Source organism: Erythrolamprus reginae, chromosome 2 (genome assembly GCF_031021105.1).
Source record: "Erythrolamprus reginae isolate rEryReg1 chromosome 2, rEryReg1.hap1, whole genome shotgun sequence".
NCBI lineage: Eukaryota > Metazoa > Chordata > Lepidosauria > Squamata > Dipsadidae > Erythrolamprus > Erythrolamprus reginae.
The window spans coordinates 98,481,037-98,588,536 of NC_091951.1; the positions used below are offsets into that span (position 1 = coordinate 98,481,037).

General features: G+C 41.9%; 3 protein-coding genes and 1 long non-coding RNA gene across 10 annotated transcripts in view; 2 read left to right on the forward strand and 2 right to left on the reverse strand.

The window, feature by feature from the left end:
- The window catches only part of FAM53C (family with sequence similarity 53 member C), a 26,000-nt gene extending 8,663 nt beyond the window's left edge, over window positions 1–17,337 (reverse strand). Inside the window, exons 1-4 of the mRNA XM_070736731.1 lie at window positions 17,211–17,337; window positions 15,196–15,347; window positions 10,746–10,973; window positions 7,379–7,436 (exon numbers count right to left, since the gene is read on the reverse strand). Coding sequence (XP_070592832.1) covers window positions 7,379–7,436; window positions 10,746–10,823 — 136 coding nt within the window. The 5' untranslated portion in view covers window positions 10,824–10,973; window positions 15,196–15,347; window positions 17,211–17,337. The remainder of the gene's footprint in view (window positions 1–7,378; window positions 7,437–10,745; window positions 10,974–15,195; window positions 15,348–17,210) is intronic.
- A 1,282-nt stretch (window positions 17,338–18,619) lies between these two features.
- On the reverse strand, window positions 18,620–25,174 carry LOC139158503 (oocyte-specific histone RNA stem-loop-binding protein 2-like). Of its 5 annotated transcripts, none has more exons than XM_070735824.1 (6): window positions 25,118–25,174; window positions 21,554–21,646; window positions 21,367–21,471; window positions 21,007–21,139; window positions 19,411–19,515; window positions 18,620–19,169 (listed from the first exon to the last, which is right to left on the reverse strand). In XM_070735824.1, exons 2-6 carry the CDS (start codon window positions 21,613–21,615, stop codon window positions 19,095–19,097), a joined length of 480 nt encoding a protein of 159 aa, XP_070591925.1. In that variant the 5' UTR covers window positions 21,616–21,646; window positions 25,118–25,174; the 3' UTR covers window positions 18,620–19,094. The 5 variants fall into 5 exon arrangements, with proteins under 5 accessions (XP_070591925.1, XP_070591922.1, XP_070591923.1 ...); XM_070735821.1 differs by lacking the exon at window positions 25,118–25,174 and adding an exon at window positions 24,917–25,023; XM_070735822.1 differs by lacking the exon at window positions 25,118–25,174 and adding an exon at window positions 24,865–25,020.
- A 114-nt stretch (window positions 25,175–25,288) lies between these two features.
- On the forward strand, window positions 25,289–32,131 carry LOC139158505 (uncharacterized). Of its 2 annotated transcripts, XR_011557702.1 has the most exons (4): window positions 25,312–25,360; window positions 27,354–27,441; window positions 30,278–30,400; window positions 30,993–32,131. It is a non-coding gene; the product is annotated as an uncharacterized lncRNA (long non-coding RNA). The 2 variants fall into 2 exon arrangements; XR_011557701.1 differs by lacking the exon at window positions 27,354–27,441 and having other exon boundaries at window positions 25,289–25,360.
- Window positions 32,132–42,600: 10,469 nt separating this feature from the next.
- On the forward strand, window positions 42,601–104,659 carry GFRA3 (GDNF family receptor alpha 3). Of its 2 annotated transcripts, none has more exons than XM_070738902.1 (8): window positions 42,601–42,751; window positions 94,384–94,677; window positions 97,247–97,339; window positions 98,506–98,839; window positions 99,473–99,582; window positions 100,128–100,262; window positions 101,796–101,926; window positions 102,154–104,659. In XM_070738902.1, exons 1-8 carry the CDS (start codon window positions 42,634–42,636, stop codon window positions 102,298–102,300), a joined length of 1,362 nt encoding a protein of 453 aa, XP_070595003.1. In that variant the 5' UTR covers window positions 42,601–42,633; the 3' UTR covers window positions 102,301–104,659. The 2 variants fall into 2 exon arrangements, with proteins under 2 accessions (XP_070595003.1, XP_070595004.1); XM_070738903.1 differs by lacking the exon at window positions 42,601–42,751 and adding an exon at window positions 71,456–71,958.
- The last annotated feature ends 2,841 nt before the right edge of the window (window positions 104,660–107,500 follow it).

The window sequence follows — 107,500 nt, forward strand, 5'->3', positions numbered from 1 at the left end:
ACTTTGTGCTGCTATAATGTATTAATTTCCAGGCACGTTCACCGTGGACTCCAAACCTAAAAAGAATCAGGAAGCACATGCTTCATATTCCACCGAATCACTCCCTTTTAATTTATATTTTCTCATACAGGAGCATATTGTCCTTGGTTTTTCAAGTCAGGTCCTTAGGTTACAAGGATAGTCTGTGGAGGGAATTTCTTTGCACAGCTGTTTCTGCCCCTATTAAGGAAAAAGAAAACATTGGAAAAAGTACAAACCCAGAAATGCTTTACATTAAATAATTAGGATGACTGGAAATCAAGATAGAAGTCATGCAAAAACAAGCTTAAAATTGGTGGGAGAATAGGATGGCCTTTACCCTGGGTCATCTTATCCTCCAGTTGCACTGTTGCTAGTTCAGGAGACTCTGCTTACATGCACTCATGCTTTATCAGCCTCTGTCTTGTTGCAACATACTGCATGTGGGGATATCTTTGGGAAGCATTCATAACTTCAGCTGATCCATAATATCCATCCATCCATCCATAGAAACATAGAAACATAGAAGACTGATGGCAGAAAAAAGACCTCATGGTCCATCTAGTCTGCCCTTATACTATTTCCTGTATTTTATCTTACAATGGATATAGTGATACCTTGTCTTACAAACTTAATTGGTTCTGGGACGAGGTTCTTAAGGTGAAAAGTTCGTAAGACAAAACAATGTTTCCCATAGGAATCAATGGAAAAGCGATTAATGCGTGCAAGCCCAAAATTCGCCCCTTTTGGCCAGCCAAAGCACCCGTTTTTTGCACTGCTGGGATTCGCCTGAGGCACCCCTCCATAGGGAATCCCCAGCTCTGGATTTCTGTGTTTTTGCGATGCTGCAGGGGAATCCCAGCAGGAGAATCCCAGCATCACAAAAACGAGCACTTCACTGGCAATGGAAGTCCGGAGGTGGGGTTTCCCAGCGAAGGGAGCCTCAATGAAATCGCAGCATCGCAAAAACACCGAAATCCTTGAAACCCCACCTCTGGACCTCTGTGTTTTTGCAATGCTGCGATTTCACTGAGGCTCCTCTCGCTGGGAAACCCCACCTCCAGACTTCCATTACAAACCCTGGGTTTGTATCTCGAAAAGTTTGTATGACGAGGCGTTTGTATGACGAGGTATCACTGTATGTTTATCCCAGGCATGTTTAAATTCAGTTACTGTGGATTTACCAACCACGTCTGCTGGAAGTTTGTTCCAGGGATCTACTACTCTTTCAGTAAAATAATATTTTCTCACGTTGCTTTTGATCTTTCCCCTAACTAACTTCAGATTGTGTCCCCTTGTTCTTGTGCTCACTTTCCTATTAAAAAAACTTTCCCCCTGAACCTTATTTAAACCCTTTAACATAATTAAATGTTTCGATCATGTCCCCCCTTTTCCTTCTGTCCTCCAGACCAGTGTTTCCCAACCTTTTTTGAGCCGCGGCACATTATTCGTATTTTCAAAATCCTGGGGAACACTGAAAGGGGGGGGGGGGGGCTAAAGAAAAGTTTGGACAAAAAAACCCTCTCTCTTCCTCCCTTTCGCTCTATTTCTCCCTCTTTCTCTCTTTTCCTTCCTTCCCTTCATTCTCTCTCTCCATCCCTCTTTCTTTCTTTCTTCCTCTCTTTTTTGCTCTCTTTCTCTCTCCCTCCTTCCCTTTCTCTATGTCTTTCTCTCTCCCTTGCTCTCTCTCTCTGTCTCTCTTGCTATCTCTTTCTTGCTTTTTTCTCTCTCTTGCTCTCTCTCTCTCTTTCACTGTCTTGCTATATGTCTCTTTCTTTCTCTTTGCCTCTCTTGCTATCTCTCTTTCTCTCTCTGTCTCTCTTGCTATGTCTCTCTTTCTCTTCTCTTTCTCTCTCTCTCTCTCTCTGTGCCTCTCTTGCTAAGTCTCTCTTTTTCTCTTGCTATGTCTCTCTTTCTTTTTCTCTCTCTCTGCCTCTCTTGCTTTGTCTCTCTTTCTCTCTCTCTTTCTCTATCTCTCTGCCTCTTATATGTCTCTCTTTCTCTCTCTCTCTCAGCTGACTGCAAGCGGGAGCCCTGACGGCGGCAGCTGAACGTGGTGCTGGACACCATATATGCCAGGCACGCAGCGCCAGCATGTACGACGTCCAGCAGAACGTCCAACCGCCACCGTCAGGGCTCCCACTTGCAGTCAGCTGAGAGAGAGAGAGCGAGCGATCCCTCTCGCCGCCGCCATCTCCCCCGACTGCCTGCGGCCGCTGCGGCCACCACCACCCCGCTCCCATCGGACACTTGCCGTCGACGAAAGAGGAGCTCCAGCTGGGCGGGGCGCTGCCGGTACTTCCGTCCTGGGGCTCCCGCTCGCAGCTGTCCCCCGCCTCCTGCTCGATGCCGCGGTTTTCGGCGCTCTCCTGCTGGACCCCAAAGAAAGAAGGCGGGAAAAAGGTGCGAAGAATGGAGCTCTCCTTCTTCCTGCCTTCCTTCTTTGGGGCCCAGCAGGAGAGCGCCGAAAACCGCGGCATCGAGCAGGAGACAGCTGCGAGCGGGAGCCCCAGGACGGAAGTACTGGCAGCGCCCCGCCCAGCTGAAGCTTGGCGGCACACCTGGCCATGTCTCGCGGCACACCAGTGTGCCGCGGAACACCGGTTGGGAAACGCTGCTCCAGACTATACAGATTGAGTTCATTAAGTCTTTCCTGATACGTTTTATGCTTAAGACCTTCCACCATTCTTGTAGCCCGTCTTTGGACCAGTTCAATTTTGTCAATATCTTTTTGTAGGTGAGCTCTCCAGAACTGAACACACTATTCCAAATGTGGTCTCACCAGCGCTCTATATAAGGGGATCACAATCTCCCTCTTCCTGCTTGTTATACCTCTAGCTATGCAGCCAAGCATCCTACTTGCTTTTCCTACCGCCCGAACACACTGCTCACCCATTTTGAGACTGTCAGAAATCACTACCCCTAAATCCTTCTCTTCTGAAGTTTTTGCTAACACAGAACTGCCAATGCAATACTCAGATTGAGGATTCCTTTTCCCCAAGTGCATTATTTTACATTTGGAAACATTAAACTGCAGTTTCCATTGTTTTGACCATTTATCTAGTAAAGCTAAATCATTTACCATATTACAGTAATATCAACCCTATTGCACACTTTAGAGTCATCGGCAAATAGGCAAACCTTCCCTACCAAACCTTCCCCTATGTCACTCACAAACATATTAAAAAGAATAGGACCCAGAACAGACCCTTGTGGCACACCGCTTGTAACCTGTCTCTGCTCAGAATACTCACCATTAACAATAACTCTCTGATGTCTACGCTTCAGCCAGCTTGAAATCCACTGAACTATCCAGGGAACCATCTATTTGATTTGTATGCTGCCCCTCTCCGAGGACTCGGGGCGGCCCACAACAGGTCAAAACAATATACAGTATACATACCTAAAAATCCAATTAATTTAACTAAATTCCTTTAATTAAAAACCCTAATAACATTTAAAATCACTCATTCCCATTCAAACAGCAAAACATACCTACACTCGTCAGCCAGGAGGCTAGAGTCTAATGATCCCAAGCCGGGCGGCAAACGTAAGTCTTTAGACTCTTGCAGAAGGCGAGGAGGGTGGGGCAGTACGAATCTCCAGGGGGGAGCTGATTCCAGAGGGCCGGAGCCCCCACAGAGAAGGCTCTTCCCCTAGGTCCCGCCAAACGACATTGTCTAGAGAAGGCCAACTCTGTGGGACCTGACCAGTTGCTGAGACTCATACAGCAGAAGATGGTCCCGCAAGTAGTCTGGCCCGATGCTATGTAGGGCTTTATAGGTCATAACCAAGACTTTGAATTGCATCCGGAAACCAATCAGCAGCCAATGCAGTCCGCGGAATGTTGGAGAAACATGGGCATATCTAGGAAGGCCCATGACCGCTCACACAGCTGCATTTTCCACAATTTGTAGTTTCCTAACACTCTTCAAAGGTAGCCCCAGGTAGAGACCATTGCAGTAATCAAACCTCAAGGTGATAAGGGCATGAGTAGAGTAGAGTGAGTAGAGACTCCCTGTCCAAATATACCAGCATGTGTAGTATTGTGTGTACCAAAGTTTGCCCATAGTAACTCTTCAGATGTGTGAGCTGTAATAGTGTTTCCAGGGTTCTTCCAGGTGCAATTCAAAGTGCTGGCTATTACCTTTAAAGCTCTACATGGCACAAGGCCAGATCACACCTGAGCCTGCCTGTTTCCATTCATTTGTGCCCATCTCACCAGATTTTGCAGGGTGAGCATATGCTGGATCCCTTTAGTGAAGGGGTGTCAAACTCGCATCGTCATGATGGTGTCACGTGACGTATCGTGACTTTTCCCCTCCTTCGCTAAACTGGCCGTGGGCATGACATGTGACGCATCTGGCCCATGGACTGCGATTTTGACAGTCCTGTTTTAGTGAAATAGGGTCATTATGTGGACAAGAGGGGCATTTCTTTTCTGTTGCCATGTCTGCCCAGTGGAACAGCATCCCCTTGCAAGTCAGGATGGCATTGACCCCAATAGCCTTAAAGAAAGCTGTAACACAGCTAGGTTTTTTCATATAAGCATTAAGGCTAAGTTATTAATGGTGATTGATGTTAGTGGATTAGATGTGAGATATCTTGACTTTCATATCCTGCATACAGTAGAACCCCGACTTACAAGACTAATTGGTTCCGGGAGGAGGCTCGTAAGTCGGAACGCTCGTATGACGAAACATTGTTTCCCATAGGAAACAATGTAAAGTCAATTAATTCGTGCAACAACAAAAAAAAACCGCTGCCGCCGAACGCGGAAGTTAGCGTTCGGCTTCAGGAGACAGCTGCGAAGCGGCGCGGGTGTTTTAAAACGTCGCAGCCGGCCTGGGGGCTCGGGGGCTTCCCCCCGAGCCCCCCAGGCCGGCTGCGATGTTTTAAAACACGCGCGCCGCTTCGCAGCTGTCTCCTGAAGCCGAACGCGGAAGTTGGCGTTCGGCTTCAGGAGACAGCTGCGAAGCGGCGCGCGTGTTTTAAAAGGTTGCAGCCGGCCTGGGGGGCTTGCCAGCACCCCCCGAGCACCCCAGGCCAGCTGCAACCTTTTAAAACACGCGGGATACGAGCGCCAAGGAGCTGTCTCCTGAAGCCGAACGCGGAAGTTAGCTGCCCTCCCAGCTCTTATCTCGAGTAGCTCGTAAGTAGAGCTGCTCGTATGTCGAGGTTCCACTGTATTATATTTCACTGCTTTTTTCGCATTTGTATTTATATTGTTTTTATTGTTTAGCGCTGTGTCATGTCCAGAGTTATTTGTTTAAGTTCATGACCATATAAATTTTATAAATAATAATCTTTTGAAAACAAGCAATGTAAACCGAGTTTCTATATTTCTGCCATAAAAGCTGCATTTAGAAGTCTCTGACATTTAGCATGGGATTTCATTTCATTTCATTGGATTTGTATGCTGCCCCCTCCGTAGACTCGGGGCGGCTAACAACAGTGGTAAAAACAACATGCGACAATCCAGTACAAAAGTAGCTAAAAACCCTTATTTTAAAACCAATCATACATACAAACGTACCATACATAAATTGTAGAAGCCTGGGGGGAAAGAATATCTTAATTCCCCCATGCCTGACGACAGAGGTGGGTTTTAAGAAGCTTACGAAAGGCAAGAAGGGTGGGGGCTATTCTAATCTCTGGGGGGAGTTGGTTCCAGAGGGTTGGGGCCGCCACAGAGAAGGCTCTTCCCCTGGGTCCCGCCAAACGGCATTGTTTAGTTGACGGGACCCGGAGAAGGCCCACTCTGTGGGACCTAATTGGTCGCTGGGATTCGTGCGGCAGAAGGCGGTCTCAGAGATAAGCTGGCCCGGTGCCATGAAGGGCTTTATAGGTCATAACCAACACTTTGAATTGTGATCGGAAACTGATTGGCAACCAATGCAGATGGTTCTGATACCAATTCTTGTCAATGTACATGTGCAGTTATTATAGCAAAGTATTTGCTTAACGATCATCCTATGGAAACAATACACTTGGATTTATTCCCTCAACTGCAGAATGTTGTAAGATAGGAACAGGCAAGTAGCACCATGAGAAGGTGATGGCGACAGTGGTAACAGCAAACAAAACCAGGAGGTGAGAAAGGCCTGAAATAAAGTTTTTCTATTTTTTTAAATTTATTCTATCATGTCATCTTAATTTTGTGAGAAGAGAATATGATAATACAAACTGCTGCAACAAACTAAACTCCACAGGCTTATTATGTGATCCAAGTAAACACATTTATACTTATCTGAAATTTTCCTTCGGCAAACTCCATAATTTCAAGAACTCTGTTACCAGTTCACAGAATATCACTTATCCTTACTACTCTTTAATAAAATCCAGTCTGCTTTCCCCATAAATGCAATATAATTGTTATGCTAAATGAAAGCAGAGGAGCATGTGGTTCAGAACTTACAATATTTTAGCAGTGACCATGCCAAAAGGCAAAAAAATGTTTTAAGTAGAATATACTAGCAAGATTCTTCCATGTGTTGTGATTACAGCTACCTATAGCCCATAATTTATGCAGTAGGTATCATAATGCAGCATTAAATTCCATACATTAATCACATCTATACATAAAACAGCCTTTCTGTTCTCAAACAGGCTACCAATGACATTTTTCTAGAGGAAGAGAATCTATCAGTACTATTATCAGTACTGCAGGCCACTAAAGCTGACTGTAGATCTGTAGGTCAGTAGTTCAAATCTCATCACCGGCTCAAGGTTGACTCAGCCTTCCATCCTTCCAAGGTGGGTAAAATGAGGACCCGGATTGTGGGGACAATATGCTGGCTCTGTTAAAAAAAAGTGCTACTGCTAACATGTTGTAAGCCGCCCTGAGTCTAAGGAGAAGGGCGGCATTAAAAAAATCAAATAAATAAATAAATAAATATTACCCATCACTATGAAATGTAATTCCAACTGACTAGTAGTTTGATGAATATACAAATATATATATAGGGTGGGTGGGTCAGGTAATAGCCTAATTATATTTCTATTGATTTTTTAATATTAAAAACTAGTTGTTCCATAATCTCAAAAGTAAACTAACCTAAGCAAATGTCTAAGACAGGGGCAGGCAAAGTTGGCTCTTCTATGATGTGGACTTCAACTCCCAGAATTCCTGAGCTATCATGATTGGATTAGGAATTCTGGGAATTGAAGTCCACAAGTCACAGAAGAGCCAACTTTGCCTACTCCTAGTCTAGGAGATTAAAAACTGCTTTAGGTCTACTCAGTTTTATTCTTTCAGCAAGAAAATACCCTGCATCAGAGGTTGCTCATTGCTCTTTTTTTGACCTACCTGTTGCCCATCTTAGCTTTATGTGTATTTTTAAAAAACATGTAGACATACTGGTTAAAGTTCTCACCCATCTTTTCACATATTTGCTTTTAAAAATGTTCTGCATCTCCTGATTGTTGAGATGAGGTGTTAGATGAAGAAAGCATGAAAAATTTCACATACACTGATATCTGCTCTCTCTATATATTGGCCTCTTTAAAAATATCACAAATCGATTGCAAATAGTGTTCCCTCGATTTTCGCGGGTTGAAACTTCACGAAAAGTCTATACCACGGTTTTTCAAAAATATTAATTAAAAATAGTTTGCAGGTTATTTTCCTATACTGTACCACGGTTTTTCCCACCCGATGACGTCAGTCTGTCATCGTCAAACTTTTGTCCGCCTTTAATAAATATTTTTTTAATAAACTTTAATGAATAAACATGGTGAGTAATAATCTAAATGGTTGCTAAGGGAATGGGAAATTGTAATTTAGGGGTTTAAAGTGTTAAGGGAAGGCTTGTGATACTGTTCATAGCCAAAAATAGTGTATTTACTTCCGCATCTCTACTTTGCGGAAATTCGACTTTTGCGGGCAGTCTTGGAACGCATCTTCGCAAAAGTCGAGGGAACACTGTATACCGGCTGTTTCTGAAGTTATTTTAGCTTTTTTAAGGTGCAGAAGTGAAGCACAGATTGTCTGACAAACAAAACCAAAGTAGTGCTTCCAAAGTAGGTGTAAAGTGCACAATAACGCCATTCTGTCTCTACAGAATCTAGCATACTATCGATACTGGTTTCTTACAGGCAATCCTCATTTAGCGACCACAGCTAAGACAGCAACTTGATTGTTAAAAAAAGCGATTGCCAAGTGGATGGTATGTTGATTAGTCTTATGACCATATCAAAAATATAAAACAAAAATAAAATACGGGATATAAGTCTAGGCAGGGGTGAAATGGGAAAATTTTCTCTACCGTTTCTGTGGGCGTGGGTTATTTTGTAGGCGTGGCCTGGAGGTCAGGTGGGCGTTGCTTCAGATGGGCGTGGCCATGTGGTCATGTGACTGGGTGGGAAGGCCATTTAGCAGTCCATTTTGCCAGGAAGCAGGGGGCTGACCTAGATGACCTCTGAGGTCTTTTCCAGCCTTTACTGTGCTGTTTCAAAGCATCCTCTGAACTTGTGTGTAGTGCCATCCAGGTTTGTGGTCCTCCCTCCCTCTTTCCTTTCTTTTTTTTTTTTTTTGTGGGAATCAACCCCCACCCCAAAAATATTATTCATAATAAAAGGCTCCCAGAAAAGGAAAAATCAAGCTGCTAACAAATAACCTGCCTGAAGCTCATTCCACATTCCTGCCCGATTGAGATAATGAGATAATGACCAATGACCATATAGAAAGTGGAAGCCTGATATTTGGCTCCACTCACACAAGCAGGCAAACAGATCTTTAGAAAACCCATTCAAGACAAGATATTTTGAAATTTCTCCATGGCAAGCAGCTAACAAAACACAGCAGTAGAATCAGACTAAGCAGCTCCACACTCAAGACCCAACACAGGACGAAAATCAGTTAGCCATAATGGGAATCACCCAAACCCTGTTAGAGACACAAAGCCCATATTGCACAAACCCCAAAACTTCAAAATCATAGAATCATATAAGAATCTGAGTCCTCGGTGAGGGGCGGCATATAAATCCAATTAATAAATAATAATAAATAAATAAATCCTTCCTTTTATTCACTGCTGAAAGTCACTTTGCTTCTGCCATTAAAAAACTTCCGAGCAGCTTCCGAAGGCTTTTCAATTTAAAGCAGGAGACTCCAAAGTTTGCAACATTAAGACTTGTGGACTTCAACTCCCAGAATTCCTCAGCCAGCCATGTGGCTAAGTTTGGAGACTCTTGATTTAAAGCGATAGCATTTGTTTTTCTTCTTTGGCAAGCAATCTCCAGGCTGGAAAATGAGTCCTGATTTTTTCATTCTAACACCTCTCTCTTTTTATTTATTTCTCCCTCCCCTTTCCTTTCCACCTCCCTCTCTCTTTCTTTCTTTATGGGGAAAAAGGGCTTTTAAAAGTTTTTTTATAAAACAGGAAATGATGATGTTGGGGTGACTGGGCGGAGCCTTGTGCTGCCATCCTGGTTATCCAAACCAGACGCCGCAAAAACTACTTATTGCCCAAACCGGCCTGAAACGGGAGGATTTCACCCCTAAGTCAAGGGTAAAAATAGGTAAAAGGAAAATATAGTAATAAAATATATATGCATTGAATATTGCTAAATGAAACCATGACTATGCTTCAGAGGTGAAATTCTCCCAGTTCGCTCGTACCTATTGGTCGTCGGAGAGCTTGTCACAAAGGCTCCGCCCACCTGCCTGGACTGCCATTTGGTTTCTTTTACCCTCTGTGCATGCGCAGAGGGTAAAAGAACTCAAAGAGCAGTATCTGGGCCAGTAGGCGGAGCCTCGTGCAGCTTTCGCAACTGGCTCTCCGACGACCAGCAGGAACTAGCGAACCAGGAGCATTTCACCCCTGCTGTGCTTATGATATTACTTTAGCTTTGCTTTGCTTTGTTTTCCAGACCTAGAAAGGTCAGAAATAGGGAAATTGGTCATAAAGCTACTTTTTCATTACCACTATAACTGCAAACAGACACTAAATGAGGCAGTCATTAAAGAAGGATTATCTGTTATTTAACATAAATAAGCTGACCAGAGTCGCTTTAACAGTGAGATAGTGCTGCATATAATTTAACAAATGTAAAAGAACAGAACCTTTTTTTTAGCACATATAATAGGCTTGCACTAGACTAGACTGATAAATAAAAATATATATTTGAACTGCAAGCTTATACCCCTAAGCTGTTTCTTATATTCTCCTCAGTTTTAAAAACAGTTTCCCCGATAACATGGGCAGGAAGCTGTTCACGATAGAAAGTTCAAAATCTCCTGATCCTGGCATCTGTGCTACATTGATGTTAGTACAATATTGTTAATATATTAGCAACAGAATATATACAGTGTTCCCTCGATTTTCGCGGGTTCGAACTTTGCAGAAAGTCTATACCACGGTTTTTCAAAAATGTTAATTAAAAAATACTTTGCGGGTTTCCCCCCTATACCACGGTTTTTCCCACCCGATGACGTCATATGTCATCGCCAAACTTTCGTCTGCCTTTAATAAATATTTTTTTTAATAAACTTTAATAAATAAACATGGTGAGTAATAATCTGAATGGTTGCTAAGGGAATGGGAAATTGCAATTTAGGGGTTTAAAGTGTTAAGGGAAGGCTTGGGATACTGTTCATAGCCAAAATAGTGTATTTACTTCCGCATCTCTACTTCGCGGAAATTCGACTTTCGCGGGCGGTCTGGGAACGCATGCCCCGCAAAAAGCAAGGGAACACTGTATATTATAAAATGAAGAAATCATACCAGATTGATGTGGAATGATATGCATTTCAATTTCTTCAAGCTCTGCTTTTGTAGCTGCTCAGTGATCAGTGTGATCATGGCTTCTCAGGAAGGCCGGGCATTTTCTTCAGACTCCAGCACTTCCCAACCTTCTGCCTTCCTCAGCAAGTCCAGCTGTGTTTAATCATCATCAGTTACCATATCTGCTCATTCACAATCTAGCCAAATTCCATGTCATTCTCCCGACCCCTGCAAGAAACATACATATTAATGCATCCCACTTGTTCAAGTCTGATCTGTTCCTTAAAACCTGAATGTGCACTTTAGTTTCGTCCTTGTATGTAAATATATTTGTATGTTTATTAGATTTGTATGCCGCCCCTCTCCAAAGACTCGTATAAACCCTATCTGCAGTACGCAGGGAGAAAGCAAAGTTTCACAAGCAAATCAGATTGCAAAACAGTATTTCTTTCTTTATTTCTTTTAATTTTTTAAAAAAATCAAGTTTTGGGTGTGTGGGTGTTCTGTGTACAGTATATGTATTCTGTCCCAAAGAGGTCCCAGGGCATAAACTACCAGTCAAACTACTAGTCGCGATTCTTTTATCTTCTTAAGTGGGACTCAACATCTTGTAGTTTCAGTGACAAATGAGGCTATTTAAATACTTTTTGCAGAAACACAAAATCTTTTGACTAGTATTCCTGAAAACTTACAATACCATAATTTATCATTCAAAGGAAAAGTCTTAAATAGTTTCAAAAACAGTTTAAAAGTCCAAGTAAGCTAAGCCTCACTTATACCAGAGATGGCGAACCTATGGCATGGGTGCCACAGGTGGCACATGGAGTCATATCTGCTGGCACGTGAACTATTGGCCTAGCTCAGCTCCAACGTGCATATGTGTGCTGGCCAACTGATTTTTGCCTCCCACAGAGGCTCTGGGAGGGTGTTTTTGGTTTCTAGAGATTCCAGGGGGATGGGGGAAGGCATTTTTACCCTCCCTCGGCTCCAGGGAAGCCTTTGGAGCCTGGGGAGGGCCAAACACGAGCCTACTGGGCCCACCAGAAGTTGGAAAACAAGCCATTTCCGGCTTCCAGAGTGCCTTCAAGGGCCAGGGGAAGCTGTTTTTGCCCTTCCCAAGCATTGAATTATGGGTTTGGGCACTTGCGCATGTGCGATAGTGCACGCACATGCTCTTTCGGCACCCAAGCAAAGAAAGGTTCACCATCACTGACTTATACATACCACATAGTCCCATTAAAATTCAAATGCTGTAGATAGAAGTGATTGGCCAATGAGTTTCTTTCTATCTTGGAATTTGATTGGTCTGCCTGTCTAAAATCACGCACCATTTCCTTTTTAATTTCATTCTTTTAAAAAAAAAATTCAACAGACTCCCATCCAAAGTTCCCATGCTTCGTTTTGTGGCATTGTACCACAATATACATATTTGTACATAAAATGTACAACTCTAAGAAGCTAGATTATGTTTTCTTATTTCAGTATTTATCTCTCACCCAATGAACCAGATACAGTTAATAAAAATAATTAAAACAACTGCTAGCTCCATAAAATTAAAAATATTTTAAGAGTTCTGGGTAAAAGTAGTGAATATTGAATGGAAATTAAAAAATAAGAATAGTAAAAACCAACTATCAGGAATAAGGCAGTCAAATGATCATTAGCTACTCCTCCAATTGTTACTGAAATAAAATTCTCTTTACCATCTTCCTCAAAATAGATATTGCGGGGGTGGTCAGGGCTTCTGAGGACAAACTAATTGTAATGGGGTAGACAATAAGAAGACCTGTCTCCAGGCTCCCACCCCCTCACTCCTAATGAAGAAAGGATCCAAAGCATCTTCTCTCAGCTTAAATATACTGTAAAAGCAGATTGCTTGGAGGAGACATTCCTTAAGATATAGAGGCCAAAATCCACAGAACTTTATAGTTTAATATCAAAATATTGAATTATACCCAGAAATCAAAGCAAGCCTGCAAAATAAATATTCCATGCTAAAAACAGCTTTGATCTGTTGAAAGTGAACAGATCAGCAAGTGACCAGCTTCCAAGTAATTTTCAAAAGCAATAAACTAGCCTTGAGCCGCTAAGGGCGGGAAACCACAAAACCAACTTTTGTGCTCAAAAAAAGGCTGCAACTGGAATACCAGTTGTGGGTGACCAAAAGACAATTTCTATTTGCTGATCAACCAGGAGAACCGAAAGATTTGCTCCTTCAGGGATAGACTCTCAGAGTCTCCAACCACAGGAATCCAACCAAGGTAATAACTTTTATCTTATATCAATATGGAGGCGTCACGTGACATATCGGGACTTTCCCCCCCTTCGCTAAAATAGGTGTAGGCATGGCCAGCGTGTGATGCATCCAGCCCACAGGGTTGGGAGTTTGACAGCCCTGTTCTAGCTCATACTTCATCTATCCTGAGGTAAGGGCTTCTTCTACACGAGTTGTAACCCCACAACTCAGCTTCAAAAAGTATCATTTGTGGGGCAGGACATTTGGCAACAACCAAAATGTTCTGTAAGATCATTACCACCATGAACCCTCTGAGCCCTGGAGCCATAGTTATAGAAGCATTCAAAGTGAGGGAAAATCTTAGATAGCACTACATAAACGCCTTTGGCCAATTAGAATCATTACCATGCCAAACCTAAACATTCATTTACCTCTTAATGTGGAATGTGGTTTTATTATATAGGCTTCTAGTATTCACCAACCTTAGACCAGGTTGTTAAGTAATCTGGTCTCCCATACCCATCAAAGAGGTCATTGAGTTGAAAAATGGCTTGGCACCTAAAGGCCAATCCCATCTCCTCCTAAACGGAGCTGTGCTGCCACAGTGGTTAGAATGCAATACTGCAGGCTACTTCTGCTGGCTGTCAGCAATTCAGCAATTTGATTCTCATCAGGGTCAAGGTTGACTACGCCTTCCATCCTTCAATGATTGGTAAAAGGAGGACCCAAATTGTTGGGGGAAATATGCTGACTTTGTAAACATTTGGAAAGCCCTGTGAAGCGGCACATAAGTCTAAGTGCTATTGCTAAAACATCCTACTCAATGCATACCTTCCTCTGCCATCATAGTGGTAATTTGCCCTTACACTTTAACACTCCACTCTTAAGATCTCAGACCTCCTGCCCCTACCATATTTCCTATAAATATAGTTAGCTGTCCAGAGTTATTTATATGGGTAGCCACATAATCCAATAAAATAAATACTTTCTTAAATATATTATGGCAAACATACAATGCTTCATGATAAGAAAACCAAACTAATTACTGTATAAAAAATATATGAACAATTCCATAGTCCATGTGACTGTTTCTTATCAGCATTGCTCAGCATTCAATAGGTTGGATTATAAATTACAGTCAACTATTTAATATTGACAGCTTTGCTCCAGTTTGAGATTCTTTTCTTAATATATATAACTAATCTCTCATGTTGTATTTTACTAAATTATTTACTTTATTTGCTTTTGGAATATATTGCTAATTTATCATTTTGCTTTCTACAAATCAATGAAAATTAACAGTACTATTTGTTTATCAACATAGACAAACTTTCTTATGTATTTTTTTAAAGTGAGCAAAACCAATTTAAAACTGCAGCAGAGACAAATTGTTTCATTCATTCTCAGGAAAAGCAGAGTAATGTTTAAACGATACTTTGAATATTGCAAAGTTCAAATCTTCTATACACTTTACCTATTAATAACACTGGCTAAATGTTTCTTATGCCTAACTACACAGAAACAGATTTTCTTTGCAACCAATCTAGTCTTTGAGGTACAACCCAATACATATCAGCATACTTGCTGATTTCAATAAAGCTTACTTTTGAGGTAGAATAGTTCACAAATAATGCTGTCTTAACATCTTTAAGAACAATATGTTGATTTAAACAACAATCGACTATTTGTAACAAAATGTAGATTATAATTCACAAATCATAATGGCTAGGTTTACACTGCATTAGAAATCAAAACAAAATAAGTATGGGTTAATTTTATAAACAATGTCAATTATAACTATTCAAGGATTAGTATAACTTACTCATCATTCAATCACAAGTGACTATATTTCAGATTAAAATAGTTGGCAGCCTAACATTTATCTTAAACCGATTAGAAAAAACAGGAAAGATATAATGATTTTTTTTTCTGAAACTATACTTTCATTATTTTTTATGTTTCATTTAATTATTTTTTAGTACCTTTAACTTCCATAATATCCTTTCTGCTCAACTATTAATAATAGTTATTTTTTAAAAACCCTTTTTTCTATCCTCGGGGAAGGGGCTCCATAGATTTATATATTATTTAAGGTAATAATGATTACATATCTCAATGATAGAGAAAAATAGAATTCTAAAGTAAAAAAATATTGTACAAAGGAGAAAGGGCTTTTATTAGAAATCTAGTACTAATTTAAGTAGATTTGCTCACATTCAGTCTCTCCATCTTCCTCTTCTTACTGCCCGGTTTTATTCTCTTCTTCATTGCTTGCTTTAAAAGTTAAGGTCTTTTAGGTTGGACACCTACCCCCTTGTTTATGTACTTGCTTTTGAAATTCAGGGAGGTAGAATATACTAGTGGTGCTAAATAAGTAGAAACAATAAAAATGCATATTCAAAAATGTTAGACTCAATAAGAATTAAGAGGACTATCTAAAAAAGTCTTTTTATCCTACATTTTAAAGAGATACCTACAACAGTTCAGTTACTATTACAAATTAACTGCAATTGTAAATTGAGGCTTTGTTCACACAACACGCAAGCCCATAATTAACCCAGCTGTCTGGGTACATAGTGCACACTAACCAATAAATTAAATATACAGTACTGGCTGGGTTTGCACTATGCAGAGAGAGTCACACACTTTATTTTACCCTAGCAAGTTAAGCAAAATCAGGCTTGCTTTGGAGCAAATTAAAGTTATTGGAACTTGTTCCTCTACGTGTCTACGTTTTCCATTTCACTTAAGAGAAATAACCATTACACATATCATACATAGGTGTTTATATACAATTTCCTCAACTTTTTCTGAGCTGAATGTGTCTTAGATGCCAATCTAATTTACAATTCTATTTTAAATTTAATCAAGAGTTGTAATCCTGATTCATTTAGCAGTTAATAGAATATACTAGATTTGCATCTGAAAAGAAGTTCAGACCTCTGCTCAGTCAGGGAGCCTACTGGGTGGCCTTGAATAAGTCAGTATCTCTCCACGTTCATTATTAGGACTATTGTGAGAATCAGCTCAAACATGTACTATAATCTCCCACAGACCTCAAGTAAATAATGCAAAAGATAACTTTGAAGAATGAGTGGAATTTTACATCTTGCATTATCTGGGAAACCTCCCCCCCATTATTCTTCCTGACTGTTGGGCAAAATTCTTCTTTTTGCTTCATTTCCTGTTCTGCAATTATACCCCCTTGCATCTTCCTGTACTCCTCCTTATTTTAATAGCTTCAGGTCATGGGCCTTTCCAGGTTCCAGAGAAATGAAGCCATTTTCCTTGATGCCTCGCCACATTAAAAGCCAGAGCATTGCCAAACCCCTTTCGAAAGAAAGTATGTTTTCTCCTGCAGTTGGTTTCTTCTCCTCCCTCCCCCAACCTCTGTAATTTGATTTTCATTCAGTTTCCTTCAATTACATAATTACCTACTTAAGGAAGCACACATCAAGAGGGAGGTAGGCCTTAAGCAACCTCAAACACCCCCCCCCACACACACACACGTTACATCCCAGAGTAAGACTCCACGCCAAAAAAAAAAAGGCTGTGTATCCGCCAGCGGTGTGATTCGGCTGCTTTGAAAGAATGGGTCCCATCAACCTAGGGTTTTTTTGAGAAATGCACCCACAGGGGACGCAGTCCTCTTAACAAAGCAGGCCCTGTTCCACCCTCCTTCGGAAGGAGCCAATCGCCTCCTCCCCACTTCTTCCAAACGAGGCCCCCTTCCATTCCAACCCCAAATTCCCATACAGATGCACCCACCGGGCGACCAACAGCCGCCTCCTGGCATGCAATCTCCACCTTGCTTCTCTCTCTCTCCATCGAGCCCTCCCCCCCCGCATAAAAACAAAACCACCCCGACTTCCCTTTTTTTTTTTAATGACAACATGTCCACGAGCCCCCATCTCTCACAAAGACCATCCCACCTTAGCCTGATGCTTTACCCCCCTCCCCTCTCCCCACTTCACGCCCAGTGTCCCCCCCCTCCCTGCCTCCCCACGTTACGCACTCAAGCTCTGCAGCCCCTTCGGCACGTACCGAACACCCGATCCCTTATTCTTTCTCCCCCCCCCCCTCCACGCCTGCTGGAGGGGGCGGCAGCTCCACCACCACCTCGCGGCGGTTCAGCCGGAGAAGTAGCGCGCCCCAATAGTCTCACGCGCGACCCCCCCCCCCTTCCCTACACACACACACTCCCTATTCTAAACACCGCTGGAACCAACCATCCAACTGAAGGGAGATTGCCTGCTGGACTCTCTCGAAGCACTGGCACCCGTTGCCGGCCGGCCCTCGCCGTCTTTCCAGCTGCCGCCCCCACCCGGCGGCCCGGGCTCCCAGCCCGCCCCCCCCGCCAGGAGCCTCCGCTCCCCTTTCCGTCGGGAGTGGATCGACCTGCTTGGGCCGAACCAACCCCCACAACAGTGAGGGGTGGAAAATATCTCCGGGGCGATCCCGAAGGCGGTTTTCAGAAACGACACTCACGCGTCCGTCCGGAGCTAAACGCACGCCTCCCTCCGGCTACGAAAAGGGTTCATCTTTTACGAGGCACGCTCGCGGCCCCACAAGTACGCCCCCCCCCCCCATGGATCGTACCACGTAGCAAAGTATGACGGGATACGTAGTACAATGTGGTGGGGTTTTGTGGGGGGGTTTTCTTTTCTTTTTTTACTAGGATGGACAACCTTTGGATGACGGAGGGCTGCGATTCCTTCTTCGGATTTCTTCCGAGCCACAGGCATGGTTGAAATTCTGAGGTGGCTTCAGATTTATGCATAATGTTTCCGAATATGGTAAAATTATATCTAAAATATAGCTTGACAAGCATGTCAAGAACATTTTGCTTTCTTCCAGACATCTACCTATCTGAAATTGCACAACAGCCTCAGCTGAGACTATTACTCTTGAATGTTGACCCTTCCATTAAGGAAAAAACTACCTATCTCTAAGTCTACTTATAAAAAGCATCAATAAATAAATAGCTATGGCACTGATTGGAACAAAGTATGACAGATTGTTGGAGGAAAATGAATAATTACAGTATACAGTACTCCAACATGTTAAGTTTCAGTAAATATGTACTATTAGAAGCTTGTATTAGCACATGCTTATTTATGGTTAACATAACCCAATCAATGTGTTCTATTACACACCTACACACCTACTAAATTCATGGGCTGAGTTTGCAGATCTACAAAGCTAAAATGTGATGAACTAATTTCTAGTCCTATGCATCATATGTACATAGTTCTAGAATTACAACTTAACACTGTCATCATGTCTAAAGATTGACAAAGTGTCTGTATTCACTGCTACTGCAAGGATGTGATTTTGGTTGGTGTTATGCGAACCCATTTATTACTCTTTAACTTGCATACACCAGGTGACTATAGTTCATTCAAAAGTAAGAGATTCTGCTCAGTTACATTGTGTAAACCAGTCATGGTGTAAAACCAAATGAAATTCAATACTATAAACTCAGGCCAAGATATTCCAATGATTCTGTTGCTTGTTGCTGTCAACTACAGTTCCTAGAAGACAACTGTCTAAATATTCCTACATAATATTTTTTGCCATGCCTCCCCATACAAGAGTATCATGCATATTCAAGCAAATGAAGGATGTCAATTAGGAATCAAATACAAAACATATTATTTAATCCAACCACAGGACAGGTGTGAAGCAGATAGAATTTAACCAATAACAAACTAAGTGACAGACAGAACATAAGCTCAGAGCAATTCAATTACCTGTACATAGTTCAGAAGTTTGATTTTCAATTTTCTTACTGCAACCAATAAGTCATAATATTCTACTTTAGTAGCAATCATCAATTGCTTTGTAGTTTCAATAGGAAATGCTTTGTGTTCTAGCTAAATAATTATTACTCTATATAGAAAACTATCAAATATAGAAATAGAAGTCCATCTTGTCATAAAATAGTGGATTTCCTAGCAAATTAATTGAGTGACAATACAGGTAGAGCAGAATGGCAAAGAAAATCCTTGAAGTTAGCTCTAAGTCTTCTATTTTAGAGTACTGACTGCATTGGGATCCCATGAAAACAAAACAAGAGACAGGAGTCAAATGGACAGTCTTCAGCATCTTCCTCAAAATGGTCCGTGTTGGAGAGTGTATCCTGAAGCGAGCTGATATAAATGGCTAGAAGATGACAATCCAGAAATCTATGGGAGCAGAACAATAACATGAAATAAGTAGTCTTAAGTCAGTGACTGGTCTGAAGATGTTATTGTTAAAAAATGAAGTTTTTGTATATGTACACAACACTAAGCCCATACTTAGGATGCTCATCTCTGCTTAGCATTAAATACAGGTTATGATTTTGTCCACACATTGCCAAAACCTTTTATTATTTAACTTTCAAAATAAAGTCATATAGGATATAATTAAACAAAATCCCAATACCTGTTCTCCTAGGACTTCTTCATAAATATTTTCCTGTACACATGGAGCATCAAGGCAGTCGTTTGGGAGATTAGACAAAAGATCCATTTTGGTCACCAGCTCCTGCCTTGCAAAACAGAGCAGGTTGTTCATACTAAGCCAGGCAGCAAATGCATTAAATAGCTTTAGAACACAAACTGGGAAAAAGCAATCTGTAGTTGTCTTATCTTAACAGTCGGTTTAGATCTACAGAAAGAGCTGTCTAGGATTTTGCTGACAACTCATTTAGAGCCCAGAGAGAAAAGAGAGTGACCCAGTCACTTTGGACTGTGGCCTTGCCAATTGCCAAAACATTTTTATGAAATTCAGTCTTCAGCCCACAAAATGTTCCATACTCCTATCTTGGAATGTAAATAAAAACCCATTGGAAAAATGGAAGGGGAGTTGTTGAATATGCCAGCCTAAATGCTCCCACCTTCTGCCACATAATGGTAGCCAATATATACGCAACACATGGAAATTAATGGAATGAAAATATAAAATGGTGTTTTACTCACTTCTTCCTTCTTGTCTCATATATGTGATCCCTCTCATTTTCCACCTTAACATAGTGCAAAACACTCCCAGCCCCTGATGGGCACCAGAACCATTTGCTCTCAGTGAAGAGCATGAAAACTCTGTTGACAATTAACTCTGTCTCCATGGTGATAAGGAATACCAAGGAGAGTGCATATGGACTGGAGACTAGGCCTGCAATTCCTGAATAGTGTGGGAGCATTATTCTATAAGTGGGTCACCAAGCTGCTAGCAGTAAATATTGCACAATACAGGTGGCTATTTAAAGGTGTGATTAAAAGTAAATGTGCCAAATGATGGGTTTTATTAATAAGTTTCTGATAGCAAAATATCTGACAGGAGAAGTATAGGGTTGAGTGTCTCTTAATTTACTTTTAAAAATTTCCGCTCAAACCAAATAAGCAAAATTAGAAATCTAAGGGTCTTCCTAGACTCACATCTCCTACTTAATGAACAAGTGTTAGCTGTGGCCAAGATTTTTTGCATAACTCCATCTAGTATGCCTCTTACACGTTTCCTAGATTGGGGGCTCTTCAGACACTCATTTATACTTATGTCACATTGTGATTTGACTTCTACAACAAGCTGTACATGAGGCTGCCCTTGAAAATCACTTAAAAGCTCCAATATCCAGAATTCCCAAATAACATCTCTACTTTGCAAGCTGCACTACAGTTGCCAATTTGCAACTGGGTTTGATACAAGGTTCTGGTTGTTACATATACTTAAAAGGCATAGAGCTGGTTACTTGAGGGACTGCCTGCCTCTCATTGCATCTGCTTCACTAATTCAATTAAGATGCCCCCTGGAACAAGGTTCCCAAGATCTGGATGGCCCTCACTACCGTGTTGATTAGAAAAGTCTGCAAAACTTTTCATCCAGGCCTTTGGTGAAGGGGAGTAACACCACTTGCTTCATTACCTTTGCCAACTTTTAGCTTTGCTTTTATTGTAATTTTTGTTGTTGTTGATGTGTTTTAATGATTGTGAGTCACTCAGATTTATTGAAAGTGGGCAGCATTTTTATTATTAGAAATACTTTCCTCTCATATCCAGGTGGATCCCAACCATGAAGTGCCCTTCGCCAAAGCTTAATCTGCATGTCCCACGAGCGACGACTGTACTTTTTATATTTATTTGGAGTACAGGGATGAACACCTCTTTGGCGAGTCCTCCTGGAATGAAACATGAAAAATTAAAAGGCACCGCGAGGCCTCCCAAAGAAGGAGCACAGAGAGAACTGTTAATTTAAAGTCTTTACCTCAAGACCAGATTCTAAAATGAACAGCCCAAATACCAGGCCTTTGAGAAGAACTGCTAGTGATGACCACAGTACGAGCCCACCCAAGCTTTTCCTATGTAGAGGTATAATGAAAACCAAAACTTAATAGCTACCGCTTACCTGGGAACCTGTTGGACAAAGTGCTGGTAACCTATGGTATTTTTTCCATAATCTATCTGATTTTGCCTTCTTCGCAAGACAACCTCATCTGTTTCTATAGAAGTTCTATAAATGGAAGGGAAAATGTTAGACAGAGAAACATATCAATAACTTAATAAACTATAGAAATATCTGTTACAAAACTTACCCAGATTTTGGACAGGATTTTCTCACCCAATCTGAACTTGTACCTACCCCTACACTCACCATTTTCACTTCAAACGAAGTAACCGGAGACGACCTATTTGAAGAAAATAAAAAAAGTTTGATGACTGAATATGGAGACACAATCGAGTAAAAGAAATGAAGTGAGACTTTTACAGAATTTGGTACAAATGTAACAATTTCTTACACATTAGAGATAGAGTTTATGGTAAGAGTTCTCGCAATATGTCATCTTTTTTTCTTGTGAAAAAGAATTGAAGCATCAAGCCTTTAAAAAACTATCAACAGTAAGAATTCATCATTGGAATTAAATGTTTTCTAATTTCAGATAATTTAAAACCAGGGCTCATTTTCTTCTAAGACACTAGTAGGAATTCTGACCATACAGTACTGATAATCACCATTAAATGGCATCCATGAGGTTTATAGCTAGTAAAAAAAATACATTTAGTAAATGTGTGAGGTAGTTCTGTGCCTGCTCTTTAAACAATTAACTTTACTTCTGACACCACAAAACAAAATGTACAAAGATTGTGATGAATCAATTTTTGCTTCCTCCAAATGATCCCCACAATAATACAATGTCCATCATGCAAGCATATTTTTGCCCTCAAAGTGATTTACATGCTCTGGAAAACAGTAACAATTATCTTTATACCCTTGCTCCAGTCCTGTCCATCCATGTTGCTAAGATGGGGAGCTATATGAGAAAAATCCATTTGTAAACATCCAGACTATCCCTTCCCAGGTACACTGCTAAATTTAAAAACTGGGAATAGTAGGGGAAAGAACCTGAGAACTGGGATATCTCTTACAGACTTCAACTCCCAGAATTCCCCAGCCAGGCTTAAAGTTGCCAAGGTTGGAGACCTCTGTCTTAAAGACTTCACAGAGAACTTCTGGGAAGCTTTTGTCACTATGCCACCCTGAGTCCTTCAGGATTGGGCAGCATAGAAGTCAAATTAATTAATTAATTAATTAATTAATTAATTAATTTGACTTCTATGCTGCCCAATATTGCACAGTTTCTGCAATATTTGGGTATCTTTGGTATTAATTAATTAATTAATTAATACCAAAGATACCCAAATATTGCAGAAACTGTGCAGCAAAATACCTGTGTCAGCCACCTGAAAGAACCTTGAATAAAATCTGCCTGTCAGAAAAAAGTTGAACAGTAGAAAGAGAGAACATCCACCATATCTTTCTTTCAAAGGCATTGGAATCTTTCTATAACAAATATTTTAACACTCAAAAATTAAACATTTCCAAGTGGATCTCCTAATTTCTTTAAGCATTAATGTAGTCTTCATAAAAAATCCTTCTTCACAAAAATAATGGGCCATATTAACTTTTATTACATTTGAATGAAGATATATTTTTAAAGACAGATGTCATTGATATGGTCTTTTGAGTGAATCTTGACTCCAGGTATCTATAAATAAAATGAAGATTATCCTCACTTCATCTCTGATTGTGTTCCCATTTATAGTGATGGAGGTACCATAGGTAGAATGGGGAATGTTTTATCTTTGTCCTGTCCTTTTTTGAGAGAATTCAAAGTAATTTGCACATTTCCTCTGTTTGGTAAAATGTATTCTCAAAGGTAAAATGTATTATTAAACTTAGCAAAAACTTGAACTATTTTCATGACTTGGAACTTTTCATTTTATTCTTATTATCTGTCGTAGCCTCATTCCAGAGCATGGTCACCAACGTTACTACATATGTCTCAGAAACCAGTTTAGTACTCAGTTATTTTAGCCAATATTTCAGTAAATCTTTTAACTTTTTAATTGATTTTACATTGTAAACAGTGTGACAGTTCAAAAACATGACTAATTCAGAGTTGCTTTAGCAAGCATCTATGTAATTTTCCCCAATTTGGCAAAGCACAGCCTTTGAGATTTATGTAGATAGTAATTGACTCTGAAACACAATGTCCAACTTCAGAAACTTCCACACACTTCTGAGACAACAAAAACTAAAATCATAACGTTCAGCAGAAACAGTTGTTCACTCATAGAAACATAGATTGACAGCAGAAAAAGACCTCATGGTCCATCTAATCTGCCCTTATACTATTTCTTGTATTTTATCTTAGGCTGGATATATGTTTATCCCAGACATGTTTAAATTCAGTTACTGTGGATTTACCAACCACGTCTGCTGGAAGTTTGTTCCAAGGATCTACTACTCTTTCAGTAAAATAATATTTTCTCAAGTTATTTCTAATGTTTCCCCCAACTAACCTCATACCTAGAATAATAAGTCATTCCTAATTGTTTGCTTACATACTGCCTAAGAATTTGGGCTTTTCTTGAGACTTCAAAGAAATATCTTAATCATAGATTCCTATTATGTTAATAATGCTTCTCTTCCCAGTTTTTGTTACAAGTTCTTTTCAAACACAGATGTGACTGCAGTAAGTTGTTCTTTGCTGAAATGCAGCAATTCTTCCAGCAAATAGCCCGGGCAAATTTCAACAAATAAGAAAAAAACATCTTTGCAATGTAAGAGTAAACTTAGTCTTCCAAAATGTTTACCCACTCTAGCCATTCAGACTGACAGGTTCACAAATCAGCACACAACCCTTGATCTAAGTAGACTGCAAGTTATAGGAGAAAAAGAAAAGAAAAAGATAGGTAAACTTTGTTAAGTGTTCCCAATCACCTAAGGCAACTCAAACACTTAAGTCTACTGAAACAGTATACAGTTAGTCCTCGACTTACCACAGTTCATTTAGTGATAGTCCAAAGCTACAATGGCACTGAAAAAAGTGATTTATGCCCATTTTTCACTGATGACCCTTTCACTGATACCCCATGGATAACCATTTGTCTGAGTTTCCTGTCTAAGGAGAGAGTAGAAAAGGAGTAGGCAAAATTGGCTCTTCCATGACACGTGGACTTCAACTCCCAGAATTCCTGAGTTAGCATTATTGGCTTAGGAATTCTGGGAGCTGAAGTCCATAATTCATAGAAGAGCCAACTTTGCCTACCCCTAGACTAGAAGACATCCAAGATCTCAACTCTGTTATTCTATTCTATTCTAACAACCAACTAATTTAAGAACTGCTGCAATTCCCTTAACAAATGTGGCAAGAAAAGTCATAAAATGGGGCAAAACTCATTTCCCAACATAAAATTTTGCCTCAATTGTGGTCGTAAGTTGAGGACTACCTGTAAAGATTCCCCAATTAGGAAGCCAGACATTGCAACCCGTCTCAGCAGCCTCCACCCCGCTCACTTTACCGACTCAGAGAAATGAGAAAACGGGAAAAGGCAGAGATACCATCAGTTTAAAACGAAGCTCCACCCAGTACCCAAAATCTAAAGGCAACTACCGGCCAGCTACGGCAGTCGAGAAGTCCGACAAAGAATTCGGAAATTGCATCATCGGCTCCCAAACCGCATCACCCCGACCCAAACAACCACAATAGCCAGCATGAAACGCGGCTTTAAATCTCCCTCCAGTAAACAGGGGGGCGTGGCTTTTTGCAGACCTCCGGCCTATCGTAGAGTAGGAAGAAAAAAAGGAGTCGGACCTTCGGTCAGGTGATTGGCTGGGCGAAAGTGTGAGAAACACGGGCGTTCATCTCCCCGAACGCAGCGCGGACAATAACACACGTGCCTAAAAAACCCCGCCTTACCAAACCCCGCCGAGCCAATCAGCCGCGCGCGCCACCGTTGACGTAAGACCGTCGATCTACCAATGAAAAACCTGTTGACTCCGAGACAGAGGCTCTTCTCGCTCGAGCGTTCGAGGGTTGGTCGGCCGAGAGAAAGAGGTGATCGGGATTGGCCGGCGCAGCGGCGATAAATTTTAATTTCTGAAGGGCTGTGGAATTTTCAGCTCGCCTTATTTTGGGGGGTGGGTGGGGGGAGGCTGAGAAGGAGGGGGGAATTTCACAAGAAGGGGGGGTAGAAGGGGTGCTGTACCTACCGCGGTCTTTTGCCGTTGTTTGCAATGGCTCTTCTGCTGGATTGAGGCTGATGGAAATCCCAAATCCAAACCAATGGGAAGGGTTCCTCGGGTTGTCCGCAGGTGGGGGTTTTTTTTCTCGTGCCCCTGCGGACGAGGGAACAAACCATGGTTTGTTTTGGAGGCGGGGTATTCTAGCTGGTGAGCCAGCCAGCCATCGAGGCCGATTCCGTCTGAAAAATTCAAAGCTCTGGTTTGCCTCTTTTAAGAAAGGCAGCCAACCATTCTTTCTCAGCCCAATTTTTTTAATCTCGCAGAGTTGTGGGACGAAAATAGGCGAAAGCGATATTGGGTATATTTGTTGCCATCATTATAAAAAAATAACGAGGCGAGATTTTAAAAAATAAATAAACTGGATTTGTCTTTTTAGTCTGATTGTTACTGGATTCCTCCTTGTCTTGCTAGTCTAATCTCTAAGAGCTTGCTGCTGCATATTTCAGTTTTTAGGTACCTGGTTGTGAGCTCTTTAATAATAATAATAATAGTAATAGTAATAGTAGTAGTAGTTGTAGTTGTAGTTGTTGTTGTTGTTATTATTTGGCTAGCTGATGAGGCCAAAATAAGTCCGAAATAGATCCATCCTAGTCTCCCTTAATTTTCAAATTCAGCAAAAACATGTGACACACATATATACTATATGTATGTATGTATGTGTGTGTGTGTTCACCCTAGAACAAGGACAGAAGCACCAGCCTGAAGATGACGAGTGGGACCTCGTCGAAACGTCGCCAGAAATCTCTAAATCCTATACGGGAAGAAACCTGAATATGTCAAGACCTTCATACCTGTACTCGTAAAAATCTATGAAAACATATATATACAGTGATACCTCATCTTACAAACTTAATTGGTTCCGGGAGGAGGTTCGTAAGGTGAAAAGTTCGTAAGACGAAATAGGAAACAATGTAAAATCAATTAATGCGTGCAAGCAAATTTTTTTTTGCAAAAACAGCGCTCCGCCGGGCGCCACCGCCCAGCTGTCACCTTTTGAAACAGCCGGGCGCTTCTCAGCGTTCTCCCAAATGCTGAACCCAGAAGTTCGGCAAAAGTTCGGGTTTGGGAGGCTGCCGAGAAGCGCCACTGCCCAGCTGTCGCCTTTTGAAACAACCGGGGGGGGGGGGGCTTCTCGGCGTTCTCCTGAACGCTGAACCTGGAAGTTCAGCAAAAGTTTGGGTTCGGCGTTCAGGTTCGGGAGGCCGTCGAGAAGCGCCGTCGCCCGGCTGTACCCTTTGCAGAAGAGCCGCGAAGCTGTCAGCCGATCGGGAGGTTCAAACGGAGGTGGGGAATCCCAATAGGGAATTCCATGAGTGGAGCTTTGACATCACAAAGACATCCTTCCTGGAGTCCACGTTTCGGCCGGCCAGGAAGGACTCTGCATTTTGGGTCACTTTATTTACTTTATGTTTTAGATAGCATGCCAACTTTGAAAATGAGTACACTGACTTTGGTAGTTGGATAACGAGGAAGTTTATAAACTAATTTAATTTATTTGACTTTTATGCCACTCAATCCCAGTGGATTTCTGAGCAACTTACACATAAATAGTACATGCAATAAACAAGTCAAATAATTAGTAATAAGAACATTAAAAAAACATAATAAACCAAAAAAGAATTAACCAATCAAAACTACAATTTATTATTTAAACTAACTACTCATAACTCATCCTGTATATGATCTTGGCTGTTAAGCAAACCCAAGAGCATTTAGATGGTCAGAGAGAGTGACTTTTCACGGATCCTTTGTTTAACCATATATGTGCAGATATGTGTGTCCACCTGCCTGTTCACAATTTGCAGGGCTACACCAAGATGTTGCTTCGACCTGTCCAATCTCAGCAGCAGAGAAGAGGCAATTGCTTTCAGTCCCCGGGAGCACTGAAGATTGGTAATTAATTGCTGCCTGCTCTAGAGTTTTAGTCCTGCTATTAGTAAGCAGTTTGATCAGCATGCAGGCCGTCCTCAACTTGCAAGTTCATTTAGTGACTGTTCAAAGTCACAATGGGACTGAAAAAAATAACACAGTCATTTTTCACACTTACAATTCTTGCAAGCTTTCCGATTGTCCTGAGATAAAAATGTGATTCATATTTATGACAGTTGCAGTGATGTGATCCTGTTTTGTGACCTTCTGATAAAGTCTATGGGGAAGCCAGATTCACTTAACAACTGTGTTGCTAGCAGTTGCAGTAATTCACTTAACAACCGTGATAAGAAAGGTCACACAATGGGGCAAAATTCACTTAACAAATGTTTCGCTTAGCAACATAAATTGTGGTTGTAACTTGAGGACCATCTATCTAAAAGCAGGTTTTGTTGTCATAGACAAATCATTTCAACTATTATATCACGTGTGTAAACCTCATGGCATCACATTGACATCTTATGATGTATGGTGATGTTTTTCCCCTTCACAGAGGTGGGGTTGGTGTGGCCTGCACTTGACGCATCTGAGCCGCTCCGAGTCTTCAGAGAGGGGCGGCATACAAATCTAATAAATTATGATGATGATGATGATATTATTATTATTATTATTATTATTATTATTATTATTATTATTATTATCTGGCCTGTGGGCCACCAATTTGACAGCCCTGTATTACCATTTTTTTGGAGTGTAAAATGCACCATTTTACACACACCCTCCCCCAAAAGAGAGTGAAAATTTGGGTGCATCTTATACACCAAATGTAGCCCCACCCACCCAGCCATCTCCAGCCTTTGGCTTCTGTTTCCCAGCAACTTACCTCCTTGCAGCAAACAGCATAACCTGTTAAGCCAAGCAACTCATTATCAGCTTTCTGACTCTCAGCTGACGGAGGCGGCAAGGCAAGCCATCTGCTAAAATGAAAGTGAAACTAAAGTGCACTAAAGTGAAACTAAAGTGCAAGGAGAAGGAGGCATAGGCAGAATATCTTCTTGTGCTAATCAATTATTGAATCTAGATACAAGGAGGTAAGTTTTTAAAGACTGCTTTATTGTTCCAGACAATAGAACAATAATAAAGCACGTGTAGTATATTATGTATGTAATTTCTTATGATAAACTTGGGTTTACAGAGCTATGTGGTTTCCTACGTGGGATTCTAGCAGTATCTTAAACAATTTAATGCATTTTGCAAGCCTACTGTATTTTTCAGAGTCTGCGGAGAGGGGTGGCATACAAATCTAATTAATAATAATAATAATAATAATAATAATAATAATAATAATAAGATGCATCTTTTTCCTCCTAAAAGAGGATGGAGCATCTTATACACCGAATACAGGACATTTTTTGTAAAAATTGGGGTGTTTTTGCCTTCTCCCAGCCCTCGAGCTCTCTGCAGGGCTCCCAAACCCTCTGCCCACCCCAGCTTTACAAAAAAAGGGTGAAAAATGGGCCCATTTTTTTGCAAAAGCCAGGGCACACAGGGGGTTTGGGAGGCTTGCAGAGAGCTCATTTGGCCAGGGAGGACTAGAACTTTTTTTCTTACCGACCTCTTTGAAATCTTGGTGCTTCTTATATACTGGTGCATCTTATTGTCTGGAAAAGTATGGTATATTCCATATTGATTGGACTTTTTTAGTTGAACCAAGGTAACTAATTTTCAGATATGAAAGAAAATAACTTAATCAGTTCACTCTGATTTAGGTTCCTTAAGCTCAAGCGTATGTACTATTTAATAATATAATTATTCCTAGGTTTTCAAGCTTTTATTTTCTAACTTTGTGATTTACAGATAAAACTAACTTAACAGAATTGCAGGATCAACTGTAAGTTCTACCTACTAATTTTATAGCTTTCCATATTAGCTTTATTTTCATTATAAAGGCAAAAAGACCAATTGCAATATTTTGGCTTGGAAGATTTGACCACAATACAACTACAGTGTTCCCTCGATTTCCGCGGGGGATGCGTTCCGCGACCGCCCACGAAAGTCGAATTTCCGCGAAGTAGAGATGCGGAAGTAAATACACCATTTTTGGCTATGGACAGTATCACAAGCCTTCCCTTAACACTTTAAACCCCTAAATTACCATTTCCCATTCCATTAACAACCATTTACTCACCATTATTACTGGTACTCACCATTGAATAAGACACTTAGTGATCCTGATATTTATAAACATAATTATTTATTAACAATAATTATTTTTTTTGTTATTTATTTGCAAAAAGTATTAGTTTGGCGATGACGTATGACGTCATTGGGTGGGGAAAACCGTGGTATAGGAAAAAAAACCGCAAAGTATTTTTTAATTAATATTTTTTTTAAAACCGTGGTATAGGCTATTTGCGAAGTTCGAACCCGCGAAAATCGAGGGAATACTGTATAGCATTTTGGATCTCATTAAATGGAAATCTCCATTAGATACCAGGGCTTCTTGACTTACAACCACAAACAGGACCAGAACTTCCATCATAAGTGCCACAGTTACTAAAGAGCCATCCTGGGACCATGCCCAGTCATTAATCAGATTGCTTGTTTGGATGCTGGCTGAGAAGGTCACAAATGATAATCATTTCCTTGGGACGCTGCAACCATTGTCAATACAAGCTAGTTCCAAGCACCCAGATCACAATCACGCAACTGCAGGTCATAAGTGCAAAGATGTCAGTCATTTTTTAAGTGCCGTCTTAACTTCAAATGAATGGTCATAAGTCAAGGACTACCTGTACAGTAAATATTTGCATGTTTGAAAACCCGCTGAATTTCATCTGTAATTGGTTTTTCTTTCTAGAAAGCAGAGGATTTCCCAGACTGCGAGATGAAATATCTTGGCAGTCCAACAGATGCTTCAGGAATCCCGGAAGCCTTGGGTAGCTTTTTTGAGGTCTGTTCCAGTGAAAAGGAAGAAACAGAGGTGAAAAGGATGAGTTAAAAGACACTTTTGTGGGCAGTTGTATTTATTTAAAAAAGAAAAACCAGGGAAAGCTGGCTGGGGAATTCTTGGAGTTGAAGTCCAAATATCTTCAATTTGCCAAGGTTGGGAAACACTGCTGTAGAGTATCACCATAGTCTCTATATTTATTGAACTCTCCAGCCAAAATGCTTGGGCTAGCGTTTATTATTTACCTTCATAATAACTCTGTGATCTAAGTAAAACTAAAAGATGAACATTACACCAGAGTGGGTGCTGTTCTTCTCTTTGTACAGGTGGCAGCACTGCTCCACAAATAATTTCAAAGCCTTATAGGGAAGTTCTACATTATTGACTGCCGCTATCCCTATGAATATCATGGGGGCCACATCAAGGAGAGGGATTCATATTCTGGGTGAATTGTGTTCTGCAAATGAACTCATATGTGTAACATGCTTGAGGACTGTTGTCTTAATAGCAGCCTTCCTGGTCTGATGGCCCTCAGTTATGTTGAAGTAGCACCCCCAGCCATCCCTACCTAACACGGTCTGTGGCCTGCTTATAGCAGAGACCAATGTTTTGTTTCTTTTTACAGGGGGCTTTGAATATTCACAGACAAGATGACTTATTTGAATTTTTCCCGAGGAAGCCTTCCATCATCACCTCAGAAGCGCCTCATCTTTGTATTCCATTGTGAATTTTCTTCTGAAAGGGGTCCCAAGATGTGAGTGTGGACCACAGAGGATTGTGGTATGGAGATGTAGTGAACTTTTGGGGCAAAAAAGGGAAACAAGTGTTTTTGGAAGTCCCTGGACATTCATTCATTCATTCATTCATGTATTAAATTTGTATGCCGCCCCTCTCCATAGACTCGGGGCAGCTCACAACAGTAATAGAAAACAATATATAATACAAATCTAATAATTAAAACTAAAAACCCATAATTTAAAAACATGCGCACAACATACCAAACATAAACAGTATAGGCCTGGGGGAGTTATCTCAGTTCCCCCAAGCCTGATGGAAGAGGTGGGTTTTAAGGAGTTTACGAAAGGCAAGGAGGGTGGGAGTAGTTCTAATCTCAGGGGGGAGCTGGTTCCAGAGGGCCGGGGCCGCCACAGAGAAGGCTCTTCCCCTGGGACCCGCCAAACGACATTGTTTAGTCGACGGGACCCGGAGAAGGCCAACTCTGTGGGATCTAATCGGTTGCGGGATTCGTTGTGGGATTCGTTGTGGGATTCGTTGCGCAGAAGGCGGTCCTGGAGATATTCTGGTCCAATGCCATGAAGGCCTTTATAGGTCAAAACCAACACATGCGGGATAACCAATTGCCTTGCTGTGAAGGTGTCGTGGTCCAATTGGCTCCCTATTTAAACCCCCTGCCTTTTGTATACTGCCGTTGGAAGTTACTCCCTGTAACCAAATAAAGAGCTGAAGTCACTTCACCAGTCTCTTGTCTCTTCAGTATCAGAACTCAGCAGTATTCATTATACAGCATGAGACAGTGATGGTGAACCTTTTTTCCCTTGGGTGCCGAAAGAGCATGCACATGAACTGTCATGCATGTGTGAGTGCGAGAGAGAAAGACCAAGCCCTGAATGAACATCCTGCCTTGGCCAAAGGAAAAACTGCAGCGTCTATAAAATGTGCTGAAAGGCTAAGAAAGTGAGTTTGCCAGCACCAAGCAGCCCTGGCAGTAGTTACAATGAGGGGAGCTCTGAAATGAATACCCTCAATAGGAGTGGCAAAGGCCCCTAGAATCTCTCCTAAAGCAGCAGGCTGAGCTGTTCTATAATCCAGACTTTAAGGCAGCTTTCAGAGAGAGACTTAATTCCTTTAAAGGTTATTTTAAGTTTTTGGTCAGTGAGTGCCTTATTTTTCTGGAAGAATAAACCATTCTAGAAGATTATCAAATGTTATTTAACCGTATATCTAGTTTTATATGCATATGTAAGTAATAGCCTGCAATAACTGAAAAATTCAACACTCATTTGGAATTGTATCATCCATGTGTGAAGAAAAAGCAGGAGGGAGACATTTCATACTTGTTTTCTTTTAAAGGGGATATCTTCTTTTTGTTCTGAATATCCTAGCGATGAGTGATTTGGTAAAGAAAAGTATAATAAGCTACTATATAGCCCATACCTTCAGTTCTTGTAAATTTGCCATTTCAGGTGAATTACTTCTTTTTGGCAGTTGTGGTGGGAGGTGTAATGGTGGTATACACAAGCAATAGTAATTGTGGACAAAAATAAAATTACATATTCAAACTTGTTCTAAGTTTATGCTTCTTCAGACAATAAAGGTGACTAGGTAATCTCTCAAATAAGTACCTTCACAATATTGTAAAATTGTAGAGCTTTGTTTTAATTATCAAGGAGCTTTTCTCAAATGCTTCTTTCTCATCTCTTCAAGACAATGTAACAAGGTAGATTAGATTGAGTCTCTCTTGCCCACTAATGCTACTATCTTTTGTTATTATTATTATTATTTATTAGATTTGTATACTGCCCCTCTCCGTAGACTCGGGGCGGCTCACAGCATACAATAAGACAATTCTTAACAAATCTAATAAATTTAAAAAACATTAAAAGCCCCATTATTAAACCAGACATACACACAGATACACCATACATAAATTATATAGGCCTGGGGGGAGGGAGGGGGAATGCCTCAAGTCCCCCATGCCTGATGGCAGAGGTGAGTTTAAGGAGTTTAAGGAAGGCAAGGAGGGTGGGGGCAGTTCTAATCTCTGGGGGGAGCTGGTTCCAGAGAGTCGGGGCTTCCACAGAGAAGGCTCTTCCCCTGGGACCCGCCAGACGACATTGTTTAGTCGATGGGACCCGGAGAAGCCCACTCTGTGGGACCTAATCGGTTGCTGGGATTCGTGCGGCAGAAGGCGGTCCTGGAGATATTCTGATCCGATGCCATGAAGGGCTTTATAGGTCATAACCAACACTTTGAATTGTGACCGGAAATTGATCGGCAACCAATGCATTAAATCCCACTAACATGTTCTTGGAGATATTTGAAAAGAAGAATTAACAGGTCTTAACCACCACAAGTGAATCCAGAATTAATGTTTGCTAAGTGAAAATTTTGTTAAATGAGTTTTTGCCTCATTTTACAACCTTTCTGGCCACATTTATAGAGGATATCACATTAGAGCATATGTGACAAATTCCTTGTGCGTCCAATCACACTTTGCCAATAAAGAATTCTATTCCACTCCACTCCATTCCTTTAAGTGAATCATTGCAGCTCTTTAACAACACAGTTGTTAAAAGAACCTTTATTCCTCATTGTTTGCCAGATGGTCACAAAAGGGACACTGCAAACATTATAAATATGAAGCAGTTGGCCAGCACCCAAATGTAAATTACATGACCATGAGGATGCTGCAGTGGTCATAAGTGCGAAAAAATTATTTATTTGTTTGTTTGTTTGTTTGTTTAGACTTCTATGCCACCCAATCCCGAAGACAACAATAAAAAAAATTACAAAACAGTAAAAAGAAGTAAAAAAAAAATACTATCTAAACTCTAAAACCCTAATAAGACTTATATAAAATAGACACAGCAACATTCATACACACCAATCCTTCACACATTCATATGACCAGGGACGTTGTTAATATCAGGACCCGCAGGGCTGCCGGCATAACCAGGTCTTCGTGGCTTTACGAAAAGTCAGCAGAGTGGGGGTGGTAAAGATCTCGGGGGGGGGGGAGGGGTTGATCCCATAGAGCCAGGAGAGCAACAGAGAAGACCCTCCCCTGTGGTCCGCCAACCTGCATTGCTAAGTTGATGGGACCTGAAGGAGGCTGACTGTGATCACAAGTCACTTTTTTCAGTGCTGCTGTAACTTGGAACGGTCACTAAACATACTCTGGAGGACTCACTGGTCTAGCATAACTACGGTACCGTGGTCTACCGTCATTCAGTTTGAGAAAGAAAGTGGAAAACATGGGGAGGGGGAAAGAATCCCTAAATTAGGAAATTTCAGGGTTTAAGATTTTTTTAAATCATGATTTCTTACATTGGAAGGTTGTGCTGATATTTCCCATAACTGATGATGTTCGTCCATCGTGTTCAAAGAGGACCTTGACATCTAACAGGATGTGGGTTGTCCACAAATGTGTCCACAGGTGGCTGGTAAGGCCTATATCGGCATGAAATATTTCTGTAACTAATTCTTCACTAAAGAAAAGTTTCCAGCAGATGGCGCAATTGTCACACTCAGGACAAGGAAAGGAAGCAGCCTCTGGCAGTGCTAAGGAAGCGGCCTGTCCTGGTGAAGCTGACAAAAGCACCAGGATTGGGTGAAGAAGCCACTGCATTTCAAACACGGATCTCAGAACTCAACAAAATTAAATGCTCTTCTCTCCTAGCAGAAGGGAGCTCTTCCAGCCAGCATTCTTCCTTTGCTCAATATCAAAACCATAATGCAATGGGGATGATAGGACTCTTAGGCTTGGTCAGCAAAGGGTCCCATCACCACCTTTGCATTATGGCTTTGATATTGAGCAAAGGGGCAATTTTGCAGCCTTCTGGCTTTATCCTACAATCTCCTGCAGAGGGAGGGGACATATTGGTTGAATGACAATGTGCCAGTTATCCTGGGTAAAATCGGACAGGAAACATGACCAGATGAGCTAAATTGACATAATCGTACAGTTACATTAATAGAATATTGCATGTTTGAAAGAACAAATTTCCCGCCTTCCATTTTAACTGTTTGCTCCATTAGGGCAGTTCCTTTTTTAGTTTTCTTTCTCTAACCATTAAACAACTGTGGGCTCCTGTCCTGACCATAGTTCCCTCTAAGCTGCACAGCGCGCTATAGCGCAGAGGTTTTTAACCCCCAGCCCGGGAATTTCAAATTCCAGCGCACAGGACCGATCGCTGCGTCGGAATTTGAAATTAAAGGAACTGCCGCTGCTCTGTAAACAACAGTTTGCAGCAACAGTTCCTTCAAGTAAAGGCGGGAAAGAAAGGGGCCAATTATAGGCCCGCTTTCTTCCCCGCCCCTTAAATCCCAGACGTTCTCCGCGTACACCACCCCCCCGGCAGCCAAATGGTTGTTTAGCTGCTGGCCCGGTAAGGTAAGAAAACCGTTGGGGGTCCCTGGGTCTGGCGGCGCGGTCTGCTGCCAAGCCTTCTAAGCATCCATGGGGTGGGGGTGGGAACGAGGGTGGGGGGTGATGACCGGGGGCCCTGGGCCAGGCCGCCGGCCTACCGCGGCTTTCCTGGCTTGCCGCGGCCCGCCCGCCGCTGCCGAGACCCGGCTGCCAGCCTGCTGCGGCTTCCCGCGGCGCCGCGGCTTCCCCGGCTTGCCGCGGCCCGCCCGCCGCCACCCAGAACCAGCCACCAGCCTACCGCGGTTCCCCCACCGCCCAAGCCCAGCCGCCGCCCTGTCGCAATTCCCCCAACCTTCCCATGGGTACTGCCCGGTACCTCAGCAGTCTACTTCGTTACGCGAATTGCTCGGGGTGATGGCGGGGCTCTTGCCTCCGAGCCTTTTCACCCCATATCCAACGGCCGCCTTCTCCGGGTCCCAGGGAAAAAGGAAAGTTTCCCAGGAAGCCCCTGTGCTTCTGGCCCCAAAAAACATATTTGTGCGAGTGAGTGGTGTTGCAGGGCAGGAAAAATAAGAAGAGAGTAAGACAGAGAGAAAAAAGAGAGGAAGGAAGAGAGAAAGAAGGAAAGGGAGGGATGGAGAAATAGGAAAGGAGGATGAGAAAGAGGGAAAGAGTGAGAGGGATGGAGGGGGGAGGGAGAGAGAAAGAAGAGAAGGGGGAAAGAGAGGGAGGGAGGAAGAGAGGAAAAGAGACAGAAACAGATAGAAAAGAATGGGAGCAAGAAAGAGAGAAAGAAAATCAAAATCTAGTTTGAAACTAGCTCAACTATTTAAGTGGATTTTAAAGCATAGATTTATTAATAGTTTTGTTTTTGTTTTTGCTGGTTGTTTTAGTTTTAATAGTAATAGATTTTGGTTTTGTTTTATTATTAATTTCAATAAAATAGAAGGGAAATATATATATATATATATATATATTTCAGCTAAAACATTTTTTATATATATATATATATGCCGCCCAGTCCTGAAGTGACTGCTGCTCAGACACTATAGTTTTCCGCCCACACCGGAAAAAAATTAGAGGGAACACTGGTCCTGACCCTCTTGACTGATTATTTCCTGGGCAGCATCTCTTCCTTTTCTCTCAAAATTGTTACCCAAGCATTCCGTCACACAATGTTACCATTCCAGTTTGATAGGCAGCCCAATTCATGGGGAGGGTCAGCTGGCAATGGAACCAAAGCAGCATCTGAGGGCTTAGGGCCATGAAGGCAAACCTGTGGCACACATGCCACAGGTGGCACATGGAGACATATCAGAGGACACGTGAGGTATTGCCCTAGGACAACTCCAGCACACATGCCTGCGCTAGCCAGCTGATTTTCAGCCTTGGGGAAATCCATTTCACCCTCCGGAGGCTTCATGGAAACTTCCCTAAAGCCTTGGAGTCATAGTTCCCTCTAAGCTGAGCAGTGAGCAATCGCTCACTTAAAAATCATCATCAGCTCAGAGTTTTCCAAACCTGCCCAGAAGCCGAGAGGGAAAGAGTGAGAGGGAAGGAGAGAGAGAGGAAGAGAGAGAAACAGATAGAAAAAAGAGAGGAAGGAAAAGAGAAAGAAAAAGAATGGGAGTAAGGAAGAGAGAAAGAAAATCAAAATCTAGTTTGAAACTAGCTCAACTATTTAAGTGGCATTTTGATATTGATAGAGTTGCCCTATTATGAGCTCACTGTTATAGACACACAGTACAGTATTTTATTTTGAAATTCTCTGAGGCAAAACAGGGTGGGTTTTTTATTTGTTTGTTTGTTTGTTTGTTTGTTCGTTCGTTCGTTCGTTCGTTCGTTCGTTCGTTCATTCATTCATTCATTCATTCATTCATTTATTTATTTATTATTTCTGTGCCGCCCAGTCCCGAAGGGCTCAGACACTATACTTTTCCGCCCACCCACCCCCAAAAAAATTAGAGTGCAAAAAAAGGCCCAACAAGCAAACTGGAAGTTTGGAAAATGGACATCTAGTTTCCCCATTGGGCTGTTTTTTGTACCACGAGGCTTCAAGAAGCTTTTCTGAGGGCTCTGGAGTGCAAAAAACAGGACAATGGCCAAACTGAAAGTTCATTTTTCTACATAAACTGTAGGCATGGAGAATGTATTTTGCTTCATCAGTAATCCTCAGAGCAGTGCATCAAAATGTCTTCTTAATCACTAAAAAAGTGTTGGAGGGAGATGCCAGATTGACAAAGAAGGAATTGAATCCTTATAGAAAAGATCTCAGCACAAAGACCGGGGAAGCTGGACCTCTGTGGAGGCTGATCTTAGTTGAACCCAATTTTTTTATCACCCAAATATTCCCTCTGCCACCTCCCTAGCAGCATAAAGTTGGAGGGAGTCATTTAGCCTCCTGAGTCCAATCTGTCCCATTTCCCATGTGTAGGCTTTTGATTTTCTACTTGCTACAGATAAAATTTCTGTTCAATGTTAGTAAGTTTTATGGTTCTAGAAACGAACAGGGGTGTTTTTTCATCCTCTGACATTTTGGCAGACTTCTGGGGAAGCTGCCATCTGGGTTCCTATCTTCCATAGGCACATAGAGATCCGATAGATAATAATCAGACGCTACAAGTGGAGTGGGATTGCCAAGTGATTTTTCTATGTCCTGGCTTGATCATTTTCAACAATACCACATAATGAAAAACAAAAAAGTTATTCAGGACTAAATTTAACGGGAGAGAATGCTATGAAATGGAGATAATCGATCCAGGAGTAGAATTGAAACAAATGCACAAATAATTGTGGTAAACACATTGTGGTAAATTAGTTTCTCAGTCTCCTAGGCTAGAAGCCTCATCAATTTAGAGTTGAATTTAAAAGTTATGAAAGTTGAATTTCACTTAATGACATTTAAAGACTAGATTGTCAAGTGAGGGCTTAGAAACATAGAAGACTGGCGGCAGAAAAAGACCTCATGGTCCATCCAGTCTGCCCTTATACTATTTCTTGTATTTTATCTTAGGATGGATATATGTTTATCCCAGTCATGTTTAAATTCAGTTACTGGGGATTTACCAACCACGTCTGCTGGAAGTTTGTTCCAAGGATCTACTACTCTTTCAGTAAAATAATATTTTCTCACGTTGCTTTTGATCTTTCCCCCAACTAACTTCAGATTGTGTCCCCTTGTTCTTGTGTTCACTTTCCTATTAAAAACACTTCCCTCCTGGACCTTATTTAACCCTTTAACATATTTAAATGTTTCAATCATGTCCCCCCTTTTCCTTCTGGCTTTTACAGAGGACTTATAAGCTGCCCTTTGACACCCAACATCCAAATAAATATACCAAACAATCTAAGCATTGTTTTCTCCTCTTCCACTCAACTACAGTATGCAGGTTACCTGGAAGCTTCTTTTATCTGCTGAATTCTCATGACATTGCCTTGCCCACAAAGTTAAAGGCGTGTTTTCCCCATTCAGGAGCCAACAAGTTGTTTTCAGTTTCACTGGGGAAACAATCAATCTGGCATGCATGCATGTGTGTTCAAACCATTGTTGATTCCTGGCAAGAGTCTGGGCAAGTCTCTGCAATTTTCTTGCCAAGGTTTCAGAAGTACTTTGCCCTTGCCTTCTTCCTAGGGTTGACAGAGAGCAACTGGCCTAAAGTTTACCAAGTGGCTTCATGCCTAAGGCAGGACTAGAACTCATGGTTTCCTGGGTTCTAGACTGGTCCCTTCACCACTAAACCAAACTGGGTCTCTGGTATGCTTTTGGAGTGTTATGTCAATGGCCCTTTCAGAGGACCCCAGACAGTAAGATATGTCTGGCACTTTCCAGCCAGTTTACGCTGGTGTGCGCATTCCCTCCCTGCCCCATATAGTCCTCAGGGCTAGTCTGTTTCAGGTAGGAGGAAGTCTAGCCTTTTAAAGAGGGCTCGCACCTTTAACACCCCAGAGGTTTCTGAATCATTCCATTGCAGAGCAGCAGCTGATAAGTGAGGTAGGAAAGTCGTGCAGGAAAGCAGGGCAGCCACAGCCAATTTTTTTTCCCCAGAGGGCTGCAAAGAACATGGCAAAAAAGAAAGATGGAAAGTGTTATGTTTGCAAGTTGTTAAAATAAATGTGATCGCTGATTGGAGCAGGCGCGACCAATGAGAGGCCCGCAAGCGCAACCAGTGGGAAGCCGAGGCGTGACCAATAAGGAACCTCCGGGTGCAACCAATAGGAAGCCTCGGCGCGAAGCCTGAAACATTGTCACAAATCCCCAGCGCTGGTAACAAAGTATAAAAGGTGCGGCTTTGGCCGCTTTTCCTTTGAGTCACTACCTGCCTGCGAGCTGGTCACTTTTTAATGTTCCTGATTGCTAAATAAAGAGCTGTTACCCTCTTCCTCAGCCTCCAGCCTCTGATTTAACAGAAAGTGTCTTGGGATGTTGGAATTATGTAAAGGAGGTTGTACAAGGAGCTTCTGGCTGAGAATATATTAATAAGAGAAAAAGTGATAACAAGATTTGGGATTAAACTGAAGTGAAGAGGTGCTAGGCATATTAGAAATGTATTTGGGGTTAATAATATGTCAAAGAGTAGAATTTTACACGTGTTAGAGTGCCAGGAGAAATTATGAAAAGGCAGGACTGCAAAATGAATGAATGAATGAATGAATGAATGGAAAGAAAGAAGGAAGGAAGGAAAGAAGGAAGGAAGCAAGAAAAAAAGAGAAAGAAAGAAAAGGAAAGAAAGAAAGAAAGAAGCAAGAAAAAAAGAGAAAGAAAGAAAAGGAAAGAATGAATGAATGAATGAATGAATGGAAAGAAAGAAGGGAGGAAGGAAAGAAGGAAGCAAGAAAAAAAGAGAAAGAAAGAAAAGGAAAGAGAAAGAAAGAAAGAAGCAAGAAAAAAGAGAAAGAAAGAAAACGAAAGAAAGAAAGAAAGAAAGAAAGAAGCAAGAAAAAAGAGAAAGAAAGAAAAGGAAAGAAAGAATGAATGAATGAATGGAAAGAAAGAAGGGAGGAAGGAAAGAAGGAAGCAAGAAAAAAGAGAAAGAAAGAAAAGGAAAGAGAAAGAAAGAAAGAAGCAAGAAAAAAAGAGAAAGAAAGAAAAGGAAAGAAAGAAAGAAAGGTAATGGGTTGTGGAGAGGGAGGAAGAGCAAGAATGATGCTTATAATGGATGATACATGAATTTCAAGAACAAAAAGCAACATAGGAATTTTATTTTTCTTACTTTATGCCTTTTTTTCTTTTTGCTTCCTATTTCATTCTCCTTTTTTTCACGCAGTATTGTATTGCTTATCCTGAAAGGGAATACCACTAAAAATATATGTATGTATTTCTCCTTCAAAGCCATATTCAGATTCCTTGAATCCTGGAGAATATATATTTTATGACTGATGCTGCTAGCCTTGCCCTTCTGTCGCCCAGAACAATTTCAGAGTTCAAGGCAAGTGACCCCACTAGTTCCCTCCCCTCTCAGGCTTTTCTCCAGCCAGCCAGTGGGACAGCCAATTAGTACCTTGCCCTCATTCATTCCTCACTAACATTACATAACATTTCCTGTGGAATAAAAGGCTAAGTTTATAGTTAATTGGTTCACTTTCAAATTCCCAAGCCCTCTGGGTACAAGCCCTCTGCAGGGACACAGGAGCAGGGAACTGAACTTGGCTTAGCACTGAGTTCACACATGGGAAGGAACGTAATGTTAATGGTCCAGACTAAGGGGAAAATGTTGAACCTGATTAAAGTGTGTCATCGCCCAGCTGTTGTATTCATGCAACAGACTGCAAATAAGTTTATCTTATTCACTCAGGTTGTCAGGAAACAAAACTGCTGGCAATTCTTCAAGTGCTATATCCTAGGCACAGGTGCTCCAGGTGGCACGCGGAATCATATCTGCTGGCACGTGAGCCATTGCCCTAGCTCAGCTTCAATATGCATGTGTTTGTAGCCAGCTGATTTTTGGCTCACACAGAGGCTCTAGGAGGGTGTTTTTGGTTTCCAGAGAGCCTCCAGGGGGTGGGGGAGGGTGGTTTTAACCTCCCCTGGCTCCAGGGAAGCCTTTGAAGCCTGGGGAGGGAGAAACACGAGCATGGGTGGGCAGCAGGCAGGACGGGGTGGAACACAGTTCCACCGGTGGAAATGAAGATGCGCGTGCAGCTCCAGCTAATCGGCCGCTGTCACTTCCTGGATTACTGGTCTCAGCTTGGCTCTCCTTTTTACCCCTGCTGCTACTGCTGCTGCGTCTGCGCTCCTTGCTTTTTTCCTCTTTCCTCCTTCATGGTCTCAGACGAGTTTCCCTCTCTCCTGCCCGACTCCCCTCTAGCCTCACGCGGCCACCTCTAACCTCACGTAGCGCTGTCAGCATTTATGCTTCTGATAGTACCCGTTCACCTAGCTACCCAGCCTGAGGCAGGGGTTTGACCCAGGAAGGAGAGCGTGGGTAACGCAAAGCAAATTGTCACCCCAGCGAGCAACACTGGTAAGGTTGTAAGTCGAGGAGCAAACAGTTCACTTGAACAATGATGATCGTTCAAGCCACTCCCACTTGATCACATGGCCAACAAGCCACTCCTATCCAGTCACATGACCATTAAGCCATACCCACAAAATAAGCCATACCCACAGTGTGGTAGTAAAAAAATTGGTTGCCCACTGGGCCCACCAGAAGTTGGGAAACAGGCCATTTCTGACCTCCAGAGGGACTCCAAGGCGTCAGTGAAAGCTGTTTCGCCCTCCCCAGACATTGATTTATGGGTGTGGGCACTCACACATGCATGACAGCATGCTCTTTTGGCACCCAAGGAAAAAAAGGTTCACCATCACTGTCCCATGCTGTACGATGAAAACTGCTGAGTTCTGATACTGAAGAGACAGGAGACTGGTGGAGTGACTGCAGCTCTTTATAAGGTTACAGGGAGTAACTTCCAGCGGCAGTATACAAAAGGCAGGAGGGTTAAATAGGGATCCAATTGGACGTGGAACAATCAGAATTTTCCTCCTTTACTTCCCTGTCGGACTGGAGTGAAAACTTCCCAAATTCTTCAAGACATAAGATCCCTCCCCCCTTACTTCAGCACATAATTTTTCATACGTAATCGCTGAGATGCATAGGGCGTGTTACAGCTCTTGTTGACTTGGGCAATTCAGGTGGGGCAATGGCTGGAGCCAGAGAACATGTTTTATCTTTCTGGCTTCTCCTCTGGAAACTTTTGGAATATCTCGGGCAAGATGTTGGGATCTCCTGGACTGGACTCACCGGTATCACTGGGCGTGCCTCTGGATCAGCAGCTAAGTGAGTTCCTGGGATTTAGTCATAGCTGTAGGGAGAACATGATCAGGGGTTGGGCCTATCTCCTAGTCAGTGTTGAATAGCATAATTGATCTATATGTCGCCACCAGTTTCAGGCAATTATGTAGGATTTGGGGCCTGTTATTTCTAAGATTTTCCCAGATGGGAAAATAGGGACCCTGTATACCCCTTGCATATACAGGGACATTTATTTGGAATGTTCTGATTCCCTCTGTTTTGGGATTTTCCGTTTTATTCCAATAACTTGGATGCAACCAGTCAAGGACCAGCGTTTCCATCCCATTAAAAGTTGGGCAGGGCTTTTGCCCGTAGTTGTACTTGAAGTTATGTGTTGTGTTTCTATGTTTCTATGTGTTGTTTCTGTGTTTCTATGTGTTGTTAGAAGTTGGTCAATTCGGGCTTGCCAATCCCCTGGGCCCATTCATCCTAGTGCCTCCTTTGTAGTTTTTATTTATTTTTTATTTGTTTATTTTGTCCAATACACAGTAATACATAATGAAGGTTATAGAGGTGATAGTAGAGAAGAAATATGAGATATAGGAGAGACTATAGGACAGGGGACGGAAGGCACTCTAGTGCGCTTATGCACGCCCCTTACTGACCTCTTAGGAATCTGGAGAGGTCAACCGTGGATAGTCTAAGGGTAAAATGTTGGGGGTTAGGGGAAGATACTACGGAGTTCGGTAATGAGTTCCACGCTTCAACAACCCGATTACTAAAGTCATATTTTTTTACAGTCTAGTTTGGAGCGCTTAATGTTAAGCTTGAATCTATTGTGTGCTCTTGTGTTGTTGTGGTTGAAGCTGAAGTAGTCTTTGACAGGCAAGACATTGCAGCATATGATCTTGTGGGCAATACTTAGATCATGTTTAAGGCATCATAGTTCTAAGCTTTCAAGACCCAGGATTGTAAGTCTAGTTTCGTAGGGTATTCTGTTTCGAGTGGAGGAATGAAGGGCTCTTCTTGTGAAGTATCTTTGAATATTTTCCAGGGTGTTAATGTTTTTATTTTATTGTATTGTATTGTATTTATTTATTTCTTTGTTTGTTTGTTTATTTGTTTATTTATTTATTTCGTATGGTTCGTTCTACTAGGCCATTGCTGCTCGGCTTGAAAGGAGCGATCAATGTGTTTTTAATCCCCAGGCATGCTAAAATCCTGATGGGAATGCTGCTATCATATTGTCCCTAGTCCTTCTTTTCATTAGACTGGAAATGCCCAATTCTTGCAACTGTTCTTGATATGTTTTGTCCTCTAGCCTCTTAATCATCTTTGTTGCTCTTTTTCTGCATTCCTTCCAGAGTCTCAACATCTTTTTTTTTTATAATAGGTTGACCAAAATTGGATGCAGTATTCCAAGTGTGCTCTTACTAAGGTTTTATAAAGCAGCACTAATATTCTGAGTAACTTTGATTCTATTCCTCTGTTAAGGCAACCTAGGATTACATTGGCTTTTTTTTTTTGTATGATAATCACATGACTGCACCAGTGCACCAGCACTGAAATAACCACACCTTTGCCAAATTTCAATCCCATGGGAATCATGGGTCTTGGAATTTGGATGCATTTCCTCTCATAGTTGACCACACCTAGACTAGAGACCAGGCCATACGAGGAAAGGTTGCTGGAACTGAGCATGGATAGTCTAATGAAAAGAAGGGCTAGGAGGGACATGATAGCTGTATACAGGTACTTAAGGGGTTGCCACGGAGAGGAGGGGGACACACTATTTCTCAGGGCACCAGAGGGTCTGACGAGAAACAACAGTTGGAAGCTGACCAAGGAAAGATTCAACCTGGAGATAAGGAAGAATTTCCTGATTGTGAGAGCAATCAACCAGTGGAACGGTCTGCCAGCGGAGGTTGTGAACTCCCCAACTTTGGACACTTTCAAGAGGAGATTGGACTGCCATTTGACTGGAGTGCTGTAGGATTTCATGCTCAAGCAGGGGGTTAAACCTGATGCCCTGTGAGGTCCCTTTCAACTCTAATAATAAGTAAAGAAATAAATAAACCCCGATTCCTAAGAGGTCAGTAAGGGGCTTGCATAAGTGCACCAGAATATCTACCTTCCCTGTCGTAATGTTTCTTTATTAGTAGTACCAATATCATGAATATAAACATTGTTATAGATTAGATTAGATTAGATTTATTGGATTTATATGCCGCCCCTCTCCGCAAACTCGGGGCGGCTCACAACAATAATAAAAAACAGTACATAATAACAAATCCAATATGGTATACACTACCAATATGTGCTTGACAAAATAAATAAATAAAAATAAATAAATAAATCCCTGCTGCCACGAAAGGCCCCTCGTGTCTGCCTTCTTTAGAGGTAAAGGCACCACTGTGATTCATCTTATTATTCATCTGTTAAAGAAAACGGGGAGTACCTGCCCTTCTGCTCCAGCTGTCTGTGTTGACTATAGCTGCAAGAAATGTGGGGGGGGGGGTGTCCTGTGGTCAGCCAGGGGTGGGGCATGGACAGACAAAAGTGTACGAGACAGATTGATCTGCTGAATGTCACTCATAGTTTTCCTCTGTCTCTTTTCTAGTTTGCACAGAACAGTAATTCTGTTTGCTAAGCGATGCCAGATTACTGCTAAGTGGTGGTCAGCAAGCAATTTATGATACTCTTGTCTTGCTATACCTGTAAAATGTCATTGGGGATGAAGGCTCGGCTTTCCGTTTTAGGTTTTCTGCCTATTAACACAAGCAGCGCAGAAAGCTGCTTCTTTTTCTGAACAGCTGCTGCCCTGAGGCGCTGGCCCAGTTCTTGCTCTCTTTATGTGCCAGTGCACATTCAATTCAGACTTGCTTTGGGGGGAAAGCAGTTAACTGCCACAAAAAAAAACCCCGCAGCACATCTGCAAACTGGAAGAGGAAAAACAAAAGAGTCTATCTTGAAATATGAACAGCTGCTACTTGGTTTGATACCAAAGATAGACCTCTTTTTAAACACCTCTGCTCCATTTTTTTCATTGACAGTTGTTCCATCAAATATTGCCAAATGTAGATAGCAAAGTGCATTAAAATGTATGTAATAATGACCATTACTTGCAAAAATGCACACATTAGAAGAGTGCGTATGAAAACATATAGACTATTTGTGCAGCTTTATTGAGATATGTGTGGACCCTACTATAAGCATTAGAATAATTATGCAACCTAAAGTATTAATATGTAAGGTCCCAGAAGTTTCCCCGAGCTATTGATATGAGACTCAAGACGAGGCTTGCAAAAAATAACAGCTTTTTATTTATGGCCAAAGCAAAAAACTGAATGAAACTATTTCCAAAACACAGGCCAGAAAAAAAGAGAGAGAAAAAGCATGTAAGGAATAGCCACACCTCTGCCAGTATTATACACCGTTTACCCCATTAGAGACAAAGTTTACCCAATCAGAGACAAAGGTTTGTTACCAACATGGGTCTTTATCTTCAAAGGTTTCTTTGTTCAGGCTCCTGTCTCTGTCTACTTTATTTATGGCACATCCCTATAGTCCAGTGTCAAGGTAATTTTTCTCCTTGGCCAAGTTGTTTATTCAGCAAAATGCTTTCAAGTAACTCCCTGATGTGGTTATTATCTATGGCCATGATGGTGAACCTATGGCATGCATGTCCGGCACGAACGGCCTTGCCTGTTTGTCTTCCGGGTTTCTGACGTGCATGCGCACACAACGATCAGCTGCCCTTCACACACGGCAGTGCCAAAACCCAGTGTGCGCATGCATGCCAGAAAGCTGATTGTCAGGCACGCATGTGTGCCAGAACCCAGAAGTTGGTCTTTTCCAGAGCATGATGCCTTTGCACATGCGGCAGTGCTGAAAACCACCCTGAACATGCATGCCAGGAAGCTGATTGTCAGGCATGTGCGCTAGAACCCAGAAGCTCGGCTTTTCTGGAGCGTGGTGTGACATTTCCGCGCAACCTTTTGGCCCTCAGTGCCAAAAAGACTTGCCATCACTGATCTATGAGACAGGAAAACTCTCTACTCTGGTTCCTTTATCTATGGGGCCTGACATTTCTGGGTAACAGTTTCTTTTATATTTTCCAGGATGTGCTCAGGGGTGGAAATGAAGATGCATGTGCAGCTCCAGCTGATTGGCAGCTGTCACTTCCTGGATTACTGGCCTCGGCTCGGCTCTCCTTTTTCCCCCTGCTGCTGCTGTTTCTGCGCTCCTTGATTTTTTCCTCTTTCCTCCTTCCTGGCCTCAGACAAGCTTCTCTCTCTCCTGCCCGGCTCCCCTGTAGCCTCACATGGCCACCTCCTGCCTGAGGTGCAAGCAGAAGGCATGGGTGGAAGTGGCGCTGGCAGCATTTATGCTTCTGGCAGCACTCGTTCACCTAGCTACCAAGCCTGAGGTGGGTGGGGCGACCCCGGAAGGAGAGCGCAGGAAATGCAAAGCAAATTTTCACCCCAGTGAGCAACACTGATAAGGTTGCAAGTCAAGGACTTAACAGTTCACTTGAACGATGATGCTCGTTCAAGCCCCTCCCACCTGATCACATGGCCGGCAAGCCATTCCTACCCAGCCACGTGACCATTAAGCCACACCCACAAAATAAGCCACACCCACAGTATGGCAGTAAAACTTTTGGCTGCCCATTATTGGATGTGCCTAGCAAAGAACAGAAGCGAGACAACAAGCTTTGCACTAATGCCAACCAGTATCAATGTTGCAATATATCAAGCTAGAATTACAGTGATCCCTCGGTTAGCGCGGGGGTTACGTTCCAAGACCTCCCGCGCTAACCGATTTCCGCGTTATACTGGATGCGGAAGTAAAAACACTATCTGCGCATGCGCGCCCTTTGTTCCATGGCCGCACATGCGCAGAAGGTGGAGCGACGCAAGTTCGGAGGCTGGCAATGCAATGGTGATTTTTCCGGGCTCCTCGCCGCTACCCACAGGGCAGCGCTGGCGGCAATGGCAATGGCAACCCTCCCTCCTTCCCTCCTTCCCTTCTCTCCCTCCCTCCTTCCCTCCTTCCTTCCTCTCACCGGCTTTCTTGGGGCAGCGCTGGCGGCAATGGCAATGGCAATCAGCAATCAGTATGACGTCATCGGGCGGGAAAAACCGTGGTGTAGGGAAAAAAACACGGACTTATTTTTTAATTAATATTTTTTGAAAAACCGCGTTGCAGCGTTTCGCGCTAATCGAGAACGCGCAAATCGAGGGATCACTGTAGTTCCAAATAACTAATTTCTGACAGTATACAATAATATAAGCAGGAGTCAATAACAAAGCTCAATTCATAACAAATGATTTCTAGCAGTATATCAGCAAAACAGCAAATTTTGTTGGATCACTATGCTCCTTAAATGGAAGGTACTACCCTGTTCCCTTCCTTTAGCCCTGATCTTTGAATTTTATAAAAACAGTCTTTCTGGATCAAGCCACATATAAAGCCAGCATTTTCTTTCGTTCATTGACCAGATATTTTTGGAAAGTTAACAAATGCTGTAGGAGAACACACACCTATCTACCTGTGTTGTAATTAGCATTGCGAAGTAGGGTATGCTGACCCCAACCCAGAAATAACATGGAGTAGGTAATATTGAGTCATCCTGGTCAATCACCTTCAATATACCTGTCTTGTTTGAATTTATTAGATCCCCTTTTAAAACCATCGAATCAGCAGCCATCGCATTTTATAACAATATGTTCTTCTATAAATCTTTGCGCTTGTTTTAAATTTCATACAGTCGCCTTCATTGGGTGATCCCTGGTCGTAGTCTGGAATGGAAAAAGTAGCATTTTTCTCTGTCCATTTTCCTCAAACCATGTATGATTTTATAAATCTCAAGCTTTTTTAAGAAGTCAGAAAGTCCTAAATATTCTAGTCTTTCTTTGCCGGACAGTGTCCAGTCCACTGCTCATTTTGCTTGCCCTCTTCTACCCTTTTTCTACCTCTTTTTATGAGGGTTCTTTGCTCTCCAAAGGACTGAACGCGCCACCGCATATAATAGCAGATCTGTACAAAGTACTTCATTGCAAAACATACTTTCCTCAACAGTAGGCCATTGTTCTGGGTCAATTTCACCCTTCTAGGCTTGGCAAGTGATGTTGCCACATAAATATATCTTTAATACTCAGGCTTTTGATACTTTTTCTTTTAATACTCAGATTACATTAAAGTCTAAAAAAGTAAAATAACATACAAATTTTGCCTTTTTCCAAACATTCTTGCACTAATTGGGGTGCTGCTTCAGTGTGCTTGCTCCTTTCTTACGGTAGTTCCAAATAAAGTTCCAAGCTTCAGACAGGACTCCTAGCAAGATCTGCTGCTCAGTGTAGGCCCGTGATGGCGAAACATATGGCATACATACATATGTGTTCACTGGCTGGCTGATTTTCAGCATTCTAGAAGGCGGGGGAGGCCATTTTTGCCCTCCGCAGGCTTCAGGAAAGCCTCTAGACCAGATCTGGGCAAGGAGTGCGCCGGCTGTCTGTGACAGAGTTTAATGGTTGACATATAGCCATCTGGCAACTGCAGCATTTAAGTCTAAATGCTATTTCTATCTAAATGCTATTAATGATTAGATCGCGTGCATCCAGGGGCAGCCTTCTCTGTGGCGGCCCCGGCCCTCTGGAACCAACTCCCCCCAGAGATTAGAACTGCCCCCACCCTCCTTGCCTTTCGTAAACAACTTAAAACCCACCTCTGCCGCCAGGCATGGGGGAATTGAGATCCTCTTTCCCCCTAGGCCTTTACAATTCTATGCATGGTATGTATGTATGTATGTTTGGTTTTTATATTAATAGATTTTTAATCATTTCTAATACCAAATTACTATTGTACACTGTTTTATTGTCGCTGTTAGCCGCCTCGAGTCTCCGGAGAGGGGCGGCATACAAATCCAATAAGTAAGTAAGTAAGTAAGTAAGTAAGTAAGTAAGTAAGTAAGTAAGAAAATAAAATAAAATAAAATAAATAATTAAATAATTAAATTAAATTAAATTAAAAAATAAATAAAGCAAAATGAACTCTAGGGTCAGTTTATACCAGTGTAAAAGAGAGCAATTTGGATGCTATGAGACTAATGATTAAATCTGTGAGAGCTACACGTTCGATTAAAAAAAATAAAAATCGGTTCATTTATTTATCCCTTTAGAAAAAAAAATCAGACCGCCTGATCGAAAACACGGGAGGAAATTCCCGAGCTCAGAATGCAGAACTAAATAGCAGGGGAGGAGAGACGGCCCCTCCTTTGAGCCGGAAGAGGAAATGGTACTTTAAAAGCGTTCATGGCCTCGTTCTTAGCAACGTGGAGACCGGGGTAATGAAAGAGACTTTTTGCGGTGGGGCTTAGCCTTTGCTCTCTGGTTCCGAGGGATAGCAGAGAAGTTCGGCTCCCTGGAAGAGCACTTGGAAAAGTTCGTGGAAAACATCCGGTAGCTGGGCATCATTGTCAGCGACTTCCAGCCTAGCAGCCAAGCGGGACTCAGCTAGAAACTGTGGGCTTCCTCCCTGACGCCTCCTTCCCATTCAGGATTCCCAAAGCGAATGGGGCTGGCGGTAGCAGCAGCCCTGGGAATTGTAGGAAATAGTCACCGGGAGGATGGCGATTTGTTTAAAATAAAACCCCAAAGTTTCACTTGTTACTGAATAGCAAATATTATTATTTTAAATACATTAGCAGCCAAACTCCCAGTAGTTTGTATGTTTGTTGGGTTGGAGGGCAGGTTGAGGCTTAAAGAAGCCATTTACAAATCCTCTTGAAGAGTTTTTTAAATTTATTTTTAAATTGATTTTCATATTTTTACATCTTAACATTTCTAAACATATCAAGCATAGCATTTAGATTTATATACTGCTTTATCTACACCTACATCTATATACAGTATTGGGTAGAACTAATTAGTCCGGCCCTCTAAAACTATCCCAATTTCTCATGCAGCCCCATGGCAAAATTAATTGCCCACCCCTGCTCTAGAGGCTGTGGATGACAGAAATGGACCCAATGGGCCTACCGGAAGTTCAGAAACGAACCTCCTGTTGGGCTGTTTTTCACCTTCCCCAGGGTTCAGGAGGCTTTCCTAAAGCCTGGGCAGGATGAAAAATAACCCAACCAGCCTACCGAAAGTCTGGAGGCTTCAGGGAGGTCTGCACACAAGCATGGGTGGGAGAGGAGTATGGGGGGTAGACATTGCATTATCGCTGTGGGTGGGCATGCACACACGTGCCATCTCATGCATGTGCCCTTTTGGCACCCGAGCAAAAAAAAGCTTCGCCATCACTGGTGTAGCCTGGTCCTGGAAGTTGCATGGTTGGGTTTGGGTGGGAGCCCAGATGTCTCCTCTTCATCTGCGGAGAGGGGAGGCATACAAATATAATCAATAATCAATAATAATAATAATAATAATAATAATAACCAACTTCAGCTTAAAAGAACCCTCCCCTGACTCAACAACCTAGGCCAGTGATGGCGAACCTATAGCACAGGTGCCACAAGGGGCACGCGGAGCCATAACGGCTGGCACATGAGCTGTTGCCCTCGCTCAGCTCCAACGTGCATGTGTGTGCCGGCCAGCTGATTTTTGGCTCACACAGGCTCTGGGAGGTTGTTTTTGGCTTTTACCCTCCCCTGGTTACAGAGAAGCTTTTGGAGCCTGGGGAGGGTGAAACAAGAGCCTTCTGGGCCCACCAGAAGTTGGGAAACAGGCCATTTCTGGCCTCCAGGCAGCAGGGAAGCTGTTTTCGCCCTCTCAACACATTGAATTATAGGTGTGGGTACTTGCGCATGTGCGATAGCATACGCCCAGGCTTTTTCAGCACTCGAGGGAAGAAAGGTTTGCCATCATTGACCTAGGCTGTTGTTGGAGAAAATATATGCAGCAATAAAGTATTTTTTATATACAGTATTTGTTACACGGTGGTGCATCCAGTCCTTGATGAGCAAAGAAACCACCCAGGGGAAGAGCCTTCTGTGTGGTGGCCCCAGCCCTCTGGAATCAACTCCCCCCAGAGATCAGAACTGCCCCCACCCTCCTTGCCTTTCGTAAATTGCTTAAGACCCACCTATGTCGCCAGGCATGGGGGAATTGAGACATCTCCCCCAGGCTTATAGAGTTTATGTATGGTATGCTTGTGTTGTATGCTTTTCTAAATGACGGGTTTCTAGATACAGTGATCCCTCGATTAGCACGGTCTCGATTAGTGCGAAACGCTACAACACGGTTTTTCAAAAAATATTAATTAAAAAATACTCCACGGTTTTTTTGCTATACCACGGTTTTTCCCACCCGATGACGTCATACGTCATCACCAAGAGTCACTTCTCTGTCTCTTTCTCTTTCTTTCCTGTCATTCTCTGCTTCAATCATTTTCTCGTTTCTCTTTTTTTCTCCCCTTTTTTCTATCATTTCTCTCTTTCTTCCTCTCTCACACTCTCTTCCTCCCTCTCTCATCTCTTTCTTTCCTTCTCTCTCTTTCCTTCTCTCTCCCCCCCTCCACTTGCCCACGAGAAGAAAAAAAGCAACCTCTGCCGGGCAGCTCCCCTTGTGCCCCCGCTTTGTGCCTGCCTCTTGTCCCTCTCTTTTGGGGATTTTTTTTTCTTTTCTGTCTGAGTGCGCCTGTGTGAGCGCGAGAGAGGGAGTGCGTGTATGTGTGTGTGTGTCTGTTGCGGCTTGGGCTGGTCGGCCTCGGAGACGGGAGAAGGCGAAGAGGTAGCAAGCGGGGAACCCGGCGGGGTGGATGGCGGCGGCGGCGGCGTGTGTGTGTGTGGTGGCCGCCTTCAGCTTGGGGTCGCCGCCGGCGTGCTCGAAGGATGCGCCACCGCCCGCCTTGGAGCCCTCGAAAGCCTCGTCGTCTTCTGTGCTCTGCTCGCCGCTGCTCTCCAAGCGGGGCGCAGCGGCTGGGAGCGCGCGCCTTTTCTCCCCTGCGTGGATCCTGGCTAGCCGTCGCGCCTCTCTTGAAGATGGGGAGCCTGGCGACGCGCTGTTTTCCCCCACCGAGGACAATCGGGGTAAACTCTTTTGGTTGGGAACCAACCGGCCCGGTGCTCTTTTGGCTCTCTTGGGGTTTCCCCTTTGCCTGGGCAGCAGGAAGACCCAGGGAAGGTTCCTTTGGCCGCCCAACAGCTGATCTGCTCCGCAGCGCGGCAGCAGCGAGGAGCCGAAGATGGGGTTTCCCCTTTGCCTGGGCAATGGGGAAACTCCATCTTCGGCTCCGCGCTGCGGAGCAGATCAGCTGTTGGGCGGCCAAAGGAACCTTCCCTGTGTCTTCCCCGCTGCCCACACGCAAACTCCACCATCTGCGCATGTGCGGCCATGGAAAAAAAAGGGCGCGCATGCGCAGATGGTGTTTTTACTTCCGCACCACTATAACACGGAAAATCGATTAGCGCGGGAGGTCTTGGAACGTAACCCCCGCGCTAATCGAGGGATCACTGTATTTTCTTTTAATATTAGATTTGTTACATTGTATATTGTTATTATTATTGTTGTGAACCGCCCCGAGTTTGCGGAGAGGGGCGTCATACAAATCGAATGAATGAATGAATGAATGACTGAATGAATGAATGAATGAATGAATGGTGGTAGCGGTGGAATCCAGGTCTGTAGTAGGATCCAGGACTCATATTTAAGAAAAGGGTGCATAGGATCCAGAACTGTGATAGAATCCAGCCCTGCAGAGCAAGTAAATGTATGGATGCATTTTGAATGTGTGAGGGAAGAAGTGGGTGTTTCTGCCTTTTACAAAACCCAGGCAGCAGTCCCACTTTCACACTCCTATATTCTTTTAGAAACATAGAAGACTGACAGCAGAAAAAGACCTCGTGGTCCATTATACTATTTTCTGTATTTTATCTTAGGATGGATATATGTTTATCCCAAGCATGTTTAAATTCAGTTACTGTGGATTTATCAACCACGTCTTCTGGAAGTTTGTTCCAAGGATCTACTACTCTTTCAGTAAAATAATATTTTCTCATGTTGCTTTTGATCTTTCCCCCAACTAACTTCAGATTGTGTCCCCTTGTTCTTGTGTTCACTTTTTTCCACTGTACCAAGTTTCATAGAGGCAGCTATACCATAGTTTTCTATATTATAGCATTTGCTCTTTCATTTTCAGTCTGTTTCCTAATGTGCCTAGTATGAAATTTGCCTTGTTCACAACGGCCTCATATGAGGTTGGTGGACTACTAAGAATTTAAATCCTTTCTATTCCCTGCTGAAAAAGCTTCTTGGATGAGAAGTTAAAGATTTTCGAGAAAAATCAAGAAAGTCCAGTTGCACTTTGAAAAAAAGCACCTTTGGGACATACCTCATATGAGCTAACATTTTCATTGGACTCTTTATTGTTGTCCAATATCCGGTTAGTTAAACAGTCAGTTGCATCTGCACTCAGACTGCATCAAAATGTGTGTTGTCCCGGTATACTTCCTTTACACTTAAATTGCATTTGTCATTTGACTGGCCATTCACACAAAGAAACCTTTCGGGACCTGTTCTTATTCTTTTTAATTTTTTTACCACCTGAAATAATTTAGTACAGAGGTTCTCAAAACCTTTGGTTCTTCCCACAGCAGTTTTCAACTTGTGCACCAAAGTGCTTTGCAGAAAGCTAGAACAGTAAAATGCCTTATGTTTCACACAGCTTAAGAACCCCAAGTTTATTATCAACCATAATCTTGACTACCTGGCTCATTGCCCACCCAAAAGTCAAGATCATTGATTAAAAAAAATTAAAAGCACTACTTTCAACCCAAATCCTTGAAGAATTCAGCTTCTTTTATCTTTTAATTGCCTCTGTACTCCTAGTCCTCCCCCCCTCCCATTCTTTAACCAGTTAGCAGTAACAGGACAAACATTAAATTTACTCAAGAGTTTTTAATGAGCAAAAGACTCTCCGAGTCTACAGAGAGGGGCGACATACTAAATAAATAAATAAACAAACAAACAAACAAACATACATACATACATACATACATATATATAAATATAAAAATATATAAATATAAATATAAATATAAATATAAATATAAATATAAATATAAATATAAATATAAATATAAATATAAATATAAATATAAATATAAATATAAATATAAATATAAATAAAACAAACAAATAGTTTAAAACATTTTGAAAATCCAGATATGCAGACTGACAGGATCACCTTAATATATATGCTTGACTACTTAAAAGAGGGTTGGTATGGGTAATATTTGTTTCTGCAGAATCCATGAGGATTTTTGTTAAGCAAACTTTGTACTAATTTTCCCTGTGTACTGTACATGGTGAGCCAGCCTAGGCTTCCCTAGAACTGCTCTGAGTTCATTTTAAAAATTGATAGGGCACTGCCTATCTTCTAGTCCTCTGGCACTGAGACTGATTTGAGGGAGGGGCTAGGTACTTTGGCTTGGAGGTCATCAGTTTCATATTGTTCGCATCAAGAATTCTTGAGTGCAGACCAGTAGTGGGTTCTAGGACCCTTTACTATCAGTTCGCACACGTGCTTGCGTCGGTTCTGTGCAGGCACAGAAGCGTGGGTGGGTGGAGCCTCCTGTGTGGGTAGGCGGAGCCTCTTGCCGCTAGTACTACCGGTTCCCTAGAAACGGGCCGAAATGGGAACAACCCACCCCTGGTGCATACCTTTAGCACCTGGTAGTCACAGTAGTATTGTTTGTCAAGATGTCCTGGAATATTTTCCATCGATATATACATCTCTATGGATTATTGACTGGTTAATTAAATGAAGGATTGGCATATGCATATCCATTGCCCTCAGTGAAGGTTTCTGTTGTATAGATTTTCCGTGTGGGATGATGAGGGAATAATTTGCTCCTTAATTTAAATTGTTTTGATTTCATGCAAGTAACTCAGTTCGATCCTTTGTCCTTGTTATCTGTTAGGTTATGTGGGGTGAATTGACTGCAGTGCTGCTGCATGGAAATAAAATTAGTAACGGATCAAACTTCAATTTAATTTATTTGATGGGGCCACCCACGCCAAACGTTTTGGGGCAGTTCACAAGATTCACAAAAAGCTGTAAAATACAGGTGGCCCTCGAGTTACGACCACAACGGAGCCTCAAAATTTACGTTGCTAAGTGAAACATTTGTTAAGTGAGTTGTGCCCCATTTTATGACTTTTCTTGCCACAGTGGCTAAGCGAAACACTGCAATTGTTTAATAATATGGTTGTTAAGTGAACCCAGATTCCCTGTTGACTTTGCTTGTCTGAAGGTCACAAAAGGGGATCACATGACCCCGGAATCATGCAGCTGTCATAAATATGAACTATTTGTCAAGCATCCAAATTTTGGTCATGTGATCATGGAGATGCCGCAACAGTCGTAAGTGTGAAAAATGGCCACAAGTCACTTTTTTCAGTACCATTGTAACTTTGAATGGTCATTAAATGAATTGTTGTAAGTCGAGGGCTACCTGTAACTGAACCCACATTAAAACCCACATAAACAAGCAAACAAGCAGCTGGATTAAAACAACTAGAATGACAAACGGTACCAATAGTAGAAAAATATGAACAGGGGCCCTACCAATATGCAGTGGTACCTCTACCTAAGAACGCCTCGACTTACAAACTTCTCTAGATAAGAATCGGGTGTTCAAACTTTTTTTGCCTCTTCTCAAGAACCATTTTCCACTTACAAACCTGAGCCTCCGAAACTGTAACCAGAAAAGGCAGGGAGAAGCCTTCGTGGGGCCTCTCTAGGAATCTCCTGGGAGGAAACAGGGCCGGAAAAGGCGGGAAGAAGCCGCTGTGGGGCCTCTCTAAGAATCTCCTGGGAAGAAATAGGACCAGAAAAGGCAGGGAGAAGTCTCTGTGGGGCCTCTCTAGGAATCTCCTGGTGGGAAACAGGGCCGGAAAAGGTGGGGAGAAGCCTCTGTGGGGCCTCTCTAGGAATCTCTTGGGAGGAAACAGGGCCAGAAAAGGCAGGAAGAAGTCTCTGTGGGGCCTCTCTAGGAATCTCCTGGTGGGAAACAGGGCCGGAAAAAGTGGGGAGAAGCCTCTGTGGGGCCTCTCTAGGAATCTCCTGGGGGGAAACAGGGCCGGAAAAGGTGGGGAGAAGCCTCTGTGGGGCCTCTCTAGGAATCTCCTGGTGGGAAACAGGGCTGGAAAAGGCGGGGAGAAGCCTCTGTCGGGCCTCTCTAGGAATCTCCTGGGAGGAAACAGGGCCTCCACCCTCCCTGTGGTTTCCCCAATTGCACACATTATTTGCTTTTACATTGATTCCTATGGGAAAAATTGCTTCTTCTTACAAACTTTTCTATTTAAGAACCTGGTCAGGGAACGAATTAAGTTCTTAAGTAGAGGCACCACTGTAATTGGTTTTTTTTTAATATCACAGTTCTTTGGATTAGTTGCAGGGAAACAAATTTCACATTACATGCTTAATTTCATCTGGTTTGTTTGGTTTAGGATTAGCATGTTGGGCCATTCAGTCATGGTGTTCTTTAAACCAGTGATTTTCAACCTTTCTTGAGCCACGGCACATTTTTTACATTTAGGAAACCCTGGTGCACATTGAGCATGGGGGGGGGGGGGGCGTGACTAAAAAAAGTTTGGACAAAAAAATTCTCTCTCTCTCTCTTCCTCCCTTTCGCTCTATTTCTCTCTCCCTCCCACTTTCTCTCCCTTCATCTTTCTTTCTCTCTCCATCCCTCTTTCTTTCTCTTCCTTCCTCTCTTTTTTGCTCTCTTTCTCTCTTTCTCTCTCCCTCCCTACCTCCCTCTATGTCTTTCTCTCTCTCTCCTTCCCTCCCTCTCTCTCTCTCTCTTGCTTTCTTTCTCTTTTGCTCTCTCTCTTTCTTTCTTTCTCTCTTGCTTTCTTTTTCTTGTTCTCTTTCTCTCTCCCTTGCTTTCTTTGTCTCTCTCTTGTTCCCTTTCTCTCTCTCTCGCTCTTTCTGTCTCTTTCTTTCTTTCTCTCTCTCTCTCTCTCTCTTTCTTTCTCTCTTTCTTGCTCTCTCTCTTCCTTTCTTTCTCTTTCTGAGCTTCACGGCACACCTAACCATGTTTCGCGGCACACTAGTTGAAAAACACTGCTTTAAACCATGTTTATGACTTAATATGTTTTGCAAATGCAGCAATGGTTAAAGAAAGCTTGCCTTAGTAGACTGCAAAAATCTAACTTGCTACTACCAGTAATTAGGATATTATACGTGCGGGTATGTACCAGGGCACAAGCAGAGTTTTTGAGTCATGAGTGCATATTCTCTCCTGTACTAAATTCTGGGCTGTACTTTATGAAGCCTGTAATGAACAGATGTCAAGAAACAATAGAACTTATGTTTGTGTCCTTTGAATGTTGACATTTGCTTTCCTTGGCTGTTTGCTGGAGGTTAATAATTCTGTGTGCCACAGGTACTAAATCATGTTTTGGCTACATTGCGAATGGCATGGCCCCTATCCTAAGAACGCTCCGTTGTTCTGCTATGGAATTGACAGATATTAATTTCAAAAGCATCTTATTTCCTCCTTCCATATGCCCTCGAGGACTTCTGTCAGAGAGCAATTTCACGATGCCGGTAAAGCATGTCACTACATTGTGGGAGCCAGCAAAAAACAATGCCGACCTAAGGAATTGATAACCATACTCCTAAACTCTATTCTGCCTGACAACTACACTAGGCAGAAGTTCTGTCCACACAAAAACCAGCTGGAGTTGAGAGGCACAGAATAATGACGTTTTGTTTTGGTGCCAGCTAGCCATCAGTTCTTCATCCTCCAGAATGATCACTCCGTGGGAAATGGAGAATGGCTCTTTCTTCAGTCACCTGCTCTCTTCTTTTCTCTTGCCATCCATGCCATGAAAGGCAGGGAGAAAGGAGATCCATCTGGGGATCTCCTCCACATCTTTTTTCAATCACCCATGGCAAGGTTTGTTTGTTTGTTTCTTTCTTTCTTTCCTTCTTTCCTTCCTTCCTTCCTTCCTTCCTTCCGTCCTTCCTTACGTCCTTCCTTACGTCCTTCCTTCCTTACTTATTGGATTTATATGCTACCCCTCTCCGAGGACTCGGGGCAGCTTACAGTATATACAGCAGATTCCCTAGCTTTGTTTCCTTCCCACCCAGTGCCAGCTGCCAGAGATTAAAAAAAAATGCCTCCAATCACTCTCCCTTAGAGTATAGTGGAACAGGCTTGGGTAAGTGTGGGTGAGTCTCTAGAAGAGAGTGTTAGTTTTGGGCCCAAAAGAAGGAACGAGACACAGAAACCATTCAGCACCTTTTATTCTCCTGGCTGAATGCAATACAAACTGCCGGCAGGCTGCAGGGAAGCCACTTATATGGGCTTCCATGTAGCCTAGCCGGCCACTGACAGTAGTTTATTTCTCCCGCTGCTTGATTAGCCAATCAGTGGTGGCTATGCAAATCCATGCTATGTACAGCCATACATAACACCCCTTCCCTCTTAGTTTGTGGATAGTCTACTTGTCTCTGTATACAAATTAGGTAGTCACAAAGGCAGGCAAGGCACCATATAGTCTTACTGGGCCTGTGCAATTCATTATTCTTGGGAATCTCATCAGGTGCGGACCTGCCAGCTGCTTCTCCTGGCTCCTCTTATGAAAGTATCTGAAACCTGCCTCTGGGGCTGATGGCCACTGTCACAATGTCCTCATCCTCCAGTTCTGAATGAAACCGCTGGACTCCAGCAATGCTCAGTAGGTGCTCACTTGCATCCTCCGGTGTTGAGAATACGGCTTCTTGGTGTCTTATAGTCAGGGCTGGTCTCTTGTTTGGTGTTTCATGCTTGGTTGTTGTGAAGACCCTTCAGGGTGGAGACTCTTGTTGCTCTGTGTTTGTGGAAGACTGGGACTCATCTGGTTGGCATAGCCAGGAGTTCCTAGTCTCCTTCTGAGCTGGTCTATGTGTCGCCGCCACACTTGGCCATCATCCAGCTCAACCTGATATAATTTTGGGCTGGTAACTGTGATTATTTTTGCTGGGTGACTTTTTGGATCCCCTGCATAGTTATGTGCAAAGATGAGGTCGTCTATTTCTAGCAACCAGATTATTTTGCTAGAGTCTAAGGATTTCCCTGGGTGGTAAAATAGACCAAAGTTTCTGTCCCATCAACAATTTAGCTGGGTTTCAATTAGTGGTTGTACACGGTGTGATGTACTGGGCCAGTAGGAACTACTCAATCCTTTCTTGCCAGTTTCCAGGGCCTATTCTAGTGAGTGCCTCCTTGGTCATTCTCACCATTCTTTCTACCTGGCTGTTGCTGGCTGGATTGAATGGTGAGACAAGGATGTGACATATTTCCAGTTCAGCCAGGAATGATTCCATGTTCTTGGTGGTCAGCTGGGTCCCATTGTCCAATATAAGGGGCGAGTACAAGTGCACTAGAGTGCCTTCCATCCCCTGTCCTATTGCTTTCCTATATCTCCTATACCTTTCTTCTATTCCTATACCTCTTCTTCTATTCTTTCATTGACATGTTCTATTACTTTATCTTCTTTTCTATTATTTCTTAGATATATTTTACTATGAGTATCTCCTCTATAACCTTCATCATGTATTTTACTATGTGTATATAGATATATATCCACTAAAACCCACATTGTGTATTGGACAAAATAAATAAATAAATAAATGAATGAATGAATGAATGAATAAATAAATAAATAAAGGGATGTCTGGCAGTTTGTGGGCCGCGAAGATCTTCCAGGTTTGGGAATCGAGGTTTGACTGTAACAGCAGCTGCATCCTTCTCTTAATAACTAATTTCACATATTGTTTCAAATTAAAATGTGATGGTTTTGGATTTAGTATAACACGATGTTCAATCTAGCCACTGTTTTTAGATCAGTCTTCTCTAAGCGTGGCATTACCCAACTGTCCTGAAACTGTAGCTCCCAAAATTTCCAGCTATTTGGGAAAGACACTTTCGGGTTGCTGTTGCTATAACATAGGACCCTTTCAAAATTTCACATTCCTTTGAATTATTGTTAACTGAGTAGCTAAACATTTATTGATTAGATTTACAGATTGACTTGGTTTTCATTGGGGCAGCATCTTGGCTTAGAAATAAAAAAGATAGATTTGTTGTCTGGAAATGTTGTGAGCCGCCCCAAGTTCTCGGAGAGAGGCGGCATACAATTCTAATAAATTATTGTTGTTGTTGTTGTTGTTGTTGTTATTATTATTATTATTATTATTATTATTATTATTATTATTATTATTATATACCTGAGCTGTGACCCCAGCTCCTGCCAACCGTGGAGGTTGAAAGCATGCAAATGTGAGTAGATAGATAGGGACCACTTGGATGGGATGGCAACAGTGCAATGTTATATTTTGGTGGCCACATGACCACCGAAATATCTTCAAACAGCACTTGGTCATTGAAATGAAGATGAGCACTGCCCCCTATGCCCAACAATGACTACCGGAGCAAAATTTGCAGGGATTCCTTTACCTTTTTTTGTAGTTTGTTCATTTCCATTGGGTAAATCTAGTCATTGTGGTTATAACCAGGTACTGTATTACTATTTACTCATCAAACATACAGTATTTCTGAATTGCTTTTTATTACAGGGAAACTTAATCTCAAGACATTTTTGACAGCCTGCATTTTTCACATCAACTTAATTTGCATGAAACCAACCAATTGTAGTGTATTTAAAAAATAAGCAGAGTTTAGTGTAGTATGTTGTATAAACACGGGCACCTTGATTATACTCTCTAAGCTAAGGCATAAATAGTAGGGTTCACAAACCTCAATACCTGGGTTCACATGTTGTCCTATGCCAAAATCATCTTCTAGGTTAGTACAAGGTGCATGGATCTTGTCAATAGGTCAGCCAGTTCACTATATACTCCCAAATTCCCACTGATTAACAAAAGAGTCCCAGAGGGTCTACAAATGTCTTTCTTTCCATATTATGGAAAGGAGGAAAGAATCCTTAGATTGTGTGGTATATTTATTTGGATATTGGGTATTAAAGGGCAGCTTAGGAGTCATCTACAGATGTTATTGGCAAATGTTAACTGTAAGCAAATAATTGTGAGCACTTTAGCAAACTGTTAAGGAAACAAACAAACACCTTGGTTTGTTTGAGTAGAGCACAAGCATCTCCCCACACCCTATAAATTCTAATGCAAAGTCTGTTCAAAATTGTTGGTAGGCTATTTTGATAATTAAGGAATCAGAATACCATGAAAATGGACACATTTATACAAAAGAAACTCCTGTATTAGCCAACCAGCACTCTGCTTCCAGTTTATCTTCGTTCCAAAGTTTTGCATTGTTATTATGATTCATCACACACAGCTGATGTTTAAAGTGGATTTAGCATTACTGCGTCAGTCCCAAGGACCTGGGATATGGAGATATTGTCAATTGATTGATTGGTTGTTGTTGTTGCTGTTGTTATTATTATATTATTATTATATTTTTATCCTGCCATTTTTACATATAACCCAGGTGTGCAAACATCTAATATCTCTTTCTCCTCCGATTTTCATCTCCATACTTCAAAGAAATAAAAAAAGCACTTTAATGGTGTTTCCTCACGCTTCCCTGCTCCATTCCATTATCTTCTGTACAAGTGCTGCTGCTCACTTACCCATAACACTGCATTTCAGCACCTTTGAAAACCTGTTTAACAGAACAGAGGAAGTGACAGGCACATATACTGGATTCCCTCCTGATAAAAAAAAGTAGACCCTTCGTATGCCAAGTGTACATAAGCTGCTTACAAGAATCATTTCTACCATAATAATGGTTTATGGCTATTTCCCAAATGACCAGAACATTGGGAATACAGCACCATGTAACATTTTATAAAGCGTCAACTAAAGCACCAGCTGAGGAGTGGAGAGCTCATTGTTTACCTTGGTCAGATGAAAACTATTCCAAAAGTATCCGCAAAATGTGTTCTCCCTCCCATAGGCTAGCTGTGGCAGTACACAAGAATTACTAGTGTGGTGTTTAGGTAGGTGGCTAAAGCTGCAAATTATCCAGATTGAGTTCCAGGAGGTTCTTTAATGATGTTTTCAGATGATCCAAGAAGTAGAAAAAAGTGGTTTACCTTTTCCATAAACTGCTGACCGAAACCAGGATGGAAACTGTGGGAACATTATGTTTCTTTCAACCCGAACTCATTTTTCTGAACTCCAATTATTACTTTTTCTAAAACTGGATCCAACTCAACCTTTTATCAGGGATGCCAAGTAAAGTTCTCTTTTTTGTTAGGAAAAGCCCAAAAAGTCTGGGAATGAGGAAATAGCTGAACAAGGAATGAGGAAATGCTCTGAGTTTTTTTCAGCAGTTTTTACGCCACATAATAATAAATTTATTGTCATTGTCAAAACAACGAATTGTCATTGGCAAAAGTTACAGTAGATACTATTTCTATAATTGCTAAATAGAATTCAGAATATTATGGCTACAATATGAGCTAAGCTAACATACTTTTCTCCAGGGCTTAATTTGAGCTAAAGCACACTCTGGAATCTGTTTTCAAAATTCATAAACTGTAGGCATGGAGTGTCTTCATCATTGTAATAGTCCTGAGAGCAACCCATCAAAAAGTGTTATTGCTTCTTAATAGCTAAAAAAGTGTTGGAGGGAGAAAGCCAGGCTGGCAAAGAAGGAATTGAATCCTCATAGAAAAGATCTCAGCAGAAAGACAGGGGAAGCTGGACTTCTGTGGAGGCTGATCTTAGTTGAACCCAATTTTTTTATCACCCAAATATTCCCTCTGCCACCTCCCTAGCAACATAAAGTTGGAAGGGGTCATTTAGCCTCCTGATTCCAACCAGTCCCACTCCTGTATGCAGGCTTTTGATTTTCTTCTTGCTACAGATAAAAATCCTGTTCAATGTTAGTAAGTTTTCTGGTTCTAGAAATGAACTGGGGAGTTTTTTCATCCTCTGACATTTTGGCAGACTTTTGGGGAAGCTGCCATCTGGGTTCCTATCTTCCATAGGCACATAGAGATCCGATATATAATAATCAGACGCTACAAAGTGGAGTGGGATTGCCAAGTGATTTTTCTATGTCCTGGCTTGATCTTGTGCAACAAGATTGATCTTGTGCGGCATTCTGTATACAGAAGGAAAAATAAAAACGGTATTCAGGACTAAATTGAAGTGAGAGAATGATATAAAATGGAGATTATAGACCAAAGAGTAGAATTAAAACAAATGCACAAATATGCACAAAAATGTGGTAAACACATTGTGGTAAATTAGTTTCTCAATCTCCTAGGCTAGAAGCCTCATAAATTGAGAGTTGAATTTGAAAGTTATGAAAGTTGAATTTCACTTAATGACATTTCAAGACTAGATGGACCAGAGAGGGGTTTTGTAGATGACTCATAAGCTGCCCTTTGACACCCAAAATCCAAATAAATATGTACCAAACAATCTAAGCATTGTTTTCTCCCCTTCCACTCAACTACAGTATGAATGTTACTTGGAAGCTTCTTTTATCTGCTGAATTCTCATGACATTGCCTTGCCCACAAAGTTAAAGGCGTGTTTTCCCCATTCAGGAGCCAACAAGCTGTTTTCAGTTTTACTGTGGTGTCTAATAAATCTGGCATGCTTGTGTGTGTGTGTGTGTGTGTGTGTGTGTGTGTGTGTGTGTGTGTTGAAACCATTGTTGATTCCTGGCAACAGTCTGGACAAGCCTCTGCAGTTTTCTTGCCAAGGTTTCAGAAGTAGTTTGCCATTGCCTTCTTCCTTGGGCTGAGGGAGAGCGACTGGCCTAATGTTTCCCAAGTGGCTTCATGCCTAAGGCAGGACTCTAGAACTCATGGTTTCCAGGGTTCTAGCCTGGTCCCTTCACCACTACCCCAAACTGGGTCTCTGGTATGCTTTTTGAGTTTTATGTCAGTGGCCCTTTCAGAGGACCCCAGACAGTAAGATATGTCTGGCACTTTCCAGCCAGTTCAAAGTTTGAGGCCACTAGTTCCCTCCCCAATCAGGTTTTTCTCCAGCCAGCCAATGGGAGAACTTAAAAATGACAGCCAATTAGTACCTTGCCCTCATTTATTCCTCACTAACATTACATAACATTTCTTGTGGAATAAAAAGCTAAGTTTATAGTTAATTGGTTCACTTTCAAATTCACAAGCCCTGTGGGTACAAGCCCTCTGCAGGGACACAGGAGCAGGGAACTGAACTTGGCTTAGCACTGAGTTCACACATGGGAAGGAACTTAATGTTAATGGTCCAATAAAATGTTGAAGCTGATTAAAGTGCGTCATCATCCATTCATGCAACACATGGCAAATATTCTTATTTTCTTATTCAGTCCAGTTATCAGAGGTGGGTGGGTGGGACTGCTGGCAATTCTTCAAATGCTCTATTATGAAAGCTGTGGTTCTATATTCTTTACTGATCTCTCAGTGTTATATTTTTTTAAGCTTCAGATAAACAAGCAGCTTCTAAATTTGGATATATTTTATTTTTCAGAGTCATTCAGGGTAAACAGTGATTTCTTGAGCAATATTATAAACAATATCCTTTAAATAGGCAATACATATCTCACAGCTGTCCCACTATTGTGTATATTCCACTAATTATTGCAAACTTGGTTTTTGGAATGTCAGAGGTTGCTGTATCCCAAAAGGGTTGCATTGTGTTTACTTCTAAGCATAAAGCAAAGATTATATCCCTTGACTTGAACTTGTCTCTTGGTGATAACATGGGTTTTTCCACATCATTATCTTAGCAACTTCCCTTAATTTCCATATAACAGATACAACCTATGATCCATAGCTGTTTTGGGGAAATAAATCCAAGACACTGCACATCCAAATTCTGCATAGTAAAAATAACCAATGCATTTTATAAAATTATTTTCAAGGATTGAATCTTCTGGTCTAAGACTATGATATCTGAACAAAACTGTACTTTTTTTCGATACAGCTTATCCTAAATTATTTCCAGAGGTGGCATATGCATAATGTAAACAATGAAAATGGGTTTTAGAAACCAGATGGTAGAGGGAAGACGTAATGGTTACAGCTTTTCTTTGGGCTAACCTTCATAGAATATTATTTGGTTAATTTAAAAAAAAAATCTAAACTTTTTTTTAATGACTTTTATCCAATGATACTATAAGATCTCTTTTTTTAAAAAATGATTATATGATTATTCAAATTATATAGCCAAAGCTTTAATTTCTCTGATTTATGTGAAGCAGTGAGTAGTTACCGTAGTTAATGATTAATATGGAGTTCAAAGGTTGAATGAGAAACATATGTAACTATAAAAGGTTCTGATTCTCAGTAAATTTACTTTTGGAAATGTTATTATGGTTTACCGCATAGTCAACCAGATATTTTGGATTTAGCATTTTTATCACCTATCAAGTTTTTTACAAAGACCTAGGATAGGCAGATGTTATTTAATGTTGTTAAAGGTATTGTTGCAGAATTTAAGCTGTTCTAAGTAAAGCTGCCTTTTCCAATTGACTGATGGTGATCTTGCCAGTGGTGATCTTGCCAGTGGTGTTCAATGCCAGTGGTGTTCAAATGGTGCTCCAATTATTTGGGGATTTTACCCCAGGTGCCTATTATTATAGGTATTACTTTTGCCACAGTTGTTCTGGTTTTATTTGCAGGTGTTTATATTTTCTAATTTTCTCCAGTTCTTTCTCTTCTCTTCTGCTGTCTCCAGGTATTGCAGCGTCCGCTATCCAAATATTTTTGTTTTTCTTATCAATAATTGTTGTGTCTGGGATGTTATGTGGCAGGTATTGGTTTGAATTTTGAAGTCCCAGAGCACTTTTACTTTGCCTATTTTGTGATTCTACTAGTTCTTGGTTGCCGGCAAATAGTGAGTTATGCAGATCCTCCAATGCACCATTGTCACCATTTTGCCATTACATTGTTTTTAGTTAGCTTGTGCAGTCTTCTCATAGCAGCTAAACATTGTTTCTTCAGCTTCTTTGAATAGGCAGCAATTGCGGTTTGCTCTTCTCACTTCTGGCTTTATATGTGTTTCTTCTTAAGACTTGGTTACGTGCAGCCAGAATTAGGCTCTTTGTCATCTTCTTCAACTTGAAGAAGAGCTTTGCTCTGAGTCATTGCCAGATCTTGTTATTATCTGCTTGGCCTGTTATTTTTTTCTAATGCACTGACCATTTAATACATGTCTCTTTTCATTTGGTGTTTGTTGTGGGACAGTTTGGTCTCTCCAGTACTCAGTAAACCTTCCTGGTATACTACCTTCAATGCATCTTCTTCACTGTCCTTTAGCTATTTATCCACTGCGTTAATGACACCCTGAAGGAAGATTATAGCCATCTGAAAACATGCATCTGAACTGTGGTTATTTGAATAGAATTCAATACTAAATGTAGCATTTCTATTTCAAAAACGCAAACACACAATATTAGAAAATTCAAGGGAACTGAATATGTTTACTGAAACTTGGTTCACCTTTGTAATTGATGCTTTAAATTGGATTCATTAATTTGGTCCTTCCTCTGTTGGAATAATGTATCAGACTTAGTAGTGCACAACAAATAGGAAAAACAAATAAAGTGGGAGGTGACATGGAACTTAAAAGTTTAATAAATGGAAATATAAAATAATTCCTCTTAAAACAAAGAAATTGTTTTTCCTGTGAAATGATCTTAACACAGTCCAAATTCTAGGACAGTTTGTAATTGTGAAAAGTGTACATTACTAAAGCATGATACAGTCAAGATTAACATAAGGATCTATGTTGTGTGTTTGTGGTCTTTTCAGTGACCTAAATTCATTACGGTAGTTTTGTAAGCACTGGGGTACTTAAAGTATTTTTCCCACAATGCCGTTTCAAGCATATTTACTTAGATGTGAGTGCCACTAGAGCCAGTTCTAAGCTCAGGCAAACCTAGGCACTAAAATTGAAAAGATTTCTGAAATACACTATAAAAGTAAAAAAAATCTGATAATCTTTCCATGTTCCTTTAGAATTTTTAAAAAATATGCTTTACAGAAACATTTTCCCCAAAGTCATTTGAGTGGTAGTGAACAGCACATTGCTGAGACTCTACCGCCTTCTCTGCTGCAGCCCCCACCATTTGGAACATCCTACCCTAGGGTGAGATCTGCCCCCATCCTCCTATCCTTCCGCAAGAGTGTGAAGGCCTGGCTCTGCCATTTGGCCTGGGGGGAGTTGCAATCTGGGAGGACCCAGATTGTGGGGGCAATATGCTGGCTCTGTTAAAAAGTGCTATTGCTAACATGTTGTAAGCCGCCCTGAGTCTAAGGAGAAGGGCGGCATAAAAATAGAATAAATAAAATAAATAAATAAAATAAATTGGAGGTGGCTGCTAGATTGAAAGCAGACTCCCCCTCCCCTCCCCTTGCTCTCTGTTCTCCATCCATCTATCTTTCTGGTTATCATAATAAAAAAGGTACTGCATTTTTTATAAGACAGACCAGAGTATAAGACACACCTTCATTTTGGGGGAGGAAAACAAGGGGAAAAGGCCTCTGCCTCCCAGCAATTTGCCAAACAGCAAACAGCACAGATGAAATACACAGTTTGTGCATTTCTGTGCATGTGTGCCTGACCCATAGAAATAGTTTACATGCCTTTCATTTTTCTTCATTTTTATTATTGTAAGCCATCTAGCCCTGTGGTGAGATAGGCAGCTAAGAAATTTAATAATAAAATAATAAAATAAATAAGTCACAAGTCACGAAAAAACTATTATTACAGCAAAGGAACTCAGGAAGATAATAATTCAGGAAGATAATAATTCAGTGAAGAAAGACAAAGTTCTGATAAGGTACAGAACAAGTCACATGACTATAAACATATCAAATTGCATATACTATGTGCCTCTGCCCCTGTTCAAGGGTTAAATATAATTTTACAGAATTGTTGAAACATAGAAACATAGAAGTCTGACGGCAGAAAAAGACCTCATGGTCCATCTAGTCTGCTGCCCTTATACTATTTTCTGTATTTTATCTTAGGATGGATATATGTTTATCCCAGGCATGTTTAAATTCAGTTACTGTGGATTTATCTACCACGTCTGCTGGAAGTTTGTTCCAAGGATCTACTACTCTTTCAGTAAAATAATATTTTCTCATGTTGCTTTTGATCTTTCCCCCAACTAACTTCAGATTGTGTCCCCTTGTTCTTGTGTTCACTTTCCTATTAAAAACACTTCCCTCCTGGACCTTATTTAACCCTTTAATATATTTAAATGTTTCGATCATGTCCCCCCTTTTCCTTCTGTCCTCCAGACTATACAGATTGAGTTCAATGGCCATTCATGTAATTAAAAATGTTTATAAATTGATTTACAGTAAATAGAGTGAAAATATCTGAGGCAGAATTTTTTTTCAAAACCATTGAAAAAAATAAAAGAAACAAGAAGGCAACCTTTTCTTAACAAAAATCAGAAAAGCAGCCATATCATTGGGGCCGCCAAAATGCAACTTTGCCTAGAGCACCAAAATGTCTGTTGTTGGCCTTGGTTCCATTCAGTTCATTGTGACATATCCTTAGGTATGGAGTATTACAGGTTTACTATATCAATAGCTCTGTTATTCGAAATAACATGAAGCCATGATAGCTCTTAATGAAACTAAAGCTAAAATTAAGCATTCAATGAGACTTCAGTATTTGTACCTCTCATATGACTTATTCATATATTTTATTGTTGAAGTTTTAATTGTTTATAATCAAGCCCTTGAAGCAGTGGTGGGATTCAATTGTTTTTACTACCGGTTCTGTGGGCGTGGCTTGGTGGGCGTGACAGAGGAAGGATACTGTAAAATATCCATTCCCTTTCCACTCCAGGGGAAAGTTACTGCAAAATCCTCATTCACTCCTCGATCGGGAGGCAGAGAATAGATGGTGGTAGGGCCAGTCAGAGGTGTTATTTACCAGTTCTTCGAACTACTCAAAATTTTTACTACTGCTTCTCCAGAACTGGTCAGAACCTGCTAAACCCCACCTCTGCCTTGGAGTAAATGAAAGATGAATATAATACCTTCCTACCTGACACGTATGTTTGTGTGCGCGCGCACACATGTGCTTCTGAATCAGTGTCAACTGTTGCTGGCTGCCTAAACTAGTCCCTGCAGTTTAGCAGTTTAATTGGCAAGATTTTGGAAGTGGTTTGCCATTGCCTCCTTCCTACAGCTGGGAGAGAGTTTACCCAGATAGTTTTGTACCAGTGGTGAAATCCAAATTTTTTTCCTACCAGTTCTGTGGGTGTGACTTGGTGGGTTTGGCTTGTTAGGCTTGGCAAGGGAAGGATATTGCAAATTTTCCATTCCCACCCCGCTCTGGGGCCAGCCAGAGGTAGTATTTTCTGCTTCTCCAAATTACTCTCCAGAACCTGTCAGAACCTGATGGGTTTCAACCTTGCTTTGTACCTAAGGTGGGAACTGGAACTTTTGGATCTCCTGGTTTTTGAACTGATGTTTTAATCATTATATCAAAATGGTTTCTCTTCCAATCTGAGGTATTATGTTACCAAGAATGGTCTAAGAAAAGTATTTTTAGTAGATGGTAGCCATATATTTTTTAAATGAATAAATAAGGAAATGAATTCAGAAAAAGTGATATAAATGTATTAGAAATATATATATACTTGAATAATATTTGCATTAGACAAGTACATATAGAATTGTAACCATTTATTGTTATAAAGATATATCATATAACCTGTAAGCTATCCAGTCACCTTATAGGGGAGAAGGATGGCATAAAAATAAAATAAAATAAAATACTGCTTTGAGGGTCAGATGTTTTCACTTTTGGGTTAAAGCACTTTCTATGTGTTCTTTTTATTCTTCTCTTCGACTATGTATCACCATCATAATGGTTTTTGGGTTTTTTGTTATTAATTTACCGTCAAAAATAACATCTTGACCAATTTCATTCATATATGGCTAATCAACTTCTTGATTTAACCCATCTGCATGCATTCGCAGAATACATGATTAGAGTATGTTGACCATCATTTGATTTTAGTTATAGAAATTCAGCCCTTACGGATTTTCAAGTTAAAGTTGATAATGAAATTTGGAAAAGAAGCATTTTTAAAAATGAAGTGTAGCTGTTTTTAGTTTATTTGAAATGATCCCCTTTATTGTCTACAGTATTTCGTTTCACTGCTATTATAAAGAGAAATAACCAAATAATTCTATGGTTCTGTTCTTTATTCTGAAATATATTTTATTCCTAATCACAGAAACTTTTGGAAAGACGGCTAAGATATTCTAAATGTAAGCTTAAGTTCACTAGATATCCTAAATTTGTAATGACAAGAAAAATCAGTTATTGCGAATACCATTGCTGGTAAACTTCATTAGATTTCATTTTTTTTTAATCAATTGCAAAGGCAGCAGCTGACATGATCTTAAAACAAATTCAATGCGGGGCTCTCCTCCTTCCAACTCCACAAGCCGATCGCATAAATCTCAACCCGGGTTCCAGGTTGAGCATTAGACTACAATTCCCAGGTTCGGCAATGAGCAAAAACAATAGGAACTGTTATCCCAACGTTTGGCGATCTCGGAAAAAACGGAGGTAAGCAGAGGTAGCTTTCTTTACTCCGTCCAGACGGAGAAGCGAAGAACAACCGGCTGCAGAGAACGTTTGGTTTGCTATTTGCAAAGTTCCAACGACGTTTTGCCTTCGGCGCGCAAACAAGCGAGGCGAAGGGCTGAGGTGGGCGGCGTCTTCGTCCCGCCCGTTTTCTCGCCTCAGGCGTTGTTCCTGGCACAGCCCAGCCGGCTCCTTCGAGGTTTTGACAGCGCCGCTTTAAACGTTATATGCGCGCTCCTATTGGGGCTGCGTCCTGGCGTACCAAAGCCCCCCCTCCCGCCCCCCCCTCAGCCCAGACTGGAAAGATATACAAGGGAACTCGCAGTTGCCCTCGGAGAAGCTGAGCGCGAGGTTGCCTCGCCCCCTCTCCTCGCACCCCAGTCTCTCTCTCTCTCTCCCGCCAATTTGTTCGCCGCGGTTGCTCGCGCGCTCCCTCGGTTTGCTCCCTCGTGCGCGCCGGCGGCGAGTTCCAGTTCAGACGCCTTCGCGCCGACACCTAGCCCTCCGAGGAGGAGAGTCGTCGCGACAGCGGGGCGAAAAAAAAAGCGGTTTTGGCTTCGACGTACCAGGAGGGCACCGCACTTCTCCGACCGTTTGGGAGCGGAACAGCCACCCGCGCGACGCCTCTTTCGCTTCCCTTCGCCATGGGGCTCCCCCTGCTGCTGGGTCTGCTGCTTTCCCGAGCCGGTAAATGTTGGGGCTGTGGGAGCGTTTCGCCCCTCGTGCCCTCCTCCGCAAGGTTTCTCCCTATTTGAAGGGAAGGGAGTTTTTATTAATTCTTGTGGGAGGGGGGGGTGGTTCGACGTCTGATAAGACCGAGGAATTCTGCCTGTTAGTCCATACAGCTTTCCTCAACTTTCCTCTCTTCCTAGGGCAATGGTTTAATTGTGTGTCTCGCCCCGGCTTTTTCTTCCTGTATATCTAGTTATGATATGATAGATATAGATAGGATTATGGACCGGTCAATCTTTTGCCATCTCTTTGTGTGTCTGTCTGTCTGTCTGTCTATCATCTATCTATCTATCTATCTATCTATCTATCTATCTATCTATCCTTTTTTGACTTTCTCACTCCCTTTGCTGTAAGGGGGCTTTTGTTGCAATTCCGAGTTGGTTGTTAAAATAACTTTTCCTCTGGGGGGGGCTTCTTTCCGCCGAATCGGGCCCCTCAGGCGTCTCTTTTTGGAGGCATTTCTGGTCTGAGCGTGGGCTCTGTAGTTTAGGTTTGCGGGTGAGGATTTAAGGTCCTTAAATCTCCTCCTGTCACTGGCTGGTCACTTTGGGTGTGTTCGGGTCAGGCGGGATCCATTTTATGGGTGGGTGCTGCTGTGCAGGAAAAGGAGAAGGTGTTGGAGTAGGGAGAGGTTATGGAAGTGGAAAATGGAAAATACGCTATTCACAATTTTTTTGTTTTCAGTAGCAGGTTGAGCTATTCCAGTGCATAAACTTTCCTTAGGTGCCTGCCAAGATTTTTGCGGACTAGGAAAGAGCAACGATCCCCCCCCCCCGCCCCCAGGCAAAGAGCTGTTTACTAGCATGTTGTAGAAGCACTTTACAACAGGCAACCCATTCACTTAATATGAAGAAAATTGTCCTAAGTGATGTTAAATTAGATCTCGGTGTTTCCAGAAGAGGGAATTTGAATTGAGTTTTCATTCACAAGGCTTATAATTTTGGTTTTTGAATAGAATAGAATTCTTTATTGGCCAAGTGTGATTGGACACACAAGGAATTTGTCTTTGGCGCATATGGTACATATGGTACATATTTTGTTTACATTTTGCCTGCAACAACAACGGTACAGTTTTAAAAGATTTCCTGTGATTTCATGCTGGTTACTGAACTGACCTGAAGAGAGAGAAAACAACCTCCCTAGCAGTTGAGAACCTTTCACTACCAGATGTTAAATTGACTATACCTTATGTTGATGTTGACTTTAGGAAGTTGTAATTCATCAATGCCTGGAACCCAAGGATTTCTCATCCTAGGTTACCATTTGAGAAGGTCCTTTCATCTAACCAAATTAGAGAGTTCTTAACTTATTCATAATAATTCATAATAGGAAGGAGGGACTGGTCAATTTAAAAATAACCCTCTATTTAATTTGCTAATAACCCCAGGAAATAAATCACACATTGAATTCAGATATTCTGAACAAGATCTGTAGGGTTCCTATATTTGATAAGTTGATTATATCCAGATTTGTGCAGTTACAACTAGGTTCCAAGAAGCAAACTTTTTCCATTCTTCTCCTCCAGCCTTTTCCTCTCAAATGCCTTAATTTAGAATTGGAGATACAGCTTTACAGCAATTTTATAGTTATTGTAAATTGCATTTATATTCCATCCTTCCTGCTGAAGCAAAAGATGCATAACAAAATTTTCTCAACTCCCTTTTACCGTCACAACAATTTTGTGTGGCAGCCTATTGTAATCAGTCCTTATTTATTTAAACATAATTCATGAATAAGCTATAAGAAGGATGTTACATTAAGCTCATAATGACTGAATTTACATATTGTATCATGTCTGAAACAGACCAGTTAGATAATGACTGAGAAAAAGGTGTGAACCAATGAATGAAGAGCCCCAAGTCAGCTTCTTGACTGAATGGGAATTTTAATTTCATTCTCCCAATATTGCTAGCATGCTCCAACTAGATGTTTTAAATTATTGGAAATGAAGTATTTCTTCAGCTCTTGATGAAGAACTACATATTTAGAATAGTTTCCTGCTTCTATGGTGGCTAACCGCTGGGAACAAATAGGATCAGAGGTAATTTTGTTCCTCCAGCAACTGTTGTTTAGAAGGATGTTGTGTTTCTTTATGCAGGTACTACCTATATATTGTATACCCATCAAGGGTATATTGTATACCCATCAAGACAAATACATCACATTGCAATAGTCTACGGAGAGGGGCGGCATACAAATAGTATTTTTTTTAAAAAAAATTAATAGCAAAATGCATTGTAGCTCTTCCTGGAGTTTTGACATTGACTTTGGCTAGGTTCTCACATCATACTAAATCAATAGATAAATTAGTGAAGATTGGACTTAATCCCTGGATAGTTCAGTGGATTTCAAGCTGGCTGAAGCATAGACATCAGAGAGTTATTGTTAATGGCGAGTATTCTGAGCAGAGTCAGGTTACAAGCGGTGTGCCACAAGGGTCTGTTCTGGGTCCTATTCTTTTTAATATGTTTGTGAGTGACATAGGGGAAGGTTTGGTAGGGAAGGTTTGCCTATTTGCCGATGACTCTAAAGTGTGCAATAGGGTTGATATTCCTGGAGGGGTCTGTAATATGGTAAATGATTTAGCGTTACTAGATAAATGGTCAAAGCAATGGAAACTGCAGTTTAATGTTTCCAAATGTAAAATAATGCACTTGGGGAAAAGGAATCCTAAATCTGAGTATTGCATTGGCAGTTCTGTGTTAGCAAAAACTTCAGAAGAGAAGGATTTAGGGGTAGTGATTTCTGACAGTCTCAAAATGGGTGAACAGTGTGGTCGGGCGGTAGGAAAGGCAAGTAGGATGCTTGGCTGCATAGCTAGGGGTATAACAAGCAGGAAGAGGGAGATTGTGATCCCCTTATATAGAGCGCTGGTGAGACCACATTTGGAGTACTGTGTTCAGTTCTGGAGACCCCACCTACAAAAAGATATTGACAAAATTGAACGGGTCCAAAGACGGGCTACAAGAATGGTGGAAGGTCTTAAGTATAAAACGTATCAGGAAAGACTGAATGAACTCAATCTGTATAGTCTGGAAGACAGAAGGAAAAGGGGGGACATGATCGAAACATTTAAATATGTTAAAGGGTTAAATAGGGTTCAGGAGGGAAGTGTTTTTAACAGGAAAGTGAACACAAGAACAAGGGGACACAATCTGAAGTTAGTTGGGGGAAAGATCAAAGGCAACATGAGAAAATATTATTTTACTGAAAGAGTAGTAGATCCTTGGAACAAACTTCCAGCAGACGTGGTTGGGAAATCCACAGTAACTGAATTTAAACATGCCTGGGATAAACATATATCCATCCTAAGATAAAATACAGGAAATAGTAAAAGGGCAGACTAGATGGACCAAGAGGTCTTTTTCTGCCGTCAGTCTTCTATGTTTCTATGTTTCTATGTTTCTAAACGCCAAAAACAATACAATGGTATACCATGCATTGTGAACTTAATATTTATGTACAAAACAGCTTGATTTATCATTATGTCTGCTAACATTTTTCTGTGCTGAACTTATGGAGGAAATCACATGACTTTTCTAGCTGCATCTGGCAAAGCATCAAAATGGTTTATAATCGTGCGTGTGTATCTATATCTTATACAGTATGTCTATATCTATCTATCTATCTATCTATCTATCTATCTATCTATCTATCTATCTATCTATCTATCTATCTATCTTCTATACATTGCACCAGAAGTGGGTTTCTACTGGTGTGCTGCTCTGGTAGTGGCCCACCGATGCTCCGCTGCTGTCTTTGCCAGTCCATGCACAGCAACATCTTTTTTTGCTAATTTTTGCTAATTTTTTTGCTCTCTGAGCATGCACAAAAGGAAAATCATCCCTCTACGCATGTGCGGAAGCAAAATTGTATGAGGGGACACGTGAGAGTGCGTGCAAAACATTGTGATGCGCACGCAGCGTACCGGTAGGAAGGTAAGAGGAATCCGCCCCTGCATTGCACATATAGTGAAAAACAATTTAAAAGGTAAAGGTTTCCCCTGCCCAGTTGTGTCAGAGTCTAGGGGACGGTGCTTATCTCTGTTTCTTAGCTGAGGGACCCAGCATTGTCTGAAGACCTTTCCATGGTCATGTGGTTGGCATGACTATACACTGAAACACACGGAACACTATTATCTTCCCAGTAAAGTAGTATCTATTTATCTACTTACATTTGCAAAAAAAAATTCTCTTCTTATAAACTTTGACTTTTCTGCCATGCTTATGTTACTTTTTATTTGTTGTTCGTCATCCTCAGTCAGAGTCATCACATGGTGAATTACAGGTACAGTGATCCCCGATCATTGCGAGGGTTCCGTTCCAGGACCCCTAGCAATGATCGGGTTTTCGCGAAGTAGTGCTGCGGAAGTAAAAACATCTGCGCATGCGCAGATGGTGTTTTTACTTCCGCAGCGCTAGCGAGGAGCCGAAGATTGGGGTTCCTGGGAAGGGGACTCAGTTGCGAAGCCGCGCGGCTGTTTTAAAACGTCGCCGCCGGCATGGGGGGCTTGCCAACACCCCCCGGACCCCCAACCCGGGTTTGGGGGGCTGCTAGGAAGCCCCCCATGCCGGCGGTGACATTTTAAAACAGCCGCGCGGCTTCGCAACTGAGTCCCGAAGACAAACGTCAAAGGCGAACTTCCGTGTTTGTCTTCGGGATTCATTGGGAAGCCGGGTGGCTGTTTTAAAACGTCGCCGCCGGCATGGGGGGCTTGCCAGCACCCCCCCGAACCCGGGTGGCTGGGCGAGCAGCGAGCGAACGGCGGGCGAGCGGGTGCTGGGGGGGGCTTCTCGCCCTCCCGCCAGCAAGAGGGGGAGCGAACGGCGTGGGGCGGGCGAAGGGCGGGCGAGCGGCAGCGAGGAGTTTGCGTGGGCGGTGGGGAAACTCCTCGCTGATGCCCGCCGCTCGCCCTCCCGCCAGCAAGAGGGGGAAGACCCAGGGAAGCCGCCCAGCAGCTGATCTGCCCGGCGCCATCTACGCATGCGTGGCCATAAAAAAAAGGGCACGCATGCGCAGATGGTGTTTTGACTTCCGGGTTGAAAAATCGCGATTTAGCCCGTTCGCAATGATCGGGATTGCGATACCCGGGGGATCACTGTATAAAGGCTGGTGAAATAGGTTATAGGTGTCATTGCTTAATGAAGAAAATCTATGCCGAAAAATACACTGTCTGATGTTATCGGATATATTCCATTGACTGATAAATCCAAGATTACTTCTAAAATAGCTTAATGTATCTTTAAACAATTGCAGAAATATATTTTAATGCATTAATTCACATATATTATGTACAACATATAGAATCAAAATATTCAAGTGACCTCTTTTGGGAATTCCAAAATGATGTATTCTAATGATTAAATCTGAATTCATTTGAGTAGATTAGTAAACAAAATCCAAAAGTGCAAAATAAAGTACAGTGATCCCTCGATTATCGCGAGGGTTCCGTTCCAAGACTTCTCGCGATAATCGATTTTTCACGATATAGCGGTGCGGAAGTAAAAACACCATCTGCGCATGCACGCCTTTTTTCCATGGCCGCGCATGCGCAGATGGTGGAGCGACGAAAGTTCGGAGGCTGGCAATGGTTGTTTTTCATGCCGGCCACCCCCCCCAGCGCCTCCGGGCTCCTCGCCGCTACCCCCCACCCGCCCGATTCGCCCCTCTCACCGGCTTTCTTGGGGCACGAGTCCTCCTTCAGCAGCGCTTGTGGCAACGGCTTCTCGGCTTTTAGAATGCCCGCCTCCTTCCTTCCTTCCCTCCCTCCTTCCTTCCCTCCTTCCTTCCCTCCTTCCTTCCCTCCTTCCTTCCCTCCTTCCCTCCTTCCTTCCCTTCTCTCCTTCCCTCCCTCCTTCCTTCCCTCCTTCCTTCCTTCCCTCCCTCCTTCCCTCCTTCCTTCCTTCCCTCCTTCCTTCCCTCCCTCCTTCCTTCCCTCCTTCCTTCCCTCCCTCCCTCCTTCCCTCCCTCCTTCCTTCCCTCCTTCCTTCCCTCCTTCCTTCCTTTCGTAAAAAGCACTTAAACAATGACACTCAGTCCCAACACTTTCAACCCACAAATTACCATTTCCCATCCCCTTAATTACTGTACTGTACCTCTACCTGTACCTGTACTGTACACATTGAATAACACACTTAGTCATCCTGATAGAAATAATAACAATATTTACATTTTTACATTTTTTGGGGGGGGGGGTTAGCATAACTAGGATAACTCGGGATCTTCTTCTATCACCATGTCTACAATGGACGCTGCAGGTGATGGTGTGACAGACCTCTTGGTTTTTGTGACAAACATAGTTATGGGCAGTTGTTGGCGCAGTTTCTTTTTCTGGGCTAACATGGCTCTGTATGGTGCAAAGGTGTTGTCAAGGGAGGCCTTAAATTGTATAGAGCGAGTCATGTTGGGATCCCAAAGTTCCACCATGCGTTGTACATTTGCAGCAGCTCTGTTCAGTTCTGCAAGCCGCTCAAGCGTTAGGCCAACATCTTCTTCTTCCTCAGCTTGTTCAGCTTCCGCTTCCTCCTCTTCTTCACTCGCTGACCTGGTCAGCTCCTCCAGATCTTTGTCTGTCAGCGGTAGGCCATGCTCATCAAGCAAACCATTGACTTCCTCTGGTGTCATGTCAATGAAGCCTTCTCCACCCAGTGCCTGTGCCAGCTTCACAGAGTTCTGGACTGCAGCATCTTGAATTTCTTCGGGAGCAAATCCCTTGTAATCATGCACCACTTCTGGCCACAATTTCCTCCAGCAGGCATTCATTGTCTGTGACTTCATATCCATTAAGGCATTCTGAATGTTCTTCAGACAAGATGCAATTGTGTACTGACGCCAGTAGGCCTTCAATGTGAAGTTTTCATCAGCATCCATTGCTTCCACGATGCTTCCAAGAGAATTACGCGTGTACAGTGCCTTAAATGCGCGGATAACACCTTGATCCATCGGCTGGATAAGCGATGTGGTGTTTGGTGGCAAGAATTCGACTTGCACCCCATCATGTTCATGTGCCAGGTCATCATGGCCTCCAGCATTGTCCATTAGGAGAAGCACTTTGAAATTGAGTCCTTTGCCAGCCAAATAAACCTGCACCTGTGGGATGAAGCACTGATGAAACCAGTCCCGCGTGAGGGGTTTTGTAATCCATGCTTTAGGATTATGCATCCAGTACACTGGCAATGCATTCTTATTTCTGTTCTTGAGGGCTATTGGATTTCATGACTTATAAATTAGCCCTGGCTTCATCAAAAAGCCTGCTGCATTCCCACACATGATCAAAGTCACCCGATCTTTCATGGCCTTAAAGCCAGGGGCTTTGGCTTCATCTTGCATCAAGAAAGTCCGTGAAGGCATCCTCTTCCAGAACAGGCCTATTTCGTCCATGTTGAACACCTGTTCTGGAAGGTAGCCCCCTTCTGCAATTAGGTCTTTAAACGTGTGCTGGACGAAGTTTTCGGCTGCACCTGTATCTGCTGAGGCAGCTTCTCCATGCAATGACACACTCTTCAGGCCATAGCGCCGTTGAAATTTGTCAAACCACCCTTTGCTTGCTGTGAATGTGGCTGGGGCTGAAGAAGCAGAAGATGTTGATGGCTGGGGGTCTTCAGAGTCACCAGCACCTTCATCTACAGAGAATGACAGGAAAGGGAGAGAGAAGTGACTTGAATGAAAGCATACAGTCCTTCCTTCCTTCCCTCCTTCCCTCCCTCCTTCCTTCCCTCCTTCCTTCCTCCTTCCCTCCCTCCTTCCTTCCCTCCTTCCTTCCCTCCTTCCCTCCCTCCTTCCTTCCCTCCTTCCCTCCTTCCTTCCCTCCTTCCCTCCCTCCTTCCCTCCTTCCCTCCTTCCCTCCCTCCTTCCTTCCCTCCTTCCTTCCCTCCTTCCCTCCCTCCTTCCTTCCTTCCCTCCTTCCCTCCCTTCCCTCCTTCCCTCCCTTCCCTCCTTCCCTCCCTCCCTTCCCTTCCCTCCTTCCTTCCCTCCTTCCTTCCCTCCCTTCCCTCCTTCCTTCCCTCCTTCCCTCCTTCCCTCCTTCCTTCCCTCCTTCCTTCCCTCCTTCCCTCCCTCCTTCCTTCCCTCCCTCCCTCCTTCCCCTCCTTCCCTCCCTCCTTCCTTCCCTCCTTCCCTCCCTTCCCTCCTTCCCTCCCTCCTTCCTTCCCTCCTTCCCTCCCTCCTTCCTTCCCTCCTTCCTTAAAAAGCACTTAAATAATGACAGAATAAAAAACCCCAGCCCTCACCTGGGTTTCCCTCATCTGCATCGCCTCCTTCTGTGTTTCCAAGACGGTTGTACAGTTGCTGCGCCTTGGTTCGTATAGTGTTCGTATCCAAAGCAATGCTCTTTTTGCGGCAGTCTTGTACCCACACGGACAAAGCAGCTTCCATCTTCATAAGGCGTTTGTTTCTAGGCGTCACCATTCTTTTTGCAGCCTTGTTGAACATTATCTGAGAAGTTTGCCTTATCTTCTTTTCGTCTTTCCGAATGTATCGCACAGTCGATTCGTTGATCCCATAATGCCGACCAACATCTACATTAGAACGTCCCGCTTTCAGCATGTCCAAAAGTTCAATTTTCTCCTTAATTGTCAGCATCTTCCTGCTCTTTTTAGCGTCGCCGCCCTCCACTCCACGTGCAACGTTTAGGAGCCATCTTCCAACAAGTCTTAACAAGTTCCAAAAGTTCCAAAGCACGCTGAGCAAACAACACTGATTGGCCGAGATTTTTGTCCATCAGCATTGTCGGGCGAAATGTTTGCAATGACCGCTGCTCGGCTGTAATTTTGCTGCAACACCGTTGCCGGGCAAACTTTTTGCGATGGCAAAGCTGATTGGCCAAGATTTCGGCCAACCAGCAATGGCAGACGTCAGTTTGGTGATGACGTGTGATGTCATCGGGCGGGAAAAACCGTGGTGTAGGAAAAAAACCGCACACGTATTTTTAATTTATTATTTTTTGAAAAATCGCGATATAGCCTTTCGCGAAGATCGAGATCGCGAAAATCGAGGGATCACTGTATAGCATGTAGGTTAAATGAAATAAAAATAGCAAGTAATAATGCAAATGCAAAGCAAAATAAGAGGCTTTTATTGAATCAGTCTTATAGAAATGTTTGAATGGTGTTTAAAATCTCTATTATTTTAATCTTCCTGGCAATATGAACTTGGAATTACAGTATTTGAGAAACTATGCTATAGACATATTTGAGAAACAGAAATAGATCATGAATTATTCACATGTAAGTTCCAAATTAAGCTAGAGGAGAAGAATAAAGCCAATTTCTATGTGGTAGTCATATGATTTTGAGCAAATGCCCACTATTTTCAAAGGCAACATCTGGAATTAATTCTAAACCAGGGGCTGTGGTCAATGCCACAATGACACGGAGTTCCCCACGCTCCACAGGGGAATCCTAAATCCCAGCTGCCTGGAGACCTAGTACAAGTTGGGACAGAACCTTACTGGAGGGGAGGGGACAAAGAGAGGCACTGGTTGATGGACTGGGTGTATGTGCAAACCTCTTAGGGAACCGAAAACAGCCTCTCAGCCAATCGCCGTAAAAAACAACCTGTTATCCTAGCTGTGGGGGCCACAAACAGAAGGATTGCTTAAAGAGATTATGAGTCATCTGGGAACATGATCGAAGCATGTGTTAGAGAGAGAGAGAGGAAGGTATAAAAGTGTTTGGCCAATTTAAAGACCTAGAAAAAAGTTAAAAATTCAACAGGAGGGGAAATGTTTCAAAATGGAGAGGAGTGGTTATCTAGCAAGTTGAAAAACCATAGAGAAAATAAAAGAAACTTAATTTAAAGCCTAATTTGGAGAACTTTTTTTTAAAGACTGGGTGAAACTAAAATGATTGAAAATGATTGAGAAATAAAATCTGGAAGAGAATATTTAAATTTTAATATATAAAAGAATATACTTTATTTTAAAAAACCAAACTTGTGTTATTTGGAACAGACAATGCCATCTACTGGTTGGAAAACTAACTACATCAGACTGTGGGAACCTATTCATGTTGACAGCTGAGACTAGCCTTGAACAGAAAGAGTTATCTTAGAGCTGAAAAGAAACTCAAAAACAGTGCTATTTGGACTATTTGGTTTAGACTGCATTTGTGAAACCTGGTGAACTGAATTAGATTATTTTAAAATACGATAAATGAAGAACTATAAAAGACTACAAACTTTGTGAAATGATGAGATTGAAATATAAGAATTTGAAGAAAATTAGTCTTCATTGCATCTAAACAGAGACATGGGTTAAAAAGAATCACTTCACTAACTGATAACAACAACAACAACAACAACAACAATAATAATAATTATTATTATATTTGTATGCCGCCCCTCTCCAAAGATAATATTTGTTATTTAAAAGATATTATAAAAAGCTGTGGAAGCAGATCAGTGCTGGCAGCTGGAGTCTGATTTTAAACTTTTGAGTTTGTGAAGTGTGATTTTGATGAGATGGAAGCATGTGACTACGAGGGGTTGGTTGGACCTTGTGTATGAGTGAATATCTAAAAAGTGTTTTATGAAGATTGGAGGTGGAAAGGAAATATAAAAACAGTTGGAATATAATGAACATTAACAAAAATAATATTGGCAAGAAATGGAAACAAGGAGGATGAAGAAAAAGACCGTTGAACTTACCTGAACGGTCTTCTCGATGCACTGCAAGGAGAGTCCAGGATGGGTTATTCTCAGCCTGATTGGCTGGGACTGAGTTCAATTTAAATATTAGATAGATAGTCAGGCACCGCCCCCCCTTAGCCCTCCAGTCTAATATGTACGAAGAAGCAGTAATGCAAAATAAAGTTTTTATTGAACTATAAACCCATAACTTCATAAAACTCTAACTAAAACTGTGACCCTGGTCCCAAGGCCGGGTGGGTCTGGACTCTCCTTGCAGTGCATCGAGAAGACCGTTCAGGTAAGTTCAACGGTCTTTCTCCAATGCACTTGCAAGGAGAGTCCAGGATGGGATATACCCAAGTTACAGTCAAAGGGAGGGAGATGGCTGGACCAGGGGCGCTGAAAAGGAGCATACCCCCTGTAATACCCTCCTCCCAAATGCTGCGTGAGAATTATTCGTTGGTCCGGGATCCTCCAGGGGGCTGAGATCGACAGTTCCACCAGATCGGCAAACCAGATGCGTCTCGGCCAATACGGGGCCAACAGGAGGATCTCCGCTCGTTCCACCAGCAACTTCCGAATCACCTTCGGTATCAGGGGGACCGGCGGGAAGGCATAAAGTAGGGCTGCCGGCCAACGTTGGCGAAGTGCGTTCACTCCCTCCGCCCCGGGGGAAGGGAATCGGGAGAAGAAGCGGGGGAGCTGGGTGTTGTGGTAGGTTGCAAACAGATCCAATACTGGCTCGCCGAACCTCCTGATAATGTCCTGGAAGATCGTGGGTTCCAGGTGCCACTCCCCGGGATCTAGGGTCTCCCGACTCAGCCAGTCCGCGCAGACATTGTCTATTCCCGAGATATGTTCTGCTGAGAGTGAAGCTAAATTGCCCTCCGCCCATCGAAATAGGGACTCCGATTCCGCCATTAGTCGACGTGATCGTGTTCCCCCTTGCCTGTTGATATGGGCTCGGGTCGAAACATTGTCCGTAAGAACGAGGACATGACGACCCTTTACCCAGGGGGCGAAGCTCCGGAGGGCCAGTGAGACCGCCTTTAGCTCCAGGAAGTTGATGTTGCACTCCTTCAAATCCTGATTGTTCCACAGGCCCTGGGTCATCTGGGAGGCAAGATGGGCCCCCCAACCGGTTAAACTGGCATCCGTCGTCACTGTAAGATGGTCTATTGGCAGATAAGAGGAGCCTTTGTCGAGGGCCGCGGAATTCCACCAGCGGAGAGATTTGCGAACCCCGCCGTGAAGTAGCACCCTCCTGTGTAGGTGGCTTGACTTTGTTCGTTGGAAGGGAAGCAGGAACCACTGAAGTGGTCTCAAGTGGTGTCTTGCCCACGGTATGACATCGATGCAGGATACCAGAGTCCCCAAGATCTTTGATAGGAATGAAAGTCTTGGGAATCTCTGACCGTCCAGATCCCGTAGGAGTCTCCTGATAGAGGCCCGCCTCTCCGGGGAAAGAAAAACCATACCCCGGGTGGTATCTATTGTAGTCCCCAAATGAGCCAACCTGGTTGTGGGTGTTACATGGCTCTTGTCCCAGTTCACCGTGAACCCATGACGTTCGAGCATGTGGATGGTCAAGTTCAAGTCTCGATACGCCTGTTCCCTTGACTTTGTTAGTATAATTACGTCGTCTAGGTACGCCATGAGGCGTACCGATTGTTGTCTCAGAGAGGATGTGAGAACGTCTAAGAGTTTCGTAAACGTTCTCGGAGCCGAGGAAAGTCCAAAAGGCATTGATTTGTATTGAAAGTGGGTCCCGCCCAGGCTGAACCGAAGGAATTGCCTGTGTGACGGGCAGATGGGGACGTGTAAGTAAGCTTCCCTGAGGTCTATCGATGTTAGGAAGTCTTTTTGTCTTATTGATGCAAGAATAGACCTCAGCGAGTGCATCTTGAACCGTCTGTATTTTACATATAGGTTCAGCTGACGCAAGTTCAGGATCATCCTGACCCCTCCGGAGGTTTTGGGAACAAGGAAAACGAGGGAGTAAAACCCCTTGCCCCGTTCCCCCGGGGGCACCTCTTCTATGGCCCCTATCTCTAGGAGATGAGAGACCTCTTGATAAAGGAGGTTCCTCTTCTGAGCGTCCGAAGGGATACGACATGGGAGGAATCGTTGAGGAGGAGGATATAGGAACTCGATTTTTAGGCCTTGAGCTACAGTGGTCGCCGCCCAGGCGTCTGAAGACGTAGTGGTCCAGGCCTCCGCGAAGTGGGCTAGTTTGCCCCCCAATGGAATAGAGCTTGATAAGTCATTTGTTTTTCTTGAAGCCCCGACCAGCCCCTCTGAATGGGCGGCGTCCTTGATAGGACCTGTTGCGGTCCTGTGGGGTTGACCTGTCTGATCGAAATGACCCCTGGTTGAAGGAGCCCTGGAAGTACGGCCTCGATGCCTGGGTACTACTCGAGGAGGGCTCTGAACGAAAGGGCTGACGCCTCTGATAGGGGGTGAATCGTCTGTCCGGTCTCTTGGACTTGGGCATGACCTTCTTCTTGTCTTTGTCCTCGACTAAGACGTCGTCGAGGACCTCCCCAAAGAGCTTGTTCCCCTTAAAGGGAGCAGAGGCCAGGCTCCATTTAGACTTAACGTCCGCCTGCCAGCTGCGTAGCCATATGAGCCGGCGGGAAGAAACCGACGAGGCCATGGCCCTGGCCGCGAACTTGGCAGCGTTGGCTGTGGCGTCTGCCGAGAATTCGGTGGCTGCTAGGACCTTGTTAAGATCCTGGCGAAGGCGTCCATCCTCAGGATCCACTCTTGATTGAAGATCTTTAATCCAGAGGAGAGTTGCCCTATTAAAGAACGAGGCCGCAGAAGAGGCTCGAATGGCCCAGGCCGCCATCTGGTGAGTCTTACGCACAATGTTCTCGGCCCTCTTATCCTCTGCCCTTAGCCCTTCCTGAGATTCCGAGGGGACCAGGGCATTGGATACCAGACTGGTGACTGGTTTGTCTACCGTCGGGAAGGTCAACAGATCCTCCATCTGCTGGTCAAAGGAGTAAAATTTGCGGTCCAGGTTGGAGGGGCCCTGTGCAGCCGCCGGGTACTCCCAAGGACGCTGTATAGTTTCCAAAAAGAGATGGGAGGAAGGAATGTTCACAGTTTCTTGTTTGGGCAAGACAAAAAGTCCACCGGTAGCTTGTGTTGGAACTGCGGGATCTGATTGCCCCGCCTCCCCTGCCTGTTCGATGGTGATTTTGGCCTTGTTAAGCAGGACCCTAAACAGGGAGGGCTTGAACAGGCCTGTAGGGGCAGGTTGCTCTGGAGGCTGTTCATCCCCCGACAGTTCATCCTCCCTATCACTGTAGTCCCTTTCTAACGAGTCGTCCTCCTCCATAGATCCGGTCAAGGAATATGACTCCGGGGCAGTCCATGGATCTCTGGTTCTCACTGGGGGTTGACCCACTGTGGCCTGCTGCTGGTGAGCTCCAGTCTCAACACCCTGGGCAAACGCGTTGGCAATCAAATCCTGCAGGGTCTGAGGCATGGCCTGCCATGTGTCCTGGGCGTTGCGCAGTCCTGCCGCCGTTGGCGTGAAGGTAGACTGCGGTGGGCCATATTGGTGAGGCACATAAGTCTGAGACTGGAGGTTGCCAGTCCACATGTTTTGTTGTCGCCCCCAGTTAAGCACCTCGTGAGCAGGTTGTGTAGGGCGGTCAGGTGACCAGTCCTTTTCAGATGCCGAGCCTGCTACCCCTGGTATGGGGGAGGCTGGTGGAGGTGTAGGGCCAAAGGCCTTGATTGACAAAGAGGCCTGCTTCTGTGATGCCTCTAACTGCTTTTCAAGGGCTTTTATTCTTTTTTCAGCCTCTCTGAGAGAGGTGCCCTGTGAGGCCTTAGGCTTGTGGCTCTTTTCCTTGGGGGTGTTGGGCCTAACGTTGGTAGTGGCCTCCTCCCCCACATGAGCTGGAGCCTCCGACATAATTCCCTTTTATCGCACTCACGGTTAATGTAAACAATGAGCCTGGAAGGGAGCTGCCACGAGTGATTAATCAAGCCTTCTCAAGATCGGAACAGCGAAGAGAAAACTGTTTGTTTAAGCCCAAAACTCCTAGTGCGCCTGCGTATCACCCGGGCAGCCTGGGGCCTGTGGAGGGCTCTGTAATAGGCAGAGCTGATCCCTCCAACGATCCGATTGGGCCAAAAGGGTGCCTGGCTTGCCGTTGCCCTGGCAACCACCCACTCATTGGCTCGGTGGATCTGGCCCCGGCTCACAAGCCGACCTGGCCCCTCCGAGATGTGGGCGGGAACTCCTGCCGAAAACGGCAGACTCATTGGGGCGAAAATGGCCGCCGGAGTGAAAAAAACGGGCGGGAACTCCTCCGTTCCCGCCCTGCTGCCCCCCCATATGGCGGCGTTCATTGCCTCATCCCCCTGCAATGTCTCGATCCGCCGCCGGTACGTCTGCGGTGGGGGGGGGATTCGGAAGGGCGCGATTCCTCGGGGCTGCTTGAGGCTTCTCAATTCTTCTTGCGGCGTATCCGCCCTGGGGGGCAGGCCCCCCATGGCGTCAGCCGACCGCCTTCCTCCGGGCGCTACCGCGGAGGTTAGCAACCCGGGCGCTCCCTTCAGGTCCTCAAAATAGTCTCTGTGGCTTGTACCACCGACTATGGGAGCTGCAGCTCAGGGGGGTTAAACCCACGGAGGGTAATAACCCACGCTGCCCAACTTGAAGCCGCCCCGCGATGTGCCTGAAAGAGAAAAGGGGACAGGAAAATAACATTAGAAAAAATTCAATTTAAACATGATTACTAATTTATTAAAAATCACACAATAAAATCAAGTGTGACAGAGGAAGAACTCAAAGTCCCATTACTGCGACTGAGTTTTTTTAGACTGGAGGGCTAAGGGGGGGCGGTGCCTGACTATCTAATATTTAAATATTTAAATTGAACTCAGTCCCAGCCAGTCAGGCTGAGAATAACCCATCCTGGACTCTCCTTGCAAGTGCATTGGAGAAAGAAGAGAGTAAAGAGTAGAAGAGATCTGAAAAGAAAGAACAAATGGATGGTTATTTATTTATTTATTGGATTTATATGCCGCCCCTCTCTGCAGGGAATTGCAGTGACCAAAGTGAAAAAGGCATTGAAAATTAAGGACAGGTTGATGATTGCCATATTTTTATGAATATAAGATGTACCAAAGTATAAGACGCACCTTAGTTTAGAAAGAGGAAAATAGGGGGGGAAATCTGCCTACCAGATATTCATCTGGCTAGCGTCCTGAGTCTGATCAGTTTTAGCACATTATTTTATCCCCTGGTTAGCGCTTTAAAAAATCATTCTTTGCATAGAGTGTCAATGAAAGAGCTTGCAAGCCAGTAAGAGCTGGGAACATCATAAGCAGCTGGTTAGGGCTGGAAAGAAACATCGTAGCAAGTAGAGCAATGAAACAAAGCCTGCAAAGACTTAGGCCTTGGAAAACATTCTTAGCAAAGAGTAACAATGAAAAAGCCTGCATGGTTAGAGCTGGGAAGATCGTTAGCACCTGGTTAGGGCTGGAAAAAAAAGCTTCAAAAGAAGCTACATCCTATAAGGCACACCCAAATTTTCAGCCTCTTAAGATTTTTATTTACACAGTGATACCTCTACCTAAGAATGCCTCTACTTAAGTACTTTTCTGGATAAGAACAGGGTGTTCAAGATTTTTTTCCCTCTTCTCAAGAACCATTTTCAACTTAAGAATGTGAGCCCGGAAAAATTTCCAGGAAATTTGAGAGTGGCACGAAGGCCCGGCCAGTTTCCTGCCATTTCCCCTTTAATCCTGGCCATCTCAGGCTTTTCTGGGCTAACAGAGGAGCCTTTTGGTGGCACTTACGGAGACTTTGGCAATCCAGAGTGAATGAAGCACCTACACAAATAATACATTTAAAAAGAAGAAAAGGAGTTTGGAGGAAAAGAAGTTGTTGGTATAAAAGCAAAAGAAAGAAAGAAGGACCTAAGAAAATGGGGGTGGATAAGATACATTTATAATAAGGAACCAGTTGAAAAATTAAAAGAAAATGAATGATTGGTGCCGGATGCAATTGTTAATTTGGTATAAATAAATATAATTATTTAGTTTAAAGGTTTTTTATAGGTTAATAATTTTATACTAAATTGATAAATATTTGGTCGTGTTAGAGTAATTTTTTAATTTAATATAATTAAATATTTGTACTGATAGTGAAAACAGAGAATTAGAAAGAATAAAAGTGGATCAAATGTAGAAATAATATATAACCTGAATAATAATTATTTTTGCATACAAGATTTGATTAAACATAAGATTTGGATAATTCATGAACTTGATACAATATTGATAGGATTTAGATGACGATGGAAACTGTTGGAATGATGGAAGATTTTAATAACAAATACAGTGGTAGCTCTACCTAAGAACACCTCTGTTTAAGAACCTTTCTAGGTAAGAATATTGACATTTTAAGGTATATGTGTTGACATAAAAATGGAAATTGTGGAGGAAAAAAATTACAAAAAAAGGAATTAATTCAAAACCTGGAAGTCATAAATAGGGCACTAGAAAAACTGTGGAGTGAAATCAAAGAAGTTGTTAAAAGTTGAACATGAAAAGAGGCAACCAAAGACCCAGAAACAGAAGAAGCAAACTGGATGTTAGATCAAACAGTGGAAATTGCCAAGAAGAAACGAGCCAATCCAAGAAAGACAAAGTCTCAGGAAGGAACTTATTTAAGGAATTTGAGAGAGCTGTTTGTAGAGACAAAGAGCAGTATTGCTAAATATTGATATAGAGAGGAAGAAACAAGGACAGTCTTCCAAAAGATTTCTAAGCTTAGAAGGAGATTCCAGCTTTGAAAAGGATGAAATGTCAAAGGATTCCAGTAGGCAGATGGAAACTGATTCCGAGAAAATCAAATAAAAATAGAGGGAGTATAATAAACTTCAATATAGTAGAGACACTTGTATCTAAGATATCTTAGAACACATTCCACATTCACAAGAAATTGAGTAAAGGTTCTGACTAAACAATGTCAGTTAATCTGAAGAATGCTATAGTAAACAACAGTGGAAGTGGTCACTCTGTGCCAAAGAGAGAGAGAATTAACAGACTGTGGAAACTATTACACAAATCCTTAATTTTTCACACGCCAGGAAGCTAATGCTGAGAATCAACCAATGTAAATTACAGCTTTCCATGCAAACAGAGGTGCCAGATGTTCAAACTGGTTTTATAAAAGGTGAACTGATAAGAAAAATTATAGCTGAATAACTGAGAAAACAAAAGAAAACCAAATATATATGTATATATGAAAACAAATCTTAGAATCTGAACAAACAAAGAATGGAAAGAATATTGATATTTTTGTACTTTATTATTGGAGACAATTCTTGTGAAGACAACCACAGCTGGCAGAAGACAAATAAACATGAATCTGATAAAAGAGAATATTTGTAGCTCAGTGTTGGAATTAGGGGTTCTTGGTGCTCTCTGATCTTGGTTATTTTTTTGCAGACATTTCATTACCCAAACACCATCAGTGCTGATCTACATTGATGAATAATTCATTAAATCAATTTAGAATTCTTGTGGCACAAATGTCCAGACTAAGAGTATCATATTGTGGACACATTACACAAACACCTTAAACTCTGAAGAATTATGTAAAGCTGGGAAAAGTGGAAAGAGAAGAAAACAGCAAACACCAAGATGGATGAACTTAATTATAGTGCAACTAGACCAGTGATTCAGCAAACCAGTAGCGGCTGCAGCAGGAGGCTTTGTCCACTCACCTGGGATGCTTCTGTGCAGGTACAGAAGTGTTGTGCGTACGTGTGAGTGTGCGCACATGCACAAGCAAAACGGTAGTGATGGGATTTACAACCCACTACTGAACTAGACAACCTGTGACCTGTGGGATCATCACTTCAGAAATATTTCTTTACCAGATTCCTCAGTGCCTTCAACAATGGCAAAGTTTCTAATGTATTCTAAAAATTCAGGGAGGAATTAGGAGATTAACAAAGTTGGAAGAGATCTTGTAGATCATCTAGTCCATCCCCCTGCCCAACCATATGTCCTCCTTGAAAGTAACCCACACTGAAGTGTCAAACATCAGGAGTTGACCACAGGAAATGGTTTGTGATGATTTTTATGCAGTCATAAAGTGATTTTTAAAAAAATAATCAAATTTCAAGTCCATGGGTGTCACAGGTCCTGAATTGTGGGTGCATTCTATAATTAAGGTCATTAAAAGTATCTTGTTTGAAAAGATTTTGCTCTATGGTGCACCAGTTGACAATTGTATTTGTATGCTGCCCTGAGTCTACGGAGAGGGGCGGCATACAAATCCAATAAATAAATAAATAAATTGAGAATTTCAATTGTATGTAGATGTGTATACTGTTGGAAAACTTGAAAGGCCAAGATGGGGGCAGATCATTCTAGAGAAGCAACTTAATGGCCCCTAAACAGAGGTGACCAGTTCAGGTCAGTTCACCTGAACCGGTAGCAGCCCGCTGGTGATATATGATGATGTCATGGAACCGGATTGGTCAGTGCTGTTCTGTGGAGGCCAGGAATTTGGGCAAATTTTTTCTCTGGTTTTTTTCCCCTGGCACTGCGCATGCATTGCTATCTTGTTTTTCAGCTTTAAAAAAAACAATTGCTACTGTGCACATGCTCACAAGGCACAGCCACATGGCGCAGGAGGAAATGAACTGGCAGTGAGATAAGTTAGAACTCACCCGTGCACCTAATGAATTTTTTTAAAAAATTGAAATAAGTTTTGGGAAAAGAGCTTAAGAATTGTTGGGATACAAGGGAATTTTATAGATTATGGGTTCCTTTCCAAAATCAAATATAGTTCTGTACCCAGAAAAAAAGTAAAAAAAGTAGATTTTGCGATCTCTTTTTTTTAAACACCAACAAATGCTGGCGTCCCGATATTTCAATGTCATCAGATGGTATGAAAGCTCTCTGCCAATCAGGACATTCCTTTAATACCAATGTTTTTAGTACATGGATAGACTTGAAGACCTGTTAGAACTGTTCCCACTTATCAAAAGAAATCTCATAGAACTTGAAGGTGACAAACAATAAAAGAAATTACATTAGTACCAAATTGACCTGCAGCCTTAGTAGCCCTCTGGGTGACTTTGGGCCAGTCAATCTCTCTCAACCAGGCTGCCAAATGGCTGTGGGACCTTATCGGTCGCTGGGATTCGTGCGGTAGCAGGCGGTTCCGGAGGTAATCTGGTCCATTGCCATGTAGGGCTTTAAAGGTCATGACCAACACTTTGAATTGTGACCGGAAACTGATCGGCAGCCAATGCAAGCCACGGAGTGTTGAAGAAACGTGGGCGAATCTTGGAAGCCCCACGATGGCTCTCGCGGCTGCGTTCTGCACGATCTGAAGTTTCCGAACACTTTTCAGAGGTAGCCCCATGTAGAGAGCGTTGCAGTAATCGAACCTCGAGGTGATGAGGGCATGAGTGACTGTGAGCAATGACTCCCTGTCCAAATAGGGCCGCAACTGGTGCACCAGGCAAACCTGGGCAAACGCCCTCCTCGCCACAGCCGAAAGATGATGTTCCTATGTCAGCTGTGGATCGAGGAGGACGCCCAAATGCGAACCCTCTCTGAGGGGGTCAGTAGTCTCCCCCCCCCAGGGTAATGGACGGAGAGATGGAATTGCCCTTGGGAGGCAAGACCCACAGCCACTCCGTCTTGTCTAGGTTGAGTTTGAGTTTGTTGACACCATCCAGGCCCCAACAGCCTCCAGGCACCGGCACATCACTTCCACTGCTTCGTTGACTGGACATGCTATCAAATCCCTCATTGGCATATCTGCCACCTCTGGTGATCCTTCGGGTTCATCCAGGTCTATTTCTCCCTCACTCTCTCTCTGCATCAGCTGGCAACACCACTGGCCCAGGGTACCCTGATGGGCCTGGCTCATCCTCCTCAGTATCTTTCATTACCAGAGGTGACTGAGGAGCACTCACAACACACTTCTTCCCCCAAAAGTTGGTGGAAATGTCTGTGTCTTATAGCAAATGTTACTGAAGCCCTGCCTACCTGCGGGCCTCTACCCTTCAGACTCTGCCTTCCAGCAATTTGCCTCCTTCCAGCAAAAAGCCTGGTCAGCTTCAACACAGCTTGATTTAGCATGAACAGCTGATTGGCGGTTGAATCTGCCTCCTGGAATACTGCCTGTCAGCTGTTCCAGGCTGCAGGGATTGCCATCACTGCTGCTGCCTCCACTGCCCCATTTTTGGACTCTGCGTGCCTCATTTTTGGCCTTCGCACACCCCATTTTTGTCCCATCCCAGGTGGTGGTAATTGCAACCACCTCCATCTATTCTCGCCACCTGGAATAGGCCAAAAATGGGGTGCATGGAGGCTGAAAGTGGGACATGTGGAAGCCAAAAATGGGTATCTGGAAACGGAGATAGATGGCAGTGGCAACAGTGGCAATAGGTGGTGGCAGCCTGGAACAGCTGATAGGCGGTATTCCAGGAGGCAGATCCAACCGCAAATGAGCTGTTTGTGCTAAATCAGGCTGCGCTGAAGCCGAGCAGGCTGTTTGGTGTTTGCTGCAAGGAAGCAAATTGCTGAGAGGCAGAGGCAGATTCCCCCCCCCCTTGTTTCCCCAAAAGCTCGATACGTCTTATAATCTGGAGTGTCTTATAATACGGTAATTTTTTTAAAAAAGAAAAAGAAATAAAAGCAGATTAAAAAGAATTAAAATGGAATAAATGTAGCATACACCATATTTGTATGTATGTTTCTTAATACTACTCATATTTAAAATTTAAAATGACATTTATACAGAGCAAGCTAATCTGTTGATAAGAACATTGTTAACATAGCTAATAAATATGATCATAGTTACTACCTTAATAATAAGCCCAATTGGGTTTTAATGTGCATGGCAATAAGGCCAACCATTCATTTCAGTGTTCAAAAAAATATAAGACAGGGTCTTATTTTGGGGAAACATGGTCTTTGTATATATTTTTTTCTCCAAAACTCTGTTGTGTTTAATTTTTAACTAGAACAAATGGTGGTATTTTTAATATAGTTAATTGAATGGAAGTTGTATTTCATGGACACATGGAAAGTAAGGGTTGATTGCTTTGATGTTGCTCTAATTTTTAGTGTTTTACAATGACAAATCTAGTCACACATTAAACCAATGAATTCATATATATTTCTCAGGAAATATGAACTAATGAATCAAGAAGATTTATTGTAAAAGATGATTGGGTAATTTTTCCAATTTCTTCAAAAACTTGTTACTAGTTGGATTTGTTAATCTAAATGTAGCAGTATGCTTACAACCTTATCAGCATAATCTCATTTACTATCATTTAAATATTAGTACTGTTACCTATATGATATCTTCACGGTCAGTTCTTCTTGCCCTGTTAAAGTAAATTTAAAAGAAATTCTGTGCCACAAAAAACTCTAATGATATTAATCAAGTTCAGATACCAGCTGATCCTTGCAGAGTTTTTAAAGACTTGTATAAGAGTTTTATGATATACTTAATATTACTAAGAATCCCTTAAGTGAAACAGGCCTACATCATTCTTTAACAGTTCTTAATGCTCTTAATCAATGCAATCTAGATAATTTATGAAGGAATTATTGAACTTGACTCACTTGAAACCAATTGAACATGAAATTAGGAAGGCTTCTTTGGTAACCAATACTTTGGGATGAGCAGTTGGCTGCACTATGTATATATAAAATGATGATGTTCCTTCTTTTCTCAAACAGGAGGATTCCAAGTTATGTCCTTTGAGCATCCAAACAACTGTTTAACAGCTGAGGCCCTTTGTCTAGCTGAGCCTTCCTGCAGTGCCACCTATCACATCCTGCAAAACTGTTCCCAGCATCTTTCTCAGAACAGTTACATCTTTCTGCACCCAGAAACCAAGAACAGATGCACAGAGGCACAAATAAAAATGAGAAATAGTCATTTTCAGCACTGCAAATGTCATCAACGTTTACAGAAGAAGGAAGGCCGCTGCTTGCAAATCTACCGGACTGTTTATGCAACTATAACACCAGGTTTGATAGAAACTTGATGATGATTGATTTTCTTGTATCACTAGGTAACAGAGAAAAATATCCAACATTCTGGTAGAAACAAATGCTTAGACCTAAGAGGAAAATACCTGGCATCAATGTCTAGAACCTTATTACGGTATTTCCCAGCTTTTCCATTTGAGACTTTTAAATAAAGAAACTGCAGACTGAAGTCCAACCCCCTTATGCTCAGGGCCATAAGGAGCACTATATATCATAATATGTTACGTTAGAAAGGCTTGTAACACAGACACGTGTTTTATGCCTTAAAAGATGAGAATTACAATGCCACGTTTATGCAAGGACAAAGAGGTTGTTGTTGTCCAGGAACCAGAAAAAATGATGAAGGACTGGGATCAAAGACCCCATTTGGAAGTGTCTTCTTTTCTTAAGATGATCCCTCAGACTGAGCTATATGCAGGAGAAAGCCAAGATGACTTTTGTTGTATGTATCTCCATGGGATCCCATTGACAGACTCCCTGGCTCAAACTCAGCAGAAACTGCCTAGATGCTTGACACAGCATAAAGTTAAAAATCTTTATTGCATACTGAATGAAACCCCTTTATACAAGAGACCACCTGTCAATATGTGACTGTTGTCCCTTTTTGTACTACCCTACACCTCTCCCACACACATCCCTATCCCACATCTAAATGGGCATTTTGGTTTGCCATTTTCAAGGTATTGGTCCCTTCTGCTGTATCCTCCCATCCATCAGCCAGTAAAAACAAAAACAAAAAACCCCAAATTGGTGTACTGTAGATTTTGCTATTCCCATCTCTAATCCCAGTTACTGTCCTTATTTCCTGTGTAGGAAGGGTTATTTTCTTTCCAAACTGGCTCTAGGAGTTATAGATGCCTCAGCAACAGAAGTGAGCTCCACCTTATTTGAAAGACATAGTCATCAGGATGTTTCTGAAGAAACCCAACCTTGAGCCAGGGGACAGAAACAGCTAGAGGCTGTTTCTTATTGCCACCGCTCATCAGCTGAACATTTAGGCTGAACCGAATCTCCAAACTGGAATTGGTTTAAAGACTTAGCAGATAAAGAGAAGAGCCGTGTTCGAAAGAACTGGACATTCCTACTTCTGAAAATAATAGAGGACAATGGCTGGGAGATGGTGGCTATTTGTGTGCACCTTCTTAAACTGACTAATAGGTGCCAAACTAATGCAGCCTTATACAGAACTGTATGGAGTAAACCGATAGCTACTAAAATGTGTTACATTATACACATAGTAAATCTGATGCAATTTGTTGATATGGACAACCATGACACAATAGAAAAAAGAAAGGTTCCTGGAGTGCCTTTGTGCTAGGGTGACATAACAGGCATTCCCATTCTGGTTGTCAATATAACCCACAAACCTGTTCTTTATTTCCTGCTTCCTCCTTTCAAGTGGTTATAAATTGCAAAGTGGTTATATATAACATCCAAAGTGTAATATCTGTTATATTTGTTTCATTAGCCAGGAGACTACAATGCTATTGCACACTAATAGTTTGGCTACCAGTTTACCAGCTCTGTTGTAGGACACGCTCGTACACTTCCCAAAGTGCACCACAGGAGGGAGAACTGGCTTCGTACCAGAAAGGAAGTCAGATGGCTCTTTCTGCAGTGCCATCCTAGCCCCCGTCTTCCCTGGAGCTACCTCATAAATGGGCGCTGCCAGGAATCTGACTGCCTGCACAGAGCACCAACTCATTGCCTCCCCCCCCCCCCACCCGAAGTGGTACCTACTTGCATAGAACATACTTTCAAACCTAGGATAAAATGCATTTACCTTTCCTACTGGCTTCCTTCACTTGCACACACATTGTCATCTGCGCATGCGCAACGCCTTTTGCGCATGCACAGAGGGTCAAACCTAGGACATGATGAGGTCCCCGTTTGGAAAGGCACAGCTTCCCACCAGCGGCACAAACAGCTCACCAAACCACCCACCATGCACGAGCTGGATAGTGTCGGCTGCATCCCTGTTTCAAACTGCTAGGTGGACAGAAGTTGAGGCAAGTGACAGGAGCTCACCCTGTCATACAGTGCTAGGACTTGAACCTCTGGAACAGAGACCATCTCCAGGCACTGTTTTTTTTATGGTACATATTTTAGCTATAAACTGCCACCAACACTTCATGATCTAAACCACAATTAGCAAGGATATATATCCTACATATATAATGTGAAGACAAATAAATACGGTAATTGAAACAATTTTATTCTGGAACCTATGTTAAGAACTTAAAGTATTCATCTTCATATTGTTTTAGATAAATAGTAACTTTGAGCATAATTCTTCTCAATTTATATAATAGTCTATTATTAGCAATTATTAAGTTCAATAATGTTAATATACAGACCGGCTGTTCTTTTATAATGTTTGCCTCCCAAACTAACTGTTGTTTACTGTGTAAACAGTATAATGTACAATTTTCTGTGATCAGGCAAGCCCATTTTCTAAAGCTCTTGTTCTTAGGTAATGGTTTCTCATAATCTCTTGGGAACTTTTCAGTACTCTAGCAGATAAAATTATAATTTTTGTGTTATACAGATGACTTTCATTTGGAGGTTCTTCCCTATAGGGATATAACAAACAAAGAAGCTGCGAAGATAAAATACAACAAGTTGGCAACTCGTGTCTCAGGTAGAATTTATATCAACCATTTGCAATCTTTAGCATATTGTCTAGAATGCCTTAAGACTAAGATAGTAAAAAAATCTCATGAAGAAATTAAATAAATTCAGGTCTCTTTCCCCCCCTATAAATTGCATAAGGTTAAATCCGAGATAAAGGCAAATATTTGATAGTTAATTTTAAAGATAGTTTCAAGAACATTAATGCATAGAGGCAGACAAAGACACTTCTTTGAACCCCCAGTTTTATACTCTAACCAAAGCATTACTTTCACAGAAATGGAAGCCAAAATTAATCTAATTAATCTGTAATTTTCCAAAATCAGACTCCCAGCCAAATTATATCTCATACTATCAATCAGGGCAAAACAAACTACCACCTAAAACAAAAAATAAAATATCTTCCAAATCCATCACCTTATTTATCTCCACACATAAGCTTATTACATTTAAGGTTATTTTTTACCCCAATAGCTGTCCATTCCAATATAGCTATGTGCCCCATCCACCCATCTCTTGCATGGAATCCCAGCTCCGCCTTCTACAATATTAGCTGATTTTCTAAATACTTAATTGCATTGTCAGATGTATTTTGTTCTGCTATTCTGTCCAGTTTCCAAGAGAATATCCCCCAGACACTTTTTCCTTTTCACCTGGCTAATTAAAGAACAAACATTTCCCAGCCCAATTCATGCATTATTTTGAAGAATCATCTGAGTCCAGAGAGTACATTGTCCATGGGTAGGACATTGCCAACTCCAGCAGTTTATCCACCTGGATATAACTCCAACTAATCATTGTTCCAACTACTGACAAAAATGCTGAACACTGGAGTACCTACTTTCCTCATGCAGTTTCCAAGTCTTGCAAGAAATATTATAGATTTGCAGAAGCAAGAGGCATTATTTCAAACGTTCCAACTTATTTTTTTCTTATTTCATAATTTCTTTAATTAAGCCATTGTGTGTATGCCATTTTTACAGAGTTGGCCCAATGAGCTTTCTGTCCTAAATTTGACATAGGATAAATAACAAAGAAAAAGAGATAGATTAAACAGAAAAAGAATTCATCGTTGAATTGTAGAAGGGTTCTGGCAATTGTCTTTTTGTTTAATCTCCTTTGGCAAATCATTTCTGGTATTTGCTGTTACATCCTTGTGTTTCTGTGTATTTATAGATTCCCATAGAACCAAAGATAGGCCAAATTCCTGCCTGTTTGCTGCTAATACTTGCCAATTGGACCACAGATGCATGCGTCAGCGTACACAGTATGCTCAGGCCTGCACTACAGGATACCCCTGTGACCAACGCATATGCCACCGAAATCTGAGACACTTCTTTGACAAGGTTGATTTGGATTTTACCAAGAGCCTCCTGTTTTGTCCTTGCCAAGATGAAGCTTGTGGAGAACGACGCTGGCAAACCATTGTCCCACAATGTTCTTTTCTAAGCAGCAGCAAGCCCAATTGCCTCTTCTTGCTTGACTCCTGCTTCAAGGATAATGTCTGCAGGTGGGTCTAATGGAATGTTTATCTGAATACGTTTTATGGCATATTGTCATCTGAATGTTAATGTTTATAAAACCAGTAAAATGGATGTGTTACAATTTTGATAGTGTGAAGTACCTATTTAAAAAGAACACAAGTTTACACAATCAGTCACACAATCACTGCCTGGAATGCACTACCTGACTGTGGTTTCTTCCCCAAGCCCCAAAACTTTAACCTTAGATTGTCTACAGTTGACCTCTCCCCGTTTATAAGAGGTCTGTAAGGGGCGTGCATAAGCGCACCACTATGCCTACAATCCCTGTCCTATTGTCCTCTTTTATTGTTACTTTTTACTTACGTTATGTTATACAAACTACTACTATCCTATACATGTTTGACAAATAAATAAATAAACAACCCATTCAGAAGTAGACACAAGGGATTTAGTATCGTGTTCACTCATGTGACATGGTGTTTCACTACAATCCCTAAGGTCCTTCATTTTTCTTATGAAAATGGGAGGAGGGGAATATAGTACTCCCACTTTAAAAAATGGCTCGATTTTGATTTATCCTATCATATACTTGGAAAATTAATAAATCATTTTAGGCTAATAAAGGGGTTTGTCATTCTGATAGTTGTATCTTCTGTCAGATCCCGACTGGCTGTTTTCCAAGAAAAATGCAAATCGTTACAGGCATTCACTGATGGCTGCTCTCCACTGAATTACGCAGCATGTCTGCAGGCTTATATGAAGATGATTGGTATGTGTTGGAGCTGGTGGAGTTTATTGGGAAGTTTAATAGAAAATATTTTCTGACTTTAACCAGTGCTGTCCAAATGGGCCTCCATACTCCCATCAGAGACGCCTCTATTTCTATAATCCTTTGCCTGATTAACTCTAGGTACAGGGTGCTGAAATCAGTACATCTTTTGATTTATTTTAGAAAGAACTTATGCTTTAATCTTTGATAGTAATCCTTAGTGTCTCATTGTAGAATATCCCCATGGGGTCAATACACTCTGGACTGAAACTTCTCTGACAAAAATGTGATGCTGGAAGTTTATTGAAACCAGCTTACTTCCACATCAGGATTATATAGTTTTAGGGTGCTGATTGAAAAGAGTGATTAATCAGTTTTATTGCACATTTAAAGAAAATAGTTCTGTGTTTTGTATTTAGCCTTTTTGGTTTAGGTATTAAAAAGTAAATCTTTGTTAAAACTATCTTGATTCCTTAAAACTCTGTTTTGAAACTATCTTGATTAAAATTATCTTGTAATTTCATGAACACTTCTATTTGAAACAGGTACACCTTTGACCCCCAATTATGTGAGCAATTCCAGTACTGAGATCACACTTTGGTGTTCCTGTACAAACAGTGGCAACCATAAAGAGGACTGTGATCAAATCCTTAACTTATTTTCCAGCAATAAGTGTCTCAGTAAGTCAATATTGAATATGAATATTGGGGCAAATCTTGGTTTTTCCAACCGTAAAAGTTTCCCAGTGAAATAGATTGGCAGAGAATTCCATGGAGAAATGAAAGTAGATTTCTATGCAGTGTAAAATTTGAAAGTTATTGCTAGAAGACTTTAATAAATGCTATATGTATATACCACCAGTCTTTCAATGGTGGTCAGTTTTTCATAAAGATTGGTGAAATTCATGGGGAAAGATTAGACTGCAGATGAGATTTATTCATTTTTTACATTTATACCTTGCTGCAATCTCAAAGGATATTGAAAATATAAAAAAAATATGCTACTCTTGTCTTCATTCACTAGTTTCAATTTATCCAATGCCTTTAATTTCTTTCACATTTTGGAAAGAAAATTTGAAACCAGACTTTTATTCCGGTGCAATATATTGCAATAAGCAATATACAATATATTGCATATTGTGTCTTTATCGTTAATTATAATTAATGTGTTACTTTATTAATATCTTACTTCATTAATTACCATACATCTGCATTCAGTAAGATAAGTTTATGTTTTAGTAAGCATTATGTTCTTTCTGCTGATACTGGAAAGATGACAGTCACCTGAGCACTAAAATATAGATTTGTTTTCTATTCCTATCATTGCCTATAGAGTTTAGAAAGTTAAGCCTTGTAAGATAAATATTTTTCACTATTGTAAAAGTGAGGTTAAATATTGGTTTAAATTCTTAGTGTTTCACCTTTTTAAATTGGAAAAAATGCTTATGAAATAGGTTCTTTGTGCTTCTTGATTAATTTTTAATTATGATTCATTATCAGATTCTCTTAGCCTCTTTGGAAGGGAAGAAAGACATATGCCTGAACTTGATTGATAAATTCCAGTCCCTGCCAAGGCTAGTGATATATTACTCTGGAATAGTTTCCTTGATCAAGAGCAATTTACAGTGAGTTAATTGCCAAAATGCTCTTGCATAAAGCCAAAAATAGATGAATAAAGAAACTGCAGGTTTCTGTGTAGCTAGAGAAGAATGAAACATGCCTGCTATTTTTTGATAGAGACTTGTGAAAAATATAAATATAGTAATTTGCCAGCATATTTACTCTGCTAAAACTAGAGCCTTCAATCAATTGATCAGAATTTATATAATGGATGTATGAGCAGTTACTAGAGCACTGATGGCGAATCTATGGTATGCGTGCCAGAGGTGGCACACAGAACCCTTTCTGTGGGCACATGCGCCATTCCCAGCTGCTTTTCTGGGTTTCATTGCACAAATGCAAGACGGACCAGTTGGCCAGCAAGTATGTGTGCGAGAGAACCTGGAAGAGCAGCTGGCTGCCACACACACACACATGCACACGCACCAGCCAGCTGCTCCCTTTCAGGTTCTGTGCGCATGTCAGTTTCGGCAGTTTAAAGGTTAACCATCAGTTTGAAAATTAACCATCACTGTACCAGAGCATTCAACCAAAGGCTCAGAATTTGTATAATGGACGTATGAGCAATACTCCTCATTATTGTCTATGTCACAGATAATGCAATCCAAGCTGAGATGAATCTTGGCGAAAAGAATAAGGAGGTGCAGGACCAAGCACAATTCACCCCTTCCTTAGACATTCAAGGAGATGGTACCAGCACAATGTTCACTGAGAAACTATATCAGGTAAGTTAATTGTGTTAAATAATACTATAACTGAAATCAGAGATACAATATGGCTGTAAAATTATCAGTTTTCAGTTAAATATGTTCTGGGAGGTTTTCACCTTTGATCCAAAGAGGCCTCCAGAACGTCCAGCAGGAAAAAAAGGGGAGGAAGAGAGAATTTAAATGAGATACATCCAATCAGAACTTAATGTTTTCCCTCTTTCTTTGTCTCCCTTTTTTTATAGGAACCTGAGGTAAAGGAGGAGAAGAAAGATTCTGAAATTCTTACCCTAAACCAAAGATCAACCCCAACGTCTGAATATCCCAGAGCTCAGTTTTCCTCACTCACCTTGATCTTAACCTTAGCATTCTTATTTCTTGGCCCACCTTAACCTAATATGAATTTCATTGCTACTATTGTATATTTCCTTGTGAAGGGGAAACTGACTTGTTTCATGCAGAGAGGAAGCATTGATCCCTGCATATTTGTTTAACCTATCAGCACAGTGGCCCTTTGACTCATTTTTGTACACAGTTGCAATAGAAGCCAGTGGGAGATGACGGGGAGTTCAGATTACCTTCCCGCCCTGAGGAAAAAGCAAGCAGATAGGAGATTCTAAGGACTAGTTTTTAAAATCTAAACCAGGGTAAAATTTTCATATTCCAAGATATCCTCTTTAAGAAGACAAAGAAAATCTGATTCATCCTTACTTAGTCTGTTAAATGATGTACAATTTCTGGTCAAAGAAAACCCCAACATCTGGATTGTTTTCAGGACTATGTTGTAGAGAAGTCTTTTTTTTTTAATCAGCCAAGGCAAAAAATGTTATGTTAAGGGCATGATACTGAACTGTAGCCTCTGGACATGGTTTCTTGTTTGCCCAACTAATCTTAATGTATATTCAGAGGATATTTTAATCAACTTGAGCCAAGATGGATTTATGTATTTTTTTCAATAAAATGGATCTATCTTAGTAATAGCTACGAAGTTCAGATTTTCACAAGAGTTCACATGCAAGCTAAGATTTTATGCACAAGAGATTCCTAGATGTATCAAATGTTGTTTGCCATAAGTTAGCATCCCCTTACAAACTTTTCTGTACATTATGTAGAATTAACAGTTATCCATGATCTGACAATTGTGGATGTAGAAACTGTGATATTATATCTTGTTCTTTTAAATTGCAATGGTATGCTGTTAATGCTGTTTATAGATTACTTACCGTATTTACATTTCTCATATGGACATCACCATAAGAAACCTTCATATTTTGAAAGAACTATCAAGTAAATCCAATAGTTCTTCACTGCATCTCTTTCCTTCTTATTCTAAAGAATTGGAATGTTGTGGCTGTGAAATTGCCTGTTATGAGTAAGGATTAAGACTGTGCTGCATTCCATAATGGTGGTTATTCTAAACCAAAATTGTAACACAACATATAATTTTATCTCTACATCAAGTGTTGTGCACTTTTTTATTGTGGCATTGGTTTGTCTTCTGAACAATGAAGGATGTGGAGCTTCATCTTCATTTACTGTATACTTAGCATAAAAAATGGAGGGCTTATTTGCATGGATTCGTACACTATTCCACAGTAACAATGGCTCCTATTATGGAAATTATAGAAGGGTTTGCCCCCACTTTTTACATTTGCAATTATATTTGTAAAAAAATTTGGAAACATGGCTTATTTTTTAAAAAGCAAGAAATGATAAGCGTTGTCAGAAGGAACATAACAATATTAAATCTTAACAATTTTTTAAAACAATTCTGACTGAAAATATTAGAAAATATTATAGACTGGAATTAAGCATTTGGACTTTTGTCAAAGTCTGAAGATGGAGGAGTTATAAAATTCATTTAAATAAAGTTAATAATTTCGCAACACTGGAAAGAGTCTACAATTTCCATTAAGAACACATGACAAAAAGGCAAAGTATTGGAAAGTTTGTAAAAACTTTGTAATAAGTAAAAAGGTGAAGATAATAAAAATCATAGCATTGTTTTCCATGATTGACTTTCTGCAGTTATTACATTCATAATAGACCTACAAGAGCTAAAGGTACAACAATGCAATTACAAGTTTGATGAACTTTTTTTTGTTCACACCTGGGCTGCACTTGTGTTTCCCGAGGTCCATGCACACCTAGAGAAATAAGAAAGGCTAATTTAGGCTTCTCTCTCCTTCCCACAGATAGGAGGAGAATGTCCCAATCATTCTATAGGCCTCATATACTGTACTTCCTATGTACAGTATATGATAACGGGGAGAACAAGATATTGAAAGGTGGTATTATAACTGCCAAGCTCAATGTTTATCCACGGTGGCAACTTTTTAAGTTACATGGATTTCAACTTCCAGAAATTCTAGTGACTGGAGAATTCTGGGAATTGAAGTCCATAGATGTTAAAATTACCATGGTTCAGGAATATTGGCCTGGGACATACCAGTGAGCATTTTCAGCTAAAGTATTGTTCCTCCTCTATTTACTTTATCACTTTTTATATGATTATATTGATTTTATTTCATATAATATTGAATACATCAACAGCTCCCATGCCTCTCCTGAGAGGAGAAACTGCAGAGCACTAGACATTCCTAAAATGTTATCAAATGTCTATAGCATATTGTCTAGGTCTCTTGGCAAATATAAAAGAAGTGAGAATATTCTGAATTACTGTAATAAAAATTCCAATATCTTGTACATGTGATTCAGTTTATAATGTCAAAAATAAAGTTTACTTTGTAACTCTGGGCATCTTCTTTCTACTTGAATTCCGCAAGAGATGGTATATTGAATGTCAGTACCTCTGTGATGATTCTACAATACAGACAGCTCTTAATCTCAGTTATGAAAATGGAACTAAGCCTTTCTATAATCTCATCGCTGTTTGCACTATTCAGTTGTGTGCATATAACTAGACTCAGAAAACATTCCTCAGCTATTTTGAGAGTAGGTTGTTACTTCATGAGATGTATTTCCCAGAGACATACAGTAAAATGACATTCTTTCTCACATAGCAAAAATTAAGTTTCCTTTAGAGATTTTCCATATTTTAGAGCTAATTAAAATTTTTAAAATGCTAAGAGCTCATTGTTCATACGACTACAGAGTTGGAAAAACATCTGATTTAACTGTTCCTTGAATCCTTGGAGGAGCTTCCAGTTGATACCGTATATTCTATTGTTGGTAGAAAATGTGGATCCCAGGTATCTCTTCTTATTTGAGCTTCATAAAAAAAAGGAAAGTTTAGGTAATAAAACAAATGAGATAATTTGGAATGCAGAATGTAAGCAGAGAAAGACATGCAAATTAATCAAGCCTAGATCTCACTTGAGATCCTGTGCTGAGTGACAATGGATACATAAATGTATATTTCACAATAAGCACCCTAGTGCAAGCTAAACAAATTGGATTGGGTCTTATTAGTGATTTTAGCTTGTTGCAAATATTGTATGCAAATATGTTACTTTAATATTGACCATTTTGAATTTGAAAAAAGAATCAGTTACAATTTAGGTGTAAATTACATAAAATGTTAAATGACACATTGCATATAGTGTGTTGTTTTTAGAAATGTTGACTCAGCCTTCCATCCTTCTGAGGTGGGGAAAATGACCCGGATTGTGGGGACAATATGCTGACTCTGCTAAAAAGTGCTATTGCTAACATGTAAGCCGCCCTGAGTCTAAGGAGAAGGGCAGCATAAAAATTGAATGAATAAAATAATTTTCTTTGAACTCAGTACAATACCTCTTCTAAAGCAAGACTTCTTGTTGGGAGATGGGAATCTTTCATAGTTAACCAATGTTACCAGCTCTGGTAACCCCGCTAGAACCTAGAAAAATACTCTGAAGTATCATTAAACCTCCCTTCGAATAAGTCACAAATAGTTCTTGGTTAAGAAAAGTAAGCGGGACAGGACTTTGCATCACTTTTACAATGCAGTTGTAAAACATGTCATGTGGCTGCACTACTTAACAACAGCAGTTCTGCCACTTGCAGTTCTTATTGTTAAATGAATCCCACAACATTGTTAACTGCAAGGTCAGACGGTCACCATTTACATTCTCTTGCTGGCTTCTCCATTGACTGAGAAGCCAGCAGAGAAGGTCGCAAATGGTGATTAGATGAGGATGGGGCATTATGTCCTACTTGTGAACTGGTCCATCGGGAGTTGGGCGGCATATAAATATAACAAAGAAATATAATAAAAAATATATTGATCTGCTTATATTTAGCAAATAGACCTGCTATGTTACGGTTTTATCCTTTGAAACATCAAGCTCTATATTCCATGCCGTTCCACATTTACATTACACTAAAATTTATAAGTTTTTTATAAGTTTAATCAGATTTGTATGCCGCCCCTCTCCGCAGACTCGGGGCGGCTCACAGCAATAGCAATACAATGTAAGACAAATCCAATATTTAAATTAATTTAAAAAACCCCACAAGTTAAAACCAATCATACACACTAGTGTACCATGCATAAATTTTATAAGCCTAGGGGGAAGGAACATGTCAATTCCCCCATGCCTGACGACAGAGGTGGGTTTTAAGGAGCTTACAAAAGGCTAGGAGGGTGGGGGCAACTCTGATATCTGGGGGGAGTTGGTTCCAAAGGGTCGGGGCCGCCACAGAGAAGGCTCTTCCTCTGGGTCCCGCCAAACGACATTGTTTAGTTGACGGGACCCGGAGAAGGCCAACTCTGTGGGACCTAACTGGTCGCTGGGATTCGTGCGGCAGAAGGCGGTCCCGGAGATATTCTGGTCCAGTGCCATGAAGGGCTTTATAGGTCATAACCAACACTTTGAATTGTGACCGGAAACTGATTGGCAACCAGTGCAGACTGCGGAGTGTTGATGTGACATGGGCAAATTTAGGAAAACCCATGATAGCTCTCGCAGCTGCATTCTGCACGATCTGAAGTTTCCGAACACTTTTCAAAGGTAGCCCCATGTAGAGAGCATTACAGTAGTCGAGCCTCGAGGTGATGAGGGCATGAGTGACTGTGAGCAGTGACTCCCGGTCCAAATAGGGCCGCAACTGGTGCACCAGGCGAACCTGGGCAAACGCCCCCCTCGCCACAGCTGAAAGATGTTTCTCTAATGTGAGCTGTGGATCGAGGAGGACGCCCAAGTTGCGAACCCTCTCTGAGGGGGTTAGTGACTCCCCCCCCAGGGTGATGGACGGACAGATGGAATTGTCCTTGGGAGGCAAAACCCACAGCCACTCCCTCTTATCCGGGTTGAGCTTGAGTCTGTTGACACCCATCCAGACCCCAACAGCCTCCAGGCACAGGCACATCACTTCCACTGCTTCGCCGACTGAAGAAACAAAGTTATATGCTTCCTTTTGATAACCGGCAATTTTTTTCATCCAACCTAGATTGATCCCGGACTAGGTGAGAGGATAGAAATATTACTCATGAACAGCAAGTAATCAGAAAGGAAAAAAACATCAGTTGCAATATCCCTTAATCATCCACCTCACAATCTGGGAAGTCGTATTGAATGAGACCTTAATTTTGAATGAATGACAAAGGCCATTTAATCAAGCATTCATCTGTCCAGATACATTTTTACC

Bases quoted from the DNA above. Each gene is read 5' to 3' on its own strand.
- LOC139158503 (XM_070735820.1), bottom strand. From the start codon at position 24,364: ATGGGCATAAATCACTTTTTTCAGTGCCATTGTAGCTTTGGACTATCA. The intron at 19,516-21,006 runs AAAGTATTTCTA...TGTTTTGCAAGG, and splicing joins ATCCACCTGGATATGAGAGG to CAGGAGCTGGTGACCAAAAT. The intron at 19,170-19,410 runs GTATTGGGATTT...CTGCTCCCATAG, and splicing joins AAGAAGTCCTAGGAGAACAG to ATTTCTGGATTGTCATCTTC.
- GFRA3 (XM_070738902.1), top strand. From the start codon at position 42,634: ATGTTTTATCTTTCTGGCTTCTCCTCTGGAAACTTTTGGAATATCTCG. The intron at 97,340-98,505 runs GTAGAATTTATA...GTGTATTTATAG, and splicing joins GTTGGCAACTCGTGTCTCAG to ATTCCCATAGAACCAAAGAT. The intron at 99,583-100,127 runs GTATGTGTTGGA...TATTTGAAACAG, and splicing joins GGCTTATATGAAGATGATTG to GTACACCTTTGACCCCCAAT.